The sequence below is a fragment of the Ranitomeya variabilis genome, chromosome 6, assembly GCF_051348905.1.
Source record: "Ranitomeya variabilis isolate aRanVar5 chromosome 6, aRanVar5.hap1, whole genome shotgun sequence".
Taxonomy (NCBI): Eukaryota; Metazoa; Chordata; class Amphibia; order Anura; family Dendrobatidae; genus Ranitomeya; species Ranitomeya variabilis.
Window position 1 is genome coordinate 541015868 of NC_135237.1, and position 104006 is coordinate 541119873.

The following is a 104006-nucleotide window of genomic DNA, read 5'->3' on the forward strand; positions in this document are numbered from 1 at the left end:
GGAAAAATCTGCAACAAAAAGGCAAAGAAAAAAAGAGTCAAAAATGCACCTACTTTAACACCCCGGCTTTCCTGCCAGAAGATGCAGAAATTTCTGCTGTGAATAATTAACATGTGCACACACGCTTAGGGTAGGTGCACACAAGCGTATTTTACATTATCTGAGAAAATCCGATACATTATGCTAATGATCCTCTGATCAGAGCGCGATCCGATTCCCTCGAAGGAGGAGAATATTAAGAAAAAATGTTTCCATCTTCTCCGTTCTGTCAGTCCGTGGAAATTGGACCGCACTCAGATGTCATCTGAGTGCAGTCAGATGATAACACTCACCTATTGACTTGTATGGCCGAGTGCAATCCAAATTTTGCATCAAACTCGGGAATGCAGAATTTTTTTTTGCTATTTTGCAGTTTCTATCCAAGAAAAAAAATCAGACGTGCACGGTCCCATAGAATAACATTGGTCCGATATTTTGTCGGATCGCACTCGGACCGATTAATATGGTCGTCTGCACCTACCCTTAGACTCACATTAGGTTTTTCTAGGAGGATTTTGAAGCAGATCTGCTCCAAAATCCTAAAAAAAGTTGAAATATCCATTGATTATTCTTTCTATTAATTTCAATGTACATTTTACTTTTTTTTTTTAAAGTAATTTTTGGCACTTGGTTTCTTTTGATGAGGTTTTCAGAAAGAAAAAAAAAAAAGGGCTAGAGATGAGAGGAATTGAATTCTGCTTGAATTTTTCAAAAATCCGCATTTTCCCCAATTTTTTTTCTTTTAAATTCTCCCCTTTCTTAGGGCCGTTTTTTTTCCTAGCCTCTTCCAAGAGCCATGAGATTTTTATTTTTCTGCCTGCATTTTTGTATGAGGGCTTTGTTTTTTCGTTTTTTTTTTTGAGTTGTGTTTTTGAATGGCAATATTAATTTTAGCATATAATGTAATGAAGAACGTAAAAAAAAAAAAAAATCATAGTGAGCCGAAAGTGTAAAAAAACCACAACTCTGATATTTTCTTGTTTCCTATGCAATAAAAATGACCTGCCGCTATGATTCTCCAGTCTGTACAGTTAAGGAGATACCAAACTTGCAAAGTTTTTTGTTTTTTTTTCATGTACATGCTGAAAAAAAAAAAATCACAAAAATAAAAAAAGCGGTTTAGATCTCCATTTTCTGATACCTGTAATTTTTTTTTATTTTTCCATGGAGTTATGTGAGGGCTTGTGTTTTCTGCATTGAGCCAGCAATCCCAAATGTGATTTATTTTTCTAATTCTTTATTCTTAAACTGAAAAAAAGTTTAAGAATATTTTTAAAAATACTTCTATATGGTAATTTTTATTTTATTGTTTTGTTTCAATTCAGATTCAGGAAAAAATTTTCAGACACAGATTATAAAGCCGATTCTGCTACAAAATCCACAAGAAAAACTGCATGAAAAACTCTTTGGTGCTGTTTTTTTTTCCAATTTTTATAAAGAAGAAACATATAAATCCTTGAGGAGTTTGTTTTTGGGGTAAAAAAAAAGGTTCAAATTTGACCTCTGAATGAATTATGAATTAAAGCAGAAAAAAAACACCCAAAAGGTTTTATGGAACTGAAAACGAACCAGGGGCCTCTTCTGTTCTCTTGATATAGTGCCTGTTGTTTATATTTCTGGAGGGTTTCTGTAGTTCTTAAAGTGATCACTTGGTGGTGCTGTTGTCAATGGTATTTCACATATATTTATTTTCAAAGTGCGTGCACATGTATATACCAATCAGCCATAATATTGGCCCCTTCCCTCCTGGGCAATTTTCAGTTTTGTGCTCCCCCCACCCCCCCTTCCTTTCTATCAGCCATTTTGGGAAAGAAAAAATTATTTTGGGGGATTATTTTTACGTTATATTTTCTCTTTTACAACTTTGTGAAAAAAAAAAGGTTTCTAGTTCCTTTATCTGAGATCCTTAACTTTTTCTTTTTTTCTTTTCCAGTTGATGAAACTGTATGGGTGATGATGTTGTTTTTATTGATATCATTTAAGAGCGCATATGATCTTTTGGTCACTTTTTGTTGTACCTCTTGGGGGAGATATGGGCAAAAAACAATTCTGGCATTTGTTTTTTTTAGTCCTCATTATGGAAGAACTATTAAGCAGACTGTCAGTCAGTGACATAGAGTCGTGATTCGGAAGGTCCAAGGCAGGAGTAGTGTGAGGGAAGAGACGCCCCCGCCGGACTATTCCTGCTTCACTGTAATATCAGACGCTGCAGGATTAAAGGTTAATTGTTCACAAATTGTAGCGCTAATATGGATTGCCTAACACCTTATTGGAGTAATGAAACCTGCATCCACAATGCTTAATATTGTGAATTCACTTGGATAAGGCTTGTAAATGGTGGAAGTCACACATACTTGTGCATCTGTCATGCCGATGACTCGCACAGCTGGTAATCTCTGCCTTACTCACTGCGGTCACCGCTCTGCTTTCCCCAGTCGTGGGCTGTCTTGCTGAGCTGCATTTTGCAGCTTTGCCAACACTTCTGACCCCTCCTGCAACTAGAAGGAGGTGCAGCCAGATTCTGCAGGAACTTAAACCAACTGTGCCGTGCAGAGGTTAGCTTCCCCATCCTATCCCCAAGCAGAAGGGGGTTTATTAGGGGACTCCTCCCATCACTCCTTGACTAATCTAGGTTCAAGTTCAGTTCATGTCTAGTTTCTTGTAAGGTGCGCTCTTGTTTTGTCTCGCCTTTTTTCTGACCTGGCTAGCTTACTCGTTTATTGTGATTTGTCCACTCTTGACCTCGGCTACATATATTAAACCTGTGCAGCTTGCCCTGACCTCGGATTGGCTGACCACGTCTAAGTCTTTGTCCACATTTACTTCGTACCCGTGTCTCTGACCCACCGATCAGCTGTTGTAGACCCTTGAGTGGTACCTGGTGACTACCTGCGGCCAAGCTTATCCTCACCATCAGAGGCTCTAGTAGTCACTTAGTTACGCCCCTCCAGGGTAAGCCGGCCCATGACATAGTGGGTCCACACTCACCAGTGTTACAGTACCATACTGGTTTACATCCTGCATTATATACGTGTATCCCACAAGAACACATCCAAGCTTACAGGGTCTGAATGCATTCGGCAAGGAGTGCAAGCCGCATCAAAGATCCTCATTGTCTAGCAAGGCCCTACACTAAAATTTAAAGCAATTCATTGAATAGAGCATAAAATCTACCTTCAACCTATATCACTGGGTCCTGTCTGCGGTATATCAATTTTGTAACCAGGTATGGACTTTTTGATCCCTTTTAAGTGCAATGTTTCTCATGGCAAATTCATTTTATTAGTAAAATGTATAAACTTTCTTCTGTTTGCAATAAAACCATGAAACAAGAACACTGAGGGTGTCACTGAGCCACCACCATGCTTCACTGTATGCAGGGTGATCAGTATATGCTCTATTCTTCCTCCTCCAGACATACCTCTGAGCCATAAGGCTGAAAAGTACCAGTTTTGTTACAGCACTCCACAGAAAAAAATCCCCAAACTTGCTTGTATTATTTATATTGTTTTGAGTCTATATGGAATTGACATTTCTTGTGCTTTTGGGTCAGTAGAGGTGATATCTTGCCATTGGGGCATGGAGAATTTCTGAGTTTAATATGCAGCTTACTGTGGAAACTGAAACCTCTGCTGCTCCCACATCTTCTGTAGATCTTTTGTAGGTTTTGATCACCTGCCTCCTTAGGAATCTGGTGGCAGACGGTGACAGTCTCCTATTGCTGTAATGCAGGTAGTGTAGCCACTGTTTCTATAAGGGCTCCTTTAGACATCCGTGATCATCGGTCCAATTTCGGATCACAATGTGTGGACTGGCTGCACCTCTCAACCCCGAGCATGGCAGCCTCATAGAAATCATTGGGATCATTGTCTTGCTAAAATGTTTACCCTCGTTTTATCTTCATGATCCTGGTTGATGGCAGCAGATTTTTATCAAGAATGTCTCGGGACATTTGTCCATTCATCCTTCCTTCTATGACATGAAGTTTGCCAGTGCTGCATGCCATAAAACAGCCCCACACCATGATGTTCCTACCTCCACACTTCACTGTTGGTATGGTGTTAAAACATGGTATGTAGTATGGTCTCATCTGATCAGACTATATTCTCCCAGTATTTCACAGGCTTGCCTAAATGTTGTTGAGCAAACTGTAAACAGGCTTGAACATGCTTTTTGTTCAGCAATGGAGTCTTGTGTGGTGAGCCTGTGTAAAGCTATGCCCAGCGCCCCTGCATGATGTCCCGTTCTGTCAGCATGCTGGGATGCTGACTTACCGCCCCGGCCTGCAGCGCGATCCCCGACATGCTCCTGTTCCTGCCTCCTTCCTCCTCTGTGCATTCTGCCAATAGCTGGGAGACATCTTGTATTTATGGCACCCTCCTCTACTGGGAGGTGCCTGAGCAACCCCTATTATTCTGTTAAGTGGTTGGCGGTAACTGTATATTGCCAGGTCCCCTTCCCTAATCTGTTAGTGTCCCATATTCCCTCTAGTCTGCTATAGTTAGCCCATGTTTCCTGTGACCACTTCTGCGGTGTCCATACCATACCTGCCTGCCACACTGGGGGCTGAATACCCAGGCCAGAACTGTGAACTTATCCCTGTGGCTGCCCTCTGTGTACAAGGATAGCCTGTCCCAGTGGCCGCCCTATGTGAACTTGTACTGCCACTACCAAGATGGCTAAAGCATTGCAGTGACTGGCAGGCAATCCCTGCGTGATTATTGGCTGTGTAACAGGCGCCATACACATGAGGCGGGGATTCAGGCCTCAAATTCGAGCACCAGGCAATGCTCGATGAGCCCCGAGCACATCCGAGCACCCAGATACTCGAGTGGTATCCGAGTACCACTGAGCCAAAGTCACTCGGTAAGGACACGAGCATACTCAGATAACACCTGATCCGAGCACGTTCACTCATCACTATTGGTTTGGTAATGCAATTCTAATAAAATCTGATTTATTTATTTTTACAAGACTAATAGGTCTTTTTTTTAGGGTTCTGAAGAACATCTCGACATATAAACAATATTATATTAGCCAGTTATACCTGGCCTGGCTTCATCATCTTGACTATTTAGAATGTAGATTTGATGTAGAAGCCTATTAAAGATTTAGGGTTTGGGCAGATGACCGTATTTTCGGTTCGAGTGTGATCAGACAAAACATTAGATCACACTTGGACCAATGTTGTTGCGTGGGGCTGTACACACGTCCGATCCAAATCGTGCATGCTGCGATTTTTTTTCTGACATTTGGATCGCACTCGGACATTCAATTCAATGAGTCCTTGGAAACATATTTAACTGCACTCGGATGACATCTGAGTGCAGGCCGATTTCCACAGACTGACAGAATGGAGACGTTTTTTCCACATCTTCTCCGCTCCAATATAATAGTATAACACTCTGACCAAACTCTGATCAGAGTGTCATTAGCATAATCGACCCAATTCTTTTGGATGAGCGAAAATACGGTGGTGTGACCTTAGCCATAGTCAGAAAGTCACCCGGGCTTCTCGTTCTCATCCTGCTTTTTTTTATTCATTTTTTTTTTTTAAGTAACGCAATATCTGATGATTACAACTTGGATTTCTCACTTTTTAGGTCTTGAGGGCCTCGTCCACATGACATTTTCCAGCAATGGCCTCTATAAAGCTCGCTGCACACAAGTGTATTTTTTTTTTTTGATCAATTATGCAAATGATATGCCGATCACAGTGTGATTCAATTTTCTTGGATGAAGAAAAGGTGGAGAAAAAAAATGTCTCCATCCTGTCAGTCTGTGGAGATCGGACTGCACTCAGATATCATCCGAGTGCAGTCCGATTATTTCCAAGGACTCATTGACTTGCTTTGCTGACTGCGATCTTGAAATTGGATCCAACTCAGGCGTGCTGCAATTTTTTTCCTTGGACCGATACTGTTCAAGGAAAAAAAAAAAATCATTGTTTGTGATCTGATGTTTGGTCCGCCGGTCATCTGCACGAGCCCCAACATCTACTCATTGATTTTCCTTGCGTTATTGCCACTAGAGCAATCCAAGTGTAATAGTAAAATATCGCTGCAACACAATAGTCATAACGACTTTCATGCTGTTACATCAGACAGAAACTATAACACACAGGACTCGGAGTCACCAAGGTCCAGCTCATGTACTGTAAAAAGAAGAACTAATTAGCAGAGGACAATAAGAAAAAGGAGCAATCAGCTCACCGGTCTGGGAGAACGGCAAAATACCCCATTAATGAAGGTCTAAACAATAGCCAGCGCTCACATCATCTTAAAAGAATTGCTCTATTGATCCACTAGTAAAAAAAAAAAAAAAAAAAGGCACAAAAAATGGTCGAACACAACAGAACAAAAATTAAAAAGGCAGGAAAGAAATATGTGCTGCGCTCCCAGGCAACAGGTTTCAGACCTGCATGGACCTCTGTCAACACGACTGACCTGCATGGACCTTTATCAACACGACTCGGACCTGCATGGACCTTTGTCAACATGTCTCAGACTTGCATGGACCTTTGTCAACATGTCTCAGACCTGCATGGACCTTTATCAATACGTCTCAGACTTGCATGGACCTTTATCAACATGTCTCAGACCTGCATGGACCTTTATCAACACGTCTCGGACCTGCATGGACCTTTGTCAACACGTCTCAGACCTGCATGGACCTTTGTCAACACGACTCGGACCTGCATGGACCTTTGTCAACACGACTCGGACCTGCATGGACCTTTGTCAACACGACTCGGACCTGCATGGACCTTTGTCAACACGTCTCAGACCTGCATGGACCTTTGTCAACATGTCTCAGACCTGCATGGACCTTTATCAACACGTCTCAGACCTGCATGGACCTTTGTCAACACGTCTCAGACCTGCATGGACCTTTGTCAACACGACTCGGACCTGCATGGACCTTTGTCAACACGACTCGGACCTGCATGGACCTTTGTCAACACGACTCGGACCTGCATGGACCTTTGTCAACACGTCTCAGACCTGCATGGACCTTTGTCAACATGTCTCAGACCTGCATGGACCTTTATCAACACGTCTCAGACTTGCATGGACCTTTATCAACACGTCTCAGACTTGCATGGACCTTTATCAACACGTCTCAGACCTTTGTCAACACGACTCGGACCTGCATGGACCTTTGTCAACACGACTCGGACCTGCATGGACCTTTGTCAACACGTCTCAGACCTGCATGGACCTTTATCAACATGTCTCAGACCTGCATGGACCTTTGTCAACACGACTCTGGCCTGCATGTTCACTTTCTCTTAGGAGGCTAAAAAAATAAAAGTAAAAAAAAAAGCTTTAAATATAGAAAAATTGGAATTCCCCTCTCAGCTTTTCGACTTTAAAAATAAAATAACACAAAAAAGTATGTTTGGAATTGACCTGTCCATTGACTATGCCCAACCAATTAAAATCTAAAATTAATTAACCCATATAATGGTCTTAGAAAAATTGCAATTCTGATGTTTTGATTTCTTTTTGTGTGCCAGTAGTGCAAATGGTTAATCTTCAGGAGCGCAGCGCTCCCAGCCACCGGGAAGGCAGGAGGCAGAGGATCAGTGTGCTCCTGAAAACAGAAGATTAGGCCACTTTTTTAACCCCTTCCGGCTGCAGTCAGTTTCTGGGGTTATTTTGTTTTTTCCTCCCCTTCTTGCAAGAGACATAACATAACAATCCACATAGCAATACGAGGTTGTTTTTCGAGGGACAAGTTGTCCTTTTGAATGACTCCATTCATTTCATCATGTGATGGACTGGAAAATGGGGGGGGGGAGATTCCAAGTGTGGCGAAATGGCAAAAAGTGCAATTCCATCACTTTTGGTTTTTGTTCTTTACCAGGTTCACTATACGATAAAACTGATCTGACAATATGATTCTCCATGTCAGGACAATTATGCAGTTATCAAGCGGTTTTTTGTTTGTTTGTTTGTTTCTTAAATGGTCAAAAAAAAAAAACTGATCGCCTCTTATTACAATGTTGCAGAGCCTTAAAGTTTTGATTTTTTTTTTCTCATTATGCTTTTTACCTATCGGGTTAATTTTATATTTTGATAGCTCGGACATAGTGATACCAAATATGTGTATTTTATTTTTATTTATTTTTAATGACGGAAAAAGACGATTTGAACTTTTATTTGTTTTTTACTTCTTACTGTATTTGTTTGTCTCTTTAGGGGACGTGAAGCTGCGATCATCCGAAAGCTACACACAATGGTACAGTACTGCTATGTATAGCGAAAACCATGGTCTCCTGTGAACGGTCAGCTACAGGCCGGCTTTCACAGAAGAGCGGTCATGACAGGCAAATGTACGATTCTCGGAAGAAGAAAAGGAAAATAAATAAAGCCAGTCACGAGGTAGTTATAAAGGATATAAAATGCCACCAATACTTTCTAATTCAGTTGATTAGCTTTATTACCATGGTCCTCCGGACATCTTTTTGCCGCTGCATTATGAAAATGAACCCAGACCCCTGCATGTACAGTATGCAAATGACCTATTTGGAGTCATGGAGGCGGAGACTCTTGCCTGAGGAGTCACCGGACATGCTCCCTACACACGCCTCATTTTCCGGAGGACATGATACACCTTCCAGCCTCAGGACAGTGTAAGGCAGTGGTGGGATTTAGTCTCCCTTAAGGAACCCAATTTCCGGCAGATTATTAATTTTTGCTGAACAGCCCTTAACCGTAGAGATGTGGACACCACAAGACCTGTAGGGGGCGCCCTGTTAGTATCAGATACAAGACGTTCGCAGCAGATCAGTGTGGCCTCCATGGATCGACACGTCTTCCCAACACATCCCAGAGATGACCGACCAGACTGAAATCTGGGGATTCGGAGACCTTGATCTGTGCCACCTTCCTGAGCAGTTTTTGCAATGTGGCCGGGGGGCATCCTCCTGCTGAATGGGCACTGCCATGAGTGACTTTGTGGATTACCAGGTCTATAGCATGGTTATGTAGGTGGAACATGCCACATCCACATGATGCCACAACATGAAAAACGATGACATCACTCTACCACCACCGGCAATGTCTTCTTCTCATACTGCAGCCTGGTGCCATCTGTTCACAAGGTCAGGGACGCACACCGGCCCTCCACGTATGAAGACATGCTTCATCAGACCAGGCTGCCCCCTTCTATTCCTCCATGGTCCAGGTCTGGGGTCCATTGTAGGCACCTTCGGCCGATAGCAGCAGGGTGCGATATGTTGAGTGTTCTGACAACTTTCCATCAAACACTGCAGGAACAGTTTCAGCAATGCTTGCGACAGTAGCTTTTTTATGGCTTCAGACCGGACAGGTTAGTCCTCACTTTGGGCACCCACGCCATTACTGTCCGGTCACCAGTTGACCTTCCTCGGACCACTTTTGGTAGGCACGAGTCAGGACATCTGTACAAGCTCTGATCCAGCCATCACATCTCTTGTTAGTCCCTCAAATCCTGACATTTGCTCATTTTTCTGGCTTCCGACACCTCAAACTCAAGAGGTGACGATGCCCGTTCTGCTCCCGGATGGGAGCCATAGGCACGAGATAATCAATGTCAGGCCAGGAGGGCGCTGCAGAATCGCGTTTATCCTCTTATTCTCCATTCACATCCATCACTGAGGCGTAGAAAGCGACGTATCAGAAGATCCGATTCCAGACACGTCACGTTTAGTGCAAGGAGGGGGCTCAGAAGCCGATACGGTGGGCGACCGTTGCGTCTCACAACAGTCACCGCAGTTGGTGCTCACCGGGTTTAACCCCTTTTGCAGCAGTGGAATCAAAGCCAACCCCCATCTGAATAGAGGCGTTGATGCCTTGTCATCGCAGCTGGGGGTCTAGTGAAGACCCCCATCCTCCACATTTCTTAGATTTTCTGCTGCGTTTTACAGTTATTGAAAAATATGCTGAAGAACTCAAAATAAAAAGAGGGAACATGGCCTAAAACAAACTAAAACTAAGATTTGGTATTGCCTCAGCCGTGGTCATCCCCAGAATATCAGGTGGAGGGGAAAAAAAAAAGGCATAAAAGAAAAACAAAAGAAGGATTAAAAAAATTTGTTTTAATTTTTCTTTTTTCCATTGCACCCCACAAATAATTTATTTTCTGCATTTCAGTACAGGATTTGGTAAAATTAAAAACTAACTTAATGATAAAAAAAAAAAAAGAAGGAATTAAAATAAATAAAAACAAACAAAAAAAAAATAGTTTGGGTATGTGCACACGTGATGTATTTGCAGCAGAAATGTCAGCATCTCTAGGCAGAAAAAAGTGCCGAGTAAAATACGTGCGTTTTTTGTGCAGATTTTTGCCCACTCGCTGGTAAAGGGTGAAATCAGCAGCAAAAACGAGGAAAGAATTAACATTTAAATATGCAAGGAAAAAATAAGCAAAGTGCGCATGGGACTTCAGGAATCACATTCACTTCGCTGGAGCTAGGAAATCCTTCAGGTTTGGTGACAGAACTAAAACTAAAAACGCAACGTGTGCGCCCGGGCCTTGTAGTTGGAGAAATACAAAGCCATGATTCTTGGAAGAGGAAAAAAAATAAAAACCCGGCTGCGGAGGAAAGGGGCGATAGTGACTAGTTTTGGACGTGGCACAAGACACGATCGGATGCATGATCACTAAGACACGACTGACAGCCGCGCCGGAGGAATCCATCCACGGCTCTGCATCGAGCCGCTAAAGCCGAGCGACTCAAAGCAAAAAATCGGAATCTGCAGCTTTGGATGTGACTAGAGGATAAGACACAATATAAGGCAACATCAATATGTGACACCCTCTCCATTGTTCCTTTCTATGGGGAAAATAGGGGGAAAAAAATGAACACTACAACTGCTGCATGGCAGAGCGGTGACCATCTGCAGTCCGCGGAGGCCGGATGGTACCGGAGAGTCCAGTTAAATATGGTTTAATAAACAAATCTCAGGTGGTTGTTTTTTTTTTATTCCTTAACAACGTTGGAAGGAACAGTTTTGTGATCTGCAGTCCGGCCCCACCTGCTGACACAGGAGCCTGCAGAGCATCGCACAGGAGTGAGTCCGCCCTGTGCCCGAGTGAAGGATCTACTGATGGAAATCACCGCGGCCCCTTAAGAACACTTGGCTGATGTCGCTCCCCTTTCGGCAGGGAGATTACAAGATTTGAGAGGAGATGGAGGCGGCGCTGCCGTGTCAGCAGTCTCTCTCTCTCTCGCTTTCCTGTGTTTTCGGATTTTCTGTAAAAGTTCACAGTTCATAAAGTTATAAAGAAAACGATTTAAAAAAAAAAGAAAAAAGTTCAGTATCACATGGGGACCTCATTGGTCGCCCAACCGAAATCCTTGACCCCAGTTGTGCCGTCCCCCGCCTCCTGCTTGATCGTCCGCTGCTCGTCTGGCACTTGCTGGTGGCATGCCGAATCCCGAGACGCCGCCTCTCCGGCTGGGGAACCAACGGTATCTGAGAAAAAGAACAAAAGATCGGTCATCCTGTAATTAATGTGACTGTCAGTCACAGACTCTCCGGATCCCGACTGCGTGGCGGTGACGGCACGAGCAGGGATGACGCTCCGCTGCCTGCAGTCTGGCCGTGGGTGACATCCCGGACCTCACCAGATCATCAGGACAGATATAGCCCACATGGGGCGATAAGGGGTTAAGAAGGATTACACTTCTACTTTCAGTTTCACTTTTAGCGGATAATTAATGAATGCTGAATTTTAGGTGAAGGTAGCGAGTTAACTCACAAAAACTGCGGTGTGGAGAGGAAGCTCCTGCCCCCGAGGTCCATTGGATATTTGAACATTAAGAAGAAGAAAAGATGTCCGACCAAATTCCCAATCAGCTCATTGACGATCCTGCAACAGAGAAGGAAAAACAGATTCTTCTTACTAGGAGCTGCACTCCATTATGGTATAATACAAGTTGTTAGGCTACGTTCACACGGTGCGGTTTTTGGTGCGGATCCGCATCCTTTTTCCATGCAGGTTACAGTACAATGTAACCCAATGGAAAACAAAACCCGCTGTGCCGACGATCCTTTTTTTCGCAGGGAAATCCGCGCAGATTTGCCTGCGGAAAAAAGAAGTACCATGTCACTTCTTTCTGCGGATTCCGCTGCGGGTTTCCAGCAGCACCAATAGGAAACTGCAGTTGGAAACCCGCAGTGGAATCCGCAGCAGAAAAAGGATCAAAAACCGCAGTGAAAAGAACTGCGGATTTCACTGCGGATTTTGCAAAAAAAGGACCTGAAAAATCCGCAGTGAAAAAAGGATCGTGTGAACGTAGCCTAACTCAGGATCAGTAATGTAATGTATGTACACAGTGACTGCACCAGCAGAATAGTGAGTGCAGCTCTGGGGTGTAATACAGGATGTAACTCAGGATCAGTACAGGATCAGTAATGTATGTACACAGTGACTGCACCAGCAGAATAGTGAGTGCAGCTCTGGGGTATAATACAGGATGTAACTCAGGATCAGTAATGTAATGTATGTACACAGTGACTGCACCAGCAGAATAGTGAGTGCAGCTCTGGGGTATAATACAGGATGTAACTCAGGATCAGTAATGTAATGTATGTACACAGTGACTGCACCAGCAGAATAGTGAGTGCAGCTCTGGGGTGTAATACAGGATGTAACTCAGGATCAGTACAGGATCAGTAATGTATGTACACAGTGACTGCACCAGCAGAATAGTGAGTGCAGCTCTGGAGTATAATACAGGATATAACTCAGGATCAGTAATGTAATGTATGTACACAGTGACTGCACCAGCAGAATAGTGAGTGCAGCTCTGGGGTATAATACAGGATGTAACTCAGGATCAGTAATATAATGTATGTACACAGTGACTGCACCAGCAGAATAGTGAGTGCAGCTCTGGGGTATAATACAAGATGTAACTCAGGATCAGTAATGTAATGTATGTACACAGTGACTGCACCAGCAGAATAGTGAGTGCAGCTCTGGGGTATAATACAGGATGTAACTCAGGATCAGTAATGTAATGTATGTGCACAGTGACTGCACCAGCAGAATAGTGAGTGCAGCTCTGGAGTATAATACAGGATGTAACTCAGGATCAGTAATGTAATGTATGTGCACAATGACTGCCCCAGCAGAATAGTGAGTGCAGCTCTGGGGTATAATACAAGATGTAACTCAGGATCAGTAATGTAATGTATGTACACAGTGACTGCACCAGCAGAATAGTGAATGCAGCTCTAGAGTATACTACAGGATGTAACTCAGGATCAGTACAGGATCAGTAATGTAATGTATGTACACAGTGACTGCACCAGCAGAATAGTGAGTGCAGCTCTGGGGTATAATACAGGATGTAACTCAGGATCAGTAATGTAATGTATGTACACAATGACTGCACCAGCAGAATAGAGAGTGCAGCTCTGGGGTATAATACAGGATGTAACTCATGATCAGTAATGTATTTACACAGTGACTGCACCAGCAGAATAGTGAGTGCAGCTCTGGAGTATAATGCAGGATGTAACTCAGGATCAGTACAGGATCATTAATGTAATGTATGTACAGTGACTGCTCCAGCAGAATAGTGAGTGCAGCTCTGGAGTATAATACAGGATGTAACTCAAGATCAGTACAGGATCATTAATGTAATGTATGTACAGTGACTGCTCCAGCAGAGTAGTGAGTGCAGCTCTGGAGTATAATACAGGATGTAACTCCCTATTAGCTTAGAATAAAACAACAATGTGTACACATACAATTTCCTTTACAGACCAGGAGAGCACGATGTGATACTTACGATCCTCCAATAATGTAGTTGAATCCAAGTATGACCCAGGGTAGATAGCAGGCCTAAGATACAGAGACACAGTGTGAGCAGTGCGGTGAGATTCCTCCATTACATCTACATTTGTGCGTGTCGCTATCGTTACCATTAAGCTGAGGTCACACTTGTGGGTGCAATGCGAGAAACTTGCGCATCAATACCCGGCACTGCCGCAGACACTCGGGGTCGGAGTGTGCGGACTACATAGAAACACATGCAGCTGAACGCGTCGGTCCTGGGTGTCTGCGGCAGTGCCGGGTATTGATGCGCAAGTTTCTCACATTGCACCTGCAAGTGTGACCCCGGCCTTAAAGAGAGGACAATGGGCACAACATATACACCAATAAGAAGGAATATTATTTACATTAACACCTATTTGGATAATTTGTTTTTATAATTTGAAGATCTAACTTTTAGGGTTGTGGTCTGTATGTTTAGGGGGTTTGTTATAGGGTCTTTGTATTTTTGTGGATCTGGGGTCTGAATTCATGAAATGGTAAAAAAAAATATATATATATATCTCGGGCAATTCGTTTTGAGTTTCATTTTACAGCGTTTATTGAATGATTCTCCAGGTCGATACGAGACGGCGGAACCAAACGAGTGTTTTTATTTTTAGTTGCTGAGACAAATTCTAACCTTTGTAATAATTTGGTTTGTGTTCCCATTTTCTAGAGCAACTGTTTTATTTTGCCGGTCGATGGAGCAGTGTGAAAGCTTGGGGTTTTTTTTTTCTGTTGCACGGCGAGCCGTAGCTTTAATTTCTGCATTATTGGAGATTGTGCGTTTTGATCACTGTTTATTGTATTTTCTAGGAGGGAGGGGGAAGATGAGGTAATGGAAAAACCGCAATTGCAGCAGTTGGATTTTTTTTTTTCATGACGCCATTTACCAAAAGGGTTCATTTGATAATTTTTTGGATCGGACACATAAATTCTAAATAAAGTTTTAAATTTTTTTTTTTTTTTGTATTGTTTAGCATTTTTTTATTTTCACATTGGAAAAGAGCAGAGGGGATTCAGACAGTGGTCTTTTTTTTATTATTATTATTCTCTTATTATTTTTACCTCCCCTTGGAGGACTTTAATTGGCGATCATTTGATTAATTGTACTAAATATGGCACATACTATCATGGCAGCAGACCTGCCCCTCATTGGAATAGGGGTGGAGGATATAAAGGCATGAAAACAAAAACCCCAGAAAAAAAAAAAAGCCCCACGTAAAAACCTCTGTCAGAGACCGACAGTGGCTAATCAGCAGTGATTGGAGCCGGCTCTGATCGCTGCGGTTAGAAACAGATGCCGGCTGTATACTGCAACTGGAGTCGGCGTATCTCCTTATCCCGCATACCAGTACATCCTTCACAGGAAGGGGTTACCATATTTTGCGGACTATAAGATGCACCCCAAATTTTGAGAAGGAAAATGGGGAAAAAAATTCATGCATCAAATGAGGGTCCGTCTTACAGGCCTAAATTCAGCTTACCGGAGGGGGGGGGGGGAAGAGAAAAAAAAAAAAAAAAAAAATCGGCAATGCTGGTGGAGCGTGGTCACAGGGGGTGTTTGGTGGTCTGGCGATATGACCCAGACTGGTGAGCAGGTTCAACGGTGTGGGGGGCTATGGCAACATTTTCTGAAAGCCCAGAGGCCCCCCACTTTTATTATCTCTATGCTGTGGCCTCCGGGAAAATGGAGGAAGACGAAATCTCGGAGCTGAGATCTCAATCTGCGCATGCGCCGTCTCTGGCTGCCATTTTCCTGGAGACCACAGCATCAAGGCAATAGAAGTGCGGGGACCCCAGGATTTCACAAAATGTCGCAACACCAAGCACCGCCGAACCTGCCGCACCAAGCTGGGAGTGAGATCATAGCCCTGCAGCGTCGGACCACCGGAAGAGACACCGCCACACTAACTGTAAGTACATTCCGACTGTAAGACGTATCCCCCATTTTCCCCAAAAAAATTTGGGTAAAAAGTGCATCTTATAGTCCGAAAAATGGTAATATCTGGAAAAAAAAATTCTGAACCAAACACATCTGTAAAGTAAGGCAGACACAGATCATTAATTATACGGCCGCCTGCACATAGATCTACAACCCACGTACCTTGAATCTTGTGCCGAACCAAAAAGACACGACCATATCCCGATTCAGCTGCGACCAGACGTACAGGACGGACATGATCAGGGGGATCATCAGCAGCTGGAAGGCAAAAGGGACGGTTACATTCTACTTGCAGTTTCCATTTATGGATAGCATGCAGAGGTTCTATTCAAAAAAAAAAAAAAAAAGAGCAATCAAATTAAGTATATAAGTGTATATTGCGGGAACTCATGGCTATAAAAAAAACAATTGTTTTCTTAGATGAGGTGTATAGCAAAACATTACAAAAAAAATAATTATTTAAAATAATAATAAATATATAGATTTAAAAATTATTATTAAAACTAGTTATAAAATTATATAGAATTGTGTGTTTAAAAACACATATTATTCTTAAAAACACAGCGTAAGGCTCTGATCATACCTGCATGTCCATAATTACTCCAGTTATCTACCAAAGCAAATGTTAAGAAAATTCGGCTTAGAGAACGTTTCATCAGTTACTTCCCTTTTAAATCAAATCTGTTCTGAATGGGAGGAGGCCGACCAGAAGAAAGAATTTACTGCTACTTCCATGTCGGCGTCATTCACAGACTCATGAGCATCTGAAAGTCCAACTTTAGTTATAAATCCACTTAGAAGAGACATCCAGACGCGCTCGCTGAGGGATCCCCTGGTGACTCCTTCAGCAGTCTGCCATGTACTGGGCTAAGTTTAGACTGCAAAGCAGCCAAATGAGCAAAAATTCTGGATGAAAACTGCAAACATTATTTCTAACCAAAAATACATTATAGTAAATTAAAAGAAAACCAAATAAGTAAAAAAAAAAGCGCCAATAAATGTCAAAACCTGAGTCTGCACTACTGATGGCAGAGCCGCTGCGGATTCCTGTCCAGCGCAAAGTCATCATGGAGATAGATCCAAACCATCATCCACATTGATATTCCCACAGGGAGCCGTCTATTCTCAGCATCAGTCCCCCTCCCCAGGTCCAGCACTGATTCCCCACCACAGTCTTGGTTTGTCTACAGTGCTGATGCCACGATTAAAGCGCTGCAGCCAATCGCGCCGCTCAGCAATCTGCCTGTGTAGACTCAGGGCTGGACCCAGGGAGGGTGATTAACACTCAATGTGCTTTTCTTTTCTGCCGCAGTTTTCTGAAAGTGGACAAGCCCTTTAACATGTTTAATAGGGATAACTCACTATCCAATCCCTACTGCCAGAACAGCGGGGGTCCAACAATGGAGAGGTTTCTCTATCTCCCCCCCATGGGGCCGAGCACATCGCCATATAAAAGCAGAGCCCTGTGCACAACCCAAGACATGGCGGAGTGTGCGGACACAAATGGTGCACTGCGCCTTTAAAGGATACAACAATACAGATCCAGTTGAAGAGGAGCATGAACACATAATCTGCGGGCCGCCCGTCAAAGGCACCTGGAGGATACAAGTGGAAAAAGGAGAAAAAAAAAAAGGCATTAGATGAAGTTCCTACATCACAGAGAGTGGTATAGCAATTACATGACACTCCTACTGGGAGCCACCTCTACAGATCATGGCTCCAGTGCCACATGCCCCCTCCGTCGGGACGCGCCCCTCTCCGTCGGGACGCACCCCTCTCCGTCGGGACGCGCCCCCCTCCGTCGGGACGCGCCCCCCTCCGTTGGGACGCGCCCCCCTCCGTCGGGACGCGCCCCCCTCTGTCGGGACGTGCTTCTTACCTGTCTCCAGTCTGCTGGAATACTGATACAGGAAATACAGGTTCACCATGTAGAGGAATCCTGAGCCGGGTCCGACCGGGAAATAAAACGTGGCAGTGACCGGTCTCCATATCTGTGCAAATAAAGAGGAGATTACAGGAGAGGCCGCACCTTGTCCACCGCTCCCCGGTTCCCGGGCGTCCGCGAGAGCCACCAACACCGTGATAAGGGGCCCGGGCCAAAAGTCTGGCTCCACAGTCCCCCCAGTAGTCAGAACAGCCGCCCCTCTAACGGTGATGTAGTGTCACCCGTGTAGGCCTCTCGGATGTGCCCCATCAATAGTCCCCCAGTAGTAACAGCAGTTCCCACATCCACAAGAATCAGAGCAGTCCTCCCCCCAGCAGTCACAACAGAGCTCATCTTGTACCCCATTAGTCACATTACATCTCTCCCTACTTTCCGGTTTTCAAAGCAGCTTTCCCATCTCCCTAAGAATCAGAGCAGTCTTCCACCTAGCAGTCATAGCAGATCTCATTTTGTACCCTATTAATCACAGAACTACTTTCCCAGTAGTCACAGCACCTCCCTCCGCACATCCTTAAAGAGGAACCCTCCACTAATCAAAAGTCGGCCTAACATGAATAGCCCAACTAATAGAGGAGGCCTCTACGACAGCCCTAAGAGTCAGAGTCGGCAGCCCAACACCCCCCCCCCCCCCCCCCCCCAAGGATTTCCAGTAAATCTCACCTCCATGCCCCAGTAATCAGAGCAGGTCACTTCCCCTTTGTTTCCACAAATCACAGCAACTCCCCACATCTGCCAACAGTTGAGTTCCCTTAGTAGTCATAGAAGGCTGCAGGTGACGACCCCCAATAATCACAGCAGGTCTCTACCTACTTTCCAACTATTCACATCAGCCTTTGCAAACCTGAAGAGTCAGAGAAGAACCCCAGATCCTCCTCCTCACTAGTCACAGCAGGAGCTCCCCGCTACCCCAGCAGGTATTTACTTAGCCCCCCCCCCCCCCCCCCCCAGTGATCATAGCAGCTTCCTCAGATCCTCGAGAGTCGGAGCATACTACCCTTTCCCCCAGCAGTCAAAGCAGGATTGTAGACCCTTCCCAGCAGTAACAACAAGACGTCCCAAGCCGACCCCCAGCAGTCACAGCAGGATCTCCCTCTGATGTATTGTGCTTCCTGCACCGACGCCTATCGTCAGAAACAACCGCTGATGGTCGGGACCCTGAACATCCACTTCTAGAATAAAGTCACCATATGAAGACATTGTCAGCAAATCTCCGCAAGAGTTGTGCATTAATTCTCTGCCGTCAAGAAAGAACGTTCATATTTACATCCAGAAACCCTGATTTGTCACAGCTGAGGGTTTGGTACACTCCAGTCTGGAGAATCCTAATCACCACAAATCACTTTCCTGTCCTGACAGTTTGCTACAATGTATCAGGACAGTTAGGTAACGACTTTCACCACTATGTCCACGCCCAGATCAGGGGGCAGGGGTGACCAATAAGTTCCCAAATCACCCGTACTATTAAGAGTCTAAAAAAAAAAAAAAATCTACCAGATTTGGAAACCGTGGATGGATCTTAGCACGAACTTGAATCTTGCACAAACCTTGACTTTATCTATTTGAAACTACATTATCCTGTGAGAGATTTCGATGACACTGGGGTTGAGCCTACGTTGGGTGGGGTGCGGGGAGGTGGGAGGCGGAACTCGCAAAACGGAACTAAATATATTCTAGCTTTGTAAATATACTGCAGTCTACCACGAAGTAAAATGCAGAATCTCTTTTTCCTCCCCATTTTCCCTCTTTTATGTCTCCCCATGTTCTTGTCTCGTCATATCTGTATCTTTGAATTTGAGTTAATGTATGTATGGTTTTTTCTCTTTGTTTGGTTTGAAACCTATTGAACTCCCTTGTAGGGGAATCTGTTGTTTAATTGATATGTTAATGAAAATAGAATCTTATTATCCATGTATAATTTCCCCTGCGCGGGAGAGAGTTATGAGAAAATGTCCTGAATTCTTTTGAGTTTCTGAAAATAAAAATTTATTGAAACTAAAAAAAAAAAAAAATCACCTTCCCCCAGCTACAGAAGACTCCTCACTCTTTTGGATGTTGGAATCGCAACAAGCTGTAAAGCAAATCTTACTTTCCAAGACAAATTATCTGCCAGACTGACATCTAGTGGTCAAAATGAAAACTGCACTGTATGATAAGTCACAAAAACACAGAATTATTATTTTTTCTTTTATGGATGTCTCTTTTAAAATGATCGTTTTCCTTCAGATAAAACATGAAAATGACTTTTTTTTTTTTAATTGTACAGCAAGTGACAAATCACCTGCTGCCCTGCGGCCCCCTGGGAGCTGTGCGGAGAGAAGCATCGCAGGTGCAGTGATGTCCCCGTGTCACACTTACAGGCTTCCGGACATGTAAATCACCAGGGGAGGGGCAGCGTCACATGTCTTCGTATCCGGAATTATAATATAGGGATACCGAACAGTTGTGACGGTCCGTCCATCCTGTGCTGCCCCCTGCTTATACTGCGGGGAGGATCACTACCTTGTAACCCTTAAAGGGGCGCTCCGGGGGAGAAAAAAAAAATAACAATGGTTTCCAAACCAACAGAAATTGATAAAAAAAATAATAATTAACTTCTATTAAAAATCCTCCATTATTCGGGTTTGTATCCTGCCAGCAGCCGGAGATGCAGGACTGAGCTGTCACTGCACCATGTGAACCAGCCCCTGTACGCCCCGGCCCCCCACAAGACGACCACTGCAGTCATGTGACTATGAGATGTGTCTAATGGGGGGAATCGTCAAGGATAAAGTATAAAAAAAACTGCGAGTGATGGCGGCGGGAGCTATGGACGCCTGGTCACATGGTACCGCAAAATATCTATTTACAGACACCTGGAAATCCAATGGAGCCTCTAGAGGAGCCAACTTGCTTCTGGCTGCCATGTCAACCCACAGTCACTATGCGGCTGGTGGCCATGGGCACTGAAGAGGATGCCTGGGTAGGATGGAGACACGTAAATGCTGCTGAAAGCGACCGACGTTGGCATTTAAGTGGTTAAACAGCAGCGATCGGAGGAAACTCTGATTACAACTGTTAAAGTGGCGCCTGCCCCCGTACAATGCAACCAGCACCGCCCCTGGTTAAAGATCACTGTCAGCTTCTACTCCCTGGATCGCCCCTTTAAAGCTCTAGTCACATGATTGCCATAAGGAAGAAACGCTCAGGGCGAGCTCAATACAAGGTCTATGGCGGGGGTCTTCAGTGTGCGCCGTGCGTTCAGCCCCCGGACCCCAGCGATCAGAATCTCACAGGTCTCCATTATCTGCACTTTCTCCATCTACTACCTATTAACGTTTGCGCCGTTCTTGAGATAGTAACACATTTCATCATAGCTCGTTGCCTAGGAGACCGACCACCGCTGACAGGTGCCTACAAGCTACACCAGCAGAAACTGGCCGGGATTAGGAGGCAACAATGTGCAGATCTATAGACAACAGCTCATCAGCACACGTTCTGCCATCTACAGGAGGTGGTCGGTCTCCAAGGCAACGAGCTGTAAACAAAACAAGAGCTAATGTCTCAAGAACGGCTGGACAGGCGAATACGAAGTAAACAGCGAAGCCCTGTAAGTGGGGCCATGTGACCAGGTTTCCATGGAAACGGCAAGTGTGTCCAATCAAGTGATACAATGTAACAAAGCGATGGACGGACTCACAGTCCGGGGGGGAGTCAGATGGAGCAGCCAGTCACTCAGGGCCTGCTGGGAGTTGTAGTTCTCACGGGTCACTGTAGGCGGCGGCGGGGACGTTACCTGGAACTTGTGCAGGAAATACTCCGGCCACAGGATCAGGTACATGGGGTTGATCAGGCCGAGCTTCCCCAGTAAGGGAACAGCTATAGAGGTGGCGAACCAGTACCGGGTGATGAGCGGGATGCTCCGGAACCAGTCCCCGAGGTCCGACATGGTGAGAACGGCGGCGGCAGCAGAGACACCGGGCCCGGTACCTGCGCCCAGCACTGACGTGTCCGCTCACAGCTCGCCTGCCCAGTGACGTCACCGCCGTTTCCTGTCAGCTGTCATCGCCAGACCACGCCCAGGCAGGAGTTCTCGGAGCGAGTCATCACGTGGTGTCTCCTGCGCCTCACGTGACCAGATCCGACTGAAAGAGTCACGTGCTGGTTGCGGGGCCTCCTGGGAGTTGTAGTTTTTTATTATTATTATTATTATTATTATTATTATTACTTCTCAGATGTCTCCGCACTAGAGAAGAGCAGACAAGGAAAGAAAGCGTCAGCGTCACCCCCCGGTCACTGACACCAGCCTCACACTGTGCTCTGTGGACACCGCCAGCGGCTGGTCTGACTCTAGCCGGAGGTTGCCAGGTAGCAGCGGCAATATTTGGTGACGGTCTGTGAACGTTTCGCCACACTGCGGCTTCCTCAGGGGCCTCTGCGTCTGATGGCTGCAAAGTGTCTATTCCTATACCACAACCGTTATTAGTTCACTTGTCCATTTTTGACTTTATAAATCCTTTTTGGCTGCGCTTCAATAAAAGCTTTAGTCATGTGTACATGGCATGTTTCTCTTTCTATACGGTTTGATTTGAACGCGCCACAGGCTGAGGCCATTTATTGGTTTACATTCCATATTTGTGTGTCAGAAGCACCGCAGGCGGCAGGTCTGGGGCGGCTCCGCTACCTCTGCACCCCCTGGAGCTTCTCGTGTGCGTCCCGCAGCCATTTATTTATTGTACTGAGTTATATAGAGCCATTAATTCCACAGCGCAATCCAGCCACAAAACAAGGAGCTCAGCGAGAGTTACACAGCGACCATAGAGTTACATCAGGAAGACCGTAAGGGGCACAACTAGAGGCCTACGGGCCCCAGTGCCGAATGTGGACCTGGGCCCCTGTATGAAGACACGCTTGCTCCCCCATTAAAAAAAATACTACAGATGAAATACAGAAATCCTAAAAAAAAACACAGCAAAAAGATCATTTTATAGATAGTAGTCATACTATAATGATGTCCCTCCATCCTCGACCCTTCCTGTAATAATGTTCCTCATTCTGGCGCTCATTTGCAACACAATGAAAAAAAAATTCCTCTCGCCTGCCCCCGCTTTCACAATGAGCAGTGTCCTCTTCTTCCTCCATAGCCAGCGCAGCGTGGTGGCGTGTGAGGACTTGTGCACACGCTGCAGATTCCATTGCAGAATTTTCCGTAGCGGATTTCATAAATCTGCAGTGCAAAACCGCTGCGGTTTTTACTGCGGATTTATCGCGGTTTCTATTGCGGTTTCCTCTGCGGGTTTTCACCTGCAGATTTCTATTGGACCAGGTGTAAACCCGCAGCGGAATCCGCACAAAGAATGGATATGCTGCGGAAAATAAACCGCTGCGTTTCCGCGCGGCTTTTTCCGCAGCATGTGCACTGCGGATTTCATTTCCCATAGCTTTACATGGTACTGTAAATGCATGGGAAGCCGCTGCGGATCCGCAGCAAAATCCGCAGCGTGTGCACATACCCTGATAGTGACTTCACGCACCGCCAGCATCGTGCCCGTCAATATCAGCGGCTGGCCCGTATAGTCATTGCCATGCGGGGAGCTGGTGTTTGGCATCGGTGGTGTTATAGCAGGATCCATTTTATCCTGCTTGCCTCCACTTTGTGCAAGTGTTACTAAAGTTGAGAAAAACAAGTTGTTATTCACTATTCTTCATGCAGCTGTTATTGTTTAAGAACTGATTGTAGCAGGGCATGGGGGATGAAATGTCCTTGGTAGATAACGAATAATGTTCTGTGTAAAAATATGATTGCAAAACCACAGGGTGACAAGTGGTAAACTCTCCGACGCTTAGCCCGTATATGGTGAATCCGTTTCCGACATAAGTATGAATAAAAAGTCTGTGTAAGCTCAATAAACTAGAGATACTTCAGACATACAGGTCCTTCTCAAAAAATTAGCATATAGTGTTAAATTTCATTATTTACCATAATGTAATGATTACAATTAAACTTTCATATATTATAGATTCATTATCCACCAACTGAAATTTGTCAGGTCTTTTATTGTTTTAATACTGATGATTTTGGCATACAACTCCTGAAAACCCAAAAAACCTGTCTCAATAAATTAGCATATTTCACCCGTCCAATCAAATAAAAGTGTTTTTTAATAACAAACAAAAAAACCATCAAATAATAATGTTCAGTTATGCACTCAATACTTGGTCGGGAATCCTTTGGCAGAAATGACTGCTTCAATGCGGCGTGGCATGGAGGCAATCAGCCTGTGACACTGCTGAGATGTTATGGAGGCCCAGGATGCTTCAATAGCGGCCTTAAGCTCATCCAGAGTGTTGGGTCTTGCGTCTCTCAACTTTCTCTTCACAATATCCCACAGATTCTCTATGGGGTTCAGGTCAGGAGAGTTGGCAGGCCAATTGAGCACAGTAATACCATGGTCAGTAAACCATTTACCAGTGGTTTTGGCACTGTGAGCAGGTGCCAGGTCGTGCTGAAAAATGAAATCTTCATCTCCATAAAGCATTTCAGCCGATGGAAGCATGAAGTGCTCCAAAATCTCCTGATAGCTAGCTGCATTGACCCTGCCCTTGATGAAACACAGTGGACCAACACCAGCAGCTGACATGGCACCCCACACCATCACTGACTGTGGGTACTTGACACTGGACTTCAGGCATTTTGGCATTTCCTTCTCCCCAGTCTTCCTCCAGACTCTGGCACTTGGGACCACTTAGCAACAGTCCAGTGCTGCTTCTCTGTAGCCCAGGTCAGGCGCTTCTGCCGCTGTTTCTGGTTCAAAAGTGGCTTTACCTGGGGAATGCGGCACCTGTAGCCCATTTCCTGCACACGCCTGTGCACGGTGGCTCTGGATGTTTCCACACCAGACTCAGTCCACTGCTTCCTCAGGTTCCCCAAGGTCTGGAATCGGTCCTTCTCCACAATCTTCCTCAGGGTCCGGTCACCTCTTCTCGTTGTACAGCGTTTTCTGCCACATTGTTTCCTTCCAACAGACTTACCATTGAGGTGCCTTGATACAGCGCTCTGGGAACAGCCTATTTGTTGAGAAATTTCTTTCTGGGTCTTACCCTCTTGCTTGAGGGTGTCAATGATGGCCTTCTTGACATCTGTCAGGTCGCTAGTCTTACCCATGATGGGGGTTTTGAGTAATGAACCAGGCAGGGAGTTTTTAAAAGCCTCAGGTATCTTTTGCATGTGTTTAGAGTTAATTAGTTGATTCAGAAGATTAGGGTAATAGGTCGTTTAGAGAACCTTTTCTTGATATGCTAATTTATTGAGACAGGTTTTTTGGGTTTTCAGGAGTTGTATGCCAAAATCATCAGTATTAAAACAATAAAAGACCTGACAAATTTCAGTTGGTGGATAATGAATCTATAATATATGAAAGTTTAATTGTAATCATTACATTATGGTAAATAATGAAATTTAACACTATATGCTAATTTTTTGAGAAGGACCTGTACACTGTGTTCCAAATTATTATGCAAATTGGATTTAAGTGTCATAAAGATTTAATTGTTTTGTTTTTCAAATAAACTCGTGGATGGTATTGTGTCTCAGGGCTCAATGGATCACTGAAATCAATCTTAAACACATGATAATTAGTTTTCCAGGTGATTCTAATTAAAGGAAAACTACTTAAAAATGATGTTCCACATTATTAAGCAGGCCACAGGTTTCAAGTAACATGTGAAAGAAAAAGCATCTCTCTGCTGCCGAAAAGCATCAAATAGTGCAATGCCTTGGTCAAGAGATGAAAACATTAGAAATTTCCCGAAAACTTAAACATGATCATCATACTGTTAAGAGATTTGTGGCTGTATCTCAGCACAGACGTGTTTGTCCTGATATAAGCAAAATGAGGAAGATTTCTGCCCGGCAAGTTCATCGGATTAAGAGAGCAGCTGCTAAAAACCATTACAAACCAGCAAACAGATATTTGAAGCTGCTGGTGTGTTTGGAGTCCCTCGAACCTCAAGGTGTAGGCTCCTTCAAAGGCTTGCTGTGGTGCATAAACCTACTATTCGGCCACTCCTAAACAGTGTTCACAAGCAGAAACGGTTGCAGTTGGTCCAGACACACATGAAGACTGATTTTCAAACAGTCTTGTTTACTGATGAGTGACGAGCAACCCTGGATGGTCCAGATGGATGGAGTAGTGGATGGTTGTGGATGGCCACCATGTCCCAACAAGGCTGCGACATCAGCAAGGAGGTGGAGGAGTCATGTTTTGGGCCGGAATCATGGGAAACAGCTGGTAAGGCCCTTTAAGGCTCCTGAAGGTGTGAAAATTACCTCTGCAAAGTATATAGAGTTTCTGACTGACAACTTTCTTCCATGGTCTAAAAAGCAGAAATGTGCCTTCAGGAGCAAAATCATCTTCATGCATGACAATGCCCCATCTCATGCTGCAAAGAATACCTCTGAGTCATTGGCTGCTCTGGGCATAAAAGGAGTTAAACTCATGGTGTGGCCACCATCTTCCCCTGACCTCAACCCTATAGAGAACCTTTAGAGGATCATCAAGCAAAAGATCTATGAGGGTGGGAGGCAGTTCACATCCAAACAGCAGCTCTGGGAGGCGATTCTGACTTCATGCAAAGAAATACAAGCAGAAACTCCAAAAACTCACAAGTTCAATGGATGCAAGAATTGTGAAGGTGACATCAAAGAAGAGTTCCTATGTTAACATGTAACTTGGCCTGTTAGGAGGTTTTGGAGTTAAATAGCTTTTTTGTTTAGTGAATGTGACCTCCTAATGCTGCAAATTCCACAAATGAGCATTTTCAGTTCTTTAAAACATATCAAACGTTTAGAAATTCTACTGTGCATAATAATTTGGAACAGTGCATTTTGAGTTTTTATTACTTTTGGAGCTTATACTGTTATCATTGGGAGGTTTCTTCAATAAAATTTGATGTATAATCTAACGGGTGATGACTTTATGAGACTGACTGTCATTTGCACCGACCATTTAGGAAAATCCGAGAAAAATGTTATTTGCTTAATAATTTGGAACATAGTGTATACCTGGTGTACTGTGTCTTCTCTCTCCGGCCGTGACGTCATCTCTAAGGTGGACTCATCAGAGAATAGGTCGAGACCTGCGATAACAGTGGCCCCTTCCTCTATAGACTCAGTCACATCCTCTACAGTCATTATGCCCCTGACCACAAGGCTGTGAATCATGTTTACGAATGTGGCAGCATTACGACATTATAAAATAGACTAGATGGTGGCCCGATTCTAACGCATCGGGTATTCTAGAATATGCATGTCCACGTAGTATATTGCCCAGCCACGTAGTATATTGCCCAGTTACGTAGTATATTGCCCAGTCACGTAGTATATTGCCCAGCCACGTAGTATATTGCCCAGCCATGTAGTATTTAGTATATTGCCCAGTCACGTAGTATATTGGCCAGCGACGTAGTATATTGCCCAGTTACGTAGTATATTGCCCAGCCACGTAGTATATTGCCCAGTCACATAGTATATTGCCCAGTCACGTAGTATATTGCCAAGCCACGTAGTATATTGCACAGTCACGTAGTATATTGCCCAGTTACATAGTATATTGCTCAGTGACGTAGTATACAGCACAGAGCCACGTAGTATATTGCACAGCGAAGTAGTATAGAGCACAGAGCCACGTAGTATATTAGCCAGTCACGTAGTATATTGCCCTGCCACGTTTGTCACAGGTTAAAAAATAAACATATACTCACCTTTCCGAGGGCCCCTTGTAGTCCACGGCAGCTTCCGGTCCCAGGGTTGGTCTGAGCGCAGGTCCTGTGATGACGTCACGGTCACATGACCGTGACGTCACGTCAGGTCCTTGCCGCGCAGGACTTGTGATGACGTCGCGGTCACATGACCGTGACGTCATGGCAGGTCCTGCTGCCATACCATCTTTGCCACCGCAAGCTGCAACGGAAGATGGCGGGCTGCGCGAGCGGCTCAGCGGACTACAGAGGGTGAGTATAGCAGGGTTTTTTTAAAATTATTTTTAACATTACATTTTGTACTATTGATGCCACATAGGCAGCGTCAATAGTACAAAGTTGGGGACACACAGGGTTAATAGCGGCGGTAACGGAGTGCGTTACCCGCGGCATAACGCGGTCCGTTACCGCCGGCATTAACCCTGTGTGAGCGGTGTTTGCGGGCGCCGGGCAGTGAGTGCGGGGAGTAAGGAGCGGTCATTTTTTTCTGGACTGTGCGCATCGCTGATTGGTCGCGGCAGCCATGACAGGCAGCTGCCGAGACCAATCAGCGAACGAATAACCGGGACAGAAGGACAGAAAGACGGAAGTACCCTTAGGCAATTATATAGTAGATGGGCCACTCTATTCATTATTAAAATCCATGTCATAATGACATATAAAACTTTATAAACCTTCTGGTCAGGATCCGAACCCACAGCTCTTGTGCACCAGGCAGCAGCTGTTCCCTCGCTAACCCAGATACTAGCGGAAACGAGGAGAAAAGGGAAAACCGACCATAAACAGTCCCGGACCATCAAGATACGTGAAACAATATTATTGAATATAAATCAGGTGACTACAAAAGATCACAAACTAATGACATAAATATAAGGTAAAATATTATAAAACTAAGGGACGCACACCCAGGGAGTAGAAACGACAAATGTCCAGAGGGAGAAGGGGGTCATACAGGTGCTTCTCACAAAATTAGAATATCATCAAAAAGTGAATGTATTTCAGTTCTTCAATACAAAAAGTGAAACTCATATAGAGTGGGTGCGGAAAGTATTCAGACCCCTTTAAATTTTTCACTCTTTGTTTCATTGCAGCCATTTGGTGAATTCAAAAAAGTTCATTTTTTTCTCATTAATGTGCACTCTGCACTGCAAAAAACAGAAATGTAGAAGTTTTGGCAAATTTATTAAAAAAGAAAAGCTGAAATATCACATGGTCATAAGTATTCAAGCCCTTTGCTCAGTATTAAGTAGAAGCACCTTCTGAGCTAGTACAGCCATGAGTCTTCTTGGGAATGATGCAACAAGTTTTTCACACCTGGATTTGGGGATCTTCTGCCATTCTTCCTTGCAGATCCTCTCCAGTTCCATCAGGTTGGATGGTGAATGTTGGTGGACGGCCATTTTCAGGTCTCTCCAGAGATGTTCAATTGGGTTTAGGTCAGGCTCTGGCTGGGCCAGTCAAGAATGGTCACAGAGTTGTTCTGAAGCCACTCCTTTGTTATTTTAGCTGTGTGCTTAGGGTCATTCTCTTGTTGGAAGGTGAACCTTCGGCCAAGTCTGAGGTCCAGAGCACTCTGGAAGAGGTTTTCATCCAGGATATCTCTGTACTTGGCCGCACTCATGTTTCCTTCAATGACAACCAGTCGTCCTGTCCCTGCAGCTGAAAAACACCCCCATAGCATGATGCTGCCACCACCATGTTTCACTGTTGGGATTGTATTGGGCAGGTGATGAGCAGTGCCTGGTTTTCCCCACACATACCGCTTAGAATTATCACCAAAAAGGTCTATCTTCGACTCCTCAGACCAGAGAATCTTATTTCTCATAGTCTGGGCGTCCTTCATGTGTTTTTTAGCAAACTCTGTGCGGGCTTTCATATGTCTTGCACTGAGGAGAGGCTTCCGTTGGGCCACTCTGCCATAAAGGCCTGACTTGTGGAGGGCTGCAGTGATAGTTGACTTTGTGGAACTTTCTCCCATCTCCCTACTGCATCTCTGGAGCTCAGCCACACTGATCTTGGGGTTCTTCTTTACCTCTCTCACCAAGGCTCTTCTCCCACGATTGCTCAGTTTGGTTGGATGGCCAGCTCTAGGTAGACTTTTGGTGGTCCCAAACTTCTTCCATGTAAGGATTATGGAGACCACTGTGCTCTTAGGAACCTTGAGTACTGCAGAAATTCTGGTGAAACCTTGGCCAGATCTGTGCCGTGCCACAATTCTGTCTCTGAGCTCCTTGGCCAGTTCCTTTGACCTCATGATCCTCATTTGGTCTGACATGCACTGTGAGCTGTGAGGTCTTATATAGACAGGTGTACGCCTTTCCAAATCAAGTCCTGTCAGTTTAATTACACACAGCTGGACTCCAAGGAAGGAGTAGAACCATCTCAAGGAGGATCACAAGGAAATGGACAGCATGGGACTTAAATATCAGTGTCTGAGCAAAGGTTCTGAATACTTATGGCCATGTGATATTTCAGTTTTTCTTTTTAATACATTTGCAAAAATTTCTACATTTCTGGGTTTTTTTTCAGTCAAGATGGGGTGCAGAGTGTACATTAATGAGAAAAAAAATGAACTTTTTTGAATTTACCAAATGGCTGCAATGAAACAGAAAGTGAAAAATGTAAAGGGGTATGAATACTTTCCATACCCACTGTATTATATAGAGTCATTACAAACAGAGTGATCTATTTCAAGCGTTTATTTCTGTTTATGTTGATGATTATGGCTTACAGCCAATGAAAACCCAAAAGTCATTATCTCAGTAAATTAGAATACTGTATAACACCAGCTTGAAAAATGATTTTAAAATCTGAAATGTTGTCCTACTGAAATGTATGTTCAGTAAATAAATTCAATACTTGGTCAGGGCTCCTTTGGCATCAATTACTGCATCAATGCGGCGTGGCATGGAGGTGATCAGCCTGTGGCACTGCTGAGGGGTTATGGAAGCCCAGGTTGCTTTGATTGCAGCCTTCAGCTCGTCTGCATTGTTGGGTCTGATGTCTCTCATCTTCTCTTGACAATACCCCATAGATTCTCTTGGTCAGGCAAGTTTGATGACAATCAAGCACAGCAATACTGTTGTTGGGTAGCGGTTATCCACCTATGCAGTATAGTTAGGTACTAGTAACCATGAGACCGCGATTTTTGCACTAGCACTATATCTACCGTCCTCCGTCCCTTATGACATTATAACTTACACATTACACCTACATGGGACATGTGTTGTGGTCATTCCACTAGCTCCATGCAACAAAAGGATATCACTAGTGACTTGGTTTGATATTTTCTTTTATTTATGTTATCTGATTTACATTTAATAAAATATTATTGTTTCATCTCGATGTACTGGGACTATTTATGGTCGGTTTTCCCTTCTCCCCTTTTTTTTCTATTGTATGTTTTTGCCGACTGTCCATTTGGTAAATTCAGGTCCGGTGTAGTTTGTGGATACATATTATATATACTTCTAAGTTTAATAATACTATATGGTAATCCTACACCAAGACCCAATCCCTTGTTCCCCCTCTTTAAGAATTTAACCCAAATACTAGTACCTGTATTGCTCCTGATTGGCTCCACCCTACTTAAACCTTGCATTGCATTTCCTTCCTTGCGAGATTATTGAGCTCCCAGCCTTTGGTCAAGCGCTCCGTTCACCTGCTGCTTCAGCCTTTTTTGCTGCTCCCGTGTACCGACCTCTGGCTATTCCTGACTATTCTACCTGCCGGAGCTGCCCCTAGTGGTTGCAACATCACTACTCCAACCCAGGTCAGTCCTTAACAGTTCTAATGAAGCTTTACCCACCCATCCTGATTGACAGCCCCTCAATGTCCCTCCTCCTTGCTGCTGAATCTCCAACCTCCTTGCCTGATTGATGGCTTCTGTTCCTTCCTCACGGCTTCTGAATCTCTACCCTACTAGCCTGATTGATGGCTACTCAGTGTCCCTCCTCCCTGCTGTGAGTCTCCACCCTACTAGCATGATTGATGGCTCCTCAGTGTCCCTCCTCCCTGCTGTGTCTCCACCTTCATAGCCTGATTGATGGCTCCTCAGTAGTGATGAGCGAGTATACCCGTTGCTCTGGTGATCTCCGAGTATTTGTGACTGCTCGGAGATTTAGTTTTCCTTGCCGCAGCTGCATGATTTACCACTACTTGACAGCTTGATTACATGTGGTGATTCCCTAGCAACCAGGCAACCCCCACATGTACTCAGGCTGGCTATCAGCTGTAAATCATTCAGCTGAGTCAACAAAAACAATCTCCGAGCAGTCACAAATACTCGGGAGACCACCCGAGCGTTCTCTGGAAAACCCAAGCAACGAGTACATTCACTCATCACTACTCATCAGTGTCCCTCCTCCCTGCTGTGAGTCTTCACCCTCCTAGCCGGATTGATGGCTCTTCAGTGTCCCTCCTCCCTGCTGTGAGTCTTCACCCTCCTAGCCGGATTGATGGCTCCTCAGTGTCCCTCCTCCCTGCTGTGAGTCTTCACCCTCCTAGCCGGATTGATGGCTCCTCAGTGTCCCTCCTCCCTGCTGTGAGTCTTCACCCTCCTAGCCGGATTGATGGCTCCTCAGTGTCCCTCCTCCCTGCTCCTGAGTCTTCACCCTCCTAGCCGGATTGATGGCTCCTCAGTGTCCCTCCTCCCTGCTGTTCTATAGTAGAAAATATTCATTTTAATATCAGGATTATAAATTAATTCTGACCTTGCTTTTTCTAAGTACACCATCCTCATCAAGCCTAAGACATATAGTAATGTATGACTCATGTATTGTGAAAGGTGGTAACAGATCAGTTTTAGTAGGATTGTCAGGCCACCTTTATTCTGTGACAAGTAGTTCTCCAGCATCATGAAGTGCGTTCCCCAAGGCCTCATCAACATGAAGACAAGAGAAAAGGATGTAGAACAGCAGAGGAAGGAGGAATGAAAAAAGTGGGACACAGCGTAGGACCAGACAATGGGCTGCGGCAGGAGAATATCTTTTTTTTTTTTTTTAACCACTTTAGTTTTACAAATCAGAAAAATCGTGGCCGGCCTTGCACTTTGTAAAATTTAGATTCAGGAGTATCAGGATTTTTCATTTATAGTATTTGAGACGAATTCAACGTCTCAAATAAATTAATTCATCTCTTGTGACAACCATTATGTTACAGATCTACGTCAGCCCCAGATAATCAGCGGCTCTCAGGCCATTCACTGCTAGGAAACATCAGCTGTAATCTGCCATGGATGTCTCTACAGCGCCACCACAGGGGAGATCAAGCATTACACAAGTCGCACTTAGTGGATCTCGCAGGAAGAATGTGACTGTAGCTGCTCTCCTCTGTCCAAAATGCAGGACCCCGCTCTTAATGTAGAATTTTCCCATAGGGTATAAGAATATTAACGCTGCATGTATTAGGGATGTTCATCCTCCTAACCCCTTAAACGATTACTGAAGTTTCAAGAAACTTATACCAAGTTGTGAACAATACAATGACTAGCAAAACTGAAAAATAACTTCATTTTGGGAAAATAAAGTTTCAACCCAAATCTCCCCTTCCTCCACAAAAGTGCCAGCTACTGGATGCCTCTCTTCTGTATAAGTTGCTGTTCACTGCCTGCTGTTAAGTGTAATCCATCTCTAGCAGCAGAGAGATGGATTATATAGAAAACCTGGGTGGCGGACCTCCCGCTTTGCCACAGGAAGCCTGGGTGGCGGACCTCCAGCTTCGCCACAGGAAGCCTGGGTGGCAGACCTCCCGCTTCGACACAGGAAGCCTGGGTGAAGGACCCCCCGCTTCGACACAGGAAGCCTGGGTGGCGGACCTCCCACTTCGCCACAGGAAGCCTGGGTGGTGGACCTCCTAGTTCACCAATGGAAGCCTGGGTGGCGGACCTCCCGCTTCGACACAGGAAGCCTGGGTGAAGGACCCCCCGCTTCGACACAGGAAGCCTGGGTGGCGGACCTCCCACTTCGCCACAGGAAGCCTGGGTGGTGGACCTCCTAGTTCACCAATGGAAGCCTGGGTGGCGGACCTCCTAGTTCACCACAGGAAGCCTGGGTGGCGGACCTCCCGCTTCGCTACAGGAAGCCTGGGTGGCGGACCTCCCGCTTCGCCACAGGAAGAATGGGTGGCGGACCTCCCGCTTCGCCACAGGAAGCCTGGGTGAAGGACAAAAGCTTCACTACAGGGGTTGTGAGGGTCTCTGACTCTACTCCTGCATTTTTCTATGCAGGGGCTTTCAGTTCAGAGCAGACAAGTCATTGGGCATTGGCAGGCAATGCAAGCTGAGAAATGAAGGGAAAGGAAGTGTCCGCACCTATAGTGCTGGCAAAATGTTTGCGAAAATGAACTGCCCGCTAAAAAAAAAGAAAAGAATGAATGGCAAGCTACAAAGTATCAGAGCAGTTTTACATTGCTGTGGGGGATAATCCGTTTCTGCATACAGGCTTTGTGTGAATGGACAGGTGCGCTTTAAGTGGGATTTGAAAAATAAACAAAAAAAAAAAAAAACACACGAGTCAAGTATTCCTCCTTTATACAGGGTCAATTTAATAAACTATTACACTTTTAGATTTACAGTGTCGTTCAATAAAAATAATGTGCCTCCTTGTGGATGTGACTCTCGGCTGCTCATCCACCTCGGCGTCATGTACAGAAAACCGTATTGGGGGGAAGAAGTGGAATCTCACAAATACTGGCAATAAAATTACAAAATCAGAAAAATGGTCACGTTGATTTCATTCACACTGGAGGATTTGCTTCCTAATGTCTAAAAATATTAATACTAATAACGCGGAGCGGAGTTTATTATTATACGATTTCTTTTTTCCTTTTGTGCAGAGACGATTTTCCATCTGAACTTTTTGCACCTTCAATAAATAACATCGAGTTCAGATTTTCACAAAATCTTAAGAGTTAATGGGAGGTGGGGGAACAAAAATAAAAAAAAGTTTTGGTCCCAGATAAAGTTGCATCTATTGAACTAAGTGGTTATTTTTATTATTTTTTTTTTTTTTTTTTTAACATTTAACCTTTTTTTTCCCCAAAATTTTGCAAAGCGTCCAGGAACCTGCAAGAGACCACGCAGGTGTCTGCAGTGCTTCCTATCACGTGACCGTGTCTGTTCGAAGGGACATAATGCCGCCATACGCTGCGGCGTTCGGTTCTGTGCAGTCACACGACTAGAGGCATCACAGCACGAAAAAGAAAAATTGGCTGGGAATTTTTTTTTTTTTTTTTAGCCACCATTTTTCTTGCATGCTTGCGATCTTTTTGAAAAAGCTGGACAAGGCCTTTTTTTTTTTCTCGGATGATTTCTTGCTATGTTCGCCTCTAAAATCTACGAAAGGCATGGTAGGAATGTAGAAGAAATGCAGGATATTTGTCACAGGACACAAGAGTGACCGGCAGCCACGGACTCTACGCGCTGCTAAAACAGAACCCACACAGCAGCAATAAATACTAACACCGACAGGGCAGGAGGTTCAGGGTTAGCTGGGTTGCATGCTCGGTGTCAGGCCTGCTCGCTAGCTATGTGCACGTGGTGAGCGGAGACCCGCGCCCGACCGTTCCACTCAGAAAGGATGCCGTTTTGGAATATCAGGTTCTTTGAAGGCAGAGGCACCCCGATGTCCGAAGAGCCTGGCTGCGCCATCGCGCTCGACGTGCCGGTCTCAAACATGTGGTCACCTGCACAGTTGATTTCCTAAAACAGATGAGCAAAAGGGTAAAAAAATAAATAAATTAAAAAAAAATTACATCCAATCTATTAATTTTTTTATGCCTCCACCCACTTTCCATTAAAAGGTTCCTGCCCCCGCCTGAGTATGGAGGGAGAAAGCAGATGACAGGAGTCATGCACGATACAGTGAGGAGACGGGTAGCATTGGATCGATTTCAGCTTCAACAATGCAGTCCGCTACGTGAAGGAGTTACACAGGCTCTACAACTAACACAATTACAGGACTTTATATTGAAGACTATTTAGAAATTAGCATTTTACAAATAAATAATAATTTTAAAAAAAAAAATCAGTGCAAAGGTGTCTACAGACTTTACACCAGCCGCTAACACGGGACAGTAAATCCTATGTTGGGAAAGGAGTTATTTAGCTGTGCCCGCTCCGCTAGATGGCAGGTGCCAGCTGCGTTATACAGGTAGCACCAATCGTTGCTGTGTGAACACTTAAGATCATGGTCAATCTCGATTGGTAGCTTTTAAAGGGGTTGTCTCTCGAGTAGCTCACAGGTCTGCAGTCACCTTCCAGGTTGCTTGGCCTTGGGGCAGGGGGAGCTCTTCCTTGAGCGAGTTCTGGTGAGTAGCTTTGTCCCACTACAACATATTACCCAGCTGTCATTTTTCTGAAGGCTACAAAGTTATCACTAAATTTAGACATAGAGATAACAGTATTTTTGAGCACCCACACGGCTCAGGCAGTGATTAGAGAGCTGCTCTGGAAACTGCCAGCCTGGGGAAAGTGAAGTGGATTGTAACTATGCAGGAGTGATAAGAGAAGCTTGGTCAGGAGCTGAGAAGAAGGGGGAGGGAGGTGAGCAGACAACTGCTGTATACAAATCAATGGGTAGGAGAGAAGTGGCTGGGATCTTAGGATTTAACTCCTCTCCCGGAATGTTACTACTACACACACTTAGCCGGAGTCTCGGCAGACACTAGTTTCCGAGCTCCATGTAAACCAACTGTACATTATGCAAGATAAAAGCTCTCAAGGCAGAAGAATGAGAGCAGATAGAAAAAGCAAGGCAATTGCAAATTAGTTTATTTTTTATGCAGCCTAATTAAAGCAATGTAATAATATGAGAAAGTAATGTGACGCAAATGGAGCATCCATTTTGGCACCCAAGCGAAAAAAAAATCTGAAACACGACAGTCGTAACACAAGCAGGGATTGCCTAACAAACAGGAAGTCCGTTCATTGGTGCGGCTGTCAGGCGCGAGACATGCAGCCGTAGAGGCTCAAACATATTTTTCGAGCACGCTGAAGACAGCACATTTGCTCATCACTAATGAGGACTGTGAAAAGTGATAATTACAGAAATGTTACCTGGAATGATTGCACAAAGCTGAGAACCTGGAGGGAAAGCTTCCGGCTGGAGTGCAGGAGATGATGAAGGCTACAGGAGAAGAGGGAGAGTGACTGGTTAGTATGGCTATACGCTGACCCAAGTGTGTAGTCTGGGTCCATATCCACTACACAGACTCACTGGGTCCTGAATACGGAGGCAATGTAAATCTATGGTGCAATTCACACATCCTTATGTGTCCTCTACGGCCGGATACTTACACACATTTCACAGTATGTGATGGTTGTATTTTCTTTCAATTGAGCAAAGAAAAAAAAAATCCATGATGCTTAAATTCCCCATAAAGTAATGGATTTTTTTTTTCCAAATTAGAATCTGTAGTTTAAAAAAAAAAATTTTTTTTTTTTTTTATTTTTTTTTTTTTTATATAGGCTCAATTCCTTTTGTTTTAGGAAATACACATGTACATTTGCAGCAATGAACAGGTTCTGACGCTATCTTTTATACTGAAGCATCTAATGAGCGTGTACAAAGGAGGGAGGAGGAAGTGAGCTATTGTGATAGGTGGATCCTGTGTTATTAGCGATATATACAGGTGTTACCAGTCACTGTAAACCTGCCACTGATGATAAGGAGCCTGCTGAAAACTCTTCCAAGAACTAGAATAGTGATGATACTGAAGTCTGATGCCGGCTATGGGGGTAATCACCTCTCTTTTCCACATAGTCCATGGGCAGCGATTTTTTTGCACACCGTCTGGTTGAGTTCAGAGCCGAACAGTGGGATACCATAGCAAAGTTCCAGGGGGACCCAGTCTTTCTCCACCGATGGCGCTGTAACAGACAGGGTAGGACGTTAACACAAACTCCAGGGTCTATGCAAGAATGCATGCAGATGGCCGAAAAAGTCTGAGCGTGGATTGCAATGCACGGACCGGCTGCGGGGTCTCCAGACACGGACGCGGCAATTTCAAACAGGCCTATACATTGCAACCCATGCTTGGAAAGAGTTTCATGTACGTCTGCATGAGACTGATACTGAAAGCAAAAAATGACAAAAAAATAAATAAAATAATACTATGGATAAGGTACGAGTTAAATAAATAAATATGACCGGACTGGACCTTACCTTCGCTGGTTTTCTGTCCCGCTTCCACTGCAAATTCTTCAACCACGAGCTCAAAAGACTCGGTGCTGCCATTAACTTCAGAGCCCAACGCCAGACACGACTCGTCTGTACGGAGCAATGAACAGCAAATCGATCAGTCCTGGACGAATTATACGCTCAGTAGGAAAGTCGCCCAAACGGGATCTTAACCCCTTCCCACTGCGCCATTTACCGTTTTCATTATTTCCTCCCCTTCTTCTAAGAGACCTAACTTTTTCATTTGTCATAACAATATGGCCATATGAGGGCTTGTTTTTTGTTTTTTTTTGCGGGACGAGTTCTACTTTTGAATGACACCATTAAATTTATCACACAGGAAAAAAAAAATTAAAAGTTTGTTGAAACTGCAAAAATAAATAAATAATTTCACAACAGTTTTTTTAATTTACCATGTTCACTATACGGTAACACACTGACCCGGCAATATAATTCTCCAGGTCAGTACGAGTATTTTATTGTCACTTTTACTGTATTTAATAGTCCCCTTAGGGGACTCGAAGCTGCGATCATCCGATCGCTTGTACTGTACGTAGCAGGACTTCAGCACTTATGTATAGAGAAAATCACGATCTACGAATGTCGGCGAAACGCCGGCTTTCACAGGATGATCGTAATGACCGGAAAGGGAGTCATCAGCAGACCCTCGGCTGTCATGGCCACCTGTCAGGTACCCACAATTGCACCGATGGGTGGTTGGAATGATGCGCCCCCATGCTGTCAGTGAATGACGGCGTGATTTAACAGGTTTCCTGCAGCGTACGGAGCGTCGCTCTAGAGGGGATGTACATAGGATCAGGACCGGCCATCGCCGGCAGCACAGCTCACCTTTCCCATCAGAGGCATCGCTCAGTCGCCTCTGGTTGACGTGATGAATGCTGGGGTTCAGCATTGTGATGTACCCACAGAAGTGCTCTAGGTCGATCCTCTCCCGTAACACCTGTAAAGCTTTGTGGGCGCCCATACTGTGACTGGAGAACTCTGTGGATAAGAGACGACACATTTTCTTTTATCGCTATGACCACACTGGATTAAAGTCACAAAATTATCAGGAACCATCCGGCGAAGTCTGGTCTCTTCACTATGGTTCTAAGAACCCGACCATCACAATGCATCTAAAATAGAAAAAAAAATTATTTCGACAGCTCCTATGCAGAGCCATGTGTTTCCATGGTAACAGACAGCAAACACATGCTATGTAGTCAGATCCTGCAGGCAAAATTTCTTCTTTGTGCTAATGCACATTGGGTAAGGTAGAGGAGAAAGCAGAGTGTGACCGCAGTATCAGACTACACAGATTGTTTGTTGTCTGTTGCCATAGAGACACATAGGTCTGCAGAGGAGCTGGAGAAATAAAACAGAACATTTTTGCTGTAGAATTATTTTTTTTTTTAATCTTAGATTTATTGGAATAAAAAATGTGATTGTACAGGTGAATATCGGCTTTAAAATACAGTAAGGCACGGAGGAAGCCTGAGACAGAAGCGTACACCAAGGGAAGTGACTGAAGGTCACACACACATGGAAAGTGGCAGCAGCATACACCCATGGTTTCCTGTGTCCCCCCCATGAAGCGAGAGAGAAAGTCTCCAAGGCGGACATATTTCCAGGACTGTGGACTACTAAGACATTTCCTAAGGCAAAGTTCAGACAACTTATGGAAAAAAAAAAGGGATTTTTGTGTACTCACCATAAAATCCTTTTCTCCGAGCCATTCATTGGGGGACACAGACCGTGGGTGTATGCTGCTGCCACTAGGAGGCTGACACTAAGTGATACAAAGAAAGTTAGCTCCTCCCCTGCAGTATACACCCTCCTGCTGGCTCTCCGCTAACCAGTTCGGTGCAAAAGCAGTAGGAGATCAAAAACAACATATGAGCGTAACATATGTCACACACACACGGAAAGTGGCAGCAGCATACACCCATGGTTTCCTGTGTCCCCCCCATGAAGCAAGGGAGAAAGTCTCCAAGGTGGACATATTTCCAGGACTGTGGACTACTAAGACATTTCCTAAAACAAAGTTCAGACAACTTATGGGGGGAAAAAAAAAAAAAAGGGATTTTTGTGTACTCACCGTAAAATCCTTTTCTCCGAGCCATTCATTGGGGGACACAGACCGTGGGTGTATGCTGCTGCCACTAGGAGGCTGACACTAAGTGATACAAAGAAAGTTAGCTCCTCCCCTGCAGTATACACCCTCCTGCTGGCTCTCCGCTAACCAGTTCGGTGCAAAAGCAGTAGGAGATCAACAACAACATATGAGCGTATAGCATGTCACATTACATATGAGAGTATAGCATGTCAAGTTATAAAAACAAGCACAAACTAATAATAGGGAGGGAGCTGTGTCCCCCAATGAATGGCTCGAAGAAAAGGATTTTACGTGAGTACTCAAAAATCCCTATTTCTCCTTCGCCTCATTGGGGGACACAGACCGTGGGACGTCCCAAAGCAGTCCCTGGGTGGGGACAACATCAGATCAGGCCGGTGTAACCACTACTTACAAGTGCGTCACCGCGGCCTGCAGAGTCCGCCTGCCCAGACTCACATCTGTGGAAGTGTGGGAATTATAGTGCTTCCAGAATGCATGCGGACTGGAGGAATTCACAAGCTTGCGGCCGTGCTTGCCGACGTCTGGTGTCTAGAGCCCTCACACAGGGAGATAGGCTGACATCTAGCACGGAAGGACTCCTGGATGGTGAAAAGAATCCACCAGGCTAACATGGCTGATGAAACGGCTAAACCCTTCCTGTGACCGTCAGGAAGCCGTCTTACCATCGAGAAGACCAAGTAAAGTGTCCAACCTTCGGAAGGACGCCGTCCTCGATAAGTACCCACTCGGAGCACTCACTTCTTCCAGATTATGGAGAACCCATTCCGTTTTGTGGACTGGAGCCGAAAAGATGAGAGAAGGACGATGCCCCTGCGACAGAGGGAATACAATACCACCTTGGTAACGAGGGAAGGAAATGGCCTGAGGGCGACCTTGCCTTGATGGTAATAAGGAAAAAAGTCTGAAAGAACAGAGCGGCGAGCTCTGAAGACTCATCAGGATGACAGGAACGCAGAGAAAAAAGGGAAGCGACCTTCCCTGATGGTAAAGTCTGTCCGGGTCAAAAAAGGAGTCTACTGTAAGATCCCCAGGACCATTAAGGTCCCACAGATCTAACGGTATGCGGTAGGGAAGAGCTACAGGTGAAGACTCCCTGCTAGAAATTCCATATTCGCAGTTTTGTCGCAATAAGACGGAAAAAATACTAGTACGGCAAGCGAGAGAACCTGACATTGTCAGTGCGGGTCTCCCGGGATCACTGGGGCCCTTCCTGCTTCCAAAAAGATCTCAGAAGTCGTGGAAGAGGGGTTATGGAAAAAGGTACCATGGAAGAACAGAGCATGCACTGCGATGGTCTTAGATCTCGAGGTCAAACCATGAACTGGAGTACATTGGTGTTCAATTTGGACGCCATCCGACCTACATCTGGAGTACTCCAGGGAAGGCAGATCTGATGGAAGACTTCCGAGTGAAGTTCCCACTCACTTGAGGAAAAAACCCTGACGGCTGAATATGTCTGCCGCCCAGTGTTCTACTCCAGGGATATGTACTGCTGAGATCACCGAGTGATAGATCTCGGCCCATCAGAGAGTGCGAGGTACCTCGGCCACGGCGCTTGACTGTGGGTACCTGCTAGATGGTTGACGTTGTGAAGGGACAAATTAAGAAAGGTTCTCCATTTTGTGTTTTTGACTCCATTTTCTTGTTGCTTAAAGATAAATTCTGTTATTTAATTAGGTAAAAGGTTACAGCTGCCATGAAGTTAACTTTATCTTGTTGTTCACAAGCCTGGTATGCAACTAGGCTATGATTCATAATTGGTATAAAGTCTTCTGACTTGAGCCAGATAATAGATTTAGGGGTGTATCGCTATACAAGACAGGCATCTGTTAGAAAAACACATACTATGCCAAGAAGTGATGACCATATCTGTAGTTTCCATTTTTCCTGTATCCTCATGGGTTAAGTTTTTCCTGCATTCTTATAGGTTAAGAACTGTGAGCGTGTTCTTATGCTGATTGGTTGAAGTATAATTTCTATGATTATGAAAAGCAATACACAATAAAACGGGGGCCAGAGATCTGCTCGATCCCCCATACAGAGGCACACGTCTCCGTCTGGTCATTTTCAGTTGCCGGCAACGCCCTGTAGATTAATTTGGAAATCACTGAGTTAACCGTGAAGGATCAATTTAGATCCTCCCTCAACAACGTATGGCGCAGCCGTGACATTATCCAATTGAAGACGGATGGTTGACCTGCCTGAAGGCAGTGGACCTGCTGTAGGATTAGCCGTACCGTTCGGATCCCCAGTGCAATGATCGTGAGAAGAAGACTGGCATTGGTATTCCCTAATAACCATTGGACCAGGAGAAGGCTCTAGATGAGGAAGGAGCTTAGAGACTGCCCTTTGAAAGCCTGATTGACTTGCTGAAAACGAGCGGAGCGAAAGAAACTGCTTCCATTGTCGTCTTTTTCCCCAGAACCCTCCAAGTGAATTGAATGAACCGAGGGAATGAGTGACCAAGTGCACGAGCTCCCTGTTGAAGGGCCACGACCTTGACTCGAGAGAGGATTACCATCCTTCTTGTGCAGGATCATCCTCAAAAAGGATCTGCTGGGCTGGGAATGAGAAAAAAATTTGTCTAAGTTTAGCTGCTAGCCCAAGTGAGAGGGTATTGCAAGTGATATAGACGACTCAGTGTAGTCCTGGAAGAGCGGCTAGAAAGTCGACCCAATAGGGCAGGACGACCAAGCTTCTGGGGTGCAAGAGGCACATGACAACCCCCATGACCCTTGCGACCACTCTGGTGCGGTAGCCAGGCCGAAGGGCAAGGTCGTGACTTGAAAATGCTGTTCGCGAATGGAAGGCGAAGGGATTATTGTAGAGGGGAAAAACAGGAATGTGAGGGTAAAAATCCCGAATGTCGATGGATGCCAGAAACTCCACATTTTTCTGTTGAAGTAATGGCTGAGCGGAGGAACTCCATTTGAAAAAGGAGAACCTTGTCAAAGGTTGTTAGAAGTTTGAGGTCCAGGATCGGTCTTACTTTTCATTCCCTTTTTGGAACCAAGATCCCTTAGATCTAGATTGTCCTGGACAACGCTTCCACTGCTGGTTGGGTCTGTAGAAAAGATACGATCCCTTGTAAGTCTCCCGCTCAGAAGATTTGATTGGCCAGCTGTATTGTCTTCGGGGAAAGGTTACTTGTGTGAATCGAAGTAGTTAAGGTCTCTGACCAGGAGACTATTGGTCCAGCAACCCATGAGACGACTAAGGAAGGGTAGAGCACTGAACCCGAAGCCACAAGACGGAACGAACCAGATTTGCTATCCGACCGTCTGTGGTATTTTAATTGATGATACCTCGGGCAGGGATACTGGTAGGTATACCACAAGAAATTCTACCCGGTTAGTCTGCCAAGTGGCAGAATGAGGGGCTGCATCCAGCAGGTCAGGAAAATACAGTCTCTCGCCATCGTCGTGCAGAGTAGAAAATTAGGAACCATCGATCCACCATCCTCTTAACAGGGAGGAATCGTCCGCTTTCTTGCATCAGCCGCTAAATAGTGGTGATACAAAGGGGGGTGCTCGGACGCCAGGGCAGGTTGTCTGGCGATAGGCCTGGATGCAGAAGAGGATACATGGAGGCGACACTGCATGTGCTCGTCTGTTGATGGTGTGTGTGTGGGGGGGGGGGATCGGTGCCCTTTAACCCCTTTCTGACATTGGACGTACTATCCCGTCGAGGTGGGGTGGGCCCGTATGACCACCGACGGGATAGTACGTCCAGCGCGATCGGCGGCGCTCACGGGGGGAGCGCCGCCGATCGCGGCCGGGTGTCAGCTGACTATCGCAGCTGACATCCGGCATTATGTGCCAGGAGCGGTCACGGACCGCCCCCGGCACATTAACCCCCGGCACACCGTGATCAAACATGATCGCGGTGTGCCGGCGGTACAGGGAAGCATCGCGCAGGGAGGGGGCTCCCTGCGTGCTTCCCGAGGGTCTCCTACCTCCTTCCTTGCTGCAGGTCCCGGATCCAAGATGGCCGCGGCATCCGGGTCCTGCAGGGAGGGAGGTGGCTTACCAAGTGCCTGCTCAGAGCAGGCGCTGGTAAGCCTGCAGTGCTCTAAGTCAGATCGGTGATCTGACAGAGTGCTATGCAAACTGTCAGATCACCGATCTGTGATGTCCCCCCCGAGACAAAGTAAAAAAAAAAATTTCAACATGTGTAAAAAAAAATAAAAAAATTCCTAAATAAAGAAAAAAATATATATATTATTCCCATAAATACATTTCTTTATCTAAATAAAAAAACAAAACAATAAAAGTACACATATTTATTATCGCCGCGTCCGTAACGACCCCACCTATAAAACTATATCACTAGTTAACCCCTTCAGTAAACACCGTAGGGAAAAAAAAAAAAACGAGGCAAAAAACGACGCTTTATTATCATACCGCCGAACAAAAAGTGGAATAACACGCGATCAAAAAGACGGATATAAATAACCATGGTACCGCTGAAAACGTCATCTTGTCCCGCAAAAAACGAGCTGCCATACAGCATCATCAAAGAAAAAATAAAAATTATAGTCCTCAGAATAAAGCGATGCCAAAATAATTATTTATTCTATAAAATAGTTTTTATTGTATAAAAGCGCCAAAACACAAAAAAATGATATAAATGAGATATCGCTGTAATTGTACTGACAAATTATAGCACTCAAAATGTGGAGACGCAAAAACTTTTTTGCTATAAAAAGCGTCTTTTAGTGTGTGACGGCTGCCAATCATAAAAATCTGCTATAAAAAATGCTGTAAAAGTAAATCAAACCCCCCTTCATCACCCCCTTAGTTAGGGAAAAATAATAAAATAAAAAAAAATGTATTTATTTCCATTTTCCCATTAGGGTTAGGGTTAGGGCTAGGGTTAGGGCTAGGGTTGGGGCTAAAGTTAGGATTAGGGTTTGGATTACATTTACGGTTGGGATTAGGGTTGGGATTAGAGTTAGGGGTGTGTTAGGGTTACCGTTGGGATTAGGGTTAGGAGTGTGTTTGGATTAGGGTTTCAGGTAGAATTAGGGAGTTTCCACTGTTCAAGCACATCAGGGCTCTCCAATCGTGACATGGCGTCCGATCTCAATTCCAGCCAATTCTGCATTGAAAAAGTAAAACAGTGCTCCTTCCCTTCCGAGCTTTCCCGTGCGCCCAAACAGGGTTTTACCCCAACATATGGGGCATCAGCGTACTCGGGACAAATTGGACAACAACTTTTGGGGTCCAAGTTCTCGTTACCCTTGGGAAAATATAAATTTGGGGGGCTAAAAATCATTTTTGTGGGAAAAAAAATATTTTTTATTTTCACGGCTCTGCGTTATAAACTGTAGTGAAACACTTGGGGGTTCAAAGTTCTCACAACACATCTAGATACGCTCTTTGGGAGGTGTAGTTTCCAATATGGGGTCACTTGTGGGGGGGTTTAATGTTTAGGCACATCAGGGGCTCTCCAAACGCGACATGGCGTCCCATCTTAATTCCAGTCAATTTTGCATTGAAAAGTCAAACGGCGCTCCTTCCCTTCCGAGCTCTGCCATGCGCCCAAACAGTTGTTTACCCCCACATATGGGGTATTGGCGTACTCAGGACAAATTGCACAACAACTTTTGTGGTCTAATTTCTTCTCTTACCCTTGGGAAAATAAAAAAATAGGGGCGAAAAGATAATTTTTGTGAAAAAATATGATTTTTTATTTTTACAGCTCTGCATTATAAACTTCTGTGAAGCACTTGTTGGGTCAAAGTGCTCACCACACATCTAGATAAGTTCCTTAGGGGGTCTACTTTCCAAAATGGTGTCACTTGCAGGGGGTTTCAATGTTTAGGCACATTAGGGGCTCTCCAAACGCAACATGGCGTCCCATCTCAATTCCAGTCAATTTTGCATTGAAAAGTCAAATGGCGCTCCTTCCCTTCCGAGCTCTGTCGTGCGCCCAAACAGTGGTTTACCCCCACATATGGGGTATCGGCGTACTCAGGACAAATTGTACAACAACTTTTGGGGTCCATTTTCTCCTGTTACCATTAATAAAATAAAACAAATTGGAGCTGAAATAAATTTTGTGTAAAAAAAAATTTAAATGTTAATTTTTATTTAAACATTCCAAAAATTCCTGTGAAACACCTGAAGGGTTAATACATTTCTTGAATGTGGTTTTGAGCACCTTGAGGGGTGCAGTTTTTAGAATGGTGTCACACTTGGGTATTTTCTGTCATATAGACCCCTCAAAATGACTTCAAATGAGATGTGGTCCCTAAAAAAAAATGGTGTTGTAAAAATGAGAAATTGCTGGTCAACTTTTAAGGCCATGTTCACACAGTGCGTTTTTTACCGCGGAACCGCAGCGGTTTTGCCGCTGCGGTTTTGCCGCTGCGGTTCCGCAGCTTTTTTCCATGCAGGGTACAGTACAATGTACCCTATGGAAAACAGGAACCACTGTGCACACGATCCTGAATTTCCAAAAAAAAGCCGCGCTGAATAGCTGCGGGAAAAAAGAAGGAGCATGTCACTTCTTTGTCCGAAACAGCAGCGGTTCTGCACCCATAGACCTCCATTGTGAGGTCAAACCCGCAGTAAAACCCGCAGATCAAAAATATATCTGCGGGTTTTATTGTGGTTTGTGGTGCAGAACCGCTGCAGCAGGAAGTGCGGGGAAGCGGCCGGAAGTGCTTGGGCGGAGAGACATGGAGGCGTACCGTCGCATGGGGATCGTGTCGGCCGTTTGATTGATTTGGTGTGTGTGTGTGTGTGTGTGTGTGTGTGTGTGTGCGTGTCCCCATGCGACGCTAGTGCCACCATTGTGCTAAGTCGCCGTATGGGACTACTACTCCCATCCGGTATTAGGATGGGAGAGTTGTCCCTGTGTCCGGCGACTTAGCACAGTTGTAAAGTTACACAAAACACATACATGACACACAGTACATACAACATATAACACAGAGTATATACTCACCAACAGCACACTGGTAGGCGAAGCCCTCGATCCCCTAGATAAAATCCCAAAATAAAAAATCAAATTCATACTCCCTGTCCGTAGAATCCATAAAACGAGTGTCCCACGCCGATCGGCTGCTCTCCGGCGATACACTGCCAGGAGCGAAGCTCCTAGCAGTGTATCGCGTACTGTTCCAGAGTTCAATGGCTCCGGCGTCTCGGTTAACGGCAGTACAGCTGCGTTGAACTTTCCCACGCAGCACTGCCGTTAAGCGAGAGTGCCGGGGTCAATGACCGCCGGTAAACTCGCTTGCGCATGCGCAGTGACACACCGACAGGAACTATGGCTCCTGTCAGTGTGTTATACGTTATATATATGTGTGATACGTGTGTTATGACCCCAGTGGACAGGGTCTCAGAGGAACGTGTAAGTCTGCGAGATTCAAAAATCCAGCTCAGGGGCTGTGGTAACTGGGTTGACCAAATAGCTACTCCTAACGCCAACACTAGAAGTAGCCGGGGATCATGCCTACGGTGATCGCTAGATGACTCGCGCCAGCCGGAGAATCTAACTACCCCTAGGAGAAAAAAACAAAGACCTCTCTTGCCTCCAGAGAAAGGGACCCCAAAGCAAGATACAAGCCCCCCACAAATAATAACGGTGAGGTAAGAGGAAATGACAAACACAGAAATGAACCAGGTTCAGCAAAGAGAGGCCAGCTTACTAATAGCAGAATATAGCAAGATAACTTATCTGGTCAACAAAAACCCTATAAAAATCCACGCTGGAGATTCAAGAACCCCCGAACCGTCTAACGGTCCGGGGGGAGAACACCAGCCCCCTAGAGCTTCCAGCAAAGGTCAGGATACAGATTGGAACAAGCTGGACAAAAATACCAAACAAAACAAAAGCAAAAAGCAAGGAAGCAGACTTAGCTTGAAATACAGGAACCAGGATCATAGGACAAGAGCACAACAGATTAGCTCTGATTTCAACGATGCCAGGCATTGAACTGAAGGTCCAGGGAGCTTATATAGCAACGCCCCTGAACTAACGGCCCAGGTGAGGATATAGGAAAAGACAGAAGCTCCAGAGTCAAATCACTAATGACCACTAGAGGGAGCAAAAAGCAAAATCACAACAACGTGGCACTGAAATACATGATACGTGGCACTTAAATACGTGATACGTGGCACTTAAATACGTGGCACTTAAATACGTGATACGTGGCACTTAAATACGTGGCAGTTAAATACGTGGCACTGAAATACGTGATACGTGGCACTTAAATACGTGGCACTTAGGCTATGTTCACATTTGCGTTGTGCGCCGCAGCGTCGGCGCCGCAACACACAACGCAAACAAAAACGCAGCAAAACGCATGCACAACGCTGCGTTTTGCGCCGCATGCGTCCTTTTTTTGATTGATTTTGGACGCAGCAAATGCAACTTGCTGCGTCCTCTGCGCCCGGATGCGTGCGCTGCAGTGACGCATGCGGCGCAAAACGCAAGTGCGACGCATGTCCATGCGCCCCCATGTTAAATATAGGTGTTTAGTCCCAAAATGGAGGATGGAAGAAGAAAAGGGTTGGACAAGGAAATGACATCATTTCTTTTTTTTTTTCCCCCACTGCAGTTAAAGCTTTATTTGGGTCAAACACAGACAATCTGCAGAGAAAACTGCATAAAAAAAGCATAAAAAACCGCATCAAAAACCGCACCAAAAACGCACCTGCGTTTTCTGCCAAGAGCTGCGGTTTTAGGCCACGTTCACACGCTGCGGGTTCCTCTGCGGGTTTCCGCTGCGGGATTACTGCTGTACTATTGATGCTGCATATGCAGCAATATGCAGCATCAATAGTAATGTAAAAAATAATAAAAATTGGCTATACTCACCCTCTGACGTCGCGATCTCCCCGGCGCTGCAAGCGGCTGAGCCGACAAGGACCTTCGTGACGTCACGGTCATGTGACCGCGGCGTCATCACGGTCATGTGACCGCGGCGTCATCACGGTCATGTGACCGCGACGTCACCACAGGTCCTGTTCGGCACAGCAACTGAGACCGGACGCCGCGGGCAGCGCAGAGAGGTGAGTATAGCATGATTTTTTATTTTAATTCTTTTTTTTTTTACATCCAAATATGGTTCCCAGGGCCTGGAGGAGAGTCTCCTCTCCTCCACCCCGGGTACCACCCGCACATTATCCGCTTAACTTCCTGCAACGTGGGCACAGCCCCATGCGGGAAGTTAGCGGTTCAATGCATTTCTATGGGTGCAGAATCGCTGCGATTCTGCACCAAGAAGTGACATGGTCCTTCTTTTTTTCTGCAGAAAATCCGCACGGATTTTCCACAGAAAAAAAGGATCGTCGGCACAGCGGGTTTTGTTTTCCATTAGGTTACATTGTACTGTAACCTACATGGAAAAAGGATGCGGACCCGCAGCTGCAAAACAGCTGCGGGTCCGCAGCAAAACCCGCAGCGTGTGAACATAGCCTAAGTCCTCAAAAAAAAGGATTGAAATCAGGAACGTGTGAACATACCCTAACCCTTATAACTCCCTAACAAAGAAAAAATGTTGGCTCCTAAATTGTACTGATGTAAAGTAGACATGTGGGAAATGTTACCTATTAAGTATTTTGTGTGACATATCACTGTGATTTAAGGGCATAAAAATTCAAAGTTGGAAAATTGCGAAATTTTCAAAATTATCGCCAAATTTCAGTTTTTTTCACAAATAAACGCAAGTTATATCAAAGAAATTTTAACACTATCATGAAGTACAATATGTCACGAGAAAACAATGTCAGAATCGCCAAGATCCGTTGAAGCGTTCCAGAGTTATAACCTCATAAAGGGACAGTGGTCAGAATTGTGAAAATTGGCCCGGTCATTAACGTGCAAACCACCCTCGGGGGTAAAGGGGTTAAAGGACCCATCGCCCTTAAAAATCAGACCAGGTATGGCATCCCACGTAGAGGCTTCTGTCCAGGGAACCGCTCGTCAATTTGTTGATGATATAAATAGGAGAGTCCCTTTTTTTCTGAAGCTCTGGCAATCCAAGGCAATATCTGATCCATATTCAGAGCGTTGTTCTCAACAAGTCATAGAGGAGAGATCAGGAAATGAAAACTTCCGTTTTCTAGATGCCTGTACATTTTTCTAGAATACTTGCCTGCTAGCCGACGGCTCCCATTGTAGGAGAGGGACCATGTATATCGGTCCTGCGAGCACTCCGAGCCACAGAGGGTTCACAGAGGGATCCAATCTCTTGGTCAGAGAAACCATTGACAAAGTCCACTGAGGGGACTAGGTACTCTGAGATAAACTGGGATCAGCGGCGGAGGGCTCCAGAGCTCAGTTAGGGTGACCAGCTTCGGATTGAACATGTGCCCTTAAGACCAGTGAATACTGGTCATGCGCCTTTAAGACTAGGGAATACTGGTCATGCGCCTTTAAGACTAGGGAATACTGGTCATGCGCCTTTAAGACTAGGGAATACTGGTCATGCGCCTTTAAGACTAGGGAATACTGGTCATGCGCCTTTAAGACTAGGGAATACTGGTCGTGCGCCTTTAAGACCAGGGGATACTGGTCTTGTGCCTTTAGGGGGGCATACTGTTTATGTGCCTTTAAATGGTCATGTGCCTTTAAGAACCAGGGCCTACTGGTCATGTGCCTCTAAGACCAGAGCATACTGGTCATGTGCCTTTAAGACCAGGGCATACTGGCCATGTGAATAAGACCAGGGAATACTGGCCATGTGCGTAAGACCAGGGCATACTGGTCACGTGCCTTTAAGACCAGGGCATACTGGCCATGTGTGTAAGACCAGGGCATACTGGTCACGTGCCTTTAAGACCAGGGCATGCTGGTCATATGTCTTTAAGACCGGGGCATTTTTCAAGGATTACGCCAGAGGTGAAGCCCCTTGTGGGGAACTAGGTACTCTGGGAAGAGCCGGGATCAGCGGCGGAGGAGGGCTCCTGAGCTCATTTGAACTAAGTTCTCTGGGAAAGGTGACCGGCTTCTGGTCATGACTTAAAGAGCTGAGAATGCTGGTAATGTGCCCCTTTTAAACTAGGGAACCTTTAAGACCAAGGAATGCTGATCATGTGTTTTTACAAAACCAGGGAAAGCTGGACATGAACCTATAAGCCCAGCGACTACTGCGCATGCGTCTTTAAGACCAGGGAATGCGGTCATGTACCCTTAAGACCCGTGCCTTTAAGACCGGAGCTTGCTGGACAACCAGAAATTACAGGTCTTAAGTATTAAAAACAGGGAACGCTAGTCCCTTTATGCTGCCAGGGTGCGTGCGGGGGAGGGGTGCGGAGGGAGGCTTCTCCTTACCGAGATTCTGAGTCCCTCGTCTGGAATAGCGCTGTCTGAGTACCGCCGGGGCGATGCAGCAGCCACTTCCGGATGAGCTTGTGTCCGGAGATGGCAGGAGGATGAAGATGGCCGCTGAGAATAGGGCTCTCGTCCTGAATGAGAGGCGCCTGAATAGGGGGGCGGAGCCTGAAGTGCGGCCTAGCATGGGCTGGAGTTCCAGGTTGCGGCCTACACAAACCTGAAGCCGGGGGCTAAATTTTGAAGCCAGCCGGCGCCGAACGGGGGAAAATGCGCAGAGCCCTCCAACCGCTCGAGTCCCGGCATTTACCCCAGTATGCAGCTCTGTTCAGCAGGTCAGAAGGTAGAAAAGATCCTGTGCTGTTGCTGCTGTTTGGACGGTGCAGGGATAAGAAAAGTCCTCAATCCATCGTCCCTTTAGCAGGGAGTAGGAGAGGAACCGTCCGCCTCCTTGTACCATCCGCTCTTAATAGTGGTGGTGCAGTGGGGGCTGCTCGGACGCCACGCTGGAATGTGCCTCTGTACAGCCGAGGGTAAAACCTGGTGGGCAGGGCTGATGTCCGGCAATAGGCCTGGCTGCAGAAGAGGATACTGGAGGTGACACTCCAGTGCTCGTCTGATAAGGGAGGGGGGAGATCGGTCCCTTGAAGGGGCCCGTCGCCCCTAGAATCAGCTCAGGCAGTGGCATCCCACGTCGCAGGAGAGGATACGGAGAGGTAAAACTCCCGTGCTCGCCTGTCGTTGGTTCGGGGGAGATCGGAACATGAAAGAATCCGTCACCCCCTTCGTCCGTTGTAAAAGGTAAATGTAAAAAGTTCTTTGGGTCTGAATAGCAGACCAGTCCGTGTGCCTCCTACGGACACTAAGCAAGAACTGGTTAGCTGAGAGCCAGCAGGAGGGTGTATACTGCAGGGGAGGAGCTGAGAGCCAGCAGGAGGGTGTATACTGCAGGGGAGGAGCTGAGAGCCAGCAGGAGGGTGTATACTGCAGGGGAGGAGCTGAGAGCCAGCAGGAGGGTGTATACTGCAGGGGAGGAGCTGAGAGCCAGCAGGAGGGTGTATACTGCAGGGGAGGAGCTGAGAGCCAGCAGGAGGGTGTATACTGCAGGGGAGGAGCTGAGAGCCAGCAGGAGGGTGTATACTGCAGGGGAGGAGCTGAGAGCCAGCAGGAGGGTGTATACTGCAGGGGAGGAGCTGAGAGCCAGCAGGAGGGTGTATATTGCAGGGGAGGAGCTGAGAGCCAGCCGGAGGGTGTATACTGCAGGGGAGGAGCTGAGAGCCAGCAGGAGGGTGTATACTGCAGGGGAGGAGCTGAGAGCCAGCAGGAGGGGGTATACTGCAGGGGAGGGGCTGAGAGCCAGCAGGAGGCTGTATACTGCAGGGGAGGAGCTGAGAGCCAGCAGGAGGGTGTATACTGCAGGGGAGGAGCTGAGAGCCAGCAGGAGGGTGTATACTGCAGGGGAGGGGCTGAGAGCCAGCAGGAGGGTGTATACTGCAGGGGAGGAGCTAACTTTCTTTGTATCACTTAGTGTCAGCCTCCTAGTGGCAGCAGCATACACCCATGGTCCTGTGTCCCCCAATGAGGCGAAGGAGAAAACACATTTGCAGTTTCCAACTCCATTCTGCAAATTAGTTTGACTATTTACAAGCCCACAGGAGAAAATGACTGCAGCCTAATGTCTATCTTACATGACAGATAAAAGGGGATCAGTCATCAGAATTCACAGTACAATCTGCATACATTATTACATAGATCTATCGTACCTGTTGGGGCTGTTGTGCTTACATAAAAAAACAAACTTTCAGACCGGCTGTATAGTCCTGATATTAATATGAGAATTTTACGAGTCCAGCTAAAGTGTGAGAGATCTCATGAGTCCAAGTGTACTCGTCTCTGCCCATGTAGCCTGACAGCTGCAGCTTGTACTGAGCAGTGTCAAATCTCAGCAGCAGCAGCAGGGAGGAGGAACACTGAGGAGCTGTCAGTGAGACCAGCTGGCCGGAGAATGGATTAAAACTAGAGTTGAGTGAATTTGTTTGAGTCCTTGATTATTCGGCAAGCTATAGCACTTACCAAATAAGCTTACTCGGTAAGCACTAAAGCTTGCCGAATAAGAAGGGACCCGAGCAAATTCGCTCATCTCTAATTAAAACATCTATAGGATTATATACAGCCATATGAACATAGATGAGGATTGATTTTTTAAATTTCTTTTATGAGTGTCGTTTCCGTTTTGACACCATGATATGGTGTTGCATTACCAACGCCATAAAAAGAAATAAATACGTTGTTACCTGCATGTAGTTCTGATTCATCAAAGGGGAAAGGAACATGTGCAGTCTCTCCCATACCATGCATCCCGTGACCCTGTAAATAGTAAATCTACAATTAGGTGAAGGGGATTTGGGGTGGCATATGTGTCCATTAAGGCTACTTGATTTTCCCCTTCCCACAATCTACATGTTGTTGTAGGTAATATCACATACATAGACCGTCTAACGTGCTGATAATGACATGTACATTGGGGAAGGCCTGAACAGGGACGGAATAGAGGGTGGGGGGTTAAACTTAGTACCGGACCATGTGTGACTACAGCTTAGCTACAGTGTCTACAGGGAGTCTGAGGTAGTCTAAGACACACCTCCTGCCTCACACTATCTCCCTGTGTTTCTACCTCTTCTGATTGGCTGTTATAGAGAAACCCAAAAAACATAACAGACTAGTCGGGAAGTCAGTGGAGACCGCACATTACTACTCCTATACCCACCACACATACATCACAGACTTGGCCCTATCCTGGATCTCGTCATATCTAACAGACCGAACATTTAGTGTCTCCCCCCCCACACCACCTCCTCACCTCGCCCTTGTCTGTCTGTGTTCCTCAAGGTTCTGTTCTAGGACCCCTACTCTTCTCCATCTACACCTTCGGCCTTGGACAGCTCATAGAATCCCACGGTTTGCAGTACCATCTCTACGCCGCTGACACGCAGATCTACCTATCCGGACCTGACCTCACCTCCTTACTTACCAAAATCACGCACTGTCTGCTATCTCGGCCTTCTTTTCTGCTCCCTTTCTAAAACTGAACACGGACAAAACAGAATTCATCATCTTTCCCCCATCTCACTCTACCCCTCCACCAGACCTATCTATCAATGTCAATGGCTGCTCACTTTCCTCAGTCCCACACGCTCGGTGCCTCGGGGTGATCCTTGACTCTGCCCTCTCTTTCCAGCCACATATCCAAGCCCTTGCCTCCTCCTGCCGTCTCAAACTCAAATACATTTCCCAGATCCGCGCATTCCTTGACCATGAAACCACAAAAACACTAGTACACGCCCTTATCTCCCACCTCAACTACTGCAACCTCCTACTCTCTGGCCTCCCCTCTAGCACTCTGGCACCACTCCAATCCATCCTACACTCTGCTGCTCGACTAATGCACCTGTCTCCCCGCTATTCCCCAGCCTCTCCCCTATGCCAAGCCCTTCACTGGCTCCCCATCGCCCAGAGACTCCAGTTCAAAACACTAACCATGTCATACAAAGCCATCCACAACCTGTCTCCTCCATACATCTGTGACCTCGTCTCCTGGTACTTTCCTGCACGCAACCTCCGATCCTCTCAAGATCTCCTTCTCTACTCCCCTCTCATCTCTTCTTCCCACAACCGCATCCAAGACTTCTCCTGTGCTTCCCCCTACTATGGAACTATCTACCACAACACATAAGACTCGCCTACCATAGAAACCTTCAAAAAGAACCTGAAGACCCACCTCTTCCGACAAGCCTGCAGTGATCCTCGACCTACTGAACCGCCGCGCAACCAGCTCTGCCCTCTCCTAGTGTATCTTCACCCATCCCCTGCAGACTGTCAGCCCTCGCGGGCAGGGTCCTCCCTCCTCCTGTTCCTGTTAGTGCCTTTTTTTTTGCTCATGTTTATTGTATTTGTCTATATTTGCCCCGTATTTCACATGTAAAGCGCCATGGAATAAATGGCGCTATAAAAATAATAATAATAATACCAAGGGGGATGAGCTTCCATAAGGTGTACGAGGGTGGTCTTTTACTGTGAAGTCAAGTCGTAAAGAGCACAAAACTCAGAGGACGTACCTGAATGAGAACAGCCGAGTGCGTCAGAGCATCGTTCAGCATCACCAGGACATTAGATGTCGGGACCACGCCGGGATCATGTCCCCAGGATGTAATCAGTAACCGGTCGTAGGCCTAGAAAACACATCTGATCAGACGGAGTCACACAGAGCCACGGCGGACGGGGATGTGTGGGGCTGGGTGTTTCTCTCCGATAAAACGTCAGGGAGGAGCAAGAGCTTTTATTCTAGATGTGGATTCACGTCTAATACTCACCAGGAAAACATCTGGTAACTTGCGGAGTCTGGTTCCCTTAGACAGCAAGAGCGATGGGGGTCCGTAGCCAGAAACGTGGTATATGTAGAGCTTAAACCAGATGGAGCTGACCTCAGGGATGGCAGGTCCGATGTGCTACAAGGAAAAATAAAAATAAAGACAAATTATGCATCCGGTGGGTAAACACTTTTTGCCGGGACCCAAGGTTTTCCAATAAAATAAAGCCCTCACACAGCACCCGTCCCATTGTGAACCTGGTGCCATCTCTTGGCCTTATTAATGACGCAGACTCACCTGCCCGTCCACATGATGAAAAAGAAAAGCCGTTCATAAGACCAGGACGCTTTCTGCCATTCACTCTCGGACCATTTCCGATGCTCAAGTGCCCATTGTAGACGCTTTAACTTTTGCACAGGGGTCAGCATTGGCGCTCTGACCGAACTGACTATACAGCCCTATGTACAACATGTTAAGTTGTTCTTTATATTTGCCGGGAACGCTAATGACCTAGCGTCTCTACAGAGTTTACTAAATTCTTGTGCTGATTTGCAGAAAAAATAAAATAAAATCTATTGCTACCTGCAAAGTAGTCTAATAAAAATAAAGACAAAAAAAACAAATCCATGTCTCACCTTGGCTTTTGAGCAAGGCAGTCATCACCCGCTATACTGTGATTGACAGCCGACACGGCAGTGACGCTGTGACGTGATAGGGCGTGCTTACAGCCGCAGCTCACAGCACTAACTGCTCCCTGCACCGCTCCTATCGCTGAAGCTTCATTTTCTCTCAATTGTCGCACAATTCGGACACCATTTACCTGCAGATTAACCCTATATCTGCAGGTAAATAGTGTGTTTTTTTTCCCAAAGTGACAGGTTCCCAAGAGCCAACAGATCCATAAATCCCAACCTGGGGTGTGCAGCTGCTGATCGGCCGGATCTCGTTGGTGAGGGGCGCCATTGACACCAGGAGCGAGTAATTCTTGTTTAAGACTCGGCTGCAGGTGGCGGGGTCCAGGCCGAGGAGACTTTCACATCGAAGAAGATCCAGAGGTAAACCTGCACACAGAACCAGCATTTCATGATACTTTTTAACACTTTATCCTCATGAGCACCTGTCTTTGGAGGAGAGAGGACTTGTTCCTTACCTGCCGGCGATTGCTCAGGAAGTGCAATGAGCTCCTTGTTGTGGCGCAGGAAGAGGATGGTATTTCGTAAAGTGAGTGCGTGATCAAAGTACCTCTGAGCCTCTCCTTCCCCTGTGCTTTGTACCTGCAATAGACAGACAAAGGCGTTAGCGACAGGATATGGTGCAATGCATCGAAATTAAAGAATCTACTCAGCGCAGTCTCATCTTGTAGACCATTGTTATTCTCTATCGGATCCCCCCTAAACATAAGTCAGAGGTACGAGAACAACGCACCCGACTACAGAATTAGACTGCGCTGGTTTGTAATCTGTCACCGAGGACTCGCATCGGTCTGTGCGGGAGATGAAGACAAAAAAGAGGAGCAGATATTTTGTCGCATTGTAGATGGGCTGGGAGTATGGAAACGATGGTTGCGAGTGTCTACAAAAATTAAATTAATAATATTAATATAATTAATAATATTTATTATTTCGCACATTGTGGTAAGATTTTGAGAAACCAGAGTTGGAGCTCGGCAGGTGGTGGTTTTGCTACACAACCAGACCCAAAACACAGAACTGGACGTATGAGCTATACGAGCAGCGCACCTTTTCTAGTTCCACCAGGAAACTGTCCAGGGTCTCGTCTGACAACTTGCCCACTTCAAACATGGTCACCGCGTGGCTCTTCAGATTCTGCAATGCACAAAAAGGAAAGAGCGGTAAAATGTAAGTGACGCTACACGATGTGCAAAGCCGGCATTAAAGGGGATGTTTGGATTATGCTGAAAATGACAAAAGCAGCATTACTGACCCATTGAAGCCCCTGCCGCACCCCAGTGCTGTCCTCACCACCCTCTGGACACTGCACTGCAGCAGTGACAACGAATATGAAATGTGATTGCTTCGGCCATAATATTTCTATGCAGGGAAGATGTAGCCGAAGGCCACCAGAGCCAGGTATAAGCACTCCAATGCAGGACAGACATCACACTTACATCACCGGCTTTTTGCCTGCAGGCTGAATACACCAATGTGACATTCCCCACATGATGGCATATTTAAAAAAAAAAATGAAAACTATTTTCAAGGTGCGGCTACCCAAAAAAAATATAATATAATATATATAATCTGATTTTAATGCAGCGTTTACGCGGGGCGGCTTCCGTGAGGTTCTTTGGCGTCATGGTTGCAGAAAAAAAAAAAGACACAGCATTTTTGTCCTGATTTTGGTGCAGCTTTCTAGCCTCTATTCGGCTCCTCTGCTCCGTACCCCTGCACAGTGGCCTGGGGAGCACAATGTCAAGCCTAAAGCATTCCTGCCTCGCTGTGTTGTGGGATGGGAACGAGGAGACATCTTGGGAGGAGCAAAACGCCAGGCAAGGACGTCGGCAGGTAGGGTGACGGTTTTGTGGGTTTTTTTGAGGGCAAAGGAGTTATTTATAAAACAATTATATATTTTGTGTCACAATATGAAGTTAGCCTTACCGGTGACAAATTACCCATCATGAGGAAGGCCGTGAGAGTGGAGTCAAACAAGAAGGCGATGCGCTTGGTGTGTCCGCTTGTTAGGTTCAGGCTGCTCACACTGGATGTCTCCGCTATCAAAAAAGATTTAAAGAAAAAGGGGAAGCGAGATTATACATGGAGAAGTCTGTCCCGGTAGCGGATTTCCCAATTTAGAACTAAAAGGAGCTGTCCCCAACTTGCTGATCGGTGGGGTCCGACTGCTGGAAACCACACAGATTCTGTGAAGGGGACAGTAAAATTGAGCGGTGACAATACGTGCAAAACATTGCTCCATTCACTGTCTATGGGACTGTTCGTCTCCATCTCTGGCAGTACTATAGACAATGAATCATGATCATAATATCTCCCCCAGCAAATGATCACTTACTCAGTATACAGCTGATAGGGTGGCTGTCCCAGGACTGCTAGTTGTCTGTTTAACTATCACATGTCATCATTAATGAGGTGTTTGTTTTTTTTTGTTTTTTTTTTAGATCTCTGCTTGCATCCAGTGAAAAGAACCAACCATTTTTCTCTGTGACTGTGACATTAAGGGAAAGACTATGCAACATTAAATGATACCTGTAGAAAGTAGGTTATCATCGGGTAAGGTTTTCAGCTTCTGGATGTGAAGTCTAAAGTTTCAAATTACAGATATATAGCAGAGATCATACAAAAAAATAAAAAAAAGATTTAGGAAGTTGCACAACTTTTCACACAGTTTTAGTTCAAAACTTTCTCTAAATTCTGCATTGTGTCGTTCCTCTGATATTTTAACTAGAAGACAACCGGGTGTTAGTATTTTGGGGTGTCCCTATCCATTCAAGACTCACCCCATTTAGAAGGAGACTAGTAAAGCCCAGTAGGAGGGCCCTGGTAGTATGCGGTCTAGCAGTGGGGGGACCCACCATTGGGGTCCACCAATATATTGTGACGAGTGCATGATCGCACTTTATTCAGAGGTCACATAATAAAAGCCTTCATCCTTCCATACAGGTGACATCTTACCTGCGTCGTCCTGGCTGTTGGTGTCGGTGTCAGTAGCTGAAGACGCCAGGTCTTGTACGGGGCTTTTGCTTTCTGTGCTCTCCCAGGAAAGCAGCATTTTCTGTGGATCCAATGTACTCCTTCACGTCAGAAAGCGCACATATATTAGTACCAGTCTTACGCCGTAAAAACAAAACCCCAAAACAATGGCGGAATTGGATTTTTTTCTTCCATCGTTTCATCACAATTGAAATGTTTGTACAGTGTATAAGCAAGTTATGGCTTTTGAGTGAAAGTGAGGAAGAAATGAAAGCAGAAAAAAAGTCCTTAACCCCTTCACCCCCGGAGCTTTTTCCGTTTTTCCGTTTTCGTTTTTCGCTCCCCTCCTTCCCAGAGCCATAACTTTTTTATTTTTCTGTCAATTTGGCCATGTGAGGGCTCATTTTTTGCGGGACGAGTTGTACTTTTGAACGACATCATTGGTTTTACCATGTCGTGTACTAGAAAACGGGAAAAAAATTCCAAGTGCAGTGAAATTGCAAAAAAAGTGCAATCCCACACTTGTTTTTTGCTTGCCTATTTTGCTAGGTTCACTAAATGCTAAAACTGACCTGCCATTATGATTCTCCAGGTCAGTACGAGTTCATAGACACCAAACATGACTAGGTTCTTTTTTACCTAAGTGGTGAAAAAAAATTCCAAACTTTGCAAAAAAATAAATAAATAAAATTGCGCCATTTTCCGATACCCGTAGCGTCTCCATTTTTTGTGATCTGGGGTCGGGTGAGGGCTTATTTTTTGCGTGCCGAGCTGGCATTTTTAATGATAGCATTTCGGTGCAGATACGTTCTTTTGATCGCCCGTTATTGCATTTTAATGCAATGTCGTGGCGACCAAAAAAACGTAAATCTGGCGTTTCGATTTTTTTTTTCATTACGCCGTTTAGCGATCAGGTTAATGCTTTTTTTTTATTGATAGATCGGGCGATTCTAAACACGGCGATACCAAATATGTGTAGGTTGGGTTTTTTTTTTATTGATTTATTTTGATTGGGGCGAAAGGGGGGTGATTTAAACTTTTATATTTTTTTTATTTTTTTCACATTTTTTTTTACTTTTTTTTTAACTTTTACCATGCTTCTATAGCCTCCATGGGAGGCTAGAAGCAGGCACAGCCCGATCGGCTCTGCTACATAACAGCGATCATCAGATCGCTGTTATGTAGCTAAAATGCAGGTGTGCTGTGAGCGCCGACCACAGGGGGGCGCTCACAGCCACCGGCGATCAGTAACCATAGAGGTCTCCAGGACCTCTATGGTTACCTTCCTGACTCATCGCCGACCCCCGATCATGTGACGGGGGTCGGCGATGCGCTCATATCCGGCCGCACGGCCGGATGCGGTAGTTAAATGCCGCTGTCTGAGTTTGACAGCGGCATTTAACTAGTTAATAGCGGCGGGTGATCGCGATTTCACCCGCCGCTATTGCGCGCACATGTCAGCTGTAAAAAACAGCTGACATGTCGCGACTTTGATGTGCGCTCACCGCCGGAGCGCACATCAAAGCGGGGGTCCCGACATGTGACGTACTATTACGTCACATGTCGGGAAGGGGTTAAAAGGGTTAAAAAAAAAAAAAAAAAAAAGAGGGATTATTCCGTGAAATTAACATTGTTTTCACAGGACAATCCCTTTAAAACGATAAAACTTTTGCAGCCCGCAGTCACCACTAGAGGGGGTTCAAAACCTATGGAATCATTTATAGCTCCTAGTTAAAGGCAACCTGTCACCAGGTTTGGCCGATATGAAATGTGGCCATTGCCATTCAGGGCTGATATACCCTGATATAAGCCTCAACCCGACCTGCAAGAACTAAAAAAACTTTTATTATACAAACCTGCGGGGTGGTCCGAGGGGTGTCGCTCTTTTTGGTCCGGTGCCTCCCATCTTCTTGTGATGATGTGTCCCTGCATCATCCACATAAAGCAAGAAAGAGGACGGCATAGCTAGAAGATAGGAGGCGACGGACCAAGAAGATCAACACCCCTCGGACCGCCCCGCAGGTGAGTAAAATCAAACTTATTTTTCTTCTCTTACAGGACGTGTTGGAGGCAGATATAAGCATCATAGAATGCTGTATATCAGCCCTGAAAGGCGGTGACCGTAGCGGTGACAGGTTCCCTTTAAATAATAAATCTGTTTGACCTGAGCGCCACCTAGTGGAGATTGCAGGAAGTCAGGATTTTACCATTTAACTCCAAGCACAGAATTAAGACCCTACAACAGATCGAGATATACTGCAAAAGCTGACTCTTTAATAAGTAAAGAGAAAAGTCTGAGTAGAATTACTTCAGTCGATTCACAGACGGAACGTTCCTCCATGACGGGTGCAGCTGATCGGGATTGATCACTTGTCCCTTTTTAATGGCAAATCCCAGACGGCAATACATGGACACCGCGTTCTGGAGACAAAAAAAAAAAAAGAAGACATGTCACGTCTGTTGGATCGATTTGATAGCTGATCTCTTCAGGGCCGTGCACTCCGACTACGCCACCACTTTTCCATAAGTTGCAGCTCTGGAGCACAAGCTGCAGCTGTAACAGCTCTGCGCCTCCTGCACTTTTGGCTGCGGATTTGCCTCATGTTACAGCTCACTTCCATTCACAAGAACTGTTAAACCAGGCACCAAAAGAGTCAGACCCCGCTGATCTGATATTATAATTCAACATGGTGAGTCCCGTACCTTTACTAAAGACAAGTCGATCTCCAAGACATTGGCAAGCTGAAAAAGAAAAGTAAAGGGTAAGATGGGTGCAGCGGAGCTCGGGCATCTATGGGATGGCAAGACAGCAGCGACGGGTCCGGCTGCCATATAACGGACATGTTATAGGGTCATCAGTGCGGCTGTGGACCACCAGGCAGGATCATAGGCTAAACCAGAAGCAATATGTGACCCCAGGAGGCTTCAGGAGCAAATATCATTTAGCTATTTGGTGCACAAATTAGTTTCACAAAATAACTTTTTTTTCTGATCAATCCAGGTGTTTTTTTCCCCATCATTATTATGTAATTGTTCCCAGAATGTTCATTTTTTTGTGATTTGTTGTAATTTTCACCTATTGTGAATGGTGGATCCCTTGTAATCTACTGTATATAGAGGTGTAATCAGTCATTATACAGGAGGAGGAGGAAGTGAGCTGTGATGTCACCTATTGTGAATGGTGGATCCAGTGTTATCTACTGTATATAGAGGTGTAATCAGTCATTATACAGGAGGAGGAGGAAGTGAGCTGTGATGTCACCTATTGTGAATGGTGGATCCTGTGTTATCTACTGTATATAGAGGTGTTATCAGTCATTGTACAGGAGGAGGAGGAGGTGAGCTGTGACATCACCTATTGTGAATGGTGGATCCTGTGTTATCTACTGTATATAGAGGTGTTATCAGTCATTGTACAGGAGGAGGAGGTGAGCTGTGACATCACCTATTGTGAATGGTGGATCTTGTGTTATCTGCTGTATATAGAGGTGTTATCAGTCATTGTACAGGAAGAGGTGAGCTGTGACATCATCTATTGTGAATGGTGGATCCTGTGTTATCTACTGTATATAGAGGTGTTATCAGTCATTGTACAGGAGGAGGAGGTGAGCTGTGACATCATCTATTGTGAATGGTGGATCCTGTGTTATCTACTGTATATAGAGGTGTTATCAGTCATTGTACAGGAGGAGGAGGTGAGCTGTGACATCATCTATTGTGAATGGTGGATCCTGTGTTATCTACTGTATATAGAGGTGTTATCAGTCATTGTACAGGAGAAGGAGGTGAGCTGTGACATCACCTATTGTGAATGGTGGATCCTGTGTTATCTACTGTATATAGAGGTGTTATCAGTCATTGTACAGGAGGAGGTGAGCTGTGACATCACCTATTGTGAATGGTGGATCCTATGTTATCTACTGTATATAGAGGTGTTATCAGTCATTGTACAGGAGGAGGAGGTGAGCTGTGACGTCACCTATTGTGAATGGTGGATCCTGTGTTAACAGATCTTTACAACCCACCTCCCTCCATTCCCTTGTGCCTGTGATCAGTAGGCGTGACATGAAGTGCACATCATAATGTCACAAATTATAACCGCCTGTCCACTGAGCTTGATGCACACACATTGCTGACAGCGGCCCCAGCTCCACCACACACTGATGGTGCTAGGAGTGCTGCATGTTCTTCAACTCTGACATTTTGTCACAGTGAGATCAAGGATCAGGAGCAGCCAAGACAACACTGTCACAAAGCATTGACTCATAACAAGCCAATATCCATTGTGTCTGCATAGGAATTTTTGGGGATTTACATTAAGCTTGTAAATAAATATTCCTAAATTGCATAAGTTAAAGATTAGACTTGAGATTTTAATCCTCATTAGTGAGATCCATTGCTTCCATACTAGTCAAGAAGACAGCGTCAGGGGATGCCAATAGGTAGGAGGCGATTTTCAGCGCCCCCACGGAGCTGCTGCACTGGGATTCTGTGGATCGACTCTTCCCTACCCAATAGGGATTATCCGGAAGGTTCTACCAATCAGGATAATTTCCCAATTTACCTCTGCCACATTAGTGTGTTCATCTATGGAAACAAAGATCTTGTACAGCAGCGTTTCAAAATAATCTCCTTGTAGCCGATTCATCACAAAACCTTCCAGGGGAGGCACTGAGAAAAGAAGCAAAATGAGGATTATCTTCTGCCGGATACTGATAAGGTGAAGATAAAATCTGACCCCCACAAGGTAAATGTCTCCTCACTGGAGAAAGCAAAACAAAGATATAGCAAAGTATCATGGAAGGAAGAAATCCGGACGGCATCCTGTCTTCATTTGGGATTATCCCTTAGCTTTCTGCCGACCCTGAAAATGGTGGAAATATTCACATACCCGATATGCAGCTGTCATCGGAGATCGGTACGTCCAGATATATAAATCCTTTATTATAAAGGCCTAAAAAAATAAAAAATAAAAAAAAGAGCAAAGTGATGTTACAAACTAATAAAAAGACAGGAGGAATCAAGGTTTCTCAAAATAACATAAAATGTAAAAATACTGCACAAGCCTTCACATTAACAAACTACATTTGCGCTGCAAATTTCTTTGCCGGAGCAAACGTGCTCTATGCGAACGAAAGCTGCACAGGACAACGCCGCTCCTCCAGCACCGTTACTCACTATGGACGACGTTGTGCTCCAGAGAACCCGCCAGCTGAGGACCAGAATCAATGATTTTGTCAATGGTTCTTTTCTCAGCATTGCTGCAAATCTAAAAGAGAAGGAAGAAAAACGGAAAATCCTTCAGATGTAAACAACAAATATTTCTATTCCCCGACATTTCTTGATGAAAGGCAGGGAAAGGAACTATAAGAAGACGGCCGGTCTTCAGTCCCAGGCTGGGATGGATACCTTGATGTCATCTTCAGTGATGTACCCGGCCTGCACCACCCACCAGGCCTCTATGGTGATATCCACCGGCTTCACGGGCAGCAAGTCACGGGCAGTTTTCCTTCTGAAAAATTTCTATAGTGGGGACATAAGAGAGGAAACCAAATCTTACTGACAGCTGCACACTCACGTGGATGGAGGGAGCAGCACTCGTCAGCCTTTATAGGACTCAGAAACAGATCACATACATCCGGCATTTAGGGCAGTTTCTTGGCTTTGCCGTAAAAGCTCATGATCCGATAAAGATCCAAGAACTTTTCATTCTGAGATTATTACGCTTCTAACGTAAGAACAACCTCTTTAAGGATTTTTTTTTTTTTTCATTACAACCCTTCCAAGGAGGATGATATCTCGCAATGTCACTACAAGAGGACCAGTAAAATCCCGCTGAGCATCCTCCTCCTTACCTTAGATGATCTACACTGGTTCATCAGATCAATGTACTGGTTCCTTCCGATACCGAGGAGTCTTAGGCCTTCAAAAGAGCAAATCGTAGAACACTGAATATCTGTATACTTAAAGGGGGTTCCCAACTAATTGTATTCATCACCAATCCACAAGACGGGGGTCCCGATACCCCGTTCTTACTCTGACTAAGCGCACGGACAATGATAGAACACCAGTGCTCACATGCAACCATGATGCTCCATTCAAATCTTAATGCAAAAGGGATAACGGGATTAAGACCCCCTATTCTAGTGATCAGTGGGGGTCTCAGCGATCAGACATTATCTATCCTAAAGGTGCATCACATGTCACTTCCTGGGACCAGTCAGCAGCTCAGAAAAGGATCATGTGACCTCTACGGAACTCCAAGAACTAAGGATTCACGAAATGTTCAGACACGTGGACTCAACATGTGACAGGGAAGTGCCAGAATTCTTTTACAGCCCCCGCTTTGCATTTTTTGGGGGAGTGAGAGAAATGTATCATCTGTAATTGTTTACACTGGTACCACCCCGCTGAATAACCCCCGTACTCACAGTCTGCGGCGGTGAAGTTCGGCAGGGAGTCGTAGCTTTTTTCACTATTCATTATGTCCTTTTGGGAGAAGGAAAAAAAAATGATTTGCAATAATACGCTGTGCTGAATATTCTGGCTACATCAATTGTTTCCATTGGCTCGCATGTGAGGACTTGAAGGTGCACTGCAACACCCAGCACTGAAAACTGTACTGTAACAGGCAATGTGTCCATCACACAACCCGGGCGGATAAAGAATGAATGTCTACAGTCTCCTGTCCGTCAACTGGTGACCCCCTCCTGCAGGGCAACAAGGCAGGTACTGTCATGGGGGCAGGGAGGCGGGCAACGTCATGGGGGAAGGGCAGCAAGGCGGGCACCGTCATGGCAGCAGGGCAGCAAGGCGGGCACCGTCATGGGGGCAGCAAGGCGGGCACTATCATGGGGGAAGGGCAGCAAGGTGGGCACCGTCACGGGGGCAATCGATTGCACAGCGAGCCCCTCTGGTGGAGGTACAATGCATAGTGGCAGTAAAAGCCCAGAATCAGCAAAGTTCCCATGTATCCGGCTAGTCACTTGTATCACAGGAAATCTGGTCTAGAACAGGGGGCGCTGTCTGTAAAAAGCTCTCGCCGTATATACACCCCCTGCTATATACCTCTTACCTCCATTATTCCGATGTAGTAGGAGAAGGGGGTTATCCGGAGACCTTTCACCATGATGTCGGACAGGTGGAAGGGGTACAGCATCAGATGGTCCCGGCTGTATTTCAGGAGTTCCTCATAATATCTCCGCTCATCTTTTTTAACGTGTTTCACTGGATAGAGAACAAATATATATTGATTACCTATAGGACAGATATACAAGGGGGTGACCTACAAGTCTGACTGATGGCACAGCATTGGTGAGAGATTATGCAAGGGGTTGTACACAGGGACTCCGGGTGTCGGACCCCCACTTATCTGAAGGATAGGTAATCAAGGTGATAGATTTGAAATCTCCTTTAATGACCATACCTCCGTAACAATTTTTTGATTGCTCAAATAAATGAAAAAAAAAATGATTTTGTAGAGTCTTGATGAAAAAACTACTACGGTTTTGTGTCTTCAGCTCCAATGCGGATGGATCTGACCTGTGCAGTCTGAATCTGCTGTATCCTCCCTTCTTTTCTGCTACCTACCCAGTGCATGCGGGCGGGGGCAGATGGAGAGCCGGATCCGCCGGCAGGTGGCACATTACATGAAGCTCACAGAGCACACGTCCTAGACAGCCGGGGAGCAGAAGTATCGAGCCCTGGTAATACCTGCTGGTCACTGGGGCAGGAACACTGGCGCTGATGGGCATAAGCTGCCACTATTTCTAGGAGAGCAGTGCCCCTTCTGGGGTTACTACTAACAGAGGGGGGCAGAGCTGCAAGAATTTAGAGAGGTGTCCGCAGTGCAGCGCGCCCGCTGTGTTTGCCCTTGAACATGTTGATTCACTCTTGAGTAAACTTACTACGGAGCTGCGTCTCCTTCATGTGACCGTCCCGGCCATTGGTCGCTGTAGGCAATCCCTCTCCATACAGCAAGACCAGACCCTAAATCAGCCCCCAATGCATCACACATAACCCATTAAAGGGAATTATTTTATATATTTATGTAAAAAAAAAAAAGTTTATTTTTACCAGTATAAAATTACGTTTTAATATTTTATTTTTTAGTCTTTTTTTTCCCATGTTGTCATTTTTATTTGTTGCTGTGTCAGAGTACGACAAACTCGACAGCCCCAGGACACAGGAGACTGCGGTCAGAGTCCGGCCCCTATAGGGTGCCCACCTCCTGGGTTTTCCAGTTGACAGCCGAGAGCGGAGCTTGACACCACCGTACTGCAGCCCAGTGTTATGCGCTTGGCTACAATCTCCCTCTGTCACCGTTACATATAGTGATCAGAACGGAGCAGCCGTATCATGGCCAGCTGCAGCGATCACTGCAATTAGTGGTGAGCGAGCAGAGGCCACAAATCCTGGCTCTGAAGCCACCCAGCTTTCCTAGGAACAGATAAAAGTAGTAGCAGTTGAAGAACATATCTGAATATACATGAGAAGACAAGAAAAAACTGCAGGAATTTTTGGCAAGTATTGGTTGTGCACTTCATGTGAGATCAATCTCCCGTATTCTCCACATGTCCGACCTGTGCAGTAAAGTGGCAAAATGGAAGCCTATTCTTACAAAGACAAACATCCAAGCCCGGCTATGTTTTGCCAAAACCTACATCACGTCTGCCAACATCATTTGGTAAAACATGTTATGGTCTGATGAGAAAAAGGTTGCCATTTTTTTGGCCATAATTCTAAAAGTTATATTTAGCGCAAAGCCAACACTGAGCATGACCAAAAAAAATCACCATACCCACAGTGAAGCATGGTGGAGGGAGTATTGTGCTTTGGGGCCGTTTTTCAGCAGCTGGAACTGGGGATTTAGTCAAGGTGGAGGGAATTATGAACAATTCCAAATACCAGTCAATTTTTCAACAAGAACTTCATGCCTCTGCTAAAAAGGTGAAGCGGAATTTCACCTTTCAGCATGACAACAGCTCTAAGAGACCTCTAAATCAACAGAACATTGGCTTCACCAAAAGATAAATGGTTTGGAATGACCCAGCCAGAGCCCAGAACCGTATCCAGTTGTAAATCTGTGGGTGACCTGAAGATGGCGCTATACACCAGAGATGCCCTCGCAATCTTACAGATGTGGAGCAAGTATGAGTAGGCAAAGATGTCCAATTCTAGACGTGCCCTGCTGATAAGACTCCTACCAAAAACACTGAATGATGACATAAATTCACAGGAGACTTCAACAAAATATTAGTTTATTATATCAGTGCAGACTTATGCATTATTTATCCAATTGATTTGTACGAATTATGGACGACAATAAAGGTGGAAAGACTTTTGAAATTATTCTTGGTATCATTTTTATTTTTCTAATGAAAAAAACCTGGGATTCCAACAGGAGTGTGTAGACTTTTTATATGCAGTATGTGCCCCATAATGGTATCAATAAAAAACAACCACCAAACCATAACACGTCATCATAAAGGAGGGTCTCAGACAATGGGGCTATAAATCATTTTTTTGCCACAAATAACAGATTTTTGTAAAGAATTTTACATTTTTTATGCTATTACAAATTACATTTTTTGATTAATTAAAACATTAATACTTTACATTTTTTGATGAAAAAAATAAATAAAAATAAATTTGATGACATATGGCTGCTAATCAGCAGCAGTGCCACACCTGCTGACAGGTTGTATGTGGTGCTGCAGCTGAGGTACTGTGTGTCCTTACCCAGGTTGTTGCGGTATCTCAGCTGGTTCCGGATGCTGTACAGTACGACCTGCTTCTCATATTCCTTCTGTGAGTTTCCCAGACTCTAAAGAGAAGACAATTTACAGGAATTACAGCGGCGGCGTCAGATCACAGGACGAGATTCATATAAAGAAAAGCAACGGGAGAAGGTGGGATCCAGGTCAAAGAGGGGAAGAGCAGGTATCTGCAGGAGCCACAACGCTGAGCGCGGCGCACGGGGAACGCTGTCGGCAGGAGAGCGCGGCGCACGGGAACGCTGTCGGCAGGAGAGCGCGGCGCACGGGAACGCTGTCGGCAGGAGAGCGCGGCGCACGGGAACGCTGTCGGCAGGAGAGCGCGGCGCACGGGAACGCTGTCGGCAGGAGAGCGCGGCGCACGGGAACGCTGTCGGCAGGAGAGCGCGGCGCACGGGAACGCTGTCGGCAGGAGAGCGCGGCGCACGGGAACGCTGTCGGCAGGAGAGCGCGGCGCACGGGAACGCTGTCGGCAGGAGAGCGCGGCGCACGGGAACGCTGTCGGCAGGAGAGCGCGGCGCACGGGAACGCTGTCGGCAGGAGAGCGCGGCGCACGGGAACGCTGTCGGCAGGAGAGCGCGGCGCACGGGAACGCTGTCGGCAGGAGAGCGCGGCGCACGGGAACGCTGTCGGCAGGAGAGCGCGGCGCACGGGAACGCTGTCGGCAGGAGAGCGCGGCGCACGGGAACGCTGTCGGCAGGAGAGCGCGGCGCACGGGAACGCTGTCGGCAGGAGAGCGCGGCGCACGGGAACGCTGTCGGCAGGAGAGCGCGGCGCACGGGAACGCTGTCGGCAGGAGAGCGCGGCGCACGGGAACGCTGTCGGCAGGAGAGCGCGGCGCACGGGAATGCTGTTGGCTGGAGAGCGCGGCGCACGGGAATGTTGTCGGTGGGAGAACGCGGCGCACGGGAATGCTGTTGGACGGAGAGCGCGGCGCACGGGAATGATGTTGGCTGGAGAGCGCGGCGCACGGGAATGTTGTCGGTGGGAGAGCATGGCACATGGGAATGCTGTCGGTGGGAGAGTGTGGCACATGGGAATGCTGTCGGTGGGAGAGCGTGGCACATGGGAATGCTGTCGGACGGAGAGCGTGGCACACGGGAATGTTGTCGGTGGGAGAGCATGGCACACGGGAATGCTGTCGGACGGAGAGCGCGGTGCACGGGAACGCTGTCGGTGGGAGAGCGTGGCACACGGGAACGCTGTTGGCGACAGAGCAGGACACAGGCGCCTATGCTGCCAGGGGGATACAGAGCAGGGGACAGGTGACAGCAGGATCATGTGACACACTGGCAGCTCTGGCGTCAGGTGACCGGGCATTACCTGCTTGACGTTGGCCGGTAGTTTGGCCCAGGGGTAGTTCTGTCGGATGTGGAATTCCACGTCAATATTCATGGTGCCCGCTGTGACCGCACCTCAGCGCGGAGCCCGCACATCCCCCGTCACCGCCTCATGACTCCGGCTGTCAGCGCTGCCCGCTCCGCTCTGTCTGCTGGAACTTCTCGGTAGCAAGTTACTTCCTCATTGGACAGCGGCCAGAATGACGATCGTGACGTCACTTCCTGTAGGGGCGGAGAATCCAGCCTTTTACGTCACGTACATTTCTTTACTGTAGAGGTAAATCATTCTCCGTTTCGGTGTCCGCTGCCGCGGAGGCCGCCATGTTTCCGTAGATGTTATTTATAGTCATTGTGTTTGGTCTCACCATGAGGAATGTGGCGTCCCTGTAGATGAGGGTAGAGGTTATTACTAGAATCTGGCCCTCTCCATACGGACATTCCCCTCTAGACTATGTTACTGTGTCCTCTAGTGCTGAGGCGGCCATGATTCCGGAGACCAAATCCTCTTAATTTCTTTGAGAATGGCTCCATTCACACACATTGATGACTGGAGGCTCCTGGAGCTGTCACTGGTTTTTATTTAGTTTTTCATCAATAATAGAAATGATCTGACACCTGTAACTGTTGTATTTTTCCGTCGGTGCAGTGGTTGTTGTTTTTCTGGTGACCTGTAGGTTTTCTTAGTCCTTTTTTTTCTTACACGCACAGTTTTGATTGTTTTTTATTGTATTGTTGGCTGTAGAAGCAGCTAATAAAAAAATGACAATTTTGCAGTTTTTACCAGGGCTGTGGAGTCGGAGTCATGGAGTCGGAGTTAGTTTTGGTTGGAGTCGGTAGAAATGTACCGACTCCAGCTTTAAAAAAAAATGTATTAATATTTCATAATTGAACTTTCATATGAATTTTATAAATGTTACTCAAACATATATGTTCTATCAAACTGAACAACAGTGATAAGCAGTTCTGCTGGAGATAGAGACGTTTCTTACTTCTTGTGTGTCACTGTTCTCCACTGCCCTTACCTAATCTTATACTTGGTTAACCTCATGCTGCCCCAACCCCCCTACTTACAATGTGTGAAACTGAAAGTGAAAATGTGTTGCAAATTCTTAGTAGTAAAGCTCCTCCTCTAGACTAGATGTCTACTAGGTGTGCGTCTTCCAAGCATCTCACAGCTGCTACTCAGAAGAGGAAGACTGTAAGAAGTATTATCCTTTCAACAAACTTTGCATCAGTTAACTGAGTACATGAGGAATAACAGTATTACTGACCACTATATCAGTTGTACGACCTGGCAATAATTTTGTACAATTGTTTTTAGGAAAAACAATTGTCATTTGGATTGTGAATGCCGAATTAAAAACCTGAGAATGTCAAAGAAGCGTCACATTAAATCAGCTGTATTTGAACATTTCACCATCACTCAAGATAGAAAACATTATGTCTGTCAGTGTATGACAAATGATCCAGACGAAAACAAATGCTGTGAAGCCAAGATCAGTGCATATTCAGGCAAAGATAAAAATGCTCCTACCAGAGCTTCTAATCTAAAGAGACATTTACAGCGCTTTCATCCAGAAGTACTGAAAGCAGTGGATGAGAAAGACTGCATCCAAACCAATGAACCAGTGCCCAGCTCTTCCAGCCAAACAAAGGAGCAGAGAACTTTGAACTTTGCAGCCATCAGTTGCAAGATATTTTGTCAGTGACAAAGTTACTGTGACAATGACAGTAGATACATTTAAAAAACAACAGATCATAGAGCTTGTTGTAAAGGATAGTGTGCCTATTTCATTATTTTCACGACCAGCTTTTATGTGTCTGAATGGGGAAATGGCCCTCAAGCTTGGTGTTTCTCTGGAGAGAGTATTAGAAAATTAGTAATCGAAGAAGCTTTTAAACAAAAGGAAGAACTTAAAAAAAACTCTCAAGGGAGGCTTTCTGTTTCTTAAAATGGATGCCTGCACACGTCACAGAGTGAACTATTTTGCCATCAATGTCCGATTTGTTTGTGACAAAAATGTTCCCAAGACATTGGCAGTAAAAGACACCAAAGCTCATCACACCAGTGAGTTTCTCCAGGTCTTGGTGGAAAAGGTTCTGCAAGACTATGAACTTAAAAAAGAGCAAGTTCTTTCTGTCGTAACTGACAATGCTTCAAATATGATAAGTACTATTAAGCTAATGAATGAGAGTAATGATGGTGACCAGCAGCTAGAAGAACATTCTGGGTCCACAGACACAGAAATGTTTGAAATAGAGGAACACAGTATTGTAACTGAGGAGCAAACTGAAGTTGCTTCAGATGAACAGCAACATGATAGTTTAGATCAGAGCTGGGCAAGATGGGGCCCGCGAGCCGCATCCGGCCCGCCTGATGATTTTAAACGGCCCGCCAGCTAGCGGTGGCCATTTTCCTGAAGCCGAGTTTGCAGATTTAGATCTCGGCTTCAGGAAAATGGCCGCCGCGATCTCCATCTGTGCACGCGCGGCCTCCCGCGGCCATTTTCCTGAAGCCCCGTGAAGCAGAGCACTCCATCTGCGAACGTGCGGCCTCGGGAAGATGGCCGCCGCCAAGGATATTCAACCCGGCTCTGCTGCTCACATTGCATTCCGGGCCGCTGCGTCCCCTCACCGGTGGAAGGGACCCTGCGCACGCCATGCCGCACCTCTGCCGTCGCCACACCACTGCTGCAACCCCCCCCATGGACACCAGGCCGTGGCGTCGCCCACCTAAGCAGGAAGGGACCCTGCTCAGGTGCACGCCACACCGCATCACCCCACCTCTGCCAACACCATGCCTCCTGTGACCCTGCTCTGCCACCGCCAGCCTTCAGGTAAGATACTGTAAATTCGGACAATAAGACGGACCCCCATCTTATAAAAAATAAAAAAAAATTCTGCAATTTTCACCCCAAATTTGGGGTGCGCCTTATGGTCCGGTGCGTCTTATAGTCCGAAAAATGCGGTAATTATATTAGTCCGGCCCTCTAAAACCATCCCAATTTCTCATGCGGCCCCATGGCAAAATTAATTGCCCACCCCTGGTTTAGATGATCTTGTTGAAACTGTGTCGATACGTTCTTTCATTCATCACATGCGCTGTGTTGTGCATACGCTACAGCTGGCTATAAGACAGTCTGCAAGAAGGACATGCTGCTGTACTGATTGGCAAGGTGAGAAAATTGGCTACTGTTGCCAGAACCCCTAAAGTTGACTCAATTTTGAAGAGACGTCCTGGAAAAGGGGCAATTATTGATCAATCCACACGATGGGGCAGTACTTAAGGATTCAGCGCTTGGTTGAACTGAAAACCTTTCTTGTAGACATGGCTAACCCTCAACTGACGCTAAATGAAAGTCAGTGGAATCAGGTGACTGAGCTGGAAAAATTGCTAGAGCACCCATTTACAGTGACTAAAAAATGACAAGCAGAGGACTTAACTCCAGGTATTTTCTTAAAGGAGTGGAAGAACCTGATGTTTCGCCTGTCCCAAAGAGGAGGGTTAATTGCAAGTAGCATTGCTACATCAATGAAACGGAGAGAGGAGCTACTATTACAAAATAACATTCTTTTGGCAGCTGTTTATGTAGACCCAATGCACCGGATTCTTCTAGATGATCAACAGCTAACTAAAGGAAAAGAAGCTGTTTGACATAGCAGTAAGGATGAAAGGGTTGCAGAACAGTCAGGAGGAACAAGAAGAATTTGGTCGTCCTGCCACATCGTCACCCTCATCAACTGATGAAGAATTTAATTTCGAAAAATATTTGGATCACAAGGACCGTGCAATACTTTTTCTGAGGACAAATTTATAGATTTCTTCTTATTACCTGCATAACAGTGTTTATTGCACATTTACTTACAAGAGTTTAGAAGAGTTTATAAAAGTTATTTGCTATATTCTAATTGTATTCTAATGAATATAGTTTTTGCTCTAAGTGGTCTGATTACTTATATGATGGTGAGAAACTGAATAAGCACGATGTTAATGTGTTACAACAGTAAATTTATTGTTACGAATTGGCCATTTATGAAGGAGCCGGAGTCGGAGTCGGAACCTGATAAAATCCAGGAGTCGGAGTCGCAACTGTGGCTTACCGACTCCACAGCCCCTGGTTTTTACAGGGTTAAATAATTGAACATGTTGATGATCGGAGTGTTATATATATGTGTATATTTATGTTTTTCATCATTTCACTATTTACAGCTCTTGCTCTGGGAATGGCGACATCACTATTTTGGCCTCCGTCCGGTGAATCGGGCCTATTGGAATATTAGGGTTTACACTGCGGGGGCTTTACTTGGCACTTACTAATGTGCACTCAGCCTTACACACTTGTGGGGCATCTAACCAGTCACATGGGCTCTGGTGCAAAATGTGAACCTGGGTCCCCACCTGCATATCACCTGGTATAATATCTCTCATCCTATAACAATTACCCCATCCTGGGCCCTTTCCAGGTATAATGACCCACATACTGGGCCCATTCCTGGTATAAGGTCCCCATCCTGGGCTCCTTCCTGGTTTAATGTCCCCCATCCTATAACAATGACCCCCATCCTGTGCCTCTTACTTATATATCTGGTATATTACCCCCCATTTTATAACAATGGCCCCTATCTTGGGCCTTTTCCTGGTATAATGACCCACATACCTGACCCCTTCCTGGTATAATATCCCCATCATGGGCTCCTTCCTGGTATAATATCTCTCATCCTATAACAATGACCCCCATTCCTGGTATAATGACCCACATCCTATAACAATAACCCCATCCTGGGCCCTTTCCAGGTATAATGACTCGCATACTGGGCCCCTTAAGGTATAATGTCACCATCATGGGCCCCTTCCTGGTATAATGACCCACATCCTATAACAATGGCCCCATCCTGGGCACTTTCCTGGTATAATGACCCACATACTGGGCCCCTTAAGGTATAATGTCCCCATCATGGGCCCCTTCCTGGTGTAATGTCCCCACATCATATAACAATAGCCCCATCCTGGGCCCTTTCCAGGTATAATGACCCACATACTGGGCCCATTCCTGGTATAATGTCCCCATACTGGGCCCCTTCCTGGTATAATGACCCACATCCTATAACAATGGCCCCATCCTGGGCACTTTCCTGGTATAATGACCCACATACTGGGCCCCTTAAGGTATAATGTCCCCATCTTGGGCCCCTTCCTGATATAATGCCCCCATGCATCTGCATACAGTTTTACCTGACTTCTACAGTCGGAGCTCAGTGTTTCAATCTGCATCACCTGCATAAACCTCAAGTCACTGTAAAACCTCATTGTCAGAAATAAGCATGGAGCAAGCAGGCAGGAGGAGATCATGTGATCATCGTCCGATAGGGCCCCTGTGTGGACACATCCAAAGATTAAATCATTCAGCCTGTATTTCCATTCCTGGGCTGTAGAGGCCGACATTGCTCTTATTTTTCAGTTTCCTCCATGCTGAATTTTTTTTGTCCTTATAGTCCTGAGAACATGAAGCTCCGTAGTCTTCTATCTGGTCTGTAACGCGGTATCATTTCTGGTCCATGTGGAATTCAGCCGCCTCAGTTGGATGAGTAGGCCTTCGAACGCGGCCGACAACCAATGTGCAGAACCATATACTTACATCGGGTGGCCTAAAAATGTCGGAACCTTCCTTGGACCTTCATACACCACTTATCTTTGGGATCATGGGGGGATTATACACTCCCAAAGTCATGGAGGACCAGACACAGCCCAATTTCTACATCCTTACCTTGCAAAAACAAATATCCCTGAGCCCAGTAATGACATATCCCGCATTCATGGTCCAGTTGTTATCCAGTGGTAATTCCTTTTTGTCCTCTGTCCATTTAGACCTCGTCTTATCTTCAGCATGGCTTCTGTTCCTCTAAAAATAGCCCAAAGTTAGCGAACAGGGGTCACTAGAGACTAGTTCTCCTGTAATGACAGTTACATACAGTTCTCCATAGAACTTTATGAGCACCAACTGTCATTTTTGGTCTCAGTAATGGGAAAGTCTGTATTCACTGAAGAAAGATTAGGGGTCCTTCAGTGTTGCCCCCCTTGTGACAGTTGGAAACTACATTTCCCACAAGCACCAGCTTTTCCAAGTTCCCTTCGCTCCCTCTTGCAATGCTGATATTTGCCACCAGGATGAGACATGGTGCTGTGCATAGTCAGTCTTGTCTGTCCCCACCACCCTAGGATAAAGGGTTATACACAGGTATCTACTGAGCATGTGCAAACCTTCACAAAACAATTCCAGGACTTATCATTGGTCAATGCAGCAAAAGACTCAGCCATGCAGACTTACAAGGGTCGCTCTCCGGAGCAGCGAGCACTTTAGGAAATCGATTGCATTTGGCAACTATATTAATTTTAGGATTTCGAGCCTCGGAGCCATGATTGATCTTGTGGGATTAACCCTTTAAAACTGGTGCGCACAACCTGCTGCCAGCAACACAAAATCAAATCACGCGCCTTTTATTATTTTAAGGTAAAGAAATAAAAGCTTTAAAAAATAGGCGTAATAAAGAAAAAAAATCAAAACGCCAGAAATTCCAATTTTTGGTCACTTTACGTCCCTAAAAAATGTATCAAAAAGCGATCAATAAAAACTATGGCTCATAATGCAAAAAAAAAACAAGATCTATAGATGGAAAAATAAAGAAGTTACAGGTTTAAAAAAAATGCCGACACAAACCAATTTTTTTGCTTTTTTTTACAAATGTACCAAATTTTTTTTTTCTTTACAAATTTACCATTTTATTTCCACCATTTACATAGATTTTTGTTTTTATGTAAGTTTGATATCAGTCCGAATTCCATAAAGGCAAAACCTGAAAAACAATGGCAGAATTGCATTTTTTTTATGTAATTTTATGCCAATAGGATTATTTTTTTTCATATTCCACTTTATAGTCCTTCAAAAATAATTAAAAAAACAGCCCTGATATGTATGGAAAAATAAATACGTTCTGGCTCTTAGCAGAAGGTGAAGAAAAATCGTAAAAACCAAAGCAAATTCTCACAATGTGGCCCTTGGACCACAAAAGGTCGTGCACTCCTGATTTAAAGGATCTGCTGCTAATGTAGTTGCCACAAGGAACCTTACGAGTCTTCTAGAATCCATCCATTGGCCATGAGGTGGAGCCACAGAATATTAGCTACGTGGCTTTAAAGTTAGGGCTGATTGGTGCATTATTTGGGTACAATGGTATCTATTGTACCTATTACACCTGCATGTATGCAACTAGCTCCCCCTATTGGCAGCCGAAGGCAGAAAAACTGTGTTATTTAGCTCTATGACTGTGTTGAACAACGCTGATAAAAGATGGAGGGGCATTTTGGAGCCTAGAAGCCACATTGACAGCTCTGTAAATGGTCTGGTGGAAGTATGAGTACTGGATATGTGATTCTTACCGGTTCCGGCTCCAGTGCCGGGCTATGCTTCCCCTTTGGCTGGCTTACTCCTTGTGAACGTCCATAAAAGAAGGTTACTGTGTTAACCTTATAAATACTGAGACATCACCCAAAGCCTTTTAAGGCCTCCTCAGGCTGCACACAGTATTTAGGAAGTAGAGTATCCTGCAACCATGCGCTTTTTCAGGACTTTGCCTTATCTTCCGTTTGACTCTGTTCTTCCCAGGTCTCTAACCTTCCCAGCTACCCCTGACTGCAAACCAGCAAACCATCTACTACTTCGAAACTCAGCCCACCTAATCCGGGTACGATTGCCTTCTCAGCTCTGCTATGTCAAGTTACACGTTAACAAGGTAACTGATATTTTATTAATTTATTCATTTCTGGTGCTACCTCATATCTCAAATTCAGCGTTCCTTATATGTAACCGTTAGTGTTGAGCATTCCGATACTGCAAGTATCGGGTATCGGCCGATACTTGCTGTATCGGAATTCCGATACCGAGATCCGATATTTTTGTGATATCGGGTATCGGTATCGAAACAACATTAATGTAAAAATGTGTAAAAGAGAGAATTAAAATAAAAAATATTGCTATACTCACCTCTCCGACGCAGCCTGCACCTTACCGAGGGAAGCGGCAGCGTTCTTTGTTTAAAATTCGCGCTTTTCTTTCCTTTACGTGAGTCCCGGCTTGTGATTGGTTGCGTGCCGCCCATGTGACCGGGACGCAACCAATCACAGCAAGCCGTGACGTAATTTCAGGTCCTTCAGGATTTTAAAATTACGTTCCGGCGTTGTGATTGGTTGCGTCGCAGTCACATGGGAGACGCAACCAATCACAGCAAGCCGTGACGTAATTTCAGGTCCTTAAGGATTTTAAAATTACGTCCCGGCTTTGTGATTGGTCCGCGTCCCGGCAACATGGCCGCCATTAACCAATCACAAGCCGTGACGTCACGGGAGGCTGGACACGCGCGCTTTTTAAAATGGGCGCGTGTCCAGCCTCCCGTGACGTCCCGGCTTGTGATTGGTTGCGCCGCGGTCAACCAATCACAAGCCGGGAGGCTGGACACGCGCCCATTTTAAAATTTTAAAATGCGCGCGTGTCCAGCCTCCCGGCTTGTGATTGGTTGACCGCGGCGCAACCAATCACAAGCCGGGACGTCACGGGAGGCTGGACACGCGCCCATTTTAAAAAGCGCGCGTGTCCAGCCTCCCGTGACGTCACGGCTTGTGATTGGTTAATGGCGGCCATGTTGCCGGGACGCGGACCAATCACAGCAAGCCGTGACGTAATTTCGTCACGGCTTGCTGTGATTGGTCCGCGTCCCGGCAACATGGCCGCCCTGACCAATCACAAGCCGGGACTTCACGTAACCAAGTAAAAGCGCGAATTTTAAACAAACAACGCTGCCGGTTCCCTCGCTGAGGTCCAGGCTGCGTCGGACAGGTGAGTATAGCGATATTTTTTATTTTAATTCTTTCTTTTACACATTTATATGGATCCCAGGGCCTGAAGGAGAGTTTCCTCTCCTTCAGACCCTGGGAACCATCAGGGATACCGTCCGATACATGAGTCCCATTGACTTGTATTGGTATCGGGTATCGGTATCGGATTGGATCCGATACTTTGCCGGTATCGGCCGATACTTTCCGATACCGATACTTTCAAGTATCGGACGGTATCGCTCAACACTAGTAACCGTACATCAGTAGCAAAATATCAGATTGCATATACATCTCTGCTATTCCTGTGCGTAACTGCAATCCTGCTGCAATATAATAGATTGCATAAACGACCCTGCTATTCCAATGTGCAACTGCACGTCTGCTAGCAAGATACCAGTTTGCATAAACGGCAACTGCACTTCTGTTAGCAAGGTACCAGTTTGCATAAACGGCAACTGCTATTCTTATGTGCAACTGCACTTCTGCTAGCAAGATACCAGTTTGCATAAACGTCTCTGCTATTCCTGTGTGTAACCTTGCACCTTCTGCAAGATAACAGATTGCATATAAAGTGTAAAGTATTCACTCCCTGTGAACTTTTCTACATATTTTGATGTTAAACCCACAAGCTTAAATGTATTTTATTTTAATTTTATGTGATACGCACACAAACTCAAAGTAGCAAGTATTTGTGAGGTACCAGGAAAATTATACATGATTTTCTAAATATTGATAAAAATAAATCTGAAAATTGTGATGTGCATTTGTATTCATACCCCCTGAGTTAATACTCTGTAGATCCATCTTTCTCTGCAATTACTGCTGCAGTCTTTTGGGATCTGTCGCTACCAGTTTTGCACATCTAGAGGTGACCCTTTTGCCCATTTTTCTTTGCACACTTGCTCTCGCTCAGTGAGATTGGATGGAGACGTCTGTGAACATCAATTTTCATGTCTTACCACAGATTCTTAATGGGATTTATATCTAGACTGTGACTGGACCGTTCACACACATGAATATGCTTTAATCTAAACCATCCATTGTAGCTCGGTCAAGATGTTTAGGGTCGTTGTCCTGCAAGAAGGTGAACCTACGCCCCAGTCTCAAGTTTTTTACTGTCTCTAACAGGTTTTCCTCCAGGATTGCCCTGTTTTTAGTTCCATCCATATTCTCATCATCTCTGACCAGCGTCAATGTCCTTGCTGAATACAAGCCTCCCCATAACATGATGCTGCCACCATGTGTGACGGTGAGGATGGTGTTTTCAGGATGATGTGCAGTGTTAGGCCGGAGTCACACTAGAGAGGAATACGGACGAGTGCTATACGAGAAAAAATCGCACAGCACTCGGACCAATGTTAATTTATGGGGCAGCTCCCATCATCCGTTTTTTTCTCGGCCGTATTAAACGTGCGAGTGAAATTGCAGCATGCTGCGATTTGCACCGTATATTGGCCGAGACTCGCTAATAAAAGTCTATAGGTGCAAGAAAAACTCGCACACCACACGAACCATCAGTGTGACTTGCGAGTACTACGCATCGGTGTCCTTTGAAAAACCGTCAATTCAGTGCGGTGTAATCTAATATGACACTGACAGGTTAAAATAGGATAGAATATATATATATACACACATAGAATAGGTATACAGTATATACACTATATATATACACTCACCGGCCACTTTATTAGGTACACCATGCTAGTAACGGGTTGGACCCCTTTTGCCTTCAGAACTGCCTCAATTCTTCGTGGCATAGATTCAACAAGGTGCTGGAAGCATTCCTCAGAGATTTTGGTCCATATTGACATGATGGCATCACACAGTTGCCGCAGATTTGTTGGCTGCACATCCCAAAGATGCTCCATACAAGGCAGGATGGATCCATGCTTTCATGTTGTTTACACCAAATTCTGACCCTACCATCCGAATGTCGCAGCAGAAATTGAGACTCATCAGACCAAGCAACGTTTTTCCAATCTTCTACTGTCCAATTTCGATGAGCTTGTACAAATTGTAGCCTCAGTTTCCTGTTCTTAGCTGAAAGGAGTGGTACCCGGTGTGGTCTTCTGCTGCTGTAGCCCATCTGCCTCAAAGTTCGACGCACTGTGCGTTCAGAGATGCTCTTAGGCCTACCTTGGTTGTAACGGGTGGCGATTTGAGTCACTGTTGCCTTTCTATCAGCTCGAACCAGTCTGCCCATTCTCCTCTGACCTCTGGCATCAACAAGGCATTTCCGCCCACAGAACTGCCGCTCACTGGATTTTTTTTCTTTTTCGGACCATTCTCTGTAAACCCTAGAGATGGTTGTGCGTGAAAATCCCAGTAGATCAGCAGTTTCTGAAATACTCAGACCAGCCCTTCTGGCACCAACAACCATGCCACGTTCAAAGGCACTCAAATCACCTTTCTTCCCCATACTGATGCTCGGTTTGAACTGCAGGAGATTGTCTTGACCATGTCTACATGCCTAAATGCACTGAGTTGCCGCCATGTGATTGGCTGATTAGAAATTAAGTGTTAACAAGAAGTTGGACAGGTGTACCTAATAAAGTGGCCAGTGAGTGTATATATATATATATATATAGTGTATGTCAGTAACACATATATCTTTATAATTCATAGAGAGATAGATAGCAGAAAAGCCGGTAATTCATTTGTCGGCTTCTGTGAAATAATTGCAGAAGTCGACAGGATAGGAGACATGGTTTACATACAGTAAACCATTGCAGAACAGTTAGATTTATATATGTCAGTGTCTATCACTGTTAGTAGTGTGTGTGTGTGTGTGTGTGAGAAATTTGGAACCTGTATGTATTTACTAAAAGAATATATTCACAGAAAAACTGGTGTGGGCTCCCGCGCAATTTTCTCCACCAGAGAGGGAAAACAAGTGACTGAGGGCAGATATTAATAGCCTAGAGAGGGTCCATGGTTATTGCCCCCCCCCCCCTCCCCCCCGGCTAAAAACATCTGCCCCAGCCACCCCAGAAAAGGCACATCTGTAAGATGCGCCAATTCTGGCACTTAGCCTCTCTCTTCCCACTCCCCTGTAGCGGTGGCATATGGAGTAATAAGGGGTTAATGTCATCTTTGTATTGTAAGGTGACATTAAGCCCATTAGTGATGGAGAGTTGTCAATAACACACCTATCCATTACTAATCCTAAAGTTTGTAAAGGGTTAAATAAACACACACACATGCAGAATAAAGTATTTTAATGAAATGAAAGACAACACAGTTTTGTTATCTTTATTATTCTGCCATTCCAAAAGATGCTCTTGATCTCCTGTAATAAATGATAAAATAAAATACCTGTCTGGCGTACAGTCAGTCCCACGCCGCAATCTATATCTGGGGTATAATCCTGAAAAAAGAGAAAAGAAAAAAAGAGTCCTCCGCACAGCTGTAGGTGCACTTTTTTTTATCTTTACATGGACTATATCTGGGGTATATACAGTTTCTTCAGTGACTAGGAGTGACGTCACCAAAGCTGCGCTCCCTGCCGGCATGAACTCAAATTAACTCTGTAGCGTGGGAAAGTTTCTGAACTTTTTCCCACGCTGCTGAGTTCACCTCAGGTCAGGCTGTGAGTCTGCGCATGCTCAGTGATGTCAGAGGTAATAACTGAGGCTGAGCAGCAGCCCTGCCTGACCTTAGGTGAACTCGACAGCGTGGGAAAAAGTTCCGAAACATTCTCTTGCTACAGAGTTCATGTCCAGTCAGGCAGGAAGGCTGTGCAGGCAGCTTTTCATACATTACACAGTGGTTTACAGCTGGGGCGGTAGCATTAGCACTGTTGCCGGTTGTAAACTATTTAACCCCTTGAGATGGATTGCAGCACGGGACTTGACTGTAGGGCGGACAGGTATGGCATATTGTTGCTTTTTTATTTTTGCTTTTTTTTTACAGGAGAACGAGTGCTTCGCTTGGATTGGGAGTGTAATAAAGATGGAAAACCTGTGTGTTTAATTATTTCATTCACACACTTTATTCCTAATGTGTGTGTATTTTTTTAACCCCTTCATACTATTGGATTAATAACGGATAGGTGTCTTATTGACACCTCTCCATTATTAACCGGGCTTAATGTCACCATACAATAGCGAGGTGACATAAACCCCTTATTACCCCATATGCCACCGCTACAGGGCAATGTGAAGAGAGAGGCTAAATGCCCGAATTGGCGCATCTTACAGATGCACCTTTTCTGAGGTGGCTGGGTGCTGGTATTTTTAGCCTGGGGGGTCAATATCCATGGCCCCTTCCCAGGATATAAATATCAGCCCGCAGCTGTCTGCATAACCTTTCTGGCTATTAATTATAGGGGGACCCCACGTCATTTTTTGGGGGGGTCCTCCTATTAGAATAGCCAGTAAAGGCTAAATATACAGCTGATATTCATAGCCTTGGAAGATCTATGGGTATTAACCCCTTCCCAGGCTACAAATATCATCCCCGACCGTCGGCTTTTTCTCTCTGGCAAAGAACATTGCGTGAGAGACCACGCAATTTTTTTCGCTTGTAGGATGGAACTTGTGGAGCCAGTAAATAGGCTTCCACATTACTTATTCATGATTTTCTGGCCCGGGATCCATCATATGTCCATTTTGCAAGCCAGCGAGAAAATCTCACCACACGGATGCCATACGGATGTCACACGTATGTCACACGGATGCTTAGATGCGAGAAAATCGCATCCTCGCATTACACACAGATGACATACGGATCAATGTTCAGGGAACATTTCTGCGATCCTCCGTCGTGAAAAACGGGCCGATTTTTTTAACATTATGTGTGTCTCCAGCCTTAGTGTTTTCTCCATACATAGTGTTTTGCATTTAGCCCAAAAAGTTCTACATTAGTCTCATTTGACCTGAGCCCATTCTTCCGACATGCTAGCTGTGTCTTGTGTATTTCTTCTTGCCACTCTTCCATGAAGGTCAAATTTGTGGAGTATATGACTAATAGTTGTCCTGTGGAGATATTCTCCCACCTGAGCTGTGGATCTCTGCAGCTCTTCCAAAGTGACCATGGATCTCTTGGCTGCTTCTCTAATCCGTGCTCTCTTTCCTTGTGATGCCAGTTTAGGTGGACGGCCATGTCTTGGTAGGTTTACACTTGTGCCATACTCCACCATTTTTGGATGATGGATTGAACAGTGCTCCATTACATGTTCAGAGCTTGGGCTGTATTTTATATAACCTAACCCTGATTTAGTCTTCTCCACAACTTTATCCCTGACCTCTCTGGTGTGCTCCTTGGTTTTCATGATGTTGTTTAATCCCTAATATTCTGACACAAACCTCCGAGGCCTTCACAGAACAGCTGTAGTTATACACTGAGAATAAATTGAACCCAGGTGGACTCAATTTACTAATTATGTGACTTCTGGAGAAAATTTGTTACTCAAGATAGGTCTTGTAATATCTGCATATCTGTCTATGCTGGATCTAGTACTTCAAGTTGCGCTCCCATCTGATCCGTACTGCAGGCCCTGCTATCCTGGTCCTTGCTAATCCACATTGTCTGGCAAGTACATCTCTGCTGCATCATCTTCTCTTGCCCGTGCTGCTCACCTTGACCTATGTGGTAGAGAGTCCACCTCAGCAGGTGAGCCCTTAGCAATATGTATGTAGCTCCCAGAGGTCACGCTGCACTAGGTGTGCACCTAGTAAAGCCAGAAGGGGCGCCAGCAAGCTACCTTGCCTTGGTCCTTGTATATAGATACAGGGCTAGGGCAGCAAACTGAACCTTTGCCCCGATGAAGCAGAGGCTGTAGATTATCCCATAATGTATAATAGAAAGATGCGATAAGGACGTCCTGAACCTAAATACCTGTGATCTCAGTCACTATGAACAATATGTGAGAAAGGTCCGTCACGGCTAAGCTATGTTATATTACTCGGGACCCAAGGGGGGGGATCCGCCGTCATGGCAACAGTCACAAAGTGCAGCGGTTACCTGGTACTGTCTGTTTGCTCAGCCTGATAAGGGTCATATAGTCGTTTTCCTATCAGATAGGGCAACTTGGTCATATCAGACCACTCCCCAGTCCATGAATAAACTGTCCTCTGTGCTTCAGCTACAACCAGGTGATGGCACACAGAATTCATCTGCTTTTTATTTTTTTTTGTTTTACTAGATATTTAAAAAGTACTGTAATTTTCCAGATTGTACATTTAATAAACTTATTGCATCGTGGGTACAACATGTCCAGGGCCAGCCTTACCTTATATGATATATTGAGAAATCCAAGAACCAGGGCTCCAGACATTTTCATTTTGGTAACTCTATTAGTGCAGAAAAATCACAGCATTTCGGGCACATAGGGCATTTATCAAGCCATAGAAAAAGAGTTCTACTTCTTGTTAAAGGCCCCGTTGGACCAAAACGTTGTGATTTTTCTGCAAAAATAAAGTTACCAAAAGGAAAATGTCTGAAACCCTGGTTCCTGGATTTCTCTGCATTGCTACAACCTAGTGGAGGGTTGCACTCAGTGTACAGGGACAGCAGAGTGGGGCACAAGACTCATCTATTACACGATATACTGTCAGATGCATTCTGTGGAAGTCGGCCTCCTGTATGGTGGACGGTCCTACAGTATACCCTACAGTGCCGTATAGTCTAAAAGCCACAATTGCTGCAATACGCAGGGGGTCTCTATGTCCCAAGGCCCAATAAACCTTAAGATGGCTATAGGATAAATGATAGCTCGGACGATCGATCACTCGACCGGCAGCTGTTTCGCACGACTCCTCTCTACACAGAAATGCTCACTCTGCATGATAGAAAACCCACAAATAGTGAATCGAGGCTTTTGCTCCTTCTTCTACATGTTTATATAATTTATTAAATTGCACCAATTTGGCGCTGATCCATCACTGTTGTTTTTATAGTTTTCTGCATTGCTAGAAACATAGAATTATAAAATGCTAGAATTGGAAGAGACCTATAGGGTCATCGTGTCCAACCCCCTGCTCAATGCAGGAGTCACTAAACCATCTTAGACAGATGTCTGTCCAGACTCTGTTTGAAGACTTCCATTGAAGGAAAACTCACCACCACCTCTCATGGCAGCCTGTTCCACTCATTGATCACCCTGTCAAATTTTTTTTTCTAATATCTAATCTGTATCTTCTCCCTTTCACAGTTACAAATCCTTGTCAGAATTAGCATTTGCTGCATGGCTAACAGAGGGAAAGGCGTTCATAGGACAAGAAGAGTTGGAGGAGTTATCTGTGACTGTTGCTTGGTTTGTATGTGTGGTAGTTTCCTATCCTTCTCTATTTTGGTTTACTCTCCTACCTCCACGCCCCTGTGCATTCTTCTGTTATATATGAGTGAATATTTTGTATGCCTGGAGTTTTCTGTTAACCCTTGTTTGTGTTGCCTTGTTTGTCAGGTTGGTGTACTACGGTGCACAGTAGCATCCCTCTTCCCTGGGTGGCGGAAGAGAATAGATGGAGGGCTAACTCAGGAGATAAGGCAAAGGTGGAGGCCCCGGCATCTTCACCTTCATAAGTATCCCCGGGGAGAAGGGCAAGCTAGGGCACCCCCTAGTGTTAGGGACAGGAAAGTAGCCCCTGGTCCAGGGTCACCAGACAGCTGTGTTGTGACAATTGGTTAGTATATGCTTTTTCATGGCTTATTAGTCAGGTGGCTAGATAACCGGAAAGTAATGGTAGGATCCCACAGCCAGTCAGTGTACTCGGTAAACTTTTTCAAAACTGTGTGGATGGGACTACAGAGGTGGTCCCATCGGAAGCACTTAATAGACCCTGAAGAACGGCAATAGTTCCTACTATGGGGTAGTGGGCTGAGATGCCTTCCCACCCGTTGGAGGCTGGATTCTTCTTATGATGGTGTGATATGCTATGTGGGTATCATTTTTGTGTATATTTCTATTTTACTTATTTTCATGGTGTTCTCTTGTAGGAGTTATTTGCTAATTGATGAATGGTTGTTGCTGCCATCTGATATCAGCCCCCATGGCACTGTATTGTTTGCTAATATGCTAATGGCATGTTGACCTAGCTTGTTGAAACAATGAGCCCATGAGACCTTCCCCCTCCTGACCTGTGAATGAGGAGGGAGACTCTTAAAATATCAGGGAGGTGAGACACAGATCAGTCCTGTGTTCACAGCATCTCAGAAAGAAAGAAGAGTATATGGACTGTGCTATCCTCTGTCTGCTGGATTGTTGGACTTTTATCCTGCTACTGAACTGCATTCGTGTTCTGGACTATTCTATCCTTTGTGTGGTGGATCGTATATGGACCTTTCGTATTTTTACCTAAATAAAGATCTTGGGATTGTTCACTCTTCGCTGGCTCTGTTGATTGTGTGGTACCGGAGAAGGACCCCATGACACTTGGAATGTTCTCAGTGCCAGCTGTTGCTTTAGGGTCAGTTCTGTAAAATCTGTTGAACACACGAGAGTCTTAATCCTGATAGTGAGGTAAGTAGACATGAGTAAATACATTTGCAGGACCCAGTTACAGAAGCCATGTCAGTACTCAGTGGTCACTGGACGGGAGCCCTGCAAAATGTCTCCTACTTTCCAGCATCCGTGGCTCCTATTTGGATTAGCTGGCCTGGTGTGACAATGTGTGCAACAAGGATTTTGTTCCAGGCTGACTAATCAAAAGAAGAACTGGAATTATGGGGCGGTTCGCTGGGATCCCATCCGGCAGCCATAAAATACTGACCTGCCCTCTGGGCCTGGGCCGTGAATCGATTCTCTTATCTCTAGAGGTAAGGTAATGTTGATTGTGCTTGACTCATACCCAATGGAGGCTACAGCTGACCTTCTGGGATGTAAGAGATGTTAGCCTAGAAGGGAATGGGAAAAGGGAGCATGTATGCTGATGCCTTACTCTGAAAAGCCACATCAGAAATGGTGAGGAGACTGGTGAGGGACTGGTGCTGAATACTTGTGCAAGTAGGAATGGGCAATAGTGTCAGACCAGCTACTGCAGTACATTCATGTCCAAAAGAATCATTTGGGTTTTTTTTACTTGAAAAAGATGACAGTCCAGTGTTGGAACGCGTTGGTACTAATAAAAACTTTTTCTGATGCTCCAAGTCTCCTCATTTCCCACAGCACAGCCCACCTAATATGATCACGCAGACCACTTAACATGATTCTCTCCATTCTAGTTAATGTCCAAAAGAGGGGGTAAAACCAAACACTGGTAGAGAAAGTAACGAACTGAGAGTGAGACAGGGAGCAGAGTAATAGCCAAAGAAGAGAATGCTAGCCGGGGCATAAGGGCGCATTCAGCTGATGTGTATTGCAGCGCACAGATCCGTCGAGTCCGTGCGCAGCAATACATGCTCCGAGCTAATCAGAGGCCATCAGCTGACGTCGGCATGCATGTGACAGGGGGTGCATGGCAGTGACGTCATGTGCTCCCATCACTTACATGCTGCAGTCAGAAGAGGAAGTCGCGTGGTGGGGGAGCGGAGGGGAGGTGAGTATAATTGTTTATTTTTTCTATGCTTTGAAGAACAGTGGCAGAAAGGGGGAAATATATCAGGATGGGGATATATATACCAGGATAAGGGACATGTACCAGGATGAGGGATTTATTAATATAAGGATGGGGTCCAGGATAACGGGCATATATACTAGGATGGGGGATATATATTTACCAGGATGGGGCCTAGGATAAGACATTGTGGTAGAGCAGCTCACTTGGCTTGACACAGAGGTAGTAATGGAACACTGTCTCTTTAAGAACGTGCTTGATTTATTAAAAGCAGCATAAGCCAAGCTGGGAAAATAAACACAGCCCTCTGGGCAAAACAGCAAAACAACAAAGAAAACAAAAATGCTGTTGTCACGCACAGTGTAGGACAGACTAAATACAATACAAAGGGATAAGGGAAGGGGGAACCAAACACTAGGGAAGGGGGAAGTGGAGACCCCTAGACTGATCTAACATCACCCTGTCTGTCCTACTGTCCCTACACGACTTTTTTCACACAGACCAAATGTCCACTGTTAAAAAAAAATCTTAGCACACACTATTGTCTTCTAGATTTTGGATGACACTCGATTCAAGTCTATAGGTGCGCAAAAATAATCGAATCCTGAACTGATCAAACGAAAAGCACCTGATGTTTATACATACAGTGCAATTATTAACATAGGAAACAGTTCTGGTTTTGTAAATTATATTCATTGCTGATGTATAAATACGGATGCCGTACGGATGACAATGCAGATGAAAAATCGCACGTTTTTCTGGCGGAAAAGAGACCGATTTTTTTATAGGCAGGTGTGAACTTAGCATTATGCGCACTGATGACCATCCTTAAACAGGAAGAAGAAAGGAATTACAGGAATTATAGATATTCTGGCTATAAGATAAGATCGAGGGTGAGGTACAGACACTACACTGCCAGGAAGGTGAGGCAGGTGCTTTGATGTAGATTGCACACCTGGAGCTGAGCGGTGGAGTAAGGGCCAATTGTTGACCAGAATTCCCCTTCTGTAGGTCATAGTTTCCTGGGACATCAATGGAGAAGATACCTGTGATAAGCTGAGATCAGACCTTGTACCGCAGTGATAGACACATTCCTCATTACAGTGAGGATTTATTATTATTAATATTGTAGTGTTTCTGGACTTCATTACCTGGGACTTTACTGATTATCACTAGATAACAATTTATTGATTTCTATGTGAGCGCCATCAACATATCGTAGATACATCCAAACACGTACATCATGTAATTAGGCCAACGCCACACGAACCACAAAGGTCAATTAATCCAGGACTTTCTGATGGACATTATCTCTTATGGGTCACCTGCGTATGACCACTGCATCTGCTCCTGCCCACACCACATGAGTACACAGCAGATGCTTCTTAGTGACTGCACCAGCAGAATAGTGAGTGCAGCTCTGGGGTATAATACAGGATGTAACTCAGGATCAGTAATGTAATGTATGTACACAGTGACTGCACCAGCAGAATAGTGAGTGCTGCTCTGGGGTATAATACAGGATATAACTCAGGATCAGTACAGGATCAGTAATGTAATGTATGTACACAGTGACTGCAGCAGCAGAATAGTGAGTGCAGCTCTGGGGTATAATACAGGATGTAACTCAGGATCAGTAATGTAATGTATGTACACAGTGACTGCACCAGCAGAATAGTGAGTGCAGCTCTGGGGTATAATACAGGATGTAACTCAGGATCAGTAATGTAATGTATGTACACAGTGACTGCACCAGCAGAATAGTGAGTGCTGCTCTGGGGTATAATACAGGATATAACTCAGGATCAGTACAGGATCAGTAATGTAATGTATGTACACAGTGACTGCAGCAGCAGAATAGTGAGTGCAGCTCTGGGGTATAATACAGGATGTAACTCAGGATCAGTAATGTAATGCATGTACACAGTGACTGACCAGCAGAATAGTGAGTGCAGCTCTGGAGTATAATACAGGATGTAACTCAGGATTAGTACAGGATCAGTAATGTAATGCATGTACACAGTGACTGACCAGCAGAATAGTGAGTGCAGCTCTGGGGTATAATACAGGATGTACCTCAGGATCAGTACAGGATCCAGAGGTGTATTTAGCCTTCCCTGCACCCGGGGCAAAGGATCAGTTTGGCGCCCCCCCCCCCCCCCCCCCAAACCTCCCCCATTTGAACCTTAACTCTATTGAAACTGACCAAGCCAAAGTACATTCCTGAATCCCCATAATGTTAAAATAGATACCAATGAAAGTAAAATTAATTGAGACATCAGTAGGTTAAGTGTTTTTGAATATCCATATTGAATCAGGAGCCCCATATAATCCTGCATAAAGGTTAATAATGGCCCCATAAGTTGCTCCATAGACACATTTGCCCAATATAGTGCTGCAGAAACGTTGATTATGGCCCCATAAGATGCTCCATAAAGATATTTGCGCCATATAGTGCTGCAGAAACGTTGATTATGGCCCCATAAGACGCTCCATAGAGACATTTGCCCCATATAGTGCTGCAGAAACGTTGATTATGGCCCCATAAGATGCTCCATAGAGACATTTGGCCCGTATAGTGCTGCAGAAACGTTAATTATGGCCCCATAAGATGCTCCATATAGACACTTGCCCCATATACTGCAGCACAAACGTTAATTATGGCCCCATACGATGCTCTATACAGACAATTGCCCCATATAGTGCTGCACAAACGTTATGGCCCCATAAGATGCTCCATACAGACACTTGCCCCATATAGTGCTGCACAAACATTATGGCTCCATAAGATGCCCCATACAGACACTTGCCCCATATAGTGCTGCACAAATGTTATGGCCCCATAAGATGCTCCATACAGACACTTGCCCCATTTGCTGTTGCTGCGATAAAAAAAAATCACATACTCACCTCTCCGTTGCTCAGGCCCCCGGCACTTTCAATATTCACCTGCTCCTCGTTCCGGCGCCGCTCCATCTTTAGCGTCTTCTGCACTGAGGTTCAGGCAGAGGGCGGCGCGCACTAACCACGTCACTGCGCCCTCTGACCTGAGCGTCACTGCAGAAGATGCTGAAGACGGAGCGGCACCAGAATGAGGAGCAGGTGAATATCGCGCTGCGCTCCCCTCCCTGTTATACTCACCTGCTTCCCCGGCAGCGGCAGCTTCTTCCTGTATTGAGCGGTCACTGTTACCGCTCATTACAGTAATGAATATGCGGCTCCACCACTATGGGAGGTGGAGCCACATATTCATTACTGTAATGAGCGGTACCATGTGACTGCTCAGTACAGGAAGAAGCAGGGGAGCCAGGGACCTGCAGGGACCACGCCGGGAGCAGGTGAGTATAATGAGACAGCCCCCGCTCCCCCTCCCCTGCCGACCCCTGGGTATGACTCGATAAGGAGCCTCCTTGGACCGCTGCATCATCAGGCGGCCCGCTGGCGCCCCCTGTCGGCTGCGCCCAGGGCACATGCCCCGGCTGCCCCCTTCCTGGATATGCCACTGACAGGATCAGTAATGTAATGTATGTACACAGTGACTGCACCAGCAGAATAGTGAGTGCAGCTCTGGGGTATAATACAGGCTGTGACTCAGGATCAGTACAGGATCAGTAATGTAATGTATGTACACAGTGACTGCACCAGCAGAATAGTGAGTGCAGCTCTGGAGCATAATACAAGATGTAACTGAGGATCAGTAATGTAATGTATGTACACAGTGACTGCACCAGCAGAATAGTGAGTGCAGCTCTGGGGTATAATACAGGATCAGTACAGGATCAGTAATGTAATGTATGTACACAGTGACTGCACCAGCAGAATAGTGAGTGCAGCTCTGGGGTATAATACAGGATCAGTACAGGATCAGTAATGTAATGTATGTACACAGTGACTGCACCAGCAGAATAGTGAGTGCAGCTCTGGGGTATAATACAGGATCAGTACAGGATCAGTAATGTAATGTATGTACACAGTGACTGCACCAGCAGAATAGTGAGTGCAGCTCTGGAGTATAATACAGGATGTAACTCAGGATCAGTAATGTAATGTATGTACACAGTGACTGCACCAGCAGAATAGTGAGTGCAGCTCTGGAGTATAATACAGGATGTAACTCAGGATCAGTAATGTAATGTATGTACACAGTGACTGCACCAGCAGAATAGTGAGTGCAGCTCTGAAGTATAATACTTGTACATAGTGACCACATGCTCGTTATAGGGTGGAGACCTGCCATTCTGAATGAACCATTAGTGTCTTGTTACTTCTTTACATAACAAACCTTGCATTTCCTTTGCCATGAAAGTTGCTATTGAGGCTGGGTTATTCCTGAGCTGATAGTGTGTTATATCTGCAGAGATATTGTGAAGAGTGCTAAGAAGCAGAATACGCGAGCGTATGACTCACAAGGTCAAGAATATTACATAAGGATTACGGTGTATATTTCATTGTCCTATTCATTATACGTATGGAGCTACATGATTTGCACTGCATGCCGGGATCTTTATAGCACTATGCCGTCTGGCGATATTGACTTAGGCTCATTAGCATTGCACAGACGTGGCCATTAAACAACTGCCAATCGGCTACATGTTTGGCTACAGCGGTCATTTAATAACCTGTTGAGATTGGCCGACCTCTTCTGACGGACAGAGAATGATCGTTAATACATCGTTCTGTGCGCATCGATTGTCGCTGCTTCCAGCAGCACATGTCCTGTTTAGCATGTGTAGCGCCCCCACTGCCGCAGGGCCGAGGGGTACCCGGTACCGGGCCTCTGAGTCTCTGCTCTGGGGTTGTCACGGTGGCTAGACCCGGTCCGTGACCCTGCTGAGGGGCGTACAAGAATAGATGTGGATGGTGGTGGAGGTGCGGTGCAGTAAATAACGAAGACACCAGGTTGCAGTCTCTTTACCTCTTTACTGAAGGCTTCTGAGTCCTCAATCCGGAATACGGTTAACAGGGCTGCGCAAGTCCGGCCGGTCCGATGGCACCTCCAGAGTCCCTTTGCAGGTGGAAATCTGTGCCTACCTTCCTGCGCTTGTGTTGTGGTCCTCCCCTGCTGTGCTTAAGGGATAGTACCCCACAACTGTTGTGTCTGTTTCTCGTGTTCCCTCACAACTCGATTCTCATGTTCTCCCTCTACGTCCCCCTAATCTTACGGTTAGGACGCACCCGTATGACGGGAGGCTCGGAGCTCTTCCGGGACTCTTGCGTCGCCCCACTCCTGTTGTTACCCCCCTGTGTCTTCCTGGGTCTGGGTGAGACAGCCCGCCTGTAACTGACTGTCCTGCCGTGGGTTTGAAGTTTGGCTTGGAGCTCTATACTTCCTCGGCGTTCCGGCCACCGGTTATGCGCCTCAATAGGATGTTGCCTCGTCTTACAGCACGACTCCTACTGGTATTTCTCCTTGTTGCGTTCATCTCGTTTCTCACTCAGCACAATAAATCTCGCTTCTTATCCTTTCTTAGGGTACCGCCGCTATATCGTGCAGGCGCGGTCCCGTAACGTTTTCTCTGTTCGCTAGGCCTCTGTCAGGATCCCACCCCTGACAGGGACCCCTCTGAATCTTCCCCTACAACACCCTCTGCCACAAGGTGTTGCCTGGTTCCAACCCAGTCAGCTTTCTCTCTAACTTCCTGCCTAACCCCCAGTTTTACCAGACTGTGAGGAGTGGCCTAATAAATAGAACCCTTAGCTCCCCCTGGAGGCCAGACTGTGAAATGTATTGGTGTCTGTGATACCTGGTCAGATGAACTCCTTCAGTGCCATCAGACGTACCATAGCCCCCCTTAGCGGCGGAGCCACAGTACTGCAACGACCAGGACCAGGGCCGGACTGGCCATAGGGCACTTCTGGCAAATGCCAGAAGGGCCGGTGCCAGTGGTGGGCCGCTCAATCCGCCGCCCCCGCCGTCGCATTCAACTATACCGGCGTATAGACGCCGGTACAGTTGAATGCAATGATGGAGGAGAGAGCGTCTACAGACGCTCCTCTCCCATCATTCTCCGCTCTGCCTCTGACACTGCGGGTGCGCGATGATGTCATATCATCGCGCACCTGCTGTGTCCCGGGCAGACTGCAGCTGCTGAGACAGGAGCAGGAACCAGGAAGCAACGCTGGGCACGAGGAGAGGTGAGGAGAGTTTGTTTTTTTTCTGGACTGTGGGGCCATTCTCGGAGGAGGTGAGGGGAGGAAGAGAAGAGATGTGGGCTGTATATAGTTCTCTGTGGGCTGTGCTCTGTGCTGTATACTGCTGTGGGCTGTATATAGCTCTCTGTGGGCTGTGCTCTGTGCTGTATACTGCTGTGGGCTGTATATAGTTCTCTGTGGGCTGTGCTCTGTGCTGTATACTGCTGTGGGCTGTATATAGTACTCTGTGGGCTGTGCTCTGTGCTGTATACTGCTGTGGGCTGTATATAGCTCTCTGTGGGCTGTGCTCTGTGCTGTATACTGCTGTGGGCTGTATATAGTTCTCTGTGGGCTGTGCTCTGTGCTGTATACTGCTGTGGGCTGTATATAGTACTCTGTGGGCTGTGCTCTGTGCTGTATACTACTGTGGGCTGTATATAGTTCTCTGTGGGCTGTGCTCTGTGCTGTATACTGCTGTGGGCTGTATATAGTTCTCTGTGGGCTGTGCTCTGTGCTGTATACTGCTGTGGGCTGTATATAGCTCTCTGTGGGCTGTGCTCTGTGCTGTATACTATTGTGGGCTGTATATAGTTCTCTGTGGGCTGTGCTCTGTGCTGTATACTGCTGTGGGCTGTATATAGTTCTCTGTGGGCTGTGCTCTGTGCTGTATACTGCTGTGGGCTGTATATAGTTCTCTGTGGGCTGTGCTCTGTGCTGTATATAGTTCTCTGTGGGCTGTGCTCTGTGCTGTATACTACTGTGGGCTGTATATAGTTCTCTGTGGGCTGTGCTCTGTGCTGTATACTACTGTGTGCTGTATATAGTTCTCTGTGGGCTGTGCTGTATATAGTACTCTGTGGGCTGTGCTGTATATAGTACTCTCTGGGCTGTGCTGTATATAGTACTCTCTGGGCTGTGCTGTATATAGTACTCTGTGGGCTGTGCTGTATATAGTACTCTCTGGGCTGTGCTGTATATAGTACTCTCTGGGCTGTGCTGTATATAGTACTCTCTGGGCTGTGCTGTATATAGTACTCTCTGGGCTGTGCTTTATATAGTACTCTGGGCTGTGCTGTATATAGTACTCTGGGCTGTGCTTTATATAGTTCTCTGTGGGCTGTGCTGTATATAGTTCTCTGTGGGCTGTGCTGTATATAGTTCTCTGTGGGCTGTGCTGTATATATTACTTTGTGGGCTGTGCTGTATATATTACTTTGTGGGCTGTGCTGTATATATTACTCTGTGGGCTGTGCTGTATACTACTGTGTGGACTGTGCTGTATACTTCTACGTGGGCTGTGCTGTATACTACTGTGTGGTCTGTGCTGTATACTACTGTGTGGTCTGTGCTGAATACTGCTGTGTGGGCTGTGTTATCTACTACGCGAGCTGTGCTATAGTATGCAGGCTGTGCTGTATACTATGCGGTTTGTGCTATATAATATGCGGGCTTTGCTATATACTATGGGGAGTATATTATATTCTATGGGGGAGGCCATGTTATGTACTATGTGGCTGTGTTATATACTATTGTGGGGGTATATTATATTCTATGGGGGAGGCTGCGTTATATACTATGGGGGGCTGCATTATATTCTATGGGGGGCTACATTATATATTATGGGGAGGTGGGCTGTATTATATTCTATGGGGGTTACATACTCTGGGGTGGCTGCATTATACTCTGTGGGGTGGCTGCATTATACTCTGTGGGGTGGCTGCATTATACTCTGGGGTGGCTGCATTATACTCTGGGGTGGCTGCATTATACTATATGTGGGCTGCATTATACTGTATCGAGGACTATGGGGAATACGTTATACTATATGAAGAACTATGAACTATGGGGTGCATTATACTATGGGAAGTGAATTGTACTACATGGATGACTGTGGCGGTGCATTATACTATATGGAGCACTATGAGGATTGTATTATGCTATATGGAGGACTATGAGGATTGTATTATGCTATATGGAGGACTATGAGGAGTGTATTATACTATGTGGAGGACTGAGCAGTGTATTTTAATATATGGAGGACTATAGGGAGTGTATTATACTATATGGAGGACTATGGAGCACATTATAATATATGGAGGACTATGGGGTGTATTTTACTAAACAAGTAAAATGCTGCATATTCGGATTGTTTTTGCTGGAACAAAAAGCCTTGTTGTCAGCAGCACATTGCCAGTGTAAACTGTAGATGTGCTGCTGAAAACATGATACTGTATGGTGATCTATTAGTGATCGTTCTGTCTTATCATTATTCCTCAGCTGGTGGAAAGAGGCCGGGAAACAAGCGTTGAACAACTTCAGTATTGTCGATCAAACTCGTTTAGCGGCCTGAACTCAGCGCACGTAAATACAACAGAAAGGCTTTTGTGTGATGTGCAATATGTTAGCATTTGGGGACCCATTTTAAACTTTGCCTAGGGCCCCACTTTGCCTAAAACCGGCCCTGCCTACAAGTGTACAAAGATATTATACAGTCACCATGTGACAAGTGGGCCTGTGTAACTTCAAATGCCAGGGCTGAATTTTAGTCCCAGTCCGGCCCTGACCAGGACTCTGGGGCGCTGCACTCCCCCCCGGTTAAATCCAGTACTCCTGGACTGGGAAGAAAACAACAATACATGTCAGCAAAAAGACATACAATTTTGAAAATGCAAGTACAAGTAAACTTTTTAACAGAGCTTCCCTTTATGGGAGGTGAGGACACTTGAACGTTACAAACATGGTTAAATACTTTAAATAACTTTCCTTACCCAACCGGGTATTCTACTAAGTGCAAAATCTTTGAACAATAATTTAACATTGCCTTTGAGGACGTACTCGCTAAATCCACTAAAGACCTTCTTATATCACATATAAGGCTAATTAACTTTTATGCATTCTCCTTCTTTACTTCTGCAGGACCGCCTGTCCTAACTGCTCCAGACCTACTGCCTCTCCTTTCTATACAGGACCGCCCCTTTCCGCCCGGGCCTACTGTCCTTCCACTACTATACACAGTATAGAACATATCATTTTTCTTTCAGTTCAAGATCACTGAGCCATCTCTATATGGCTCCTAGGAGGACTCACTAACTAACCCCGTACGGGTTCACTTCCTGTCCTCGTTCTTCTATCAACATTATTAAACATTTCTTACAATCAACTAGTTAGTTACATTCAACTTTCACATATCAGCATTAGTACTTTCTCTTTTAGAGCATCATCATTCTCTAAGTACTATCAATGAACATCCCCTTTAAGAGGGGACCAAGTCTCTATGAGGTAGTGCAACTTCTCAAGCTGCAAGTCTGTTCGCAATAAGGACTCCAGTAATGTTTTCAAAAACAGTATCTTCGCAAAGTGTCCTTTCTTTATATAAAACCAGTAGAGAGCACCTTTAAGAAGGTGCAAACTATTTACAAAATCAGTTTTTGAATCATTCACCGTCCATGATTCGGCAGTCCTTTGATAACTGAGCAAAAGTAGAAAACAAACAAAAACAATAGGGATCCCGGGTCAACAAAGGGATCCCTTTAAGAATAACCCTAGTCGGGTTTAAAGCAGCAAAAAGCAGGGAAACAAGCAGTTAGCTATTTACATATCCATGGCATCGAGGTTTACTCTCGCTCTGGTGGCCGTAGCTCCGCATAGACCTCGCTCAGCAAGGTGATCGGCGAGATCGGGGCCTTTAAGAAGTGCTCCATACCCAGGGCCTGATCCCAGGGTGTAAGGCGCTGGAGTCTATAGGTCCCAGGGAGAGGGGGTGCCGTGACGGGGCCTATCAGCAGGTCCTCTGCTGGCGGGGCAGGGTCCTTTTTCATACCTGCTTCAGATGCGGTCCCTCCGGTGCCGATCTGCTCCGTCTCCGCTGGGATCTGGAACGCTGGTTGCAGGGCCTTGCGCTGCGGCGCTGTCATCTCCGTTTGCAGCATCTCGCTTTCCGGCAGGGCCTTGCTTTCTGGCTTCGGAGCGCTGGAACTTCTTTCTTGCTCCGGACCAGACGAGGCTGCCGACAGATGTCTCTTGAGGCTCCCGATGATGGTCTTCTTCCACCCGGCCTCAGTGCTCAGCTGCGTCTGCCGGAGTTGGTCGCCGAGCTCATCCACTCCGGCCTGCAGGAAGTCAATATCAGCGGTGGAGGCCTGGTTGCGGTGCCCCTCCGGGTAGCTGGGGGAGTCCTCTGCTCCTACCCCACGCTCCGACTCCGGGTGGCTCGCCATGGCGTCCTCCATGTCGCTGACTCCTTCTTCCTGGTCCTTTTCCCGCTCTCTCCTTCGTGGGCGGTTTCGTTTTCGTTGTCTCCGCGCTCCATTGAGGATTAGGAGGCGGATCTCGGCTGCTGACGGACACGTCCTCACAGTGCAGAAATATTTAGACTGGGCGGCCATTGTCTTTCGCGCTCTCCAGCTTGTTTACGCCCACCCCACGCCCCTCTTCTTCTCCTGCGCTCTCCTCAGTGCTGTAATGGCGGATTTTGGCGGCAAGTGGCACGGCACAGTCTTTACAATAAATCACAGTCCAAGTATAATAAATCACAGTTCCAAGGCACACATGACCTGATTCTTCAGGCTTAAGTAGATCCTGTTCGTGACGCCAAGTTGTAGCGCCCCCACTGCCGCAGGGCCGAGGGGTACCCGGTACCGGGCCTCTGAGTCTCTGCTCTGGGGTTGTCACGGTGGCTAGGCCCGGTCCGTGACCCTGCTGAGGGGCGTACAATAATAGATGTGGATGGTGGTGGAGGTGCGGTGCAGTAAATAACGAAGACACCAGGTTGCAGTCTCTTTACCTCTTTACTGAAGGCTTCTGAGTCCTCAATCCGGAATACGGTTAACAGGGCTGCGCAAGTCCGGCCGGTCCGATGGCACCTCCAGAGTTCCCTTTGCAGGTAGAAATCTGTGCCTACCTTCCTGCGCTTGTGTTGTGGTCCTCCCCTGCTGTGCTTACGGGATAGTCCCCACAACTGTTGTGTCTGTTTCTCGTGTTCCCTCACAACTCGATTCTCATGTTCTCCCTCTACGCAGTGGCGTAGGAAGGGGGGTGCGGGGGGGGCGGGCCGCCCCGGGCGGCACAATGCGGGGGGGCGGCACAATGTGGGGGTGAGTCAGTGGCGTATCTAGGGGGGAGCAGCCAGCAGGGGGGCACAGTCGGGCTGCCTAAAGCGGCGGTCCGCAGTGTCTCCCCCGGCGGCTGCATTCTGTCACCCCCCGCACTGGGAGTCAGCTGTTCTCTGTGCCGACTGTCAAGCTGACAGCCGGCACAGAGAAGCTGCAGTGCGCCGGCTCCCAGTGTTCAATTGTACTCGTATCTGTGATGCGAGTACAATTGAAGCTCTGACTGCCGGGTCAGAGCGATGCCAGCAGCGTGATCAGGTCATGTGATCACGCTGCTGACGTCACTCACCTGCGCGGCAGAGCAGGAGACACAGAGCGGTGGTAAGTGCTCCAGTGGAGCTGAAGACACCGAAGGTGCAGGGGGGGATTTACTGTGAGTGGGGATGGGGGAAAATATTGTGGGGGGGATTTACTGTGAGTGGGGATGGGGGAAAATATTGTGGGGGGGATTTACTGTGAGTGGGGATGGGGGCATATATTGTGGGGGGGATTTACTGTGAGTGGGGATGGGGGCATATATTGTGGGGGGGATTTACTGTGAGTGGGGATGGGGGGGATTTAATGTGAGTGGGGGGATTTAATGTGTTAAAGGGGGTATAGTGGGATATATTATTGGATTGGGGATATTTAATATGAGTGGAGATGGGGGGATTTATTGTGGGGGGAGATTTAATATGAGTGGAGATGGGGTATTTATTGTGTGTGGAGATGGGGGATTGAATGTGTGTGGGGGGAGATTTGTCATGGGGATGGGGGGATTTAATGTGTGGGGGAGATCTGAGGACACAAAATGAAGAGCAAAGGGGGAGATGGGGGGGCATATATGAGGAAACAGTATGGGGGATGGGTGCAGACAGCTTGGGGTCAAACGGGGGAATGTATGCGGACACAGTATGAGTAGTGATGTGAAAAACGTATGTGGACAGAGTACGGGGAGTGAGGGTGTTGGGATGTGTGCATGCGTAGCATGGAGGACAGTGTAAGGGCACAGCCAGGAGCGGACAGTATACCAAGGAGGGGGGAGTGTGATGAGAGAGTGCAGTATAAATACTGGGCCCTATAGGGGGGACACAGTATGAGAGGACAGTGTGAAGAGGGGTCCGGTATAGAAAGGGGAGGTCAGTGTGAAGAGCATGTACCATAAGAGGGACAATGTGGGGGTCATATTTTGTGCAGACAATATAGTGAGGGGAAATTTTTTATTCAGGAGCATTATAATGACACTTGTATCTTTAAGGGCGTCATGTGGAGATTTTCTGCAAAAGAGCGGAGAAGATGGAAGTCTGCAGAGACGGCTGTGGATGAGAAAACGCATCATGGGGTCTGGACAAGATGAAGAAAAGAAGAACGGCTCCAGAGGTGACGTCATCTATAAGGTACCTGGATGTAAATGTTATTTGTGATACTGACTAACTCTCATGTTTTTATTTATGTTAGGAGCATTAAAGGGGATGTCCAGGTTTGTGATGAGTCTGCAGTCATTCTTTGTGACTGCAGACTTCTGAGTTCTCACAGTGCGCACTGCACGCTGTCAGGATTCTCTCATGCTGGCGATTTACATACATGCGGTCACGTGCTGACTAGACATGTGTGGCCTCACTCTATGAAAATGAACTGAGCGAGGCCGGGCACGTCTAGTCGGAATGTGGTCAGAAGTATACAGATCACATGCTTGTGCTGACATGACTGTCCACCGGCAAGGGAGAATCCTAAAAGTGTGCAGTGCATTAGTTGTGAGAATTCAGAAGCTGCGATGTCAGGATTCAGCTCTGCAGGTTCCAGTCGTCGACACATGGACACGTCACTCATATGTGATTTTCATACTCATGGTCCTGTAACAACGAGCTTCTCTTCTGCTTCTCTCAGTTTTTCACTGAACATTGGGAGCTTAAGGGAGAGGAGCTCGTCGGTACATGACTAAGTGTGAAAATCGCATACGTTCTGGGGGGGGGGGGGGGCGCCAAACTCGGGAACAGCCCCGGGCGGCAAAAGCTCTAGCTACGCCCCTGCCTCTACGTCCCCCTGATCTTACGGTTAGGACGCACCCGTATGACGGGAGGCTCGGAGCTCTTCCGGGACTCTTGCGTCGCCCCACTCCTGTTGTTACCCCCCTGTGTCTTCCTGGGTCTGGGTGAGACAGCCCGCCTGTAACTGACTGTCCTGCCGTGGGTTTGAAGTTTGGCTTGGAGCTCTATACTTCCTCGGCGTTCCGGCCACCGGTTATGCGCCTCAATAGGATGTTGCCTCGTCTTACAGCACGACTCCTACTGGTATTTCTCCTTGTTGCATTGATCTCGTTTCTCACTCAGCACAATAAATCTCGCTTCTTATCCTTTCTTAGGGTACCGCCGCTATATCGTGCAGGCGCGGTCCCGTAACGTTTTCTCTGTTCGCTAGGCCTCTGTCAGGATCCCACCCCTGACAGGGACCCCTCTGAATCTTCCCCTACAACACCCTCTGCCACAAGGTGTTGCCTGGTTCCAACCCAGTCAGCTTTCTGTCTAACTTCCTGCCTAACCCCCAGTTTTACCAGACTGTGAGGAGTGGCCTAATACATAGAACCCTTAGCTCCCCCTGGAGGCCAGACTGTGAAATGTATTGGTGTCTGTGATACCTGGTCAGATGAACTCCTTCAGTGCCATCAGACGTACCATAGCCCCCCTTAGCGGCGGAGCCACAGTACTGCAACGACCAGGACTCTGGGGCGCTGCACATGCTTAAAGGGATTGTCTGGTGACAGTAAGTCATGCCCTGTCTGAAGGCTACGGCGATAATGTATAAATTGATGAGTGTCCATCTACTTGGACCCCCACCGATTATCAGCATATTTAATATAGAGCGGCCATTAGTCCGCCACTACATTCATTTTCTATGTGGCTGCTAGAAATAGTCGAGCGCAGCACATGTCCACTGCCGCTCCATTCTAACAAGGATAATAGTGCCCCGTTGTCTCGGTCTGTTGGGGTCCCGGCAGTCCAAACCCCACTGATCAACAAGTCATCACATATCCTGCTGGGACCGGCCAACTCCTTTAAAAATCATTTCACCTGACGAACGAGTGTTTGGCTGATTGGCAGCTTGTTCCCGTCATTGATCGTTTGGTGCATTGACATTGAGCGAGTATTGTTACCATAGCTCAGATATCAGTCGGAGGATGACGCAGAGGCTGGCGCTGCCGTCACATCATCACAGGTGAATCAGCAGAGGCAGGGTGACACTGAGTCACTGGACTGATCTGTGATCTGCTGATCTCTCTGTTCCTGGATGATGCAAGATCTCAGAATTGTTATTGGAGAATGTCAGATGGTGGCAGGACGGAGCCTTAACAACAGCAAACAGAATTCATGCCACTAAAAAAGGTAACCCTGAAATAAATCACAAAAACTATGTCAGAATTGCTCCTTTTTTTGAAATTTCAATAAATTATTTGCACCCAAAAAACAAGCTCTTATATTTTTCATCACAAAAAAAAAAAAATATTGCTTTGATTTAAAATAGAATAAAAATTCACAGCCTAGTTTGGACCCCTTTTCGGCACATGATGTACAATCACATAATGAAGTGGGTTTGGGTGTATGGAGCAGACCCGGCAGATGCTGGCTGTATTATACAGTATATTTTTTAACTGACCGTCACATCCAAACATAGATTAAGTGTGAACAGGTGCTGAACCTTAGAGTCACCAACTCCTATACAGTCAAGCAAAAAAGGCAGCACACTGCAGCGCTAAAACATGCAAACATGAAACACGGAAATTGAACTGCATTACTGCACTAGAAATATGAAAAATGAGAGCGTTTAGCGCATAAAAAAGGCCAATTTTATGTGTACCTGGTAGCCACTTTACGGCATCTCTCTTATACCAGGTCCTACGCTTTCCTTCCTCGCTGAGAATAAACGTCTCCATGTGAATGGGTACCTGTGAAAACCTCTTCCTAGACTCATATTCTCTCTCTCTATGGAGGGGTACTGGACCTGCTGCAATTAAAACACCTGTGACTAGGAGGCGGAGTGCTCGGTCAGAAGGCTAAATAATACATTTGAAAAAACTGACCGTCACATCCAAACATAGATTAAGTGTGAACAGGTGCTGAACCTTAGAGTCACCAACTCCTATACAGTCAAGCAAAAAAGGCAGCACACTGCAGCGC

The 104006-nt window shown here is 45.9% G+C and overlaps 2 protein-coding genes across 2 annotated transcripts; both read right to left on the reverse strand.

Annotated features, from left to right (window-relative positions):
• Nucleotides 1-10992: 10992 nt before the first annotated feature.
• On the reverse strand, nucleotides 10993-21796 carry DERL1 (derlin 1). Its single transcript, XM_077271166.1, has 8 exons — nucleotides 21520-21796; nucleotides 17682-17793; nucleotides 17333-17397; nucleotides 16386-16412; nucleotides 15965-16060; nucleotides 13832-13884; nucleotides 11791-11901; nucleotides 10993-11504 (listed from the first exon to the last, which is right to left on the reverse strand). The coding sequence occupies exons 1-8, from the start codon at nucleotides 21670-21672 to the stop codon at nucleotides 11363-11365; spliced, it is 759 nt and encodes a 252-aa protein (XP_077127281.1). The 5' UTR covers nucleotides 21673-21796; the 3' UTR covers nucleotides 10993-11362.
• Nucleotides 21797-33994: 12198 nt separating this feature from the next.
• On the reverse strand, nucleotides 33995-70488 carry FAM91A1 (family with sequence similarity 91 member A1). Its single transcript, XM_077271167.1, has 24 exons — nucleotides 70218-70488; nucleotides 68860-68944; nucleotides 66194-66345; nucleotides 65550-65607; nucleotides 64974-65041; nucleotides 64528-64641; nucleotides 64297-64387; nucleotides 64010-64072; nucleotides 63683-63789; nucleotides 61822-61860; nucleotides 61427-61539; nucleotides 59101-59219; nucleotides 58072-58184; nucleotides 57193-57279; nucleotides 56604-56727; nucleotides 56366-56514; nucleotides 55457-55591; nucleotides 55202-55315; nucleotides 53381-53453; nucleotides 38510-38662; nucleotides 37646-37750; nucleotides 37227-37350; nucleotides 36538-36607; nucleotides 33995-35181 (listed from the first exon to the last, which is right to left on the reverse strand). Exons 1-24 carry the CDS (start codon nucleotides 70287-70289, stop codon nucleotides 34990-34992), a joined length of 2520 nt encoding a protein of 839 aa, XP_077127282.1. The 5' UTR covers nucleotides 70290-70488; the 3' UTR covers nucleotides 33995-34989.
• Between the last annotated feature and the right edge of the window lie 33518 nt (nucleotides 70489-104006).

Excerpts from the sequence above, each read along its gene's own strand:
- DERL1 (XM_077271166.1), bottom strand. The coding sequence starts at position 21,672 with ATGTCGGACCTCGGGGACTGGTTCCGGAGCATCCCGCTCATCACCCGG. Across the intron at positions 17,398-17,681 it reads TTCCAGCAGACTGGAGACAG|GTGCCTTTGACGGGCGGCCC; the intron begins GTAAGAAGCACG and ends TGTATCCTCCAG. Across the intron at positions 13,885-15,964 it reads GGTTCGGCACAAGATTCAAG|GCCTGCTATCTACCCTGGGT; the intron begins GTACGTGGGTTG and ends TCTGTATCTTAG.
- FAM91A1 (XM_077271167.1), bottom strand. The coding sequence starts at position 70,289 with ATGAATATTGACGTGGAATTCCACATCCGACAGAACTACCCCTGGGCC. Across the intron at positions 65,608-66,193 it reads ACTACATCGGAATAATGGAG|GACATAATGAATAGTGAAAA; the intron begins GTAAGAGGTATA and ends TTCTCCCAAAAG. Across the intron at positions 58,185-59,100 it reads CAACAGCCAGGACGACGCAG|CGGAGACATCCAGTGTGAGC; the intron begins GTAAGATGTCAC and ends CTTTTTTGATAG.